A 144,179-nucleotide genomic window follows, 5' to 3' on the forward strand; every position below is an offset into this window, starting at 1 on the left:
CCTTGGTAGATCTCTATGGACCCATAGCAAAGGACACCCTGCTTCCGAATAGGGGGTGGAGTTCGCTTTTCTGATATAGTGATTATTTTTATTTAAACCTCCTATAAAATATGAGCTCAGTTTTAACTAATGTCTTCTAACTTTATAGAGTCAAGAATCCACAAGTTTTCATCTCTGTCCTTCAAATCATTAATGATAGAATTTTTCATACAAATCATTCACAAAAGAAAAATGTGCACGTCGAGGTCCTTATATACTGCTCTTTAGTCATGTTTTTACATGTTTTTCACATGACCTACTGAGTCAAACCTCAGTTATTTATAAATGTGTCCAGAACATACATAGCATGCCACAGTTCATAATGATCTGAGGAAAAGGTGATTCTACCAATCATTATGTGTGTTATGTCGGCGGTAGAAGCTGTCTAACATTGCCTTAATTATTTCTTGTAATAACTAATGTTTTACTCTTCCTGCCTATTGGGCACTGAGCTGATCACTTTATGGATAATTTCCTTTAATCCTTCAATAGCCTTCAGGTAGGCACAGATGAGACAGCAAACATACATTTGCTAGTAATGTCTGGCTTCAGAGAAAGAACAGGGTGGGTGTCTGCTGGGCCCCGTGGAAGTTCCGTTCAGGGGAAATGACCAAGTTGCCACAGGCAGCATCCATTTATCTGATCAATCCTCTTTTATTTAATCTCCTTTTTTTAAGGGGGGGGTAAGGGGGGAGGGGCAGAGGGAGGGGGAAAGAGAATCTTAAGCAGGCTCCACGTCAAGCACAGAGCCCAACGTGGGGCTCGATCTCACAACCCTGAGATCATGATCTGAACCGAAATCAACAGTCAAATGATTAACCCACTGAGCCACCCAGGCGCCCCCTTTTATCTCCTTTAAATCAGATTACTCTATTAGCACTGGAGATGGGGGGAGAGGGAAGAAGGAGTTGAGAGAAGGAGGTATGAAAGGAAGGAAAGTAGGAAAGAAACATCGCAAATTGTATGAAGAATCTCAATGTTGTCACAGGAAAAGGGAACTTTCAGTTTGATGTGTTTTAAATTAGAGAAGTTTCCAACTGGAAGAGAAGGACTCAGGGGGAATATGAAAACCATCTTTAAAAATGTGAAGGGCTGTTTCAGGAAACGGGGATTCAATGATCATGCGTGGTCTGAGAAGGAAGTTTAGAGAGACATATTTCAGCTTATTATCAAGAAAGTCTTGGGGTGCCTGGGTGGCTCAGTCGGTTGGGCGTCTGACTTGGTTTCAGCACAGGTCATGAGATCAAGCCCTGCATCAGGCTCGCTGCTCAGAGGAGGGTCTGCTTCTCCCTCTCCTACTGCCCCTGCTTGTGCTCTCTCTCTCTCACTGTATCTCTCTCTGTTAAACAAATAAATAAATAAATAAATAAATAAATAAATAAATAAAATCTTTAAAAATGAAGAAATAAACAAAAATTAAAATACATCAATATAAATTCTAATGATTACAAACCGTTGAGAAACCAGAAATAAGAAAAAGATGCAAAGTATTTAGTCAAATCAAACCCTTACAGGGTATAGGGTTTTGCTCACCAACATTAACTAAGCATGGGATGCTTCTGCCCAATCTTAAATAATCCCTGTAAGTTTTCCATTCAACAGTCTGTGTGATATTTATAGAACAGTGTGGCGATGAGTCTTATATTTCTCTAAACATATGCCTCTGTGTGTATGTCCATGTTGATACATATGAAAATAATTAGGAGAGAGAGAAGAAACACATGAACCCTTTAAGGCAACAAAGGCCAAACAAAGTATGCAAACCCGTTAGAACTTTGGAATAGAGAGAGATGATGGTGGACTACTGTAACCAGGGACCCTTCCTACAGGTAGTAAGGTCTGAGGAGGAAGTTGAAGATGGTCGAATGCACAAAAAGGAGGAGGAGGGCCTTTCCAAGGTGGGGACAACAGAGTGAGCAAAACCTTGGGAGCAGCCATGAGCAGGTTCTGAGAACCCTGGTTTGGCTCCTCCGTTAAGTTAAATCTTACTTGTGTCTTTAAAAGGTGCCAAGGACCGTTGCCCTCACTTCCTCTGAATCCTGTCTGTGCTTTGGCGTCAGTTGTGGTGCAGGGTGAAGGACTGGGCCTTTCTGATGAGGACCGGGCATTCCCAAGGACACAGTGCTGCCAGAGATGAAAGTAATGTTGTCTCATTTCTTAAGTGCTGGGAAAGCGGAGCAGGGGGCCCCACAGTCCACACGCGGTTCTGCTGGCTGGCGGGTTTGCCCGCTAGTTCCCCCCAGGCCTATAAATTACCCTCTCCACTCAAAGTGCCTCACAGACCGCCAAAATGCATCATGTGGGGAGGTAACAATGGTCAGTTACAGTTTTATTGACATCTATGAAACAATCCTGAGGTTAGAGTAAATTGAGCACACCAAGCAATTTGTATACCCTCTGACCATCTATTTCTCAGAACAAACAGGTGAAACTGTGGGTAGAGCTTGCTATGCCCGAGACTGTTGGGGTGTGGGGTGTTCCAGGGGGATAAAACCATCAGGGGCAGCCAAAGCCTGACCCTAGACCCGCCAACTGGGACTAGGCTGGAGGATAAAGCAAGATGGCCTGGACGATCTCTCCTCTCCATCCAGGTTAAAAGGTCAAGGATGGCTATAAGCCTCCAGGACACACCCCCCTCTGCCTACCGTGACACGCACTTGTTTCCTCCATGACCTTCCTGATGACATAAAGGAAGAGAGCAGATATGATGCCACAGCAACCTCCCGGGCAGCCTGAGGAAAAGGAGAGAGTAAAATATGAACTTCATGACAAATTTTTGGTGCTCGAACAGACCCTGAAAACAGGAGGGGTAGACAGGGCTCACCACGTAGGAATTCAAGCTGATTTTCTGAACCTCCCCCTCTTGTTTGCCTCCCTGCCTGCAGATATTGGGCTCACCACTCCAAAATCTAAGGTGAGCAAAGTCAGCAGCTAGCTCCCAGGAGGTCCCCCATTGGGACCCCTTGGTTGGGTGGAGTCGCTGGAAGGTTCTGTGCAGTCCCAGGACTATAACAGCATAGGAGGAGGTGTGTGACCCAGATTTTAGGGCAGTGTCAGGAAAGACTGTGCCTACTTGCAGTAAATAGGAGTTAACCTGGCAAAGCAAGGAGTAAATAGGCAAAGGGAAGATCACAGAGAAGGACTAAGAAATGAGTAAGGCCAGTGTTCTCAAGACCTTCAATGTGGTTGGAAGCAAAGGAGTGTGGTTGGTATACTGAAGGTGGTAAGGAGCTTGAGAGACTTTAGGTAACATAATCAGAGCTGTATATTAGAAAGGTTCATCTAGCAACAGTATAGGGGGAAAAAATGGACTGGGTTCAAGGGGATACAGAAGGCAGCAAAATTAGTTAGGAGCCTGTTACAATAATACAATTATTAAATAAATCAGTTTCTAAACCAAGCTGGCAACAGTGAGGAATAGAGAGGAAAGGCCAGGCTCACGCTGTATTAAGGAGGCACAAAAGAAGAAACAGAACTAGGAAATGGGCTGGATGTGGGAGGTGAGGGATGGGGATGTGAAGGACCATCCCCAAGCTTCAGCCAGAGCTAACGGAGTGGCTGGTGGGACCACTAGCAATTACCGGATCGCACAGCATTGGTCAGGAAACTGTATTCCAAGCATGAAGGGTTTTAATGCAAGTAATGGGGGACTTACAAAATCTCAAGAAGGACTAGCAGTGGTCCTCAGAAGCCCTATGGTTGCTGTCCGGAGGAGAAACTATTTCAGATCTCAAGAATTTATAGAAAGCCTGGACCCCAGGCTGACGCAGGCAATCACCGAGAAGGAGCCGGCAGGTGTCTAGCCCGCCATTACCAGCCAGGTGCTCATCTGGGAGTTCAGCTGGAGAATGGAAAGTTGAGTTGGGGAACGCTGTATGACGCCCCCCTGCCTCGCCACCAAGGGGGATGTTCAACAGATGCCTCCAGACAGTATGAATGAGGTCGTGGCTGCAAAGACAGATTGGAAAGTTGTGGGGCTCAGAAATGAGGTCCCCCAGACAGACTGTAGAGAGAAAATTGAGAAATAAAGACAGTATCTGCCACCGGCCCAAATATAAAGCCACAGAGCAAGCTTCCCGGTGCTGGCCAGCCACTCCCTAACCTTAGGAACGCCTTCACCCTACAGAGCAGACACAGCCCCCCAGATTCAGCCGGTCCCTGAGACTGCCACCCCTCACATTATCTAGTGCAGTACTGCCCAGGCCTGATTATGGAGTAGGATCGGCTGATTCAATGTGCTGGCAAGTAGTTTGAGCCCCAATTAGTTCAAAGTAGACAGAGACGATGGTCAAGTGCGGGTGGGTGGATGGGGAAGAAAATGGGCAGAATTAGGGCTTGAGGTACCAGCTGGGTAAGCTATTTTCTACATTAAATTTAAACCCTCTATAACTGCAGCCCAGAAGGGAAATATGTCTGAGGAAAACCACATGATTCAAAGCAAATGAACTAAGCAATGCTTCTTTGTGCTAAAGATTTCATGGTCTGTCTCATCTGTCATTGGAGAAAAAAAACTTCTGAAAAGAATACATTTTTAAAAGCAATTCATGTTTATCAACCAAGTAATGTATATAAGATGATTCAAGGAAAGGCAAAATAAACCAATATCAAAAGTGTGTTCTAAAAAACCAAAGATTCCCATTGGAACTAAGATATCTCAAGGCATACTAAATATGTAATTTCTATAATTTCCCCCAGATGTAATCATTTGCTAAATCACCGTGGTGAAGGAGGGGACCAAGAAGAATAACACAGGTTGGAAGTAGCTTCCAGACAATTTCTCTTCCACTCTTCGAGTTTTATCCCACCTGCTACCAACAGCTCTTCCTTTTCCATCTTCTTCAAACTCCTAATCACTTTTATTCATTCTCTGAAGACTTTGACAATTGACCACGGCCACTTCTGCCTTTGTCCAATTCCAGGTCCATGTGAACACCCATCCAATATCCAGGCTCTTATCTCCAGTAAATTCCTCCTTTCCTCCTAAAGGAAAAGAGGAGTATTCGTGGCCAATCCATCACCAAATATTGTTGATTTTAATCCCTAAAGTTTTGTCAAAACTGTTCATTTCTCTCTGCTTTTCACCAATGCTATGTACTACTCAAAGTTGTCCACAGCCTGAGCAGAGGCTATAACCTCTGTACAGATCTCCCACATTTATTCTCGTTCCCCTCTGGGGTTATGGTTTGATCATCTTACGCCTGTTGCTTAAAACTGAGTATCTGAATAGATTCCAGTTGCTTATAGGGGAAGGTCCCAAATCCTTAGCATGGACTCAAGGCCCCCCAAGACTTGGTCTCCTCCGTTCCTGCAGTTTCTTCTTGCCCCGTGCCTCTCCTTAATCCCCAAGCTTCAATCTTGCTGGTCTTATTTCAATTCTTTCCAGTTTCAGAGTCATTGCCCACACTCTTCCTCCATTACTTGACCGTCACTCCCTCCCCCGACTGGTTCTTTCTTAGCCCTAGTTGCTGCTGATTTAATTTAGATTGAAAGAAAAAATTAGGAGGCTGGGGACAGAAAGCATAAGCCCAGCCTGGTTTTGCATGTAACGAGTTTGCACTGGACACATGCTCAATCTCATCCAACTTAATCCCATCTCAGAAAGAAATTTATTTTACAACCAGAAGTAAATTGAGACACATGGATAAGAAATTTAGACAGAAAGAATTGTTTGAATCGTGGCCACTGTGGTCTGTTGTGTGGGTTCTGACCTGCTCAAGGGAATAGTCAGGAAGTTGATAGGAGCTAAAATCCACCTTAACTTTCTAAGCAACTCATCTGTGGGGACTGCCCCAGCTGAAGATGTGCCTTTTTTCTCATTTGCATAAAGTAGGGTTGGGACCAGTGATTTCCTGATTCACGTCCCAAAGATGGGGGCCCTTTAGTGATTTCCGTGGTGTCCAAAGAAATGGAATAACTTGAAAGTCAACCAGATAAGAAAGGAGCCAAGACAAAGCCCAATGCTTGTGGCAGCTCCATTAGTGTGCCATGAAGCAACTCAAACGGTTAAGTGTGAGGGAGAACAGAAGAGAAGATCTAAATACATACTGAGCTCTGACACGGCAATTAAGGATATCTAACAGAATCTGTAAGCGGTTCCTTTCTGACTGTAAGAGGTCTCTTAGAAGTCAAGAAGGGTCGAACGGAGCCCCCAAACACAAATCTTGCTATTTAGCATTCCCAATAATCTCCTTAACCCCTCCGTTGCTTTCAGATCCCGCTCCACTTGCTGCAAAATTAAAATTAGAATCAATACAATGAGCCCTCAGTATGTAAAATAATTCAAGGCTCTATTTCAGCACGAAGCTTCATTTAAGCTGTAGGAATAAAAAGAAAAGACAGCCCTTTGTTCTCCACATTTCACAAGCCTACAAATTGTCTCTTAGCCAAAATAGCTCCTCTAATCTTTAAGTTTTAATTAGCTGCCCACAATTCATAAAATATCAGGAATTAAAATGCTGATACCTCATTCTCCTGAGAAATGGCACACAATTAACCTCTTTTTTCTGGTTAAAGACAGAAATGGAGAAAGGGCAATGACAAAATTAATCTATTCTGGTGGCAAGGGCTTCCATGGTGCCGGAAGACAGCCTCCGACCCCGAGTCAAAGGGAAAGCAGTTCCGAGTGTGGAGAAACAGCGGATTCGTGGCGGATCGCCTTGTGGATTCGTGACAAGTTCTAGCACGACACCATGCCAGGCATCCCAAATCTTACAAAAATGTGAAATGATTCTCCAGTTAACCGATCTAACCCACCTTCCTTTTTCCTCTGAAAATGGGTATACACATAGGCATTAAATAATGTCTGAAGCTCCAGCCTTCTATCGAGGTGGAAGAAAAGGTTAAGAAATGCACACTTTCCTGGAATGATCTCAAGATCAAAATAGACACCTGGCAGTAAAGTCAGATGGAGTTGCTGGTACTGAGTTTATGTCTTTCTGGAATAATTATCCAACCCCCCAAAAGTAGATTTTGCTTTTTTTTTTCTGATGGTAAATATTTAAATAAGACTAGCCATATCCATGTTCTCAATGAAGACATGAGGACACATGAGGAAAATGGAGGCTGTAGAGTCCATCTGCTTGCTTTCAAACCCCACCGTGAAACCTCACTAGCTGTGATCTAGGGTAAATTGCTTAACCTCTCTGAGCTTCTGTTATGTATCTGTAAAAGGAGGACAAAAACCTGTGTTGTGAGCATGAAGCAGAGAAAGCTTACAACACAGAAACTCACACTTCACTAGTGCTCATTAAAATTAGCTAAGATTATTGTCAGTAGAGGAACCCAAATATTGTTAATGAGTACGAAGAAAGATACTGTTTCATGTTAAGAACGCCCTGGTAATTCCAATTGCTGCTGTTTGTTTTTTAGGCAACAGCTTTACTGAATTATAACTCATATGCAGTACAGTTAACCTGTTTAAAGTGCCCACTTCAATGGTTTTTAGTATATTCACAGAGCTGTACGGCCATCACCACAATCAATTTTAGAACATTTCATTGCTGCAAAAAGAAACTCCATGCTCATTAGTTACCACCCCCAACCCCCACTTTGTCCCAGCCCTAAGCAACCACTAATCCACTTTCTGTCTCCATAAATTTGCCTATTTCGGATAGTTCGTAGAAATTGAATCATAGGATACGTAGTCTTTCTGTGAGTGATTTCTTTCACTTACCATTATGTTTTCAAGGTTCATCCAAGCTATAGCATATACCAGGACTTCATTCCTTTTTATGGTAGAACAGTATTTTAATTATATGAGTACACTTACATCGTGCTTATCCATTGTTATTTTTCCTTGAGAGAGTAATTGCAAATTCAGTGCGAAATAACAAAAGCATAATAACATATAATATCAACCTTCATCCATACAGAACTGCTTTCCAGCCTACAGAGTGTGTTGACGTATGTGATTTCATTTGAACCTGAACGATTTTATTTGCTGCTCACAGCAATCCCTGGTGGCAGACGTTGTGCATTTCATAGATGAGCCCAAAGTTAGAGATCGTAGCAAAGATTACATAGCCCCCCAGTTACGGGCAGAGCTGGGACTCAAACTGACCTTCTGAGTAGAGTCCACACTTACATACAAACTGAGCCCTGATACGATCGATGGGCACCAGCCAGTCAAACAACCAGGGTATGTGAAGGTCCACAGCTTTGGGTACACTTTTTGTGTCTTGGAAGGAACTGAGAGAAGATAATAAATAAAAGCTCTTTACCGTGACCTCCACTTGCGCACAAAATGGAATCACTAGCGGAGGGCGGGGGGGGGCAGGATCTTGGCTCTGCAACTTCAAAGTGAATTTATCATTTATCAGCAGCTTCTGCTGGAGTTGACCCATTCCTTGAGAAGCAAAACAACAGGTCCCTTGTTAAGCGTTCCATCTTCCCATTCCCCCTGGCTAAGTGCCTAGTTGAGGTTCAACAACGATGCCATTTCTAAGCAGTACCACTGTGATCAGAGACACACTTGGCCTGGTCTGAGGGGAGAAGGAGAATTTCCTTCTGTATTTAAACCCCCAGTCGAACCCTTACACTTTGCTGCAAACGTGTATAATAGCCAGCTCTCTCCTGTTGTTTAAATTGTCCTGCTCCTTTGGCTGGGGAGAAATAACCCCAAATTATTTTATTTTTCAAAAGATGTTTTGAGAACTTTTTTAAAAAAGATTTTATTTATTTATTTGAGAGAGAGAAAGCACAAGCCGAGGGGGGAGGCAGAGGGAAAGGAAGAAGCAGACTCTCCGCTGAGCAGGGAGCCTGACGTAGGGCTCGATCCCAGAACCCTGGGATCCTGACCTGAGCCGAAGGCTTAACCAACTGAGCCACCCAGGTGCCCTGAGAAATTTCTCTTTTAATCATCTTTTATTTCCCCCAAGCCTAAATCGAAATGATTTGTTAACAACAATCATTGATGTACACAACTCTAGTGTGTATGGGTGTGTATACAAGATCTGGAACCACTTTGGGAGAGGGGGAGAGAGAGAAAGAAAATAGGGTTGGAAATCCATCTGTGGATTTAAATTCTGTAAAATGAGCTTATGACTGACCCCTTTCCCCCACTTTATACCAGCACAGGCTCCTTCCAGGCTGTTCTCCCCAGGAAAGACTCTTAGCCACAAAATTCAAACCTGGCTGTGCCTGGGGCTAGAAGTCTTATAATCAAGAACTGTGGGTTGCTCGCTTCTCTTGAAAGCCATGGTCAACCCCGCAAAGCTCCTCACAGGCCCAGAGAAGTTCAGCGGGCTGCAGTGCCTTCAGAATGGCTGGATGAGTAAATGCCATGCATGAGCTTGGCAGGCACGCCAGGGGGCTGCTGTGTGCGTAGCCTCCGGTCCACCCAGGGTGAGAAGGATGTGTGGCTACAGAGGATCCTGGGCCAGACCAGCCTGGCAACTCTCCGCAGTCCTTGATCCTTGTTCAGCCCAGACCCTCACCCGGTGTCATTTGCAAACAGCCTTGGGGCCCTTGAGATACGCGGACTCAGAGCCTCGGTGCACTGACGTGGCAGAGTGCAAGCGGAGCCAGCAGCCCCGTGTGGATTCCATGGTGACGCTTGCCTTCGATGAGAAGAGACTTGGTTCCATTTTAAGCACCTGTTGCTCAGTTGCTTCCTTCCCCCAAGAAATAATGGAATCTTCTCTTGGTTTGTCCCCATTGGTTGTTTCTGGATATCCCCAGCAGAGTTTCATTATGGGTTGACTTTTGTGCCCCCCCAAAAAATTCAGCTTTTGAAGTCCTAACCCCCAATATCTCAGAATGTGCCCATGTTTATAACTAGAGTTGTTGCAGAGGTAATAACCCCATACAATTGGTGTCCTTATAAAAAGGAGAAATTTGCACAGAGATACACACAGAGGGAGAACACCACGTGAAGGTGAAGGCAGAGAGTAGGGTACTGCTTCCGTACCCCAAGGGATTGCCAGCAAACCACCAGGAGCCAGGTGAGAGGCATGGAACGATTCTCCCTCTGAGCCTCAAAAGGAGCCAACCCTGCCAACACCTGGATCTTGGAATTCTTAGCTTCCACAACCGTGAGGGCCATAGCCCCCAAGTCTGTGGTACACTGTCATGGCGGCCCCAGCAAATGAAAACAGGCCCCTTTCCTTGGTTTTTGGAATTGCTTCCCATCTCCTCTTATATCTTTTCCTCATGTCACGGGGATCCCTGCCTCTTTCATTCCAGTCTCATTTGGGAGGGCGGGGTTCTGCTTCTGCCTTTGCAGGACTTTGTGAGAAGTTGGAGTGTGTTATGTTAAACCCAACTCTAGAGGCCTCTGCACAGCGGAGGATACTCAAACAATGTTTCCTCTTAATAAATTCATTCCCTTTATCTCTTTGTCCTAAACTTTCTGAGAGATGAGATAGTTTCATATGACAAATAATTGGCACAGTAATATAACAAATACCTTTTTAGAGCTTAGTATGTACCAGCCTCTGTTTTGGTTCCATATATTAGCAATTTAGGGATTACAGCTCTCCTATGAGGGAGATACTATCATCATCATCATCATCCCTACTTTACAGGCGAAGGAACTAAGGTAAGGGGAGATTGAATGATGTCCTCTATAGGGTCCGCGGCAAAGCCAGAGTCAAAGCCAGGCTGCAGTCTGGCCCCAGAATCTGGGCTCTGCACCAGAATCCATGCGCCTTGCAAGCAGAATTAATGGCATGGGGCGCCTGGGTGGCTCAGGCGTCGGGTGTCTGCCTTCGGCTCAGGTCATGATCCCTGGGTCCTGGGATCGAGCCCCGCATTGGGCTCCCTGCTCCGCGGGAAGCCTGCTTCTCCCTCTCCCACTCCCCCTGCTTGTGTTCCTGCTCTGGCTCTCTCTCTCTCTGCAAATAAATAAATAAGACCTTAAAAAAAAAAAAAGCATTAATGGCATGAATGTGGGGTTTTGAATATGGCCCATCCTTCCAGGTGTCTGTGATCTCTGCCCAGCCCAGTGTCCTGAATACGGGATGATGATACACTTCCAGCCCACTGATCAGGCATCCCAAAGATGTGTTTGCTGGAACTAGCACAGCCCTCAACACCAAGGGAAAGTTGCGCTGTGCTTCCAGCTCAGAAGCTGGAAGTGACACAAAATCCTCTACATATAGAGAAAGTAAGCCCTTTATTTAAGGCCCCCAATGAACCAAAGAAAGGGCCTGGAAATGTAGCAGCTCCTCTAAGGGCCAGTGGTAGACACGGTCCAGGATCCAGAGTTGACAGGTCCCACCCTCAAGAATCTTTTCATCAAAAGGCCTGGACCTGATGATATAACAACGACAATGGACAGAATAATGTTCTGGGAGCTGCCACGGCCTGTGATGTCCAGCAAGTGCGCTTCAAAGGGGACCTCCCAAGCTCACCTACTGAGGACCAACACCTGCACAGGCTCGTAACCCCACACGAATGAACGAAGTGATAATTGGTGGATTAAGGAAAATGTTTCCAGTATTAAGACATGTTTCTATTTGTGTTGGACTGTTTGCTGTCTTTCAAGCTCCCGGAACACAAAACCTTTATTTAGCTCTTAATCTCTCAGTTACACCTGGAAGGTTTTTTAACACATGTTTATCTAGAAAGTGATTTGAATCTTACTTTTAAAAATAGCAGTCAGAACATCTTAAGTAACTTGAAAGATGGAGAGAACGTTACTGCTGTTGTTGTTAAGACATTTATTGAATGTCATTACACGGAATGACACCATGTAATGTGTGACCAAGATCCTAGCTCCTGGGTTTGTGACCTAAATTAACCTGGGTTAGTGCTCTGGCAGATCCTGGTTTCCAAAATGCCTCAACTTGTCTCTGTCAGACCAAGACAAAGCATGCTCATTATGGAGCACTTACGAGGAGACCCAGCTTCCTGCTCCTCTGCTCTGCTATGTTGAAGGGTTAGAGCATTTTTGCACCCTGTTTTTTAAATTATGCAAGCAAGAAATTTTATAAAATGCAGATAAACAAAAAAGAAAACACTGAAAATCATCCACAATTTTGCTTAGCCACACCACCTTTTCAGTCTCTCTGGAAGAGTTGCTTATTGTCAGATCAACAGAGGTCAAGAAGCGTTTCTTGAGAACCTAAAATGTTTCTGGCATGGGGGCTAGATGACATAAAGGCACAGAAAAGGAACAGAAACCTCAGTCTAGAGCCTCAGAAGAGTTCATTCTCTTGGTAGGGAATAAAATAAAAACAAAAATAGCCAGGGGCTGAGCCGTGGTGGTGAGCCACTTTGGGGGGGGGGGTGAGGGGAGGAGACATGTAAAGGGAGGGGAGCTGTTATTATTTGTTGAATAAATAGGCATTGAGTACCTGCTAAGTGCTCTCTGCTATGAACATGGACCGAGGTCGTCAAGAAATAATAGTAACCAGTAAGGAAAAAAGACCTGTGAGATTCAACAAAATATTACCTACATGGTTACATGGACAAGAGGAGATGGAACACTTAAACCTCCCTGGGGAGCCAGGAGGAGCTGATGCGGACAGCGCTTCCCCAGGGCCCAGGTGCGCTTACAGAACACGCCGTGTGCCTGGCGCTGAGCGATTGTCATATATGACCGGCTGACTTCTCACCATAGAGCTAGAAAATAAGTCATTTTTTAAAAATGAAAAAAAGAAAAGAAGTCATTTACTTTTTCTCTATTTTGCACCTGGGGAGAATGAAACTGAGCAAGGTTATAGAATTTAGGAACTCTACTCTGCCAACAGGCGGAGTCGGAGCGGAGGCTTGGGCACCTGGCCCCAGGGGCTGGGCTCTGGACCACGCCTCAGGCCATATGTATACACACCACAGGCAGGGACAACTTGGTCCCTTCCGCCTTCTCCTCTCTCTCCTGCTGGGACGCATTTCCTCCTCTTCACCCGCTGCAGTCAGAAAATACGCGAAGTTGGTGTCCCTTCGGTCAGTTTGCACAGTGTGAGGGTTTAAGGCTGTGAACCACAGACTGCTACAATGAGCCTCAACTCAGATCCTGCAGCCAGGTTGGCTGGGGGGTACAGGCCCTCCATTGCCCACCACGCATGCAGCTGAAAACTTAGTTTTAAAAGGAATAAAGTTGTATTCAGGCTGTCTTGAAGTTTCTCTCTGTGCCTGAGATAAAAGCCCTTCTTATTCCTACCTTCACCCCCACCACCACCGAAGAGAGGATTTGACCGCCCTGCTCCAGCCAGCCTGCTTTCTTCTCTCTGGTGTTTTTGTTCTCTTCCTCTCGTTCTGTGAGCCCAGCACCATCCCACCATGGAGGGTGACCAGTGCATGCCCCTCCAGCCATTCCAGATCACATGCCCTCTTCCAGCCCCCACCACTACTCAATAATACTAGCATTTTCTTGCCGGAACATGGAAACTCTGAAGTATCTCTTCCTGAAGTCAAAGCCACCGTTTGGAGTGGGTGGCATTTTGCCATAAGGAAATGAGCACACATTTAAAACAGAAAGTGAAAGCTGGACCAGAGTCATGTGCCCCATGAGCGGCAGCTAGTGCACCCTCTGGGAGGTCAAAATGGGAGAGATCCAGATTCACTTCAACTGTGGGAAAGGTTTCATGCAGAAGAAAAACTTGAGAGACCATTTGAAAGATGGCTATGAATTTGAAGAGACGCAAGAGGAACAAGATGTACAATAAACAAACATCCGATTATATTTTTTCTGAGCGATTTACCAACTTGACATAAGAAGATGCTTAAAAGCAAAATGTTTCCATGCGGCTGTATACCTGTATTTCATTCCTGCCTGATCAATAGCTTAATCTACTCAACAAATCAGGGCTTCATTTTGTAAAAAAGCATAAAACCAAATTTTCTGTTAATTACTGTTCCTAAAATAAGAGATCAGACCAATCGAATTTAGATACAGTTTATGCATGTAACAGTAAAGTCCTTTACAATTGTATCTTTAGAACTTCCTTCAATCGGGGCATGAAAACATCATTGCTATTGGGTGAGATTATCTCTGAATACTTTATGAGACACTAAATATGGCTTAAAATCTCAGCTCAGGTTTACAACTGGTTAAGAGAAAAAGAAAGAAAAAAGGACAGGTAATGTGTACTTTTTAAAAGCTTAACAATAGCGTGCTTAATGACACTGTATAAAATGAAATATATAGACATCCATGCTTGTATGAAAATTATTTACTTAAGGATACACTAGAAGCTAACAGACATTTGCTCTGAGAAAAGCACGTAGGAAAAAAAAAGAAACTAGTTTACTTGCAAAGAAGTTTAGTAAAGGAGAGTCCAAGTTTTAAAAAGAGTAGCTTAAAAACAAAACAAAAGCAAGCAAAAAACCGAAATAAACAACGACAAAATTTGAAACACACCCACATCTACAGGCAAGATAAACAATGTGACCAAGTTTACATTTAGTCTGTTCATGGTGGGAAAACAGAGATTTTGTCACAGTATTTTATCTACAAATGTCACCACATATCTTCAGACATCAACATTGAAATTGTCATGGATGAAATTATCTCTGATGCAGAGTCAGTAACTTCCGGGAACAAGTACGGTTTCATTTATTATGGGGACTCTAACCAGACAGGGGGATCCTCTGGAAGACTGTCTTGCTTTATCTCAGGATGTAAAGAGCCTTTTAAAATTTTTGTCTGACTAGAGTACATGATTTCTCATGCACACTAACTCATCCCAGAGGCAGGGTCAAATGCTATATTGTTTATAGACATACTTATTGTTAAGAAATAATAGGATCCATCCCAATGAGGCCACCATCCTTTTTATGGTCTCTGCCAACAATTTCACGCCCTATTGTGCACTGATGTCAGCCCCCCGTGACCATCTCACGTGACCTCAAGGAGAAATCAAAAACAGAAAGAACTGGAAAACCAATTAAGCAGAAGCATGTAGGCAATATTTTTGAACAATTAGATATGATAGAAACATAAGATGAACTAAGGGTCTTTCTCATGTCCATGTGGTAATCAGAAACTTTAAGTTTTACAACCAAACAGATTATACCTTATGATGCACCGCTATTTGGAGAACTGCTTGCAAGTACACGTATCCCTTCCCCACCACTTTTTTTTTTTTTTTTTTTTGGTATATATAACCCCCTGTAGCAAACAAGCCTCAGAACAGAGCCTCAGAGCCATCTGGAAGACTCTCCCAGGCTATCGTCCTCAGTAGGACAATGGATAAAACATTTACTAACCTACTTTGAGGTTGGTTTTCTTTCAATTGACACCATGCTGCTCCACCTGCTTCCTTCCTGAACTATCAGCAGCAACACTTACAAAGCAACCACAAGTCCAATTTTTTGAAAGTGTCTGAGGGATGTGAATATGCCACCCAATCTTGACATAAAGATTATTTTGATCTGAAGGCACTTGATAAGAAACTATCTGCTCTTCCCCATTTGCCCAAAAGCAGGACATAAATTTGTAAAGATGTTCCCGCCAACTCCCCCATCTCCCACCAGGAAGGACAGAAGTTAATCACCAAAGACAACAGGACACCCCAATCAGCCTACAAATGCCACCAGAAGAATCTATGTAACCAACTTCACTAACTAGCCTCATTTGCCATTAGTTTCCCATACGTTTACCTTCCCACAATTTGCCACCCTAGAAAGGTAGTTCTTTTCCTTTGTCTTGTCACTTCTCTACAAATGTATTGTTCTGTGGTTAAGATGCTATAGAAGTCTAAGTTCTAACCAGCCTTTTTTTTTTTAAGATTTTATTTATTTATTTGACAGACAGAGACAGTGAGAGAGGGAACACAAGCAGAAGGAGTGGGAGAGGGAGAAGCAGGCTTCCCGCGGAGCAGGGAGCCCGATGCGGCACTTGATCGCAGGAACCTGGGATCATGACCTGCGCTGAAGGCAGATGCTTAATGACTGAGCCACCCAGGCGCCCCTCTAACCAGCACTTTGAGCTACTCGTCACTGAGTGCTCCCACAAGTGTGTGCAGTGCACAGGTTCATAAACTTCTGTTTGTGTAGGTTCTTTTCTTGTTAATCTGTCTTTTGTCAGTCTAAATTCTAGGGCCCCTGCTGAGAAGCTAAAAGGGTAGTGGGAAAAAGATTTTTTCCTCCCTTACATCCCAAAGGTCCTCATAAGCACGGATAAATCTATTCAACTGCAATTCTCCAATTTACCCAATCTCGGTCAGACAATTTTCTATCACAAGATAGGCCAAATATCTTATCACAACTCCTCTTTTACTTCTCCTGGCTTCATCTAAACCTGTTCTTCTTATAGCATCTCCCTAGAAATCATACATGCCTGCAAAACAGGAATTTGAAGACTGTAATCAAGTTACTCTTAGTTTTCTTTTATCTTGGCAAGTCTATTTCATGTGCTTTTGTTGTTGTTTTTTGTTTTTTTAAAGTTTCACTTAATTTAGAGAAGGAGCATGTGCACATGAGCAGGAAGAGCAGAGGGAGAGGGAGAGAGAATCCCAAGCAGGCTCCATGCCCCGTAGCACCAAGCCAGAGGTAAGGCTTGATCTCACAACCCTGAGATCGGGACCTGAGCTGAAACCAAGAGTGGGGCGCTTCACCAACTGCACCATCCAGCTACCCCATTTTTGTTGTTTTTAAGATAAATCTCCTCTTCCTTAATCATGTTTTTGTTCTTGGCTAACCCTTTCCTCTTAAACTGAGTTAATCAAAACGGAACAAAATGCTCTAACATGAATCGCACTAACACAGGGTATAAAAGAATTACTCCTTTATTTTTATGGCTCATATTTCATTTTGATACATCTCAGAATTATGCTGGCTTTTCATAATGGCACACCTATGTATCTTTTTTTTTCATTTATATTCAACTTTGCCTCCTACCTGATAGAGTTATTGACAAGTTTAGTAGGATTATGCATGAAACATGCTCATCAGAATTCCCAGCACGTAGAGAGCACTCCAGAAATGGTGACTCTGGATATTCTTGATAGAGAGTCAATGAGTATGTAGGGAGAGGGGTTGCTCAAAATGCACCGTAGAATATATTTCAGCAATGAATAGTCAAATAGTCGTGCACCCTGCTATAAGACAACTCATATATGGAAATTGGAGTTTATGGAAGTAATACGTGACTTGGGTGTCTGTTGTGAAGAAGACCCTTGCCTTTGCTCAAATTGTCCTGCTTCATTCCCTGGACCCACACCTAGGACTGAAAATAATACTCCAAGATTTCAGTTAGATCAGTGAGCTACACTTACATAAGGCAATCCATTCTGACACCATGTATTAAGGACTATCATGTAGGAGCCGTACGTTCCTGGAATCTGAGGCAAATCCAAACAGGAGTTGTATTTCTGACCAAGGTTCAACATATAAATCTGAGATAGGACAACAAATACAACAGAAAACTAAACAGCTATAAACCACTATACAGTTAAAAGAGTAGACCCATAACCCAAGACTAATAAAATGGGTATTAAAATATGTACATATTGATTACACAAAAGGCCCCCAATGAATTAGTAAATGCCCATCTAGTTTTATTATATATATAACAATTTTAACAGCTTCACTCTATCTTACTTCCACCCTAAAATGAATATAGTCCCCAGGATAATTAAGGAATAAACAGTCATTTAGCAATGTGCTTGTGCCTCCCTTAGAAATTTGTCACATGAGCCAGATATCCCAGGTTTCTTCCTAAAAACTTTTCAAGGAAATGTGGAAAGATGCCTTTCCCTTTCCACACTGGATAAACGGCCTGAAGCAAGAGTAGACATTCACAACTTTTTGTTGCCCGTAGAGCACTGGGCTAAGCACTAACTGATAAATGTGCAATGTAATCACATTCTTTCCATTGAAAGCATTTCTTTGCTAAAGTAAGGGCTGACTCCACACCTTCACCCCTCACCCTTCACCCCCTCCTCAGTCCTAAAGAGCTATTCCAGTGCAGGTGTCAGGGGCTCCCTAGGAGACAAATCATGTTCAGTCCTGCTCAGACTTCACTCTGGGAAGTAACAGTGTGTGAGATCTATCAGAGCACTTCACACATCAATGAAAAGCAATAAAAGTGATCAGATTACATCTTTAGACTTTACTTCTTAAGGTAAAATATATATATATAATTATTTTAAAATATATACATACATAAAATATTTTAAGTGCTCCCTATCTTCTTTGTGTTCATTCCTCGCTCCCACAAGGCCAGCAAAACCCTTTCCGACCACGCCCCTGTGGGGGTCTGCCCAAATGATCCCCTTTTACCTTCCCCCCTTCGGACTTCTAACCTGATATGCGCCTCTAGCCTCCCCCAATACCAAATGTCCATTAGCCAGTACCTGATCTTATTGTCTGCCCCGCAGGGCGTCTGAAATGAACAACCCTTCACACTTTCAGTGTCCACATCATTCCCTAGCATTTAAACATGCAGAGAGCTCGTTGCACCCCAGTTTGGTCTTCCCGTTGTCCAAGAAATCTTTCTCTGAGGGCCCAACCAAGACCTACGTCCCCATAATGCCTTTTCGGATTAACCAGAAAAGGCTTTTAGTTTCTTCCTATAGCTCCCCTCATTTTTATGCACACATCTTAACCAAACACCCCAACAACGATTCAGGTACAGTAACATTTAAGAGGTAGCAGATGTTAGATGCCTGACGTACATTAGGTTTAATCTTTGCAATCCTACGAGGACTATTATGTGTAAAATGAAGGTAATGATGCATACTTTATTAGGTAATTATGAAGATCTAATAATTTCTGGCACATAGTGGGAGGTCAATAATTAATACTAAATTGATAAATGAATTAATAACGTGAGATCACACAGTACTTCACAAATGCGAAGTACCCTCTCAAAACAAAAGAACCAGAAGATATGCAAGACCTACTGCATAAATCCCAAGAGGGATTGTCTTTCATGTGCTGACCAGCAACGCACCACCCCCGCTACACTACATATTCCTTTTCTAGTTGAGTTAAGAAACTTAAATTTCTTCCTGCTTTAGTTCAAATCTACATCCTTGCAACTGCTCCCCCTGGGTCCTGGCTCAGCTCCCAGGAGCCACACAATATAGAACAGGAGGGTTTAGGATTAGCTAGGAGAGTTGATCCCACCCCCAACACACACACTCACTGTGAAAGCAAAAGAGGCCCAGAAAAAGATGTATTTCGAGCACGTGTCAAAGTTTTACTTCAGACTTGCAGGATAAAAGACAGCAAAAGGAAAAAGCTTGTTCACAGAAACAGTCTTAGGAAAGGGCTCTTTTAGAAATACAAAGGAACGTCTAGAATAAGTGGATCCTCAAACTTGAGCTGCTTCTGAATCTCACTCGCAGGGCTTGTTAAAACACCTAAAGCTGGAAACCAGCTTCTGATACGGTAAATCTTAGGTGGGGCCCAGAATTTGCATTTCGAACTAGTTACCAGTAGAAGACGAGGCTGCTGGTCCGGGGACCACACTTCGAGAACCACTGGTCTACCCTCCAAATAAAGTTGTTTAGGTGCAAGACGTTAATTTAACAGAGCTGTGATGCCGCCACGCCTCTACCCCTTCGGCCAGTAACCCCGATTACGCCCCGGGAGCGGCCCGGCGTGCGCCTCTAACCGGAAATACGGCGGTTCCCTCACGGGCAAGGCCCGCTCAGAGCCGCTCGATTCAACAGCAGAGTCTTGCTTTTCAAACTGGGAGGCTCTGGGGAATGAAATTTGGGGCGAAATTGTCTTTTTCGCTCTGCGCGCAGCACCCTCCTGTCGCCGGGGGGCGCAACGGGACTCCAGGGGACGCAGGCCCTCCCGCCCCCGCCAGGCTCCGCAACGCGCACGCGCAGCAGCGCCTCTGACGCGCGCCAGGAAGGCGCCCCGGAAGTGGGGGTGTGGGGCGGCCGCTGTCTGGGGGGCGCTGAGAGTGGCTGTTTCCATTCCTCGCTCGCTTATCCTTGAAGTCCTTGTTTTGAAGTGGGCTGGCGTCAATGAGCCGGGTTACTCGGGATAAGGCGTTCACCCGCAATTTGCCTCCAGTCGGACTAAAAAGGAGTGCTGCCGAAACCCGGGATCGAACCAGGGACCTTTAGATCTTCAGTCTAACGCTCTCCCAACTGAGCTATTTCGGCGCCCTTTCGCTTGTCTTTAGAGTAGACTATTACTGAACTATTCGCGTCCGCCCCTTCCGCCTTTCCTCATCACTTGAGAGTGTTCCTTCCTGGTCGCGTTAAAACGGTTACATCAGAGTTCCGCCTTGCTCTTTACAAGCCATGATTAGATGCAACGTAGACGCTACTTACTTTCTTCAACATAATCCGAATTTCTGACCTAATTATCAACAGGGATCCTCAACGCGCCCGGGCGCCAGCTGCTGGGCTCCTCTGCGGCTCTGCGGGCGGGCTCGTCCTCCCGGGCTGGTCCCCGCCGGTCTCGAGCGGCGTGGTCACCTGGGCGAGCCCCCTGCCCCGGGAGGTGGGCCCTTCCCGCCGATGCGCGCCCGCCTGTGATCGTGCACGTTTGTCATCACGAAGGTGAAGGAGCGGACAAGGGCATGGAAGCAGGATCGCAGCCTCCCTGTGATGCCGGGTCCTCGGAATGCCCCTTGAGCCTACCACCACTGTGCACGGAGTCGGCCTGGCACACCGCGGGCGCTCCATATAATGCTTGGCGGGCTCATTAGGGACGATTTCCCGGTGCCAGTGCTACTTCCTACACCAGTAGACAGATGTTTCCGAAGCATCCGCTACGTGCCAGGCACAGACATTCCGCAAAGCCCAAACATCCTATTGGAATTTTTTTTTCTCCTATTAATTTGTGATTCTCTAAAAACAGTAATGATTACCGTAACGCCCTTTTAGCCCGCCCCTTAGAGCTTTGCATTTAAGTGGAACCTTCACAGGCAATTTTGAGGGATGCATGGGTGAGTGCCTTCGAATGTGAAAGAATAAAGGGGGATAAGGGATTGAATATTGGAAGTGTTTGCAATCTCTAAGGTGTAGAGTCGCTTTCTGAGTTTCTTTGTTGTGTCAAATCCAGATAAGAGAAGAGCTTGGGATTTCAAAGAAGTCATGGCTAAGGAGGGGAGAGAAACCCAAGAAGACTTGGGGACCGACGTTGCTCTGTGAGGGCTTTGTGGGGATTAGTGTGGGGAGAAGGGGCAATTTGGAGCAGGTGCCTTGTGCAGATCATACCTAGAGAGACGAGAAGAGAGGACTTCCACAGGCTTTCTTGTGCGTCATGAATGTAGCTACCTTTTCCCTTGTCCTCAAAACACTGCAGGAAAGACCTGAACCTGGCTGACTGGGAAAGTGGCAGGTAAGTTTTGATGGGAGTTGAGGTGGGAGTCGGGGAGAAGAAAAGGCCCAGCATCTGAGGGGAGATGGAGGGAAACGGATAGGACAGAGAAGAGAAGGAAGAGCACCACCAATCAGCTTTACATTTCAAATGTGATGTGATCAGATCCTTTGGCAAATTACGAAATCATAGGAGCTACATTGTAGTAGAGATCATTTGTTGAGTAAAGGTGGATTTCAGGATGTAAGTGTTTCGATGTATGTCAGGATGAACGGGGTGGCCACGTAGCTCCATTTGCCCAGGACACTCGTTTACACCTGTCCTCCCAGAACCCTGCCCCAGAAGTACCTCCTTCACTCTTACAAGTCTCCTGGGACTGGAAAAATAAACGATGTAATCACCCCATTTATAAACAGTGAAAAAGACCCACAGCTTGATGCTGCATTATGAACGCTACCAGTTTCACCATTAGCGAAAAAACTTGTAACATCAGCTCAGTATTTGTTGTTGCTCTTTTACAAAGGAGATTGAAGGTTCCCAGGATTTAGTGTCACCGTTCCCAAACTGTGCAGCAGAGTATTTTCCATTTTTGAGGGAAACACAGTGATAACTGGCCCTCTGTGGGACACTGCTCGAACTACTAGGTAGTTCATAGTTTCAGCAATAGATCACGCTACATTGCTTTCAGTGACGTCATCACTCTGCAAAACTGGCTTTTTAGAATTTCTGATAAAAAGTAATTGCCCGGGGCACCTGGGTGGCTCAGTCCTTAAGCATCTGCCTTTGGCTCGAGTCATGATCCCAGGGTCCTGGAATCGAGCCCCACATCGGGCTCCCTGCTCAGCGGGAAGCCTGCTTCTCCCTCTCCCGCCGCCCTCCCTCCCCGTTTGTGTTCCCTCTCTCGCTGTGTCTCTCTCTTCAAATAAGTAAATAAAGTCTAAAAAAAAAGTAATCGCCCATGAAAATAAATGTGTTCTAGGAAATAGACATGGTGATGTCCAATCTGCTTCAAGGCTTGAGAAATTGTGCACTACCCAACAGGTGCACACACCCCATTGTTAAGTAATGATGTAGTTATTTAAGGATGAAGTAAAAATGTAACTTTCTTTCAGTTTATGTGTAGAATTCTGCCAAACAGTTACAAAGCTTTTGGACATAAATACTTTAATAAGTTTTGGGCCTGAATATTTAATAAAAGGAACTGTTCAGGATTTCTTTTGGTCTTGGGGGCATTGGAAAAAATTACGGAGACTCTAAGAGTATCGTGAAAGTTTGAAGACCTCTCGCGTAGTGCCTTAATGTTGATAGCAGAAATGAAAATTATTACTGAATTTGGGAGAGATGTGGCTTTGTTCAAGATTGCAGAGGCAAGAAGAACCATCAGAAATTCCACAGAGACCAAGTGCCAAGGGCTAAAGCGAAGTGGAAATCTGTGCACACACATCACAATAAGGGACAGATGATAAAGACGTTGGCACTCAAATGAAGATAAGACATTGAAGACTCCATGTTGAGAAGAAGCTTTGCGTAGGCTGCTGCAATCCTGTCTTCCAAATTAGCCCTAGGATTTTGGCAATCCAGTCTAATTACCTATGATAACTATGAAAACTAATTACAACTACTAACTGGAAGACCTAAGAATAATACAACTAAAGAAAATATGTTGTATATAGTTACAGCATCTAATAAATTTTTAAGCTGCTGTCAGTTGATAATTTGTCCTTAGTTGTGTGTGCGCACACACACACACATACAAATAGCACTTATTTTAAGTAGCCTCTGATTTTAATCAACATTTCTCAAAAGTGTTAAAAAGCTGGGAATGTATCAAAAGGACATAAGAACTAGTTTGAAGGGGCCACTGGCCATAGCTGGGCCAATCAGGGCACCAAAATAAATAAGGAAATTAATAGATTATTTATCCTTTGGATAAATAAAGATCCCCGAGTACGATAATAGAGGGGAGATGACTGGGGATTCTGGTTTACAGGTGAATGACTTGCACGGACTGATAAATGTGGAAGGAGTGGTAGCAGTGAACATCTCCATTTTCCAAGCACCATACTGAAGACTGGTTCAGTCAAGAATCGTCAAGGGATGCTAAGTCTGGGGGATGCTAAGTCATATGATGAGCAGGACCACTGCATGGTCTCAAGAAGTGTCTCTCCATAGCTTGCATAATAGTTGCAAGAGGAAAAATAGAAACTATATATACAATGGAGAAATGGGACGATGCCTTGATCTAGTCATTAAGATTAACATCACCCATGAAAGACATTCAGATATCATGTGCCTTCTAATGTGATTCCCTTGGAAAGGATACAACATCACTTATATAGTGGTCCAGCCAAGAATGTACATCCTGACTTTAATCATGAGGTAACATTAAATAAATCCAAAGTAAAGGTCATTCTAGTAAATGGCTGGCCTGTATTCTTCAAAACTCACGCTCATGAAAAGAAAGACAAGCCAAGGAACTGTTCCAGACAGAGGAGGGAGGAGGAGACATGACCACAGCGTGATAAAGAGCAGTATGTGATCCTAGATGATTTCCACCTGGGAGGGGAAAATGCTTTAAAAGATATTAACAAAAAAAAATTGAAGAAACTGGAACATGGGCTGTAGATTATATAGAAGTATTATATCAATATGAAATTTCCCCGAGTGGGCAACCGTAGTTAAGTAAGAAAATATCCATGGTTTTAAGGAATACATACTGAAATATTAAGGAATAAAGAGATATATCTGCAGTCTACCTTCAAGTGGTTCAGCAAAATAAATAAATGTGTACCAATACAGAGAGAATATGAAAAAGTATACAGAGAAAAATACTAAAAGTTGGTGAATCTGGGTAAAAGATACATGGGACTTCTCTGTACTACTTTGTAACTATTCTGAACATTGGAAACTCAGAATTTAAAAAAAATAAAAGTGTGGTGCTCTTGTGGAGCCAGACGATTTCAGTTAGAATCACAGATTAGAATGCTAGAGATGGAAGAGAATTAAGGGTTGATTTAGCCTGATCCACACATTTTTACACATCAGAAAACTGAGGCCCAGAGGCATTATAAATAACTTGGTTAAGGTTACCATCTTGCTCAGCTTGGACTGCTGCAAGAACGTGTCACACGTGCGGTACAGAAAGTTATTCTCTAACAGTTTGGAGGCTGCAAAGTCCAAGATCAAGGTGCCAGCCAATTAGGTCCTGGGGAGAGCTCTTTCTGGCTTGCAGAAGGCAGCCTTCCCTCTCTGCATGCTCACATGGCTTTTCTTTACTGCCTGTGCAGAGAGAGACATCTCTCTTCCTCTTCTTAGAAAGCCACCAATCCTATTGGATTAGGACCCCACCCTATGAGCTTTTTTACTTTAATTACCTCCTAAAAGCCCTATTTCTAAATACAGTCACAGTGAGGAAAAGGTATTCAACATATGAATTGGGGCGGAAGAGACACTATTCAGTCCAGACACAATTAATTGGGCGCAGTACTGACTGCTGACCTATAGAGCATAGTCTTTTTTTTTTTTAAGATTTTGTTTATTTATTTATTTATTTGAGAGAGAGCAAGAGTGAGAGAGAGAGCATGAGTGGGTGAAGGGCAGAGGGAGCTCGATGCAGGGCTGGATCCCCGGACTCCGGGATCATGACCTGAGCCGAAGGCAGATGCTTAACTGACTGAGCCACCCAGGCGCCCCCGGGCATAGTCTTTAGCTTGCACCGAATGCTTGTAATATTTTTTTGTTCTGAAGAAAGTTCCTATTTCAATTAAAAATCGGCATGAGACAAACTATGGAAAGAGCCCAGATGTCCATCGACAGAGGAATGGATAAAGAAGGTGTGGTATATATATACAATGGAATACTATTCAGTCATCAGAAAAATGAAATCTTGCCATTTTCAATGACGACATGGATGGAACTAGAGGTTATTATGCTAAGCGAAATAAGTCAGAGAAAGACAATTATCATATGATCTCACTCATATAGGGAATTTAAGACACAAAACATGAACATAGGGGAAGGGAGGGTAAAATAAAATAAGTTAAAAACTAGGGGGAGGCAAATCATAAGAGATTCTTAATCACTGGAAACTGAGGGTTGCTGGAGGGAAGGGGGGAAATGCAGTAAGTGGGTGATACTGGGTGTTATATAAGACTGATGAATCCCTGAACTCTAATAATACACCGTATGTTAATTAATTGAATTTAAATTTTAAATAATTTTTAAAAATTTTTAAAGAAAAAAATAAAATTTATGTTCAAAAAAAAAATTGGCATGAGAGTCTACATCTGAAACTGGAATCTGGGGTTAGCGCCCAGCTTTTCCTGGTAGATGGTTTTTTATAGGCACATCTATGCATTTTGAAGTTCCCTGTGTGTAGAAAATAGTACTTTTGCTTGAGGGATATAAAGCGATTTCTCCAAAGTTATAAATTAAAGTGGTAATGTAGGGGAGAAGTATAAAAAAGTTAATAGATTGTAAATATCATCAGTGCACTGAATTGATCCAAAAAAAGTTAATTTATTTAAAGCTATTAAACCACAAGTCTATAAAGACCTTATTGTTTTTTGTTTTTGTTGAATCACATACATCAGTATAAAGCCTCTGGGTGTACTTACCAAGCCAAAAACAATCAAGTAAATTATACTCAAGAACAACCTACCGAGCTTTCGTACATTCTAAACCATCCTCCCACATCCATCAGACAAACGCCTAACTAACCATGTGGATTTTGCACAATGCCCTAAAGGCCAGAAAACTTGGATTCCAAAGTTTGAGTTTCAGAGGCTTGGGTGCTTTTTAAATACTGTCAGCTTAATTGCTTGCCTCTTTTTTGATGAAGTGGGCCAGCCTCCCAACTGCTTCTCTGCCCCATCTCCCACTCCACCTCTATCCAGCGATTAAGGGATAAAGCCTGATTATTCACCCAAAGAAATAAGACAAAATAAACTTAGCACAGGAGTTTCCTAAATCCCTCGACGATGATGACAATGATGATGATAGTGATTAATAATAATAATAATAATAACAAAACAGAAACAAGAAATAAATCAGTGTGTTCCTTTGTTCCAGGGAAGATGCACAAGAAGGTGGTGTAAGATGACCAGAGACCCAGGAAGGGAGGCCAGGACACAGACGCCCTTGTGCTATTTGGCCCCGATGTGCCTCCAACCTTCCAGGTAGCTCCCCTTCTTGACTCTGTACTGCTTTCATCCACTTCTCTAGTCCTATTGTTTTGTAGCCTTACACACCCCAATTCCATGTCCCATGATTGGCCAACTCCTGACTCACCTGGCCTTTACTCAGGAGCCTTGGCAACAAATAAGGGGAAGTCTCTACCCTTCCTCCCTGTCATCCTTGCACACACAAGCCAGAGTTTTTCTAGAGCATGTTTGTGGATGGGTGGAATGGGCTGAGAGCAAGGGACAGTGGATTTGCTGTGGTCCAGACTTGGGCAGGACTGCCCTGTGTGAGGCAGAAGCCTCATCGCATTTGCTCTCCTCCGTCCTGCAGTTGAGCACATTTCCAGGGCTCTCTTCAATTAGAGGGCAGAAATCAGGGTCCTGATGCTAGATTCCACCACTCAGGTATCCAGCCCTTTCCCGTCATTGGCAATTGGAAAAGTTGACTACACCCGGTCTTCCCCAACACATAAGGCTGCATGCAGCTCCTCTGCATCATCATTCTGTGTGTTCTCCCATTAGTAGTACAGTGTACAAATCCTCCTCGAATGGGCAAGAAGGAACCCATCACAGCAGACAGAAGCACTCTCTCCAGACAGTGCATATTGTCCTCTGAGCAATGATTGTCTGAATGCCTGGATAAGGGAGTATGACTGGCGCTTCCCTGCTTGCCCCATAAGAAATGCAAGAAATAAAATCAAAGGGTTGTTGCTTGTTTCCACAAGAAGTAACCTCTGACATTCAATCACAGCGGTGCTTACGTAATATCTACAAACTGACCTCAGCTCAGCTGGGACAGTGGTCTCTCCCCCATGTGTGAGTCGGTGAAAGTGGTTAATGATTCCCAGTATCACACAGTTATTTGGTGACAACAGCTCAGCCTCAGCTCCCAGGCCAGAGCTGCCACCCTGCACCATGCTTGTCCCATATGAGGCCAGCTTTACCAACATATGGCCGTTCCTTTCAATCTACGACCCACATGCACTTTGGGGACGTTAGGGTTTTGAGGCAAATGGTCTTCTTGACCTTACCCGGCGCTGACTTTTGCTGCTTAAGCTAACCTGGCTCCTTCCTCCAGCGCATGAAGAAACTTTATGTCATTGTTGCTCTGAGGATCTTGAGGACTAACTGCTTTCAATTCCCTTCCTTATAATAAAAATCTGGGTTCAGAAAAAGACCTGCTAGAAAGCGTTTGTATTTCACTGTAAATAGAAATCCTTCTCCCCATTTTTATGGGCCTCCTGGTGTGCTGCAGTATAATATGCGTAGCATCACCTATGAAGTCTTCTTGCCAAAAAAATGTTTGATCCGAATCTATGCAAAGCCTCGAGGTAGAACTAACTTCCAGTTTCTATGAAATTCAGAAAGTGGAGAAATAAGTTAGATGACACCATGAAGAAGTAACCAGATTAATCCAGAGTATGAGACACTCTCTAAAACATCTGGCCTGCCTTCTTCAAAATGTCAACATCATGAAAACAAAAACATCTCTATAGTTAGATGGCTAAGATAATATAACTAAAAGAAATGTGTGGACCTTTATTGGATCTTGTTATAGGAAAAAAAAAGAACTCTAAATAAGAGACTTTTGGGGATATAGGGAAAGAAAAAATCTTTTCCCCACTACCCTCCTAGCTTCTCAGTAAAAGCCCTAGAAATTAGACCAACGAAAGACAGATTAATGAAAGAACTGCAAACAGGAATTTACTAACCTGGACACTGCACACACAGGTGGGAGTACCCAGTGATGAGTAATTCAAACATCTTAACAGAAGAACAATAAATCTGTAAAGAGGTGACAAGAGAGAGGGAAAAAACCAAGTTTCTAGGGCAGCAAATTCTTGGAAGATAAATGTACGGGAGACCAATGGCAGATAAGGTCTGTCAGTCAAGTTGGTTATATAGATTCCTCTGGTGCCAATGGTGGGCTGGTGAGGGTGTCCTGTTGTCACTGGTGATTAACTTCCATCCTTCCTGGTAGAAGGGAGGGGGCATCTTTACAAATTTATGCCCGGCTTTTAAGCAAATAATGGGAAGGAAGAGAGCTTTTTTGGTCTCCGCTTCTTCTCAGTTGCCTTCAGCTCAAAATAATCTTTATTTATGCCAAAGTGGTATGTTGCAGGGGGGCATATCCTGCTAATTCTCAGGGAAATATGGAGAAATGTAAATATGTATATTAGGAAATAACTATCAATTTTCATAAGTATGAAATGGTATATTGCCATTATGTAGGAAAATGCTTTGTGGTTTTTTTTGGAGATTTATGCTGAAGTATTTTCAGTTAAATTGTCATGATGTCTCACCTTATTTTCAAATGTGTCAAACAGACACATAAAAATCAAACCAATACAGCAAAATGCTAACAATCGTTGAAGCCAGGTGGAGAAATATTTCTTTCACTTCTTCTGCATGTTTTAAATTTTTCATAAGAGGGCTCCTGGGTGGCTCAGTTGGTTAAGCGACTGCCTTCGGCTCAGGTCATGATCCTGGAGTCCCGGGATCGAGTCCCATATCGGGCTCCCTGCTCAGGAGGGAGTCTGCTTCTCCCTCTGACCCTCTTCCCTCTCGTGCTCTCTATCTCTCATTCTCTCTCTCTCAAATAAATAAATAAAATCTTTAAAAAAATAAATTTTTCATAATAAACATTTGGAAAAAAGGTAGATATTAGTCTTATCTTACAGATCCTAGGAATTTCTGAATATAATGCTACTTTTCAAAAAAGATTGAAGAACTTTGTTCCTTATTAATGGGATTTTCGGTATCAGAATGTGACTTAGGGATACATTTTGTGAAACAAGAGAAGCCCTTCCTAAAATCCATAATCAGTCTAAATAGTCCCTTTGTCCATCTATTGCTAAGATTTGTCCTATATGCACAAGGACCATATTTCTGGAATCACCAAATCAGGAAATGTGGTCTGACAAAGGATTTCTCCCCCTTACTTCTGCTTTTACTCACATGAAAGCTTTACAAAGCATAAAAACGAAAACATGTATAGATTTTTTTTATTTAATATATAATGAATCACCTTTCTAGAAGAAAAATAACACAATTAAATAAAATTATACTGTTTCAAGAAGATTTGGAATGCAGTTTCCATATTTTATAGTCAACTCCAATGTGATTTACAGCAAAATCTTTCTTTCCCTTTACAAGGTCAACTTAATAATCTATCATTACATATGTTGGGAATAAAAATGTCTTCCTTGTCTTTTATTCTTAACTTTTAATTTCCTTTTTGAATCAGGCTTTCAGTTTTGACCTTCACAATTACTAAGGAAAATCAGATTGTAGTAATTAGAATATTGCAGAAACATCATCTAAAACTATGGTTTGATTAATCCATTAACTTAAGCAACCATAATTTCAACTCCTGAGAATTTTAAACCGATTTAATTTTAGCTATGTGATTCACTCTTCTTTTTTTTATGGTAACCGAAATATTTGAGTAAGTCAGAGGTAGCATACTTATTTAGAATGTTATCAAAGCAAAAGGAAAACCTGCAGAGTAGCAAATTAATGTGAGGGAAATGTGTATTTTCTAAACATTAACACACTTGATATGTAACATCCAAATAGCTGAAATGAACATTCTACTTTCAAGGCTTTTTTCTGGGCAAAGAAAATTGCTTTAAATTTTCACCTAAGTTTATTCTACTAAAAAAAAAAAAAAAGGAGGATCAGAACTCCAGAACCATTAATCAAAGTTTTCATATTTGTTGGAAATAGACCTCAAGGGCTTATTTGGCCTATTTTATTTACTATTTCTCAACTCTGTAAATTTTATTCAGCATTTTAACCTGAAAATGTACTTTCTCTTTCTCCTACCCCTGTAGTTAATCCTCACAGCTATCTTCATTAAGGGAGCAAAATTTTCACTCCAAGTCAATAGATGGGGGACTAAGCAAAGTGTAGAACTGTTATTAGACATTCGATTGAAGGGTTTTCCACCACTTTAGAGCCAAGGGAGGGAGACCATGAATTAGAATTACTTCTTTTGCTCCTCAAAATTGACCTAATTAAGTCAGGATGATGGAAAGAGGGCTTCCCACTTCCTGCATTAGGATAGAAAGATTACATTGGTAAAACAGGTTTTCCACCATTGGGTAAAACTCATCTTTTTAAGAGTGTGTCAGTTAGAACCTAATGAGTTTAACTATAAACACAAGAGTATTAGAAATACTATTAAAGCCAAGAAAAGATCAAAGAGCCATTATTCAAAGTGTTAACCTTAAAAATAAAACTGCCAGTTATTTTACTAACAAATACGGGTTTGGTGGGAATAGTGAAAAAGCAAGGGGCTCTGCCTGGAATGAGAATCGAGAGAAGATGAAGGAGATTGGATGGCTGGAAAGAGAGGCAGAGAGAAACCAAGAGAGACAAAGAGACATGACAAAGACCCTGCTCCTTTATAACCCCACAGATGAATAGAGATGCTGAGTACCCAGGTTGTGGGATACAGAGATGATTACACTGCCAGGAGCATCAAGTCTGGTAGAGCACACATACCCATAAATTCATGAATCATTTGAATAAAGAGCAATGGTAATATAGAGGCTAGAACCTCAGCATCTTCAGGCAAGGCCAACTTGGGGGAATAGATGACATTTCGGTGGCCTTGTGTGAGGGTGGCTGGGATGGAGCTGCCAGGAAAGAGGGAGAGCCTGTGGTGCAGCACCCTTTGGGATCTGAAGCACTGAGCATCGGGGACCCAGAGTGTATTTTCTATACCAGGAAGTGGTTTGATTTCTAAAAATCCACATCCGGGAAAGTGTGAAGGAAAAGTCTGAGTGGGCAGGGTCTGGAGGGGAAACCAGTGGGGAGGGAATAGTGCTAAGTGTAAGGCAGTGGTAGGGGGAGCTTTAGAAAAGTCAGACTTCAGAGATGGGCAAGGAGGAATCGGCAGGATTTAGTGACTATAGACCTAGACAGTGAGAGAAAGTCAATGATGGCGTCACAGTTGGTGGCCTTGGATAGGGTGGATGGTGATACTTTTTTTCAAGACTGCAAACACAGGAGGCCGACTAATCCAGGGCTGTGGAGGAGGGGAGTTCTCGTGTATCTGTGAAAGTTGAGAAGTTGATTCCATCTTCTGGAATCCAAATGGGTGGACCAGGCTGCAGTAGGCCCTCTGATCCTAGAACCCAGAAAAAAAGCAGGCACTGGGAAAATGAAATGTGGGTATCATGGTTACCATGAAGATGGCAGTTGAGGCAACAGGAATGAATGAGACCCCACCGGGACAGCACGTGAGTGAGGGGGCCGAGGAAGGAATTCTGGAAACATCATCACTTGGGGCAGTGGTTCTCAACTAGAGATGATTTTGCTCACCAGGGGGACGGTTGGCAATGTCTGAAGGCATTTTTGGTTGTCAGAACTGGGGGAAGAGTAGAGGCCAAGGAGGCTATTAAACCTACAGTGCACATGACAGCCCTTCACAACCAAGACTGATCCAGCCCCAAAATGTCAATTTTGGGAATGGGAAGAAGAAGAAGGCGAAGGAGGAAAAGAAGAAGGCAGAGGAGGAGGAGGAGGTGGAGGAGGAGAAGAAGAAGAAGGAAGAAGGAAGAAGAAGAAGAAGCCAGCGAGGAGAGAGCAGGGGAATGGAGAATGAGATGGGAGAGGGGTGTCTCCAAAGACCAAGAAAGAACAAGTTTCAACAAATGGGGCATGAGGAGGGCCACATGCTGTCAGGGAACGAGAAAGAAAATTGGCCTTTGGCTTCCCTTTAAGAGGCTGATTGGGGATGGTGAAAACAAGCTCAGAAAGTGATGGGGCAAAAGTCAAGGGATCAGGAGGTGAACAGATGAGACACTGAGTCGGGAGGACACTCTTGAGTTTGTTGGTAAATAGAGGAGGGGGACCAAGACAGGAGGCAGGGAACAATTTTTTGTTTAAGGAACAGAGACTCCTCTTTTTGCTATTTTTGTCCTGTGAAATAAAAGTAAATACTTTTTATTTATGTATCAGTCACTGTCTTGAGTGTTTTGCATGCATTACTTTATTTAAAATTCATATTAACTACTGTTTCCATTTTACAAAGAGGGATAGTGAGCCCCAGTTGAAGAAATGTGCTAAAGATCACAGAAACAGGAAGTGATGAACTGGGCTTTGAACCTGGAAGTGCTGGGGGCTCTCCTGAGCTTGATGGTGGTTCAAGGTTGTCCTGTGCAGATGCTGCAGCTGCTGACTTTAAGCTGCCCGTTTGGATGGCTCAAAGGCAGTGTTCAAATTTGAGAGATAGGTCAGGACAGCCTTATAACTAACCCCGGTGCTCACTTTGTTCGTGCCCAGCAGCAGGCTAACAAGATAATCCTAGGACACTGTAGTTCTCCATCGCAGGTTTAGACAGCTGGGTGTATGCTTCCTCAAGAACTCACCAGCTGTATGATGCCATGTAAATGATTCCTTGCTCGGTCCCTCCAAGCAAGTGACAGCCCAGAAGGAAGTCTGTCTGGACACGGTTGTCCTGGCACTCTTCCCGAATCTCCCCAAACATGGAATGGTGCAAGGAAATTCATAGGATCAATGGATCTAGGTATCTAGGATTTTGTGAGCTTGAGCACATCTGCTCCAGGGTTACTCAAGAATGTTCAAAGGTGGGCGCCTGGGTGGCTCAGTTGGGTAAGCAACTGCTTTCGGCTCAGGTCATGATCTTGGGGTCCCGGGATCAAGTCCCGCATCGAGCTCAGCAGGGAGCCTGCTTCTCCCTCTGACCCTCCCCCCTCTCATGCTCTCTCTCTCAAATAAATAAATAAAATCTTCTTTTTAAAAAGATTTTATTTATTTATTTGACAGAGAGAGAGAGCAAGAGAGGGAACACAATCAGGGGGAGTAGGAGAGGGAGAATCCAACTTCCCGCTGAGCAGGGAGCCCGATGCGGGGCTCGATTCCAGGACCCTAGGATCATGACCTGAGCTGAAAGCAGCCGGTTAACCAACTGAGCCACCCAGGCACCCCAATAAATAAAACCTTTAAAAAAAAAAAGTTCAAGGTGAGCACCAGTTTTCACATTTGCTCTGGCCCAGAAGACACAACTCCAGCGCTCGTGACCATTACACCATTTTGCCTTTTTCTACAATAGTAACAGAAGAACGGGCTGAGAATGAGTGAGATCCCATTTGGGTCAGGAATGTAACACTGATAAAAATCGAGAGCTCCTTCCCGGGGGTGTATAAAAGGGAGCTCAGCAGGAACAGATGAAAGCATTGCTTTAGTTTTGAGGATCCACCTATTTAGGTTGGTGGTACCCATATGTAAAACTCTGAAGTTTTTTTCAGCAATATCCTCTAGTATAGGTGTAGAATTAGGCAAGGAGAAAGGTTAGGTTCATTCAAGGTTGGGCTAAGGAAAGATAGTGCTTGAAACACAGTAGGTGTTCAATAGTACAGACTGAATGAATAAATAAATGAATGGATGGACAGATGAATGAACCATCAGGAGGGCAGGCAGCAGAATGAAGAGTGCTGGGAATGAGTTTACACCAACGGGGACGATGGTGGGTCCAGACTGAGTAGAAGCAGCCGTGAAGCCATGTGGAACATGAGGAGACAGACCACTGAGGCTGATCTGACTGGGGTCTGAGGTGGGAACAGAATTGGATGGTCCCTGAAGCTCATGCCATCAAAGGAGATGCTCCAATTAATGTTTAATCATGTCATTTAAAAAGACCTGCTTCAAACACGCCAGTTGAAAAACCAGCAACAGTATAAACAGGCAGTTCAGAGAAAAAGGAACACAAGTGACCTGTAAACATACACAGAGAGGCTTGAGCTAGCTAAAGATGACAGAAGTGCAATAAAACAGAATGTTTGCATCTTCCAAACTGGCACAGATTAAAGGGTTTATGAACATCCACAAGGGCAGCTTCAGCTGTGCCTTTCCAACTCGAGGCACCTGTGCCTCTGGACCCCAAACAGCTGTTCTCAGCATCAGCCCTTCAGAAACATGCGCACCTGTGTGGGTAGGTGTGTACGGGGATGTTCATCGCAGACGCTTCTTCCATAGCTGTATCAGGGGCCACTGTAGATTCATGGTCTTGACTTGGCTGTGCCTTCGTGTTGGCAGTGGCAGAGCGTCTGCCCTCATGTGCCCCTGAGCCTTTTCAAAATCCCCACTTCTCTTTTCAGCTGTTTCCCCCATTACTCTCAAGTAGAAATTGAGGCCGTGGTGATGTCCCTCAGGTTCCTTCCCTCATATCTCTATATCCAAACTCTTCTCAACTCCTGCTTTTACTGGTCTAGGAGGATGAGCTGGACACCACCGATCCCATTGCCCGCCCCCCCCCCGCCAAGCTAGTCCTTCCCCATGGTGCCCATGTCCTCAGACATTGCCCCCAGTAATTACGCACCCCTGATCATCAATCTCTCCTCCTCTGCTGCCCAGCCTGCAGTTTAGAATAGTTTAGAAGTCCCTTTGGTGCTAAAAACAAAATAGAGCGGCTTCTGAAAACCCTTCTGGAAGAAAAACTAGATTGCCTCCTCTACTCTCTATTATTACCACACTCAGACTTCTGGCCCCCAAATGTGTGAGTTTTTCCCACACCAAGCAGTTTTTCGGATCTCTGTGGACACCAGCTGGGCGTCCAACAATGCAGTTCCATTGACACTATCCAACTGGAGTGGCCATCGGATCCTGCAGGATTCACTCCTGACTAGGGCTCAGTCTCACCAGACTGCCCAACTTCAGACACCCCTGGCAAGTCCAGTATGTTCCCTCTGCTTCTGACCAGTTGGCTCTAAATTGCAGGTTCCCATGACACCTTTGTGGGGCCTCATAATTTGTTAGCATAGCTCACAGAACTCAGGGCAACACTTGACTGACAATTGACCAGTTTATCATAAAGCATACAACCTCGGAACAGCCAGGTGGAAGAGATGGACAGGGCAAGATGTGGGATAAGGAGTGCAGAGCTCCCCACACCCTCCCCGGGTGCACCCACTCCCAGCACCTCCGAGAGCTCGCCAACCTGGCAGCTCAGCAAATCTCCTGGTTCAAGAGTTTTTTTATAGAGCTTGATCTCCAGGCCCTTGGCCCCTTGCCCAGGTTGGCGGGCGGGGCTGAAAGAGCCCATTCCCTAATTACTTGATCTTTCTGGTGACCAGCCCTGTCCTGAGGTTATCTTGGGGCCCCAACCCTAAGTCACCTCATTAGTATGAACTCCCTTGTGATCTGAAGCTGCTCATTATGAATAACAAAGACACTCCTATCACTCAGGAAATTCCTAAGGTTTTAGGAACTGTGCCAAGAGCCTGGGACAAAGACCAGATATATATATATTTTTTAAATTTTATTTTATTATGTTATGTTAATCACCATACATTACATCATTAGTTTTTGATGTAGTGTTCCATGATTCATTGTTTGCATATAACACCCAGTGCTCCATTCAATACCTGCCCCCTTTAATACCCATCACCAGGCTAACCCATCCTCCCCACCCCCCTCCCCCCTAGACCAAATATATTTTTTAAAGACACCTTCCATGACCCTGCATCCTCTGTAGGGCTGGCCATTTCTTGACTTTTCTCAGCTCTTTGAAAAACTGGTCTAAATTTCATGTCTCCTATCTTTGATCCCTAATCACTACTCAATTTTTATTATCCAGAGGCTCTCCTTCCTCCCAGCACTCCACTAAAATGACAAGAAAATTTGCCGACACGTTGCCAAAACAGACACTGTTAAAAGTCTTTGCCTTGCTGAACTCCAGCCGGACCGCTGCTTATCATTCAATGTTGAACCCTTTGCTTCCTGTGGTATTACTTCCCCTGTTCTCTTCCCCTCCTCTGACTTTTTTCTTTTCTTTTCTTTTAAATAATCCCTTCTAAATGTTCTCCTTGGCTCCTCTGCCTATGACTTAGACCTTGGTGTTTCTCATGGCTTGTCTGTGAATCAGTGTTGCCCACCTGGCCATTCTGTGTGCCCTCCTTGGGAAGATATAATCCACTCTCAGGGCTTTAATAGCCATTTAACTCCTAAATATGTATCTGTAGATCTTGAACGCTGCCCACCAATTTGAGCTCTAGATCTATACGATCGTTGGCCAGTTTGTTAGGTATCTCTGCTCGGGCACCCCACCGATCTCTACAGCTCAACATCTCCCCCAAATGTAATTTACCATTCTCTTAACAATTCAACATCCAAAACCTTAAAATACCACGCAAGTCAAGAAAGTGCTCCCCCACAACCGCATAATCGATCATTTTTTTTTTTTTTTTTGATCTAAAGAGTTCTGCCGTCTGTCTCGATGCCACCTGTTCGCAGCACGGTGCTTTCGGCCTTATCATCACCAGTCTGATTTATTGCAACAGCTTCGTAACTCGGATCCCTGCGGGAGCTCAATCTTGCCAGAATTTCAAATTCATCTTCCATACTGTTGCCAGAATAAGCTATCAAAAACGTAATTCTGCAGTCAATAAAAATGGCAAAAGATCTCATAACATGTAAAAACATTCATGATATATTGCTTAGTGCAAAGAAAAGCAGACTCCAAAACAGTATGTCTCCATTATGATCTCATACTGTTTTTTTTTTAAATGTGTATATATGCTCCAAGAAAGGAAGAATATACATCTAAATATTAACAGGGGTTATCTCCCAATGGTAGATCAAGGGTGATTTTCTTTTTTTATTGATTTAGTTTTCCAAGCTTTCTGCAATGAGCACACATTACTTTTGAAATCGGGAAAAAGCTTAGTCCCACAAATCTAACAATGTCAACTTCTTCCTTAAAATCTCAAGTGAGTTCTCTGTCGGCAGGATGAGGGCCAAGCACTTTTTCGGGGCACACAAGGCTTTCGAGGACCTGGCCCTGGCCCTTACATTCCCCTCTAGCTTCACTTCCCCTCTCACGTTGGAGAGCAGTGGGGCTCAAACATGGGGGTGCCCCAGCCAGAGTTTCAGATTCTTTACGTCTGGGGTGGGGTCCAGGAACTGGCATTTGTAACAAGTGCTAGAGATGCTGTTGGTCTGGGGGACACATTTTTAAAAAACTATTATTGTGGCAAAATATACACAAGATACAATTTACCATCATTAACTACTTTTAAGCGTACAATTCAACGACATGAAGTGCATTCACAATGTTGGGTAGCCATGACTATTATGCACTTTCAGAACTTTTTCACCCTCCAAACAGAAACTTTGAGGCATTAAATTATTTCACCCCCATCTCCCCTTCCCCTTGCTCCTTGTAAACCTCTATTTTACTTTCTGTGTCTATGAATTTGTCTATTTGTAGGTACCTCGTATAAGTGAAATTCTACCATTCCATCATTTGTGTATACCACACCTTACTTGTTCACTCATCTAAAGATGTACATTTGGATTGTTTCCACCTTCTGACTACTGTGAATAATGCTATGAGTGTTGGTGTGCAAGAATCCGTTTGAGCCCCTGCTTTCCACTCTTTCAGGCACATACCTAGAAGGGGAACTGCTGGGTCATCTGGTAATTCGATGTCTAACTTTTTGAGGACTTGCTATCCTGTCTTCCATGGTCGCTGCACCATTTTACATTCCCACCAGCAACGCACCAGGATTCCAGTTTCTCTGCATCCTTACCAATGTTTACTTACTTAGAATGTTTATTATTTATTATTTTCTGCTTTTTCAAATAATAGCCATCCTAAAAGGTATTAAGTGGTATCGCATTACAGTTTTTGATGTCGCTAATGGACTAGAGACATGTTGTGAGAACATCCGAGCTAGAGTACTACTGAGGACCTCTGTTCCAGGAACACACAATATCGTTCACGGCTTGGTGTTTCCACAGGGCTGGCCCTTCTGCCTGGGATCCTCCTTAGTTTCCTCTACTGACTGTGGTTCATCCTTTAAAACACAACACAACTCAAATGTCATCTGCAGAAAGTTTTCTCAGAACCTCTAGGTTGGGCTGGGGGAACCTCACAAAAGGCCCCCAGAGCACCAGGAGCCATGGAAGGTGGGCACAGGGCGGCGGGGGGGGGGGGGGGGGGGGGGCAAGGCACTGGCCGAAAAGCAAGCGGTTTGGTTGGAAGTCTGTGCAGGGAGCTGATAAGCCCCAAGACCCCTTCCCCACAGCAAAGAGCCCAGCAGGGGCTATGGAGGTCTCACCACTTGCATCTCCCTTCAGGATGGAGCTTGCCATCCAGCTGCGGCGAGCGCAGTTAGCAGACAGCCTCTGTCTGTAGAGCCTCAGGATCCACCTCAGTCCTTTCAGCGCAGCCGCCAGCCCACGACTGAGCACAACGGGGCATCTGGCATTTCTGCCCAGTTCGAGACTTCTCTGCCAAGCCGTCTTTGCTCTGGAGCTTCCTGTGGAGTTGGCTGGGGTTTGTTTGGGCAGATCTACAACGCGGGCTGAGGCTCTCCCGGCCCACCCTTCCCCTCCCCTTCCTTTCTGCAGCTGTCTGACCTGCACTGCAGCCTGGGGATCCCTCCTGCCCAGATAAGCATCCTCCCTTGCACATCTTTCACAAGCATTCCCCCTCCTACTATCAACTGCTTGCACCCCTACCTCTGTCTCAGTCACCACTCCCCAGAGGATCCAACTGACACAGATGGTCCCAAGAGTTGGTGCAACAAAGCAGGTGGTAAGTTAGGTTTGTCTCCCTGGCTGGTCACGAGAATGCCATCCTGAGTGGGGCGTGGAGCACACGAGCAAGGTGGCAACCCCACTGCCAAAACTTGCAACAATTCAGGCATTCGAAAATTTCAGGGAGCAAGTCATATGAGGACCATGGAATTTGCTGGTGGTTCCTCAGTCACATGGATGCCCCACAGCGGGTGAAGAAAAGCTGAGGGCAGTTAACGAACAAGTGACAGTTAAGTGTGGGGGCCTTGTTTCTTAAAATAGGAGAACAGAAAAAAACCTAAGACCAAACTCAGAACTTTACAGTTAAAAAACTGAAGAGTCAAAATCTTTATGGGTACCCACCCAGATATTCCTACCCCGAGTGCCAGGGGCCCAGGTTTTTCCAAACAGCCTGAACTCCTCCTTTAGCAGAGATAGTAAATCAAAACAAAATCATGGGGCACCTGGGTAGCTCAGTCGGTTGAGCTTCCAACTCTTGATTTCGGGTCATGGGATGGAGCCCCACATCAGGCTCTGCGCTCAGCTCGCAATCTGCTTGTCCCTCTCCCTCCTCCCACTTGCACTCTCTCTCTCTCTCTCAAATAAAATCTTTAAAAAAAAAAACCACAACTTGGAGGAGCCCATGAAGATGAGCACCACCCTAAAGTGTCGCAAGGATGCAGGGCCGGGTCCCCATCAAGTCACCATTTAATTCACCAATCTGGCTGGACGCTGGAGAACAGCCACAGGCAGTTGCCGGCTCCATCAAGTAGTGGCACCCACGGCAGCAGTCGTGCCCCTGCGGCATCTCTTTTGCTAGAGCAGATTACAAGGTCCCTGGAACATGGTATCCAGCCATGGATCTGGTGAATGTATTCTTTTCTATCTCAATCAGAAAAGAACATCAGAGGGTGCCTGGGTGGCTCAGTTGGTTAAGAGGCTGCCTTGGGCTCAGGTCATGATCCTGGAGTCCGAGACTTGGGTCTTCTGACCATCATGCAGAATGTCACATTGAGGGGCGCCTGGGGGGCTCAGTCGTTAGGCATCTGCCTTTGGCTCAGGTCATAATCCCGGGGTCCTGGGATCAAGCCCTGCATCGGGCTCCCTGCTCTGAGGGAAGCCTGCTTCTCCCTCTCCCACTCCCCCTGCTTGTGTTCCCTCTCTCGCTGTGCCTCTGTCAAATAAATAAATAAAATCTTAAAAAAAAAAAAGAATGTCACGTTGATCTATTAAACTGATGGCATCATGCTGATCAGGCAGAATTAGCAGGAGGGGTTAGAACACAGCTGGCTTTGGTAATGCACATGCAGCCTAGAAGGTGGAAGATAAACCCCATGAAGATTCAGGACTTGCCATTTCAGTAAATTCTTAGGAGTCCAGTGATGAAAATCAAATTGCTGTCTCTTATACCCCCTTCCACAGAGAAGGAAGTGTAGTGGCTGGGAGGCCTCTATGGATTCTGGAGGCAACACATTCCACACGTAGGAATAATGTTCCAGCCCATAAACTGAGTGACACAGAGGCTGTCTGGGGCGGGGAGAGGGCCCTGCAGCAGGGCCAAGCTGGGGGGCAAGTACCCCTGCCACTTGGGCCACATGCTCTGGCAGGCCCTGTGGTAGTGGGGGTGTCAGACAGATGCAGCACAGATTTTATGGGGAGCCCCAGTGGGAGAATCACAAGTACCTAGGGTTCTGGGGGGAACAGTGGAGAATTTTATGATTTTAGAAAAGAGCTCCTGGCAGGTTACTGGACAGAATGCTTGACATCAAGTGACCATGTTTCCAGAACTGTCCATTACATGCTGGGTTCTTTTGGACTCAGTTATGGACTGAATTGAGTTCTCCCTCCTCCCCAATTCATATGCTGGAGTCCTAACTTCTAATACCTCAGAATGTGACTGCATTTGGAAATAACGTTGTTAAAGAGAAAATTAAATTAAAATGAGGTCTGGGGGGGTGGAGCTAATCCAATCCAATCCTAATCACTGGGGTGAGCAGTGTCCTTATAAGAAGAGTGAATTTAGACACAGACATGAGCATGCATAGAGAGATGACCACATGAAGACAGGGTGAAGGTGGCTATCCGCAAGCCAAGCAGAGGCTCCAGAAGAAACCATCCCTGCCAACAACTTGATCTCAGACATCCAGCCTCCAGAAGTACGAGAAAATAAATTTGTTGTTTAAGCCACCTGCTCTGTGGTATTTTGTTACGGCAGCCCTGAGGAACTCAGGCACCCAACTAGCCATAAAGTCAGGTGGGGCCAGTAGCAGTCCATGGTAAGATGAACATGGCCCATCGGGATTGCGTCTGTGTGGAATCAGAGGGCACCAGTCAGCTGCAGGAGCAGGTGGGCTAGACTCTCATGTCACCAGCTTGGTTCTACCTCTCTCAGCTTATACCTGCAGCCACGTGGAAGGGCCCGTACAACCCACTGAAAAAGAGAAAAAAATCCAACGTTCTAGATCAGTTGGCTTGTAATGTACAAGCCACAAATAGATGGGGGCTGCATTAAAACCACACAGAGGTGACTTTAAAAGAATGTGCAAAGGAGAAATCTGTCAAATGGCAGAGGTTTGAGCAGTGTACTTGCTCCTGCACTTTGTATAGAAGTGACCTGAGGTGAGAAATATATGAATGCATAGGCAGCGGTGAATGGCCTGGTTAGCCACTTTGGAAACTTGGAAGGAAAAAGACTAGAGATGCAGAGATAAGAAGCAGGCTTGGAGGTGTGTGAATGGCCACATGGGGCTGGCTGGGGAGTGTGAAGATCCAGGTGTCACACTTTGATGCCCACTAGAAAGCAACCACCGTGCAAGAGGCACTTAACTATCAGGTAGACAAAATGAGTAAGTTAATTGACTTTGCCTAGCCTTCACCATCAACTACCCCAGAACTGCCACAGTGGGCATTGGAATGGACTCACCATAGATGTAGAGATGGAACCTACTCTTGGGCCCCCAGGACGGACTCTCACTTACCAAGGCCAATCTAGCCGCTGCCACTGCCACACACCCAACCTGCTGGCAACAGACAAAGGCTGAGCTCCCAATAGGACACTATTCCTTGAAGAAACCAAACAGTTACTTGGTGGCAAGTTAACTCTATCAAGCACTTTCTAGCCTGAAAAGGCCAGTGGTCTATTCTCACGATACTTTTTCTGTATGGATTTGCCCTTCCTGCCTGCAAAGCCTTAGGCAGCACCATCATCCTGCCCAATCTTGCTTCTTCTTTTATCATTATAGGTAACATTATAGGTGTTAAATTTGAGCATGTTTCTGCATATTCCCTTCAAATTGGCTTCTTTCACTTAATAATAGGCAGGTAAGCTTCCTCTGGGTCCTTTCATGGCTTGACAGTTCATATAATTTGGATGCACCAGTTTATTTATCCATTTACCTCCTGAAGGACATCTGGGTTGCTCCCAAGTTTGGACAACGACAAATAAAGTTAATGTAAACATCTGCAGGTTTTTGTGCGGACATAAGTTTCAACTCCTTTGGGTAAATGCCAAGGGGTGCAATTGCTGGATCACATGGTAAGGGTATGTTTAGTTTTGTAAGAAAACTTCCAAACCGTCTTCCAAAGTGGTTGTACCATTTTGCATTCCCACCAGCAATTTACGAGAGTTCCTGTTGCTCCACATCCTTATCAGCATTTGGTGTTGTCACTGTTCCAGATTTTGGCCATTCTAATAGGTATCTAATTTTTGTTTTAATCTGTACTTCTCTGATGATATAGAACATTCATTTTTTTTACACTTTTTGCATAAAGGTTTTTTTTAACTGGTTTATCATTATGTTCCTAATGCTTGCCAAGGTCATCTCCTGAGACTAGATAAATGATAAAGGTTAAGCTATACTGAGTATATTGAAATCTGAAATAAAAGTGTACACAAAAATATGTGCAAAAAAAAGTGACACAGAGAAAGTGTTATTTTGTCATCTACCCTCAACGACCAAAGTTCACCAAAGACCATTTGCTTTCAGTTGGTCCCGTTTTCTACCTATAACTTCCTTGCCTCTCTAAGTTCTCACCTCCACGCCCTTGTGCCTGTTCCCCGCTCCATTTCTTCTAGCTATCAGCCACCCCCAAGAAGCACTTTCTTTCCTACACAACTAGGACCAGTGGGCATCACTTCGGTCATTCTTACTCTCAGCCCTCTGCTCCCTCTGCCCCTCCTGACTCCGACTATGCCCACCTCTGGATCAATCTACTTTTACACATCTCAGAATTCTGGAACTACAATGTTCAACTTCAGTTTGTGTTTCACTCCTGTTTGGCAAATCCTCTTACTAACTTTGGATCCGCTTATTCTTTTCTTGATCTCTACCTCCTCAAGGCCCTTACTCCACTCTTACCCCCTCCTTTAACCACTTCCGAGGTAATGACCTTGCTACCCACTCCACAGAGGAAACAAGCCATCATTCATGCATTGAAGCCAGAAAGCTGGGCAGTCTTGGACTCCTTTCCCTTTCTCAATGCAATATCCAGTCAGTTGCTTTTTCAAGTCATCTTAAAGTCTTTAGGAGACAGAGGAATTAAAAATATTTAATCAAGTAATATAAAATTTTTTCTACAGCAAAATAAAAACCTACCTTACTAAAAATAAAGCCACATTCTACATTAAATACATTAAAATATTGATACTTTTATAAATAAAATCATTTTAAATGGTAAATACATGATAAAATTTCTCTCATACAGTTATATATAGTTCAACAACTGATTTCAAAAATATAAAAACTACATCCTTCTTTTAAAAAACATTTAACTTAATTTTACAAAATTATCAAAAGTTAAAAAGTGCTAAATACTCGTCCATTGTTCCCATTTTAAAACAATTATAGCACATCAGGTCTTTAAAAAAAGATGAATGAGGGCATATGGCTCATCCTATATTGCCTAAAAATGAAAACTTGAGACTTTCTGGGCAGTGGGAAAGGCTGGGAAGCTGAGTTCAGTGCCAGCCAAGGCTGTCATCCACGCAGAGCTGTTCCCCATCCTGGTTCTCAGAACCACGAGATTCCTCCTTCCTGGCCCCCCCCCTTCTACAGAGAGGTCTTTCTAGGCCTACTGGTTCCAAACTTTCAGGAAAAAAGGTTTCTGAAAGAATCTTGATATTTAAATCATATGGCAATACTAAAACAATTCTAAAGATTGAGGCATTTTGCATTTGAATTTTATGCAAAAGTCACAAATCTAATTCCATCTGAAGAGGACACTTCATCTGGTCACTTGGTTTCATATCACTTGTCAAGGTAGGATAATTTCTCTGAAAACTGTCCTTTCTATACAAACGGTGGTTGTACTGGAAAGGGTTCTAATGCCTTTTCTGCATTCTTCCAATTGTGAAAATTCTCTCTGTACCAGTCAACTGGTAGGAAAAAAACAAAAGACAAAAATAAAAAATAAAACACTAAACACCAGTTAACCAATATTTACTGGGTTCTTGCTAAGTAAGAAAAATCCTGCCCATCAGCTACTCAGCTAATTTTACTTAGATTCTTAATTTAAGTAAGAATCAGTCTTGCCAAAGGGATGCCTCATGAAGAAAACAATTTGATTCTGAACTAACCAATGTCATTGATCACAAGATGTTTTAATAGCTGAAAACTTACATTTAAAAATCAATTATTGTTTTCTTTTTAACTTCAAAAGTCCTTCAGTACTGAATTTGCTGGTGTAAGTGCTTAAAACATTCTGATTTTAAGAAATTCAGGACAGAGGTAAGTCATTTGCACTGGTTTTAAAGTTACAGAAAAAAATGCAATGTTTTGTTCATGTACATGCAGCAACACTGCATTACAGGCATAATGAGATGATGTGATCTTCCTTCTGGTAATATGTAAAATTAGTTTATGTGACTATACTACCAGTAAAGTGTTTTTTTAGTTAAAAAATGATAAATTATCTTTGAATTTGCTTTTAAAAACTCAACACATCTACTCTGTGTCAAGCTCTAAATGAACACTTCTTTTCTACATGTGTGTATCTTTTCTCATAAATACATTTTTAAACAAAACTTTAACATATATATACAGATTTTATATATGCTCATTTTAATGGCTATTTCTGCACATACTAAATTTTGTTTTAATATAAAAAGACTTAAGACACTCAAAGACTGCAACTGTCAATATCTCATAAAATCTAAGATACCACTGACCTCAAAATGGACCGTTATTTTACATATTACCAAGAAAGAAAGGAAGATGGAATAATAAGACACTTGTGACATTAAAACTCACACCTTTAAGGATGTGAAAAAAGTGAAAAGTTTGCACCTGAGAATCAATGAACTAGGTTTCTGACAAATGCTGATAAGACACAGGAAGCCTAAGCAGAAGTCAGGGTGTGAAATTCAAGATGCTTAGGAGATATGTTCCTGTTGCTGGAAATATATGAGATGTAATAACTTGAAAATGATGCATCACGACATTCTACTGAATTTATAGTGTTCTGAAAGTAAATTACGTTCCCTTTAAATTTTTCTGAATCTCCTCTCCCCCCCACCAAAAGGATCAATGCATAACATACTTGTTTTCTTTATTCCTTCTTTCCAAGGCACTTTGGGTCTCCATCCTAAGCCATGTATTTTTTCTGACTTCATTGGATATCTCATGTCATTGGTAGGTCTCGGAAAACAAAACAGATTTAAAATGACATTGTGGATATATATTTACAAATTTAATACTAAGAGAACTAATGTGTGTCCATGAATCTTTACCATAATTCGATTTTTTTCTTAAAAAATTCTCCCTGATGACACTTAGAGAAAATTTGTAAAATAAAGTACATATTAAAAAAAAAAAAAATCATCTGTAATCCCAGAGACCTAACCCTCTCCGTGGCTCATCCTTTTCTGCTTTCAGCCATGATCTGGGTATGAATGCAGTGCCTCATACCTAAATGTTTGATGAATGAATAAATAAATCCACATAAATGTATTAGGGCTTTTATGTTCTATACCCTGGGTACTTTATATACATTATAATAAAACCTTAAAATATTTCTGTTAACAAGACATCATTATCCCTATTTCACACCTGAGGAGATGTCAGCCTTGGAAAAGGTCAGTAACTTTCTTTAGTCACACAGCTAGTAGGCAATAATGTTACACTTTATTCTTTTGACACATAATTAGGAAAAAGTATTTAGCAAAAAACTCAAGAGCAATAATACTAGTTTCTGGTTAAGTCCATATATTTTAGAATTGTATAAGTATCTAAGATTTCACAACCTTTCCCCAATGTTTTAACTTGTAACTCACCTATCATTAACATAATCCACCCAGTTTTCCATTTCGGACTCTGAACTGGTCTCTTTGATCTGTCAAAATGGAGAAGGCTTTTGAGTCAAAGTTACAAAATAAGATCAGAGAATAACAAAGGATTCAATAGCTGATTAAAAAGACAAGAAAAACAACCCCTTCGGGGTGCCTCAGTGATGCACTCAGTTAAGCATCTAACTCTTGATTTCGGCTCAAGTCATGATCTCAGGGTGGTGAGATCGAGCCCCACGGAGTCAGCTTGAAGATTCTCTCTCCCTCTCCTCTACCCTCCCCCTGCCCATGCACACACACACACTCTCTCTCTCAAATAAATAAATAAATCTTCACAAAAGAAAAGAAAAATAACCCCTTCAAAGTGGAGGAGACAGCTAAAATGAAGAGCATTTTAGTAACACTTTCCATGTTTTATAACCCACATTCCATCTGAAGCTCACACGGAATACACTGCATCAACTAGGGGAGAAAATTAATTTTTTTGACTCTTGGTTATTATTCAGTATGATATTGTAATTTATAATAAGAAGTATATATTTGGTCTTTATCCAAGTTCCTAAACCCTTGGAATTTCCTAAGTGATGAGAGATAAAAGTGTCTTTTGCTATTCATAACAAGCCCCTTTTAAGCACACCAGAGTTTATGTTAATGAGTGAATTTTGGAAAGCCCCTAAGGATGGGGGCTGGTTGCCAAGGGAACCAACCCTGTCCTCAGAGGGCTGGAGGCTGAATTCATATCGAGTGGTCAATGATTTAACCAATCATGACTACTTAATGAAGTCTCCATAAAAAAACAAAACAAGGGGGTTTGAAGAACATCTGAGCTGCTGAAAATATGCAGGTACTGGGAGGGTGGCAAGCCCAGAGAGTGCATGATCAATCCACGCTCCTCTCTCATACCTCGCCCCAGGCATCTCCTCCATCTGGCTGTTCCTGAGTTCTATCCTTTGCAATGAGCCAGTGAGTCACTCCGGCTAAACACCTCTGCTGTATCACCAGTGGTCAGAAGCACAGGTGACAACCAGGTTTTGTGGTTGGTGCATGAAGCAGGGGATCATCCTGAAGGACTAAGCCCTTAGCCTATGGGATCTGAAGCCATCTCCAGGCAGATAATGTCAGAATTGAGTTAAATAATAGGTCACCCAGCTTGTCTCTGAGAATTTCTTGGTATGAAAAACCCACGTTTGGAGTACAAAGTATTCTGAGAGCAGTGTAAAGGAAAAGTATTTCAGTACACCAAGTCTCCCTTTCTACTGAATCCTGAGACTGAGAATTAATGTTCACTAATACATACATACACTCCTAACTATAATTACTTACACATCATCGATCCTTAAGATTAGCACACACAGTTTTGTATTTCTGACGTTGAGGTATTTGTTATAATGAATATCTACATTGAATGTGTTAGATTTTTATTTTCCTGAAAAGCTATTATAAATGAATGACAGAACTTCCAGTAATGACATATCTCCATGTACTTCTCATTTTTTTACTCACTCACTTTCCATTTGAGTAAATTGTAAATTGCTGATTTGGACTAAATGAGTGATTACTGCCACTAATTTAGTGACAATTCTGAAAACACTACCCTTTTACAATATATACATACCAGTTGTATTAGTTCTTTGGCAAGCTGGAGAACTGACATTTCAAAATTGGTTCCGATGTTGTAAATTTCACCGGGTTTCCCCTTCTTGAGGACAGTGAGAAATGCTTCTACTACATCGGTCGCATAAAGGAAATTTCTTGTTTGAAGCCCTGATCCATGAATGCAGCTAAAAATATTAAATGAAACGGATCATAAAGTATAAAAAGTAAGCTCTCCCAAACCAGGGTAACACAACTCCAAAGAAGCCAATTCCCATGGGGAGCCTAGAAATCTTTTACTGAAAACACAAATTCTCATGACTTTTCTAAATTTTATCCGTAATTTTTAAATGACAACCGAATCTCCTACAGCACTCAGAGGAGAAGTAGCAAACATATAAATGACCCCTGAGAAAGAAGTTATTCATCAATTTTCTACCTTAAATTCATCTTGAAGAAATATGTATAGCTCTGTGAATTAGATAAATCCTTTGGAAAAGTAAAATTATATAAAGACTGATGTCAGATCTTAATGCAATAATTCAAAGTTCTAGGATACATTATTTAAGAATTGGAATTATAAAAAAAATTAAAATTATCTAAGTAAATTATAAAAATGAGTAACAGATTGTAATTATTTAAAGAACCATCATCACATTGATTGTAGAAGGAATTCATAAATTTGTTGAAACATTCCATTCTATGGCCTTCAGCGCAAGACTATGATTTTCAAGAAAGGCTGTCACTGAATACTATCCACATACCAGAAAAACATATGGGTACAAAGGTAAATAATAACATACCATTTCCTGTTGTGTTGTAGTAAAGATATAAATTTTGGAATAACCTAAAAGAATATTTAAATATCATTTCAGACATTGGAAACTCACTCATTAATATGAATCTAACTCATCTTAAGATTAATAGATTATGATTATTAAGAAATATACATAGAGGTAAATTCTAATTCTTATCAGTTCAAGAAAAAAGCTATTGTAATTTTGATAAGTGAAAGAACTCTAAAATAGCTTCCTATTTCACAAAAACAAGATATCTGCTGGACAAATATAAAGACAAAATGATACAAATAGTGTAAAAATTCAGAAAAAGTCTTCATGAACAGTTTGGTCTCATCACAAAAGCTCACCTTTGATTTCATAAGGGCAGGAATCATATCTTATTTATTGCTTTGCATACAGCACCTATTCAATCAGTGCTTGTGAAATTAATAAGAAGTAAATTCCAGTGCCATTGACCTCAAAGAAAAGTCATGTTAAACAGGGTGAGATATATTATTAAACTTACAATGCACCTCTGAAAGATACTCCCCAAATTAAGCAAAGTAGATATTAAGACCAAGAGATCATGACATGGCCCCCTTCTTTGGCCAAAGAGATAAATGCAACGAGCTGGAAAGTGAAAAACCCTATCTCCAAATTTTTAGCTACAGAAAGCAATGGTTACTTCAATTAGGCTTAATGATACAGAACCAACTGCACAGTTGGTTCAACCTTTTAACTACATTTTTTCATTCACTAGTTTTACTACTTTCTGGAAGACGTTCAGGCCAGCAACAGTGAAGAGGAGAGGAGTGAAGAGGAGCTGGGAAACAGTGAGTCAGCTGACGGGAAGACAAATTTCTGTACAAGCTTCCCGCAGGACTCTCTAACTAGCTCTCAAATTTCTAGATTGCAAACCAGGAAGGAGTCTTCAGCAACATGACAGAATGCTCTATAGTGCTTCAGAATCGTGAAGAGCACCAGGCATTTCCACATTATCATCTCACTGGATCCTTCAAAAATCCCTTCTCAGTATTTTCATTATCCCCCAATTCAAAGATGATGCTCCAAGGGCCTAAGGTCACGCCAGCTGGTGTCAGGTTGAGACGTGAACTCAGGTCTTCAGATTCTAAAACTGATGAGATTTGCATGTGTGGCCTATACAGTGCTTAAAATTACGTACAATTACAGCAGAAATTATTCCAGACAAATAACTGAAGAGAGATTATAGTAAATAATGAGAAGCTACAATCACTAAAAACACACCATGGATTCACAAAATGTACCTTTTCTGGATACTGATGTGGTCCATAAACATTACTGCTTCGCGTGATGACGGCTGGAAACTTTAAAAAGTAGTCAATGTTAATGCAATAAGAGGTTCAACTGTAATGATTTTCTGAAGATAAGCAGTCCTAAAAGATGGGCACCTGCAGCTAAGTAACTCCACGCACCTTAAGGACAGAAGCGAAGGGATTTTTTTCTGATGTAAGGTTCCTGAAAATATGGGAGAGGATAGGATTCAGAGAAAGGCAGAGCCTCCTAAAAGGAAAAGGAATATTTTCTTTCCTGGGACAAGAGCCGGATGAATATAGATGGGGGCAGGTTAGTTAGGTTTGATAGCGGGAAATCAAGGGAATGTCTACCCAATGATTTCAGAGACTGCGTCTTGGACCTTAGGTTTGGTTAGATGTGAAACTTCACATTGTCTTTCCCTGATGCACCAACCCTTACAAATAAAAAGAGCTACTACAAAAGGGAAAAGGGCCAGTGCTATGGAACACAAAAGGCAAGAAAATGTCAACTCCCATTCACGAGGAGCCAGAGAGGTGAACCATGCAGAGACGAGCATGTGGCAGGTCACAGAATCTGCCCCCCTCTGTCCTCCACCTGGAGGAGTCTGGGAATCAGGATATTCCAAGAGGGCTTTTCCCTATACCTGTAATACTCCACATACCACTGAAGTAGAAAACATATACATCAATTATTCCTTCAAGTGGTGAACCGAACAAGAAGTAGGTCCTACTTTGTCCACGCAATATAGGAAATAAGTATTTTAAACTCCTTAATATATAAACTCCTCAATCTATGTCTTCAACTCTAAAAATGGAATGTGGCTAATGCTAACTTGGGGTTGTTATCACCTAAGTCAAAAGAAAAATGATTCAAGAGTTTCTGAAATCAGTTCTTACTTTGTATCGTTCCCAGTATGACTGTACAAAACACTCAGCAGCTGCTTTAGATGATGCATAAGGATTTGTAGGTTGTTTGGGTGAAGATTCATCAAATTCCTAATTTTAAAAAGATGCATTAAAAAATACACCTATTATGCATAGTTTCTAAGTAGAAAAATCAGAAAACATATTATAAACCCGAAATGTTAATTACTACATGTTAAAAGACATTTACTGAACCCCAACTATGTCCCTGGCATTTTTCTAAGCATTTTTTATAGAGCAGCATTCACAACAACCCTATAAGGCAGGCAGAGAACAGCAAGTGCAAAGGTCCTGGGACAGAACTGTGTCCAAAGGAACTTCAAGGAAGTTGATGTTAGAGAAGAGAAACAGGAGATGAAGCTGGAGAGCTAGAGGGAGGCCAGAACATGTAGAACCTTGAAGGCCAGTGTCACAATACGAACAGGTTTTGAGCAGAGTAATGTCATGATCTGACTTATATTTTAAAAATCATTCTGGCTATTGTTGTCAGATCTGATGTAGGATGACAAAGGTACAGGAAGAAAAAAGTCTACCTCATAAATATTGCAATGAGAATTGAGAATAACTGCTTCTCACAGGTGGGACTGGATATTGAGGAGAAGTGGGCTGGGTCTGCTTTTTTCATTATAAGTTTTTTCAAACTGCTTGATTTTTTTTTTCACCATGTATGTGTTTTGGTAAAAATATAAAAGAGAATGAGGTCACTCGTTGAAAACAATGATGATAAAAAATATAGATGAGAAAAGAGACATCTTCTGCATAAAAAGTATAATATGTACAAATGATTAAAAAGGGAGAACAGATTCTAGTTTCTACAGTAATTTCACATTCACTCCTTGACATTCCATTGTTTCCCAAGTGGAGGAGAAAGGTAAGCAGACACTAAGCTGCAACCTATTTACCTATGCCTGGCCCGTGGGAATGACATTCATCACGTATGGACTGAGACAGAAAGGTGGGATGTGCTGCTCTCTTGTAAAATATTGACAGTCAAATTACATATCAGTTTGTATTGAGATGAGGTGGTTGTTGCCATTTCAGGTAGCATTCTCTGATTTGAACAGAAGACACAAAGGAATAGCATTTTGGAGAGTCCCACAGTGTGTATAATGAGGGGATGAGAAAAGCCCACAAAAGGTTTTAATAAGACAGACTGCATTGTGTCCATGGCAAGTAGGGTGAAACATACCATTTCTGAGCTTACCTTATCAAGACTGCCTCCGTATACTTCATCTGTGCTCACGTAAATAAACTTCTCCACTCTGGCTTCATGAGCAGCACTTACCAAAACATGAGTGCCATAGACATTAACATACGTAAACTCAAAGGCACGTACAAATGAAAGATCTAAAAAAAGAGAAAAAGCTAGAACAATTTCATCCAAAGGACAAAACAAATACCCAACAGTAGACTTAGGTTTAAGGAAAGCTCTATTCACTTCTCTTCATTCACCACAACTGCAATAGTTTAAAAAAATAACAAAAACACATTGCTACCTATGATTGCTTTAAGCCTAAATTATGAAGTACATGAAAATTCTTAGAACCTAGAAAACTATCACTGCTAAATTTGCAGGAAACACTTTTTTCTTATTCTAAAAAGAAAAAAAATGATACATCTAAATTTAAAATGTTCTTAAATTTAAAACTTGAAACTTCTAGTTTCTACTAATAGATGGCAAGGCTTTTCAGATCAATCTGTTATTGCTGAAAACACAATAAACGCTGGATAAATTATTTTTAAAATAAATTTACTTTGAAGAATAGGTTCTCTATAATCTGGGAATGAGGAGAACTTTACTAAAAATGGCTCACAATCCAGAAACAAAAGGAAAAAAAAAACCTGATCAGTTTGACTATGTAAAAGCTCTTGCATAGAAAAAACAAACAACCAGAAAATCTATAAACAAAGTAAAAAGACAAATGACAAACTGGGACAAATATTTGAACTTATCAGAAACAAAGGGCTAATATATTCAATCTATAAAGAAGTTATAAAAAATAAAAAGGAACAACCCTTCTGGATAGGAGACATAAACAAATAGTTTAGACAAGAAATACAAAGGTCCTTAAGCTTAAGATGCTCAACCTCAATTACAATAAGGCAAATCCAAAATGAAAACTCATACATACCACTTCTTACCTATCAGACTGGCAAAAAATTTAAAAATTTGACAATACCTTCTGTTGGTGAGGCTATGGGGGAAGATACTTTATACCTTAGGAGTAAGAATACAATGTGTTTCAACCCCTAGGGAAGGAAATTTCTCAATATCTAGGCAAATTACATATGCTTTTATCCCTTAACCCTGGTTACCGGGCTGAACTGTGTTCCCCCAAATTCATGATAGAGCCCTAACCCCAAGTACCTCAGGATGTGCCTATATTTGGAGATGGGGCCTTTAAAGAGGTGATTGAATAAAAATAAGGCCATTCAGGTCCCTCCTCCAACATGACTGGTATGCTTCAAAGAAGAAATCTTGACACAAAAAGAAACACTAGGGATGCGCAGGGGGAGACTGTGTGAGGATACAGTGAGAAAGTGGCCATTTGCAAGCCAAGGAGAGAAGGCTGAGGAGAAGCCGGCCCTGCTGGCGCTTGGACTTCCAGCCTCCAGAAAGGTAAGAACTAAGTTTCTGTTGTTTAAGCCCCCAATCTGTGGCATTTTGTTATGGCGGCCCTAGCAAACTAATCTACCCTAAATTCCTCCTTCTAGGAACCCCTACCCAACATCAATTGACAAATATACAAAGGACACAGGCACGAAGCCATCCACTGCAGTACTTACTATTTAAACAGCAAAATGTAGGAAACAAACACAAATGTGGTACATCTATGCAATGGAGTATATGAAAATAAAAAGGAATGAGGAATATCTCTATGTTCTGTTATAATCTCCTAAATATACTGTGGAGAAGACCAAGGGAGATTATAATTTTAAAATCAGGTACTAAGGCAGTAATATACTACCAATGAGGATTCAGCAACATTCTATCTTTTGTTTAGGTGATGCCTATATGGGTATTCGTATCATCACTACTCATTTAGCTTTACTTCTAAATTCTTCTGAATGTATGGTATATTGCACAATATAAAATGGTAGACAATTAGAAGATATCTCAGATGCACAAAACAGTATGGATAATAATATAATGTTCAACCGTGTATACACAAGACCCAGCTTTAAAAAAAAAAAAAATTAAAAGTACAGTTGAAGGCCCATCTCCCCAGAAGTAATCACTATATTGAATTTAGTTAAACTCAAAGTTTTAAGATAGCATTCAAGGTTATATTTCAACCTACACGAAAAAAAGTGCCCAGAAAAGCACCCAGTTTTCCTGGTAGGGCATGGCATGTGCTCTTTCAAAGACATATTAAGCCCCTACTTGTTTGACTTCAATACTGGACTTTGATTTAGGCTAATTAGTCACTGGGAAAAAAAATGCCCTTCATAACTGTAACATAAAACAATGCTTACCTACATGTGTTTGTGCAGCAAAATGTAGTACTATATCTATTTTTTCTGTTTCAAAAAGCAGTTTCACAAAGTGAGAATTACATATGTCACCCTATATGAAAAGCAAACAGGAAAAAGCAAAATTTCATTCAGCCCTCCCATTGGTAATAACTATTTCACCACATGAACCCAAACATTGATAAGAAAAAAATTAATCCCCCACCACCACCACCCTGCTTTAACAGAGAATATCTTGAAAATCCAAGCAAGGGGTCAAGTAAGTATAGTAATGATGTATTTCTCCAGCATCCTAGGATATAAGATATTCAATTCAAGATACTTTTTTGCAAATGTGTCTAAAACAGTATTTTATCAAACACCAACTACGACTAAGAACCATGCTAGCTTTTTCCCGTAACATTCTTGCCAACCTCATGTTAACAGGAAACTTTTAAAACATATTTTTAAAGTTTGAGGTAACCATTATTGCAATATATTTAAAGTTAAGTGTAACAATTACAATGACATTTTAAAAAATGTGTTTCACCACAACTAAGTGAACTTATGAGTACTTTTGATTTTATATGTACATTTAATTCTTCTAAAAATATGTATTCTCAACAATTCTTTGGTGACTGAAAGAAACACTTTCATATAGAAGAGTAGAATTATAAAATGTTTGCTCAGTATATTCTTTATAATTTGTGGTGAAAAAGAGAGTTTATAGATTATCCTTTTTAAAGAAAAACATAAATCATGAGTTAAATAGTTTCATCTGACATTAAAATTTCCCTTTGCAACTTAATGACCTGGCTCTCTGGTTTATACTTTGGACTCTTCTAAGAGTGCCTAGTAAGACTCAGCCTTCCAGATCTAGAAGAAGATCATCCCATGGGCTGTATGTTGTTGGGCTTTTTGGCTGTTGCCTGGCCTGAGTAACAGTCCCCTTTATACGAATCTCTTTAAATCCCAGCAAGGTCTCATTAAGGCTAGTGAGGACCTAAAAATCATAAACCATGTAAGTTCAATCACCTCCCCATAGATCTGCTAAGGCACCAAATATCACATGCAGCTTTATAGTGGTATTCATCTAAAATCAGTATTCTCTATAGCACATGGTACTTCTGGAAATCAAAAGGTCTTTAATAAGCATGCTTTCCAAGCCCACATTACACAAGCTTGCGAAGTAGAAAGATAGAATGTCTGAATGGCTAAAGAGACACACCATAATAATTATGTAATTATAAGAAAAGTTTCATACCTGTATAAATTTGTAGTTTTGTTTATTAGAAATGGTTTCAAGATTCTTCAAGCTTGCACAGTAATCCAGCTTAAAACAAGTAAGTGAGGGAGAGGGAGAAAACAACACAAAAAGTGGTAATAGTTTTTCCTATAAAATATTTTAAAGACTGTAGATGTTCTGATCATAATATAAAAACATGTCTTCTTAAAGTGTTTGTTCTTTGTGTTTTTAGAAGAAGTCTCCGATATCTTAACAAGTAAAAAACAAAAACCATGCCATTTTGTTACCTTTTCAAAATACAAAAAAAATTACTTTTTAGAAACCCCTCCTTTAAAAAATTTTTCTGCCCAGATTTGCCCCCAGCCACCAGAAAAACTTACCATTTCTTACTGCAAAGGAATTAGTACTTGAAAACAATTACACCCGTGTTATGCATATTGTAACTCATTACACTGTTTCCTGAGTTAATTGTTGGCAAATCCCCATACAAAGGGGGAAAAAAATTACTGCCCCTGATAGTAAGGCAGGCAAAAATTGTTAAGACCTACAGATTATTCTGTCTATAGATTTTTACTATTACATTTTATGAAACTAAGGTAACTAATTGCATCTTGTGTTTAAAGTCAAAAATCCAGTGATTATCAATCATGGCTTTCAGACTCTACAGGGAGACTTCAATTATTACAGAAAAATCCTCAAAGCTAAATCAGTTTTAATTTAAGAAGTAAATGTGTAATTTTCCAGGAGGTGGCAGTTATAATAAAATAATAAATTATAAGTTATAATAAAATAATAAAACCAAATAATGAGAGTATCCCAACTCTGGAAAAAGGTTAATAATCACAAGATTACATTAAATATTTAGGTTGAAGATTTTCTTTTGGTAAAAATACTGCACTTAAAACCTTCACTTTATGGGCTATCGTAATGAAAAACTTTTAAAAGACTAAGATTAAATACAGCATGATCACATGACTATGTAGGCCCCTAAGTTGTTAAAATGACTAAATAAAAAATTAAAATATCAGCGTGATAAGATTCTAATACTTTTAAAAAATGTACGTAAGTGTCAGTGCATGAAGCTCATTTTTATAAAACTCACCTTGTCTAGATTTATGATCATATAGTTTGGATAATCTTCTACTAAAGAGACAATCACATGTGATGCGCTTTAAGAAAAAAGTATATTGTGTTAGTAGAAAACAACCTTTTCCTTAAATTCCTCACATTTCTTAAATGTTACCGTAACCTGTTGAGTATTAGCAAACATTCAAAGATACCTTTAAGTTTCTGCAAAATAACAGAAATAACATAACGACACTGAATACACTCCTTCCCCACCCCCCACTTTTCACTAACTTTCTCAACAGTATCAATAATCGGTATTGATATATCGATATCCCTTTGCACCGTGGAGAAAAGAGAATTTACTGGTCCTAGGTATAAGGAAAAAAATAGTTTAGCCAAATGATTTTGTCCATGTGCTTTGAGTGTGGGAGTGAAGCAGGATAAATACAATGGGTGAAGGTCAGTACAGATAGATTGAAACTATAACATACCTTTTAAGACACTGTAGGTATAACTATGCAAAACTTAAGTTAGTATGAGCATGGGAGTTGTCTATGTTCACAGGAACCCTACTGCAATTGCTATCTCTTGGTACAAGAATTTGCTGGTATAAACTAGAATCCTCTGGGAGGTTCTAGATTAAACCTCGGTTTCCAAGGCTAATAATGGCTGAGGCCATCCTTAGAAAGCCATAGTGGCTCCTGGGTTTCCGAGGACCTGAAGTGGAACCAGAGACATCTGTCAGTGAGATGATCCACCAGATTTTCTCATAGACACAAAAACATTGGGCTCCCAAGAACAAGGACAGCCCTTGACCAAATTATGAACTCAAGAGTTTGTACTTGACAGCCCTTTCACATCATTTTCTAGAACTTGCCCTTCGGGGACCAGCACTCTCACACAACTAGAACTTGCCCTCCAGGGACCGGCACTCTCACACAACGACCAACCTTTTATGCCCATGCCCCTCTTCTCATTAGATAAACCCTGCCTCTCTGATACCCTCCTCCAAGTTATTGTCAGATTTGAAGGGGCGATTTAAGGTACTAATGGGGGAGGTGATTCCCATGTTCCTCTTCCACTAGACATTGGGAGTTTTCTGTTGGTACCTATGCATTTGTCCATTCAATAACTACTGAAGACCTTTGTAAAATAAGCCAGGCATTTTTAAGATGCTGAGTGATCCAGTTGACATTCTCGAGTGGGGATGCAGACAATAAGCAAGTAAACACTAATACACAAAATAACTTCAGACTTCAGGTAGTGATTAGTGTGTTAGTTGGGAAAGGGCCTATTTTAGATGGGATGGCCAGGTAATGCCTGTCCCACGAGGTGATATGTAAGTAACCATCCGAACTGAGAGATGCAAGCACTCTAACCAAAGGGGAAGCAAGTGCAAAGGCCTCAAGACAGGAGGAGAGGAATGGGCCTCATGTGTTCCAGGAACTCCAAAAAGATTAAGTGTGGCAGGTACAGAAAAGCAAAGAGGCAGAACGGCAGATCAGGTTGGAAAAGTAGGGCCTGGACACTTGAGTCTTCTAGATATGCTAAAGAGTATGGATTGTATTCTAAGTTTGACAGGAACCACTGGGGTAAAACTCTATGCACTTAACTTACTTAATAAACACTGACTTCTCTGTGCAGAACAGACTTTAAGGGAACAAGAGGGGAAGCAGTATGACCAATCAGGAAGCTACAGTAGTAATCCAGGCAGAAGACAGAAATGTGGACTAGAAGAGGAGGGGGGAGGGGAGAGAAGTGTTCGCTTCAGAAGCAGTGAAAGAGGACTCACTGATTGCATGTGGGTGTGAGAAAGAGGCATCACACATCTCATCCAGGTCAAAGCACCAAAAGAGGGTTTTTTGTTTGTTTGTTTGTTTGTTTTTAAGCCCGCTCAATAAATGAATGTCCTACTATAATCCAAAACTTGTTTCTTGGCGCTTATACGTACAAGGCCTTTGTGTACGGAGGGGGCGGGATGGAGGCTGGGGCAGTTGGTGAGAGGCTTACTGCAATGTGGGGGCACTCAGAAGTGTCAGGTGCATCCCGGGCCAGGTGAGAAGTCAGACAGAACCACAGCACTTTGGCTTTGGTTGGGAGGCATCTTAAAGAAGTCGCAGTTTCAAAGGAACCAAGTCTTCGCGGACCGGGAGAGGGGGAAGAAGGTAGGGGGATCCTGTTCGTGCGTTAAGACACCTCCCCCCGCCCCCAAGCTGGTTCCAAGTTGCCAAGAGCAAGCAGAAGCTCAGGAAGAGATTGGGGTTTCTGGGGAGCCACTACTCGGCCAGCGGCGCCGTTACCTACATGAAACCAGCACCCCCGGTCACCAGGAGCCGCTTCGCAAAGCTGCTGGGAGGACCCAAGGGCTCCGTCCGGCCTGCAGCTGACATCTCCCAGCTCAGCAGTGCCTGGCAGCGTAAAGCGCCAGATCTGTACACCGCAGGTAACTTCCACCGCGACTTTCGGCGACGCGTCCCGCTGCCCGGACACGTCAGTAGGGCAGGCGGCAGCAGCTTCCGGAGCCTGGCCGATTTATCCCCGCCCACTTGCGGGCTGGGCGGGGTCCCTGGGTGCGCGGGTGGCGCAGCGCTACTGCGCAGGCGCATCTCTTCTCTGCCCAAACCTGGCCAGTTAGGCGTTAAGAGGGGTGGCTGGGAAGTGGGGTCTGGAACGTTTTTGTGTCAGGTGACACCAGTATAAAATCGGGCTTTACTTAATACGCAGATGATCAGAGTTATGAATGATTACCTTCTTTTCGTCCTTGTACTGCTAAAGCATTTCCACAGATTGCTCACCAGTTGAGCTAACACCAGAAGTTCTCTGCTTGCAAAGTGTGGAAATGGGAGGTTGCAATGGCAAAATGCCTTCTGCTTTGTTGTTAATATTATTACCGACAATGCATGCTGCTGGCAATCATGGTGAAGATGTCCCTAGATCCTACCCTTAACTATTCTCGCTCGTACTCACTCTGCCCCAGCCTGCCTGCCACTCCTTGTTTCTCCTTGAATTTGCCAGGCCTACTACTTTCCTCAGGCCTGGATGCCCTTTCCCCTGATGTCTGCCTAGTTTTTACCCTTACTTCTTTTTTCCCCCAAGATTTTATTTATTTATTTGACGGTGAGAGAGGGAACACAAGCAGGGGGGCGTGGGAGAGAGAGGGAGAAGCCGGCTTCCCGTGGAGCAGGGAGCCTGATGTGGGGTTCGATCCCAGCAACCTGGGATCATGACCTGAGCCAAAGGCAGATGCTTAACGACTGAGCCACCCAGGTGCCCCTACCCTTACTTCTTCAGTTCTCAGATTGAGGGTCAGTCATCCTTGTAGAGAGTCCTTCCTTGACCACCCCAATTAAAATAGCAAGCTCTACCCCAGCCCGGCCTAACAACGTTATCCTTCTTTTTTCTCCATAGCAGTCATCAACATTTATGTTGAATTACTCATTGGTACTGGCTAGAAGGGGTAGGGGCTTTGTTTTGTTTCCTGCTATAATCCCAAGGCCGTGGGACCAGGCCTGGCACAGAATAAATGATCAGTTAATATTGAATGGATAAATAAATATCTTGGGGGTATTTTTCTTTTTTCATATAATGTTTGGCAAAGTATAAGAAGAATGAGAATACCCAGTATATGTGGAAACGTCATTTGTTACAACCTTTTTCGGGGGCAAAATGGTAACACATAGGAAAAGGTCAAATGCACATAACCTATGTGCCCAAATTCCATGATGTATAATATAGATAATTGCAGAAAAACACAAATATGTTCACCGATACACTGCTTATATGTAATAATGAAAAACTGCATACAATCTAATAATAGTCTCACTTCTTAAATACAATGGATCTGCAAGTGCTACAGGCTCAGAGAGGAGAACTTGGGAGTGTTCAGCGAACTGACAGTGGCTCGGTAAGGATGGAGCCAAAAAGTCGAGATGGAAATTTGAGAGACTCGAAAGCTATATTCTAAAGTTTTACTTGTGTACTACAGGTGATCAAAAACCTTTGAAGGAAGTGATGCAGTCAAATTTCGTTTCCTATAGCTTTCTAGCTTTCTGTGGCTCTAGGGTAGAGGTGGGCTGTGTGTGGCCAACTGGAGAAAATTAAGACTGGTGGCAGGTTACTTGCCGCAGGCCAAGGAAGATGATACCATAATGGTCTGGATATGGAGATTGGCAGCTCCTTCCTACCATCGCAGCCCAGAATCATTGAGATGACTGTATGTACGGATGTAAGCTATACTTCCCAGCTGTCTGACGATGTAATTCAAGAACACAGGGAACCTAAGAGGTTAAAATCGGTTAGACGTGCCAAGAGAATTCATGCGTTAAACTTGAACATGTACAGTGAGGTGTCTTTGAGACAGTAAAGCGGAAACGTTACGTTCAGTAGGTTGCCAGGCACCTCGGGCTTTGCGGGAACTTTCTTCATCAGACCCATGGCTGTCCCGCGGTTCTCCTCATTTCTTCCTGAATCCTACAAACCCACCCGGAAAGCCCTCGGGAGCCTTGCGGGCGAGCCCACGCATGCGCAGTAGCACCACGCCCGGGGACGACGGAGGGCAAGGCTTTTTCCGTAACCTGAAGCAGCATCCTTCTGAGTCTCCATAAAAAAGGCGGGAACTAGCCAGCAGGCTGGGGAGTGATGGGACGCGCGCCCCCGCACGTCCCGCCCATTTCGGCCTCTGATTGGTGGGTGTACTTGGCTCGTGGCGGAGGGGCCTGCCACATAGGTTGTCAGCCTTCCGGGGGCGGGTCCGGGACGCCGGTCCTGCTCCCTCTTCCCTCAGCCCCGGCTGCCGACGTGGGGAAGGCGGCAGCAGGCGGTTAGGGCCGGGGTGTGGGTGCCGAGAGGGAAGTGGGGGGGATGGGAGCCCTGCGGCTGCTGGCGGTGGCCCTCACCTGCTGCTGGTGGCCGCCGGGCAGCCAGGGTAAGACCCTGCGGGGTAGCTTCAGCAGCGCCGCGGCCCGAGACGCTGAGGGCCAGAGCATCGGCCACTTCGAGTTCCACGGTAGGTGCGGGGGCGGGGAGCGGGATGCAGGCGCGTGGGCCCATCCGCGGGCCGCGCCTCCGCGCCTCCGCGCCTCCCCGCCTCGCGGGGGCAGGCCTGGAGCCGGCGGCGGCGCCGCGGGGGACTGCCCCCGGCCCCACCTGCGCTTCCCGCGTCGCCGGCGGCCCACCCCCGACCGCAGCTGCGGGAATCGAGGGATGCGTTAATGCCAACCCTGCTGTTGCTGTGCCCCACTCCCTGGTCAGCACCCTCCCCCGATTAGTGATTGTATTCTGCACTTGAAACACCATTTCCCCCACCTTCCGCACGCGAACGAAAGTACGGAGGACTTCCTCTGCTGCATCTTTCGAGATCCTTCCCTCAAGGGAGCATCGTTTGCTCACTCCTGTCTCAGCCTGATTATATACACTAAGGCACTGTACTTAACGTGTGCATTTAAGCTCCAGAACTTAGATTTCCCTGGGTTCGGTCTTTGTTTTTAAGATAATTTGCTAAAACCTACCTGAAGCAGAGAGGTTTGGGAAACCAAATAAAATACCTGCTAATCTGGTGGTCACAATTGCTGGGACAGTTTGGTTCCTCCACTACTAAAGGAGTAGATTTACCATGGACCAGGAGGCCTAGAAGTCACTTGACAGAAATGCATGTAGGTGTGTCCTGGAATCTTCATCATTTGTATCTGGCCCTTCTGAAAGAACTGCTTCCTTCCTGGTTTCCCTCAAAAATCAGTTAGTCTTAAATGAATGAATTTGCAATTCATTCTAATTTTTGCTTTATTTGCACTCTCGAAATTTAAGTGATTTTCTTGGTACATACTTTTGGTACTGAATTTGACTGGTATTGTTTTGCAAATAATTATTTGCCTTGATGAGGTTGGTATCCTTAATACAGTTTTTAGCATTAAAAGATGCACTGTCAGATTGTTGTCCCAGGGAGGATTCTTAAGAGAAGGTAATAGAAACAAGAAGCTATTTTGGGGTAGGAAAGGAATTTAAAGTATTGCAAAATTACAGAATTGGTGGTGTAAAGGGATGGGAACCTGAAGGTTTTTTTTTTAAATCAGAGTGTTTAAAATAGTTGAGAAAAGGAATGCACCCCAGTTTTCCAAAATCCAGTGTGGCACAGACCTTGGGTGAAGAAGAAACTCTAAAAACACTTGATTATATTTTAGTTCACATTTTTAGTTTTCTTAAGTCAGCTGTCTGTAACTGTACTTGGAATATTGACAGTGATAGCAAAGACACTACAATAAATGGCACAAGCTGGACAGTGCTGGAAAATCTGGGATATATGGAAGCTATGACGTGGGTTATCACTAGCAGAGGGACTCAGACAACCCATGGTAAACATGGAGGAGAAACATAGGTAGGAAATCCAGATATCTCAGTGAAGATTGAGGAATTGAGTGTTCCAAGTGTATTAACACACATACACGCTCTTTCTATGTGTGTGTGTATATATGTTTTTTATTATTACCAGTCTTCAGTGAATTTGAATTCAGTAAAATAATAAAACTATATTATACCGAAATAATAGGCTAACTCAGAACGCGATTTAAGATGTTAAGCCTTCGCGTCACTTCTTAAAATTTTGGATAATTTATAATGTAATCAATTTATGTAGGAGACTTGGACATCCCTTGATACATACTGTACATTTAAATTTATTTAAAATGTTTAATCAAAATGATAATTATAATAACAAACATGACAACAGCCCAGAAGAGATCTTAAAATGAAAACAGTCTACTGCTTTGCTTCTCCTCACCCAGAGTCCCTTTCCCTAGAGGCAACTACTTTTTGCCATTTCTGTTCGGGGCCTTAAATGTGCTTAGTGTGTGCAGCCAGGCTCATTCTATAATGTCTCACACCATCTATTGTTCTGCAAGTTCCTTTGTAAAAGTCACATGTCAAATTTTTTATCAGGTGGAAAATGTCTGCCCCCAGACTAATTTGTTTAAACTTTCTTGCTATTAGCTATGCCAATTTTTTACATTAAAAGTACAATATTAACACACATGTTCTATTAGAAAATAAAAACTTTGGTGGGAAATTTCTGTATATAGTTTATGAACAAATATTAAAGACGTGGAGTGGTTGTAAAATGAGGCAAAAATTCTGTTATAGTGAATGTCCAGATACAGCAGATGTTGCTGTTTATTCAGTGAAATGGCATCACTCTTCATTGGAAGTGTAAGGAGATACCACACATTAATTTGGATAATTAATATGAATAGTCTTCTGATTTGCACCTGAATGGGATGCTCATTCCAGTGTGATCTACCTAGTTAAGTGAGATTTAAGAAAAACTGCGCTTGGGTATTCTGTAATACTGATAAATCACTGAGCTCTACCTCTGAAATTAATAATACACTATATGTTAATTAACTGAATTTAAATTAAAAAAGAAAAACTCTGTGCTCTTTAAATTCCTATTTTGATAGAGGGGTTGAATTGTCTTACCGTGTTAGTTCCATACAAGACCAAACTAGTTAATAATTTTTGTTTTAATGTCAAGGTGACCATGCTCTTCTGTGTGTCAGAATCAACAATATAGCAGTAGCTGTTGGAAAAGAAGCTAAACTCTACCTGTTCCAAGCCCAAGAATGGCTAAAGCTACAGGACAGCAGTCATGGTTATAGTTGTGGTGAAAAATTATCCAAAGCTCAGTTGACAAGTGAGTATATCCTTTTTTCTTTGATCATTAGATACGTTTTTTTTTTTTTCCTCCTGAATGTTGAAATCTTTGTTTTCATACCAAGATGTTTCATGACACATCACACTGTGAAGACATTTTGTCTAGTGCATTTTAAGCTAAAGCTTTCCTTGATCAAAGGAGAGAATGCCTCTCCCCTCCTCATTGAAAATTTTTGAAAAATATCCGGACAGTGTATAAAGGCGTACTTTACTTCATTCGGACTTCTTACCGGTAAGTCGCATACTTCATACCAGTATGGTATATTCTGGCCCAGCGGGAGCATGGGGTGAATAATAGCATTGGTTGAATGCTTATTATCTGCTAGCACTGAGCTAAGCACTAAATAGGCATTATCTCATTAATTGTATGATTTAGCCCAAGTGGTGCTGTTTTGCAACATGTTATTGGAACATGGGACCTAGTCATATGGTGACAAAGTATGTCATTTTAGGATGTACCAGCACCACATCATTTGTAAACTTCTAGATTTGTTTCTGGAGAAGCTCTGCTTTTATCCTAGTTGCCTGTGTCCTTGAACCCTTCCATTCTCATCAGCACTCTCCCAAGTATTAGGGTGCAGTATCCAGGATCAGTGAAACTCTTTTTAATTTCTGTAGAAATGAAGGGCATATACCATGCTACCCATTTTACCCCTTGGAAGTTAGTTGGTTGTAGGCGATATTAGAAATGTGAAGCATCCATGAGAAAAAGTAGGAATTATCTCTCTCCTCTCTTTTCCCCCTATTTCCCCCCCATTTCCCCTACCATGTTTTGCATATCAGTGAGTCTTAATCTTCTTTTAATCTAGTCAAGTAAAACGTTGCCATTTTCTGAACTTTTAGTCTTCCTAGTCTCATCAGCTCTCTGGGTCCCTCATAAGGCAGCTGGCTGAATAGGGACAAGAGTAGAAGCCCCTGGGGTGCGGGGTGCGGGGTGCCTGGGTGCGCAGTTGGTTGAGCATCCGACTCTTGATTTCGGCTCAGGTCATGATCTCAGGATTGCAAGAGAGCCCCACTTTGGGCTCTACACTTAGCGTGGAGTCTGCTTGAGATTCTCTCTCTCCCTCTCCCACCCCCATCCCCTGCCTCATGTTCTCTCTCTCAAATAAATAAATAAATTGTTTAAAAAAAAAAGAGTAGAAGCCCCCCAATCCTTGCCACCTCTTGTGGGGATCTCTTATCTAGATTAACGAGATGACATTGACAGTATGCTGAAGAAGTCTTGAATGACTAGATTCAGACATCAAAGAGACAGTTACATAAACTCATTTTACCTTTCCCCTGATTTTCAGAACTTACCTGGGAAATTCGTTTTGTTTGTTTGTTTTTTCACCTGGGAAATTTGTGCAAATGTTCATTATCAGTTATCTTTTCCTTTCTCTACCAATTTGGTCATCTCAATGTTCCACATATGGATAAAAAGTTCTAGCCTTACATTCCCACTCCTTATAATGTCCCAAACCAGTTCATCATCTTGCCCATCCAAACCTGGTTCTCTTCCTCTTCCAGTGTTCCTTGTTTCAGGACCTGGCACCACCATCTGTCCAATAAACAAGCTAGAATCCAGGGAGTCTTCCAACACTCCCTCTTTGACCTCTCCATCCTCTTCCAGCTTGTCAGTAAGTGACTTCTGAATATCTCTGGAATTCATCTGTTTTTCTGTGTCTCTGCCCCCACCCTGTTATCTGGGCTGCCATAATCTTTTGCCTGTTGCAGTAGTCTCCTCTCCGGCCACTGCAGCCATGCTCGTGCCCCCTGTAACCAGAGTGATCTTTCTGCAGCGGATTTGATCATGTCACGTTCATTTCTTCACCACACCTTGAAATACTCCAGTCATTTTCTTTTGCTGTTAGGACAAAGACAGATCTCCTTAACCTGATCAGCAAAGCCATCAGGGTCTAGCCATTGTTTACCCCCTCCGTTCCATCTCACAGCACTGTCCCCTCCTCCCTCATTTTATCTGTAGGCTTGTTTTATTTCAGTGCTATCCTGGGCCTTTGCACAGACTTTGTTTGTTCTTCCCTTCCTCTTTGGCCCTTCCAATACTAAGTTGACACTTGAGTTTTTATAGCTTGTTCTCTCCCACAGCACATATTATAGTTACCACTTTACATCTTATGTGTTTGTTATGAAATCAGTCAGAGCAGCAGGGCCCTTTTGGTCTACTCATTCACTCATTCACTGAGCACTTCCATTGTTTCACATACTAGGCAAGGCACTTGTGATAAATCAGGGACCAAAATATACTCTTTTCATCCTTAAGATTAGTGGTAGTAACAGAAATGAATCTGATCAGTGTGAATAAATGTGAAATTGCAATTGTGATAAGTACTATGAATGTTAGTTACATGGTAGTATGAGAATGAAAATTTACCATACCCTAGTGCTTAGTTTACTGTTTGTAGGATGAATTGTCATAGAGCTTAGGGCTTGAAGGGCTTTCATTTTTGTTTTTTTATTTTAATTCCAATATAGTTAAACAGTGTTATATTAGTTTCAGGTGTATAATACAGTTATTAAACAACTCTGTACATCGCTCAGAGCTCATCATGATAAATGTTCTCTTAATCCCCTTCATCTTTTTCACCCATCCCTCCACCCATCTGTGGGGCTCGATCCCAGGACTCTAGGATCATGACCTGAGCCGAAGGCACACGCTTAACGACTGAGCCACCCAGGCGCCCAACAGTTGTTATTTCTTGTGTTTTTGATTTTAACCATTCTCACAGTTGCAAGGTGATAGCTCATTGTGTTTTTGATTTGCATTTCCCTGATGATTAATAATGTTGAGCATCTTTTGATGTGTCTGTTGGCCATCTGTATGTCTTCTTTGGAGAAATGTCTGTTCATGTCTTCTGCCCATTTTTTAATGGATTATTTCTGGTTTTTTGGTGTGTTGAGTTCTATAAGTTCTTTATATATTGTGGATACTAACCCTTTATCAGATATGTCATTTGCAAGTATATTCTCCCATGTTGTCTTTTTGTTTTGTTGATTGTTTCCTTCACTGTGCAGAAGCTTTTTATTTTGAGGTAGTCCCAGTAATTTATTTTTGCTTTTATTTCCCTTGCCTCAGGAGACATATCTAGAAAAATGTTGCTACAGCTGAGATCAGAGAAATTACTGCCCATGTTCTCTTCAAGGACTTTTATGGTTTCAGGTCTCACACTTAGGTCTTTAATCCATTTTATTTTGTGTATGGTGTAAGAGAGTGGTCCAGTTTCATTCTTTTGGTTGTAGCTGTCCAGTTTTCCCAACACCATTTGTGGAAGAGATTGAGGGGTTTTTTTGGGTTGCAAGGTTGATTGCTTTGTATTTGGCACCTTTCATATCTGGTTGGTAGGTTGATTGCTTTGTATTTGGTCTTTTTCTTCCAGTAAAAACTTAACAGGCAATTTAAAGCTTTGAGCTGTAGGAATTTAGTTTTTTATATTATGTCGTTAATGTTATACTATATACTGTGTACACTTGCAAAAACATAAATTTTGTATCAGTCATATACCTTCAGTCGCAGACCTTACATGTCCAGGGAGAGAGCACAGTGCAGTGGAAAGACTGCTAAACTGAGAATCACTGCCAGTTTTCTTTGAGCTTCACTTTAGCTATCTGTACAACAAGAAAGTTTGGTAAGTTTTCATTATGGTTCCTGAAAGTCCTAAACTGCTGTGATTCTAATTATAACTCTTTAGGATGGAGTTGCATATATACATATTTAAGGCTGCAGCCTCCAAAAACCTCTTGCAGTTGTTCCTTAAGCTATTTTTCCTTCTTCTCTATTCTTCTTCTGTTGAGTATTCTTTGAAATTATTGGAATGGAAGATCTCAGGAAACAGGAATTTGTGAGGAATGAAGATTGTTTTGTTAAATTTTGGGACCTGGAATAAATTAAATACTGGTGATATATATATATTGCTTTCTGCAAATTTCATCAACTCTTTTCCCAGCAACAAAAGCCAAGTCTTAAGAAATATTCTCTAACTTTTACATATTAGCTGTCATATTTATAGTATGTCATTATTCAGGAGCTTTGGTGCATTGAAACAAAAAGCATATCCTTAAATTCATGACAATGTAGTTGTACCACATATTTTTAAATAATTTCTTGTAGAAATAATTCTCATTTCCTGGCCATTAATGAGACTTTTAAGAATTAATAGCCTTTCACGTACTTGGTAATGAGTTCATTAACTATGCCAAACTCCTATGTAAAACCTTACTGCTGCTGTGAACTATGAAAAGACTAGCAGATTTGAAAAATTCTGTAGTGTCGAATGTTGCTTGTGTGTACACATTTCCCCAAATTAGTGTTTGAGAAATTATTTTTCAGTCTTCCTTTTTCCTCTTTCAGTAAAGTCATAAAACATCAGATTTTTTAAAAATGATAAAAACTATTTTGTAGGTTTTTAAAGAAAGCAAATGAGACATTTAAAAGCACTGAAAATTACGACTTTATGTAAAAAAAAATTAACAAGGAGGTTCGGGTTACAAGAGCTAAATATTTTGCTTATAAAACATTTTCAGTATTGTCTTTTTATATCACACACAGTAATTCCTTTTGTACATTTAGTGTATTTTATAAATCATTTAAAGCTGTTAGCATTTTATTATTCTGTGCATTTTCTTTTATAACATGATTGGGCAGCTAGCCAGGTGACACCATTCTCTGCAATTCAAGTTTTGTTAATATGTGAGATATTAATTACATCAGCATGGACTATGTATGCTGTGTGGTAGTCTTTTGTCTCAGAAACAATGAACATACAGTTTTGTCAAGATTCTTGTTTCCCAGGCTTGCTAAAAAAGGCCACAAGACAAATAACTGAAGGCCAATATCACTTTTTGAAGCACACTTTTGTTTTTATTTTATGTAAATCTGCATAATTGAAAATGAAACATTAAAAAGTATATTGGTAAAATGTAATGGTTAATTTTTATGTTGTTTTATCTAAGAAAAAAGTGCAAGTGATAAAACGGCAACATATCAGAACCTTTATATTATAAAGTCCAGATTATGTAATCGTGAGCTTCATATTTCAAAAGCCTGATTTCTGAGCCACTATTGATCATATATTGAATTCTTATTAAAGGTCTTCAGATATTTAACAGAAAGTAGAGTCTTTGCTACATTTTTCAAGAAGCTATACAGTAAAAAAATAAACCAAAAACAGTAGTATAAATGTCAGCTAAATTAATATAGCCCCCCAAAAATGCTGTAGCATTGTTAATAAAAATCATCTTGTCCCCTTTAACTACTTTTAATGAAATTCCCAGTTGTAAAGTCTAAGTCCTCAAAATTTGAATCCTGACTAGATAAATCCGTATCTCATTTATAAAGACAACTTATAAATAGCGTTTTAACATTTTATTTGGGAAGTTTTCAATCATAAAGATAAGTTGAAAGTGTAGTACAACTAACATCCATATATCCTTTGCTTAGATTCAGTAATTGTTAATATTTTGTTACATTTGCTTTACATTTGTGTGTGTGATTTTTGTTTTTAATCAAGGCATAAGAAAATAAGCTGTGGGTGTCATGAGCAGTTCTCCATAATAACAATACCATTATGACACCATGAAAATGAATAAGTTCATAATGCCCCAGTGCAGATCCCCACGTTTATCTCAGAAAGTGTCTTTTTATTAAAAAGTATTTTTCTTCAATTGAGAAAAAGATCAAGACTAACTGGCATGCTATGGGGGCAATCTAGAATTGGGAATAATCTTATATTTTAAGAATACTTTGTATAGAATCAAGCTCTTTACATAGGATTTTCAGATACTGTCTCATTTGCTCCTCATGAGAACTCTGTGTTAAACAGTCAGTATCTTAATTTTACTACTGAAGAAACACATTTCGAGAGGTTAAGCAATTTATTTGCTGAGCTGCAAGGTTATTAAGTAACAGCACCAAGACTTCCTCATCTTACTCTTTTTACTCTTTTTATTATACATAGCATTTGAGACACTACTGTCCTACAGCTTCGTGGTAGTGTAAGTGAGTGCCTCAGAATCATAGTTTCAGATTTGGAAGGCATCTTAGACATCATTAGTGTTTCTCAAAGGGGGTGCTATTGGCATTTTGGGTGGAACAGGTCTTTATTGTATGAAACTTTACCTTGGATTGCATGAAGTTTAGCACAGCCTGCCTCCAAGGACCTTCTTAACTATTGTGACAACAGAACTGTCCCTACACTTTCTCAAATGCACTGGAGGGGAGCACAATTACCCTGGATTGAGAACCATTTATTATGCTCAACGTCACTAGCCATCAGGGAAATACAAATCAAAACCACGATGAGATTCCACCTTACACCAGTTAGAACGGCAAAAATTAACAAAACAGGAAACAACAAATGTTGGCAAGGATGTGAAGAAAGAGGAACCCTCTTACACTGTTGGGGGAATGCAAGCTGGTGCAGCCACTCTGGAAAACAGTATGGAGGTTCCTCAAGATGTTAAAAATAGAGCTACCCTATGATCCAGCAATTGCACTACTAGGTATTTACCCCAAAGATAAAGATGCAGTGAAAAGAAGGGGCACATGCACCCCAGTGTTGATAGCAGCAATGTCCCCAATAGCCAAACTGTGAAAGGAGCCAAGATATCCTTCAACAGATGAATGGATAAAGAAGATGTGGTACATATATATACAATGGAATTATTATTCAGCCATCAGAAAGGATGAATACCCACCATTTGCATCGATATGGATGGAACTGGAGGGGTTTATGCTAAGTGAAATAAATCAATTGGAGAAAGACAATTATATGGTTTCACTCATATGTGGAACATAAGGAGGACCATAGGGGAAGGGAGGGAAAACTGAAGGGGGAGAAATCAGAGAGGGAGACAAACCATGAAAGACTCTGGACTCCAGGAAACAAACTGAGGGTTTCAGAGGGGAGAGGGCGGGGAGATGGGGTAACAGGGTGATGGGTATTAAGGAGGGCATGTGTTGTGATGAGCACTGGGTGTTACACACAACTAATGAATCATTGAACACTATATCAAAAACAAATGATGTGCTATACAGTGGGTAACTGAACATAATAAAAGAACCATTTATTAGTATAACTACCTTGTTTCAAAGAAAGGAAAAAGAGAACCTTTATTCGGCACTTACTGTATGATAGGTATCGTGGTAAATGACTCATGTAACTTAGTCCTTCCATCAACTCTTTGCTCTAAGTATTATCTTCATTTTACAGATGAAGAAAGTGTCATTACTTATATAACTTGCCCAAGTTTACACAGAAGGTAAGTAAGTATTGGAGCCAGGATTCAACACAGATCTGTGTAGTGCCAGCTACAACATGAGCCTCCCCATCCCCGCCCTGTGTAGACCTGACCCAGTAGAACAACTCTTAAATTCCGGTTATTTCTACGTTTCTCCTTTCAGTACCTTTGTAAAGAATAATCAATGAGAAAAAGATTTTGGAAAATCTTTTGAAAGTATTTGTGGGTCATAGTTTTTAAATCTAATGAATCCCTGAGTTGAATGCTCCATTTTAAATTTAACTCAAATATAATTTTCAAAATGTCACTGTAGTTGTTACCCGTTGTCATGAAGTTGTTACATTGTGAATGTACTTAATGCCACAGAGCTAACTGTATGCTTCAAAATGGCTAAAATGGTAACTTTTGTGTTTATGTATATTTTACCACAATAAAAAATTCTTAATGTTACTAATCCACTTGAAAACTTTGAAATATTTAAAATTCAGATTCAAAACTTCATTGAAACCATTCTACTCATTTTGGGTGTTTCACAGTACTTTTATAGTGACCCCTTTGTTGAGGATACATTATTTTTTATCTGCCTTATGATTTACAGGCCTTATTCAGTACTACACCAGGGCTTTGATTTTTAAGACAGAACAAAACAAAAGAATTCTAACTCTGAGTTGATTATATGACTGAAACAATGAATATATTTGAGAGTTTCGCTTTGAAAGTGCTATTTTCTTTCTCTTTAAAGTGACCATGAATCAGACTGAACATAATCTGACCGTGTCCCAGGTTCCATATCCACAAACGTGGCACGTGTTTTATGCTGACAAGTATACATGCAAAAATGACAATGAGAATTCTCAGGCGGAAGAGATCCCATTTGAAATGATGTTACTAAACCCAGATGCTGAAGGGAATCCATTTGATCATTTTAGTGCTGGAGAATCTGGTAAGAATATATACTTAAATAGATGTCCTAAATATAGAAAAAACTTGTGCACAAATATCTTCATGTTATGTTTTTTGAATATTAAAAATGAAAAACAACTTGTGTCCAACAGTATGCAGATGGTAAGTGAATCCTCTTACAGCATTTTAATAATAGCCGTACTATTAAGTTAGAAAAGCAGAACACTAAATTTTTATATTTTACGATTTCAAGTATGTTAAAAAATGCAGAGAATTAAGCAGAAAGAAGTACAAAAATATTAGTAGATTGTTTCTATATTTTGGGGAGTAGAATTATAGATTTTTAGTTTTCTCTATGCATTCTAAACATTTTTGTGGGTTTTATGATAACCTAGCATTATTTTTATAAACAGAAAAATGCTAATAAATTGAGCAATCTAAATTGGAAAATCAGGTTTTTTTTAAAGATTTATTTGACAGAGAGATAACGAGAGCAGGAACACAAGCAGGGGGAGTGGGAGTGGGAGAAAGGAAAATCAATTTTTTTAAAAATTTTTTTATTGTTACGTTAATCACCATACATTACATCATTAGTTTTTGATGTAGTGTTCCATGATTCATTGTTTGTGCATAACACCCAGTGCTCCACGCAGAATGTGCCCTCTTTAATACCCATCACCAGGCTAACCCATCCCCCACCCCCGCAGAACCCTCAGTTTGTTTTTCAGAGTCCATTGTCTCTAATGGTTTGTCTCACCCTCCAACTTACTCCCCTTCATTCTTCCCCTCCTGCTATCTTCTTCTTCTTTTTTTTTCTTAACATATATTGCATTATTTGTTTCAGAAGTACAGATCTGTGATTCAACAGTCTTGTACAATTCACAGCGCTCACCATAGCACATACCCTCCCCAGGAAAATCAATTTTTAAGTGAGATGGAAACTTCACTATTTTGTATGGCTGTCCTTTCACCAAGTTGTTTAAAGAGATTAGGGATTGTCTTCATGGGAGCTTGCAACCATTTTAGGAATGATCAAAGTTTATAATGTTTTCCAAAATCTGTTTTACTCCCATAAAATATTTCATCAAAATTTTAGGGTTGGCTGCGTATTGCCCTACAGAAGTAAGATTCATAGCCCAAACAGAAATGAACGACTTCTTGTGATTAATGGTAAACATGCTATACCAGTATTATAGCAGATTTGTAAATTGACATGTCAGAATGGAGACTAAGATTGTAGGATGTCTATCAAAGAAGAGGACTAGGAGTTTGCTTCTTAATGAGTTCATTACCCATCTGGAAGAATCAGTCTGCTTAGAAATTTAATCCCATTAAATCTCATTGGCCATCAAGGTGAGTGGGTGCAGGTAGAAAGAAATTGAGGCTACATTAGATGCAACCGATTGTTTAATTCAAAGTGTAAATTGCCACAGCTAGAAATGTAACTCAAGGGGCATGTGTTATGGACAGTAGGTCACCAGTAACTTAATGTATGAAGAGATAAATATTTTTTAATATCTTATAGTCTGAAAAAAATATTTACATAGCAACAGAATGGAGAGCCAAACATTTTTAAATAGTTAAATTTAAAAGTTCTTTCTGTGAAGGAAATGACAGAAGGGTAAGCTACTTGAGTTACTTTTGAATGCAAGCGAATTTAAAGGTTAAATTTTACCTAACAGTACTTTGGATCAGTATGGATCATTATTGGAAGTCAATTCAGGGGCACCTGGGTGGCTCAGTTGGTTAAGTGGCTACCTTTTGCTCAGGTCGTGATCCCAGGGTCCTGGGATCGAGCCCCACATTGGGCTCCTTGCTCAGCGGGGAGCCTGCTTCTCCCTCAGCCTGCCGCTCCCCCCCTGCTTGTGCTTGCTCCCCACCCCGCTGTGTCAGATAAATAAATAAAATCTTTAAAAAAAAAAATTAAGTCAATTCAGTCCTACCATTTCTTTTATCTTTATTTATTATTATTATTACTATTATTTTAGAGGGGGGAGGGAGAGGCAGAGGGAGAATCCCAAGCAGGCTCCAAGCCCCCAGCACAGAGCCCAGCATGGGGCTCAATCCCACGACCCTGAGATCATGACCTGAGCTAAATCAAGAGTCAGATGCTTAACCGACTGAGCCACCCAGGGGCCCCATTTTTTTAATCTTTATAAAAGATGTTGACATTTATTTTCTGTAGTTTGGAAAGGCATCAGTGAAACCCAGGTCTAACTGATAGCTTTGGATGGACAGGTGGATTAAATTGCTTGTAAGTTCCCTTTTATCCGTAAGTCTTTATTATTTCATATGACAGTTATTTTTAGGACTGGTAAAGGCTCAACAGGAAGTAATACTCTGCTGCATTCACTGTATGTGCAAACACTACAGCCTATAGTGCAGTTGGTCCAAAAGCCCTTTCCCTTCTTGCCTTCCTGGCAATTTGCCTGTAGCTCAAGAGGTTGTTTTATTTATTTTGTGGACCCATGAGACTCTACTAGATCCTGATACACTTTTTTTTGCTTCCTTATCCAGGCTCCCATTTTTGGTCACTTTCCTCGTTCCCGATTAGACATCTGAACATAGACTGTAGGCCATAGAGTGATCACATCTGTGGCCTGTACCACCCTTGGGCCACTGAATGTCAGCCATACTTGCCCAGGCTCACCCTGAACCTTGCCCACGTCTTCCAGTGTTTTTTCCAGCATCCTGAATTATGGTTAGCTTTTTCTTTAGGGTTCACAGGAACCATTCTAATTCAGCTCTTAGTCCGGACTCCTTCTGACCTACCTTCTCCAAGACTGATTTTGATTTGATGCTTATGTTTATGTTTAAAATCTGTCTTATACTAGAATGGAGAAAGTTACATGGTCATGTCACCAATAATATTTAAATGAGGGACAGAGCCTCCTACAGTATGTATTTTCATTAAGCATGATTCTGTGCAAGGCTAATCTGTGGGGATTGATTATTTACAAGTGCCAGACATACTCAGAAGTATTCAGTTGTTAAAGGCTGGCTTAATTCCTAGGGATCACATCATTTTATTGTTTAAGGTATGTGAAACCCTTAAAATATGATTAATTCTACATTGCCATGACATATGATTAGTTCTACATCAAAGGCTAAATCAGTGGCCCACAACCCATCACTGTGCATCTGGAGAGCTTTAAAAAAAATACAAATGTCCACCCCCTGAGACTCAGATGGATTTGGTTTTGGAGTGAAAGCCAGGCAACTGTGGTTTGTCGAAGCTCCAAGTTGATTCTAATGTGCGGAACCAGTGATCTGAAAGTCCATATCCCAGGTGCCTGGGTGGCTCAGTTGGTTGAGCATCTGCCTTCAGCTCAGGTCATAATCCCAGGTTCTGGGATCAAGTCCCACATTGGGCTCCCTGCTCAGCGGGGAGTCTACTTCTCCTTCTCCCTCTGCTCTTCCCCCCCTCTCGTGATCTCTCCCACTCTCTCTCTCAAATAAATGAATAAAATCTTAAAAAAAAGTCCATATCCCACATTGCTTTGTTATATTGGTTTTACAGTAGTGCCTTGAGAGGGATTCTTCCTATTCTGTAGCCTCAGGTATGGAATTTCTTTCCAGGGAATAATCCCCAGTTAGTTTATTTTAGAAACTTTTGCTTATTTGTCTAATTTTCTGCCCTGAGTAGGGAAAATTGATTTGCTATGGTTTTTACTGATAATTGACTATTAAGCTGTATGTTTAAGGAGTTTGAATTAGAATAACCTGGTGCAGATAGCTGCAATTAATGTTACATGTTATTCTGGTTAGATTTTATAATTTGTTTTCTTTGAAACAAATTATGTATTTTGTATCTGTCAGACTTTGGTTAATCTCATATTTTACAGATTGGTCTAGGTTTAAAAAAAACACTAAGGCAAGGATGATGCCACTTGACAAAATACTACATGGGAATATTATGTTTTAAGGTAGAATAAAGTAAAACTGCTTCTTAAAAAAATTAGAATCTTCATTGACTATATTTGTGCTCTTGTTAGAGACCAAAACAAGTACTCAGAATCCCGAAAGTTAAAGCATTATCATCTAAAGTAGGCTGGTTTTCATCGGAATAATATTGTAATATTATTCTTTGTCACATCTGCTATCTCACTGTTTTTAAGATTCCAGATATTAGCTCTGGTAACATGTTGGAATGCTTTTGATTTAAAGTACTATAAGCAAGCGGTATAAACTAAGGAAATTAGATTCTTACTTAACAAGAATTTCTGAGGCTTCTTCACAGTGGTTTATTCAGCATCTCTGTACCCTCCTATCTTCTGACTGTCAGCTTTGTCGTTAGGCTAGCTCCTTCACGTTCAAGGGCAACTGCAGTTCACTTTGTGAGCTTCACATCCAGATAATGACAATATTCAGTATCTCTTTTTTGAGAGCAAGGAAACCTTTCTCAGAAGCCCCTCGTCAGGTTTCACTGGCCAGAGCTAGGTCACGTGCCCTTGCTCTGCAACATCATAAGACAAATGTAAGTGAAGGTGTCGGGAAGAGATGAGGGTAGATTAATATGTCAGAGTACAGGGTTAGGCTTACCTCTTATTGGCAGGGGTGTTGGAATTGCTGTGGTCAGTTGAGGCTAATCAGGATATATCTTGAAACGCTGTGGGTCACGTGCACGTTGGGGTAGGCAGGGGTGTTCCACCCAGTGACTCTCCCCTTTTCTTACCCTCTTTTCTCCCATCTCCCATCATGTAGCTGGAACTGTTTTTTGAAGCTGTCCTGTAAGTTTTCTTCCTGCTGAATATTGCCAGTGCTTCTTCACATTAAGCTTGCCTTAAAATCTACACATTTCCTTATAACATATACGTTTGCTGCCTGTTGCATGCTCATTTGACAGTATTTTTTTCTTTTGTATATAGGTGAGCATTAATATTTAGTACCCACCTGTCTTATAATTAGAATTTAATTTCACAGTAAACAAATATAGATTGTTTTCTTGTGAAGGATGGTGACAGAATAAAGTTGATCACTGAGGAGAAAAAAACAGACTGCTTTTTTCTAGAGGGGATTTATTTAAGAGAACTGCATGCAGAATCAGCATTTTATCTTTAGACTATCTTGTGGACAGGGTCAAGATAAGAATAATGAATGAATATTAAGTATAGGACACAAATGTCCTGAGCTAGTTCAAGTTATTTAATATATCATTTGAATGAAAAAAAATTTGTTGCTTATAATGTTAACTTTAATGGAAGGTACACTTAATACTGAATAATCCTGTTTTGTGCTACTGACACAGGTCTTCTTTTCACAAGTACCTTCCTCCTATATTATTCTGATTACTCAGTAAATAGTCTGAGGATTTTCTTTTCGTCATGGATTTGTAACCTGATGGAGTCTGAAACTTTATCTTGTAATGGATACTCTGTAAAGTATTTTAAGTAAATAAAACAAAAGAATGCCATATTTAATTCTTTATACTAAGAAGGAAAAATAAAAACTAAGATTCAAAAGACCGGACCACATAAAGAATTTTACTGACTCACAATGATGATACGTTTAGCGTATTTTCTGTCTTGTTCTATTACTATAACAATCCCAGGCTTATCGTCCCATTATTTCTAAAGCTGGAATACTTTCTATGTAAGGAGTTTAAAAAGAGATTATGCCTTTTCAGTTATTTGATCTTCTCTTCCTGAAGTCTAAACATGCTTTTTCACCTGGATGAGAGAAGTAACTAGTGACATTTATGTATGTAGAGCAGGAGAGACACCCAGTGGCTGAAATACTACTCTTTTTTTTTTTCCTCCTAACCATTCCAAAAACATGATTGAGATTGAAGTGTTTAATGACTGTTTTTCCTACTGTTTGCATCTTCTGGATTGCTTTTTCAAGATTAATACGCCTTTCTCTGCCTGTTGATTGGAGCTTACCTCACATGGGAAACTGGAGCAGATTCAGCACTCACGATTGGATGGGAGTGATCGCAGTTCAGACTGTTCATCCACAGATTCAGCAGAGGCAGCCCCCTTCATGGCCACCGGCACTATACCTCCGGTGTTATGTAGATACAATATAAAATCCTAATATTAGGGACTAGCTTTAGATGTAACCAAGTTGGTGTAAGTAAGCTATTCAACTCAAAGCTAGACCTCTAGTTTATGATAAAAATTTTCTGAAATTTCTGAAAAATGAAGACACAGTCAAAAGATTCCAGGTACTGCAGCAAAAGGGGGTGTTCGTGTTGTGGATGCATGGACAGTGCACTAGAAAGCTGTTAGTAGGAACTAGAAGCTGCTTAATGAGTGGCACCATTTTTAATACAAAGTCTGCTTGTTTACTTTGTCCTTGTCTTTACCAACCAACTCCCTTTGCTTATTCGAAATTTCTGCTCACTCAAAATATTTATTTCACTGTGGCCTGATCTGATGTCTTTGGTCTGTCCCAACATCAGCTCCTTTCAACTTCAGTTTCTATTGCCTAATTCTTTCCATGTTTTGTGGTTTCATTTCCTGAGAGAATATGGTTAGCCTGACTTATCTTTGAGACCCAAATTACTCTGGTGGCCAGTGGCTAGTCTTCAGATTGGTGGCCGTTTGGTCAGGTCAGGTCTTAGCTTTAGTCAACTGTGGAATGGAGTCTCATGGTCTCCATAGGATTTCCTCTTTGACAAGAGCTGAAGACGGTTGACTTCAGAAGGGGACTCTGGTCACAACAGGTATTTTGAAACTGTCTAGCTGGAAATGTAGGGTAATGGTACATTCCAGAGCTGTGCTTTTGCATCAGAATCACCTGATGGGCTTATTAAAATACAGCTTGCTGCTCCCCTCTCCCCGAATTTCTAATACAGTAGAGCTGGGATAAGGCCCAAGAACGTGCATTTCTGTTTCTAACAAGTTCCCTTCAGATGCTGCTGGCCCAGGGATCGCACTTTGAGAACCATCGTCAGGGTGTATTTAACTATTGTTGATGAAATCTGTTCCTAAATTTCATACTAAAGTCATCCACTTTGGATGCAAAAAGTATGTCTAACTGAATGCTAAAATCCTTGTTTTAATTTATTGTTTTTTAACAAAACTGCTCCTACGGTTAGTCTTCTGGCTTATCCCCTGACCATGATGCTTTTTTATAGATTGACTTTATCTACATTAGTTTAATCTGCCTTCTTATATTTAAATCTTTATCCCAAAGTAAAAAATTGTTCACATTTTAACAATTTCCCTTTTTTCCATACAAAAGGGAATGCTATGACTCCAATTAAAAAAGCAAGTTCTAGAAGTATATTGAAGGAAGATTTGAAAGCAACCCCACGCTATCACTGGCTTTGTTGTACTGAAGCAAACTCCTTTCTTCTCTTCACAGGGTTACATGAGTTCTTTTTCCTCCTAGTCCTGGTGTACTTTGTGCTTGCTTGCATTTATGCTCAGTCATTGTGGCAGGCTATCAAGAAGGGAGGGCCCATGCACGTGATCCTAAAGGTTCTGACAGCTGCACTGCTGCTACAGGCCGGCTCAGCGTTAGCTAATTATATTCATTTCTCCAGGTAACTCGAAACCACTAAAACTGTGTTCACCATTGCGTCTAATTAATCCTAATTAGTTCGCCAAAATTATGCTGGCTTTGATTATGAACCATCTTTGTGCATTTGTAATTTACACTAATACTCTTCTCTTCAATTCCTCAGTTACTCCAAAGATGGAATAGGGATACCTTTTATGGGAAGTTTGGCAGAATGTGAGTATCCTTCTGAGATGTGTTTTTTGAAACCTAAACTTGCTCTCTGCTTCTGGCTTGTTTTCCTTTTTTTGTAAATTATTTTCGTCATGATACAATTTTTCTATCCAGGGTTGGTTAGAATTCAGCCCAACTGTAAAGAGGGTTACAGATTTAGTTCCCATCTGTCCCGTTTAGTTTCTTCTTGATAATAGGTAAAATGTGTAGTTCTTCATTGTTTTTGGAGCTTACTTATATGCATTCCCTCAGTTTATCTCAGGAAAAACTCAGTGATGTGGAGATGTTTATCCCTAGTTTGCACATAAAGCATCGGGGCTCTTTGACAGGAAGCTCATTTCCAAATGTCAGCAGCTGTTGCGCGGTAGAGACCAAACTCAGACCCAAGTTTTCTGATCCCAAAGCTGAAGGTGGTTTTCCTGTTTTCATCCCTTTTTTGACTTTTTCTTTTTCTGCCGCAGAGCCAGAGAATATACCTATAATTGAATTGACCTCACAGCTTCTTTCCTTTATTTAAATGAAGAACTTTGATGAAGTAATTTTTCAACTAAGCGTGATGGGAAAAATGTTTAAAAGTTCCCATAATCTGTAATGCCATTTTCAGTCCCAGAAAAGTAGTCAAGATTTGCTCTAAGAAAGCAAATTCTGAATATGAGACCATTCCGGGATTTACTTTTTAAAATATTTCCATAATTCTCTTTTAGTCTCATCTCTCTTTATTTAATAGGGTAGCTCATGGTAATCTCTGTAATGATCTCAGGACCCATCTGTCCTCATCTTGCTGCCTATTTTAAGATTTTAAACCTTCTAGAACCTTTCTTTTCCTCCTGAAGAGGATGTGTACTGGTCACCTCTTGGACACAAACGCGAGTTGCTTCTCCTTTTTGAACAGTATTGAGAGCACTGGTTTCTCCTGCTCTTGTCTCTTAGGTGACTCAGGTTGTTTAATAGAACCATAGTATTTTAAAGCCGAACAGAACCTGAGAAATAATTTAGCTTATGCCTTTTGAGAGGCAAAGCACACAGAAGCCCATCAGTGGAAGCTACTACTAAAATCAAGGACTTTTGAATTTTTGTGAGTGTCTGCTGCATACAAAATAGTGTTTTAGGTTGTCTGGCATCTTCACTGTAGGTTAAAAAGCAAAAGTGTTTGTTTTTTTTTAATTAAACTACAGTAAATGCTAAATTTTGGTGTTCTGACAACAGGTTTGATAAGTTAAATGATTAAAACGTCAAGATTTTTAATAAAATCACACAGTGCGATTTTTGTGTGTCCTGTATATTTTGTCTACAGTTAGGTATTTTTCAGTGACAGCAGATAATCAGTGTCCTATCTACCTATGCTTACAGTTACAGTATTCTGTCAATATGTGTCTTACTTAGTATACAAAGAATTGAGCCAGAACAGAGGGGTTCCATGCCCCCAGCTATTTGGTTTGCTAATTAGCAACTTATGCAGGACTATTCCTTTGGCTGACTTCTTTAAATAACTGAATATGTATTTGTAGATGTTTAATAAAAGTAATTGGCATCACAGTCATTTACAATCTGTGATGAAAGAAAACTGCTTGATCTGAAAGGCCATGACATTTTGTACCATTCAAATGTAGTAACAGTTTATTATCAGAATTTACTCTTACAAATATGTGAGCATAAATGTCGAGTATCCAGTTTTAATTTGCATGGCAGAGTAGAGGGAAAATGGTCAAAATATATCTGGAAAAGTGTGTCATTAATAGGTTTTCAGCTTGTAACTTTTTAATATATTATAGTACAGCTAGTTGCACCTCTTTTTGCAAGAATATCTTTATATAAAAGAAGTAAAAGTTGTAGACGTCAAAGGTATGGCTGGCAATTTGAAGAAAGTTTCACTTTGTTAAATTCTGATCACGTTTATTCCAAAATCCTCATCAAAATACCCTATGAGAAAGTGATCATCTTTTTTAAGTCAATAAATACGAGTTTCCAAAATAAAAATGCATGGCACTTGGAGTATTTATAGATTGTTGTTTTCTCCAAGTCTGGAACTTGGATGGGTGGTCTTGTTGCCTCCGTTTTTGAAAGCAGCAGGCTTCCCCTGCAGTGTCAGTGATGGCCACCTGGTGGCGTGTCACACTAATGCACGGACCATTTCGTTCGTCTTCGGGACTCTAGCACTAAAGCCAACATCATTGAATGTTACAGTAGCCATGTGTTTTATTGTCATGCTATTTCTTAATAGTTTTAGAAAATAAGTTCACATTATATAGTTCAACCATCAAAAAATAATTAACAGCCTGGAAATGAAGGCACTAGTATTCTCCACATTGCAGAAATTACATTTAAAATGTGTTTATTTTTAATAAGCAGTCTGTTATAGAGAACAGCATTATGTAGTTAGAAAAGCTAAGAAAAATGGGAAACAGAGATTTAAAGTTGGTCTTAATAAAGATATATGGATATATATAGAGAGAGTATTGCCAGTGTTCTATTTTCAGAAATGTTTACAAACTTAATGGCAAAATTTTAATTTTTAGAGCTCTACTTGAATATCTCTTATTGTTGAATTACTGAATTTTATCGACTTCTCTTTGAAAATGCTTATCTTTTTGTGTTTAAAAGTATAATTATATTCTCAATGCAAAAAGGACCAAATCCTTTGTAATATGAAAACTTGGTTGACTTTGGTTTTCATTTCCCATTAGTTTTTGACATTGCTTCCCAAATTCAAATGTTATACCTGCTTCTGAGTCTATGCATGGGTTGGACGATAGTCAGAATGAAGAAGTCTCAAAGCAGACCTCTACAGTGGGATTCTACTCCTGCATCCACTGGCATTGCTGTATTCATTGTGATAACACAGGTGAGTATTGATACTCAGTGTTTGTACTTTACAATACGCAGAAATGCAAACTTGAACAAACCTCATTTCAGAAGTGAAACTTGGGACTCATGAGGAATTTGTCATTTTGAAGTATGAATTTAAAGAGTGATAGATCTGGGGTGCCTGAGTGCCTCAGTTGGTTAAGTGGCTGCCTGCCTTTGGCTCAGGTCATGATCCCAGGGTTGTGGGATCGAGGCCCCTGTCGGGCTCCCTGCTCGGCGGAGAGTCTGCTTCTTCCTCCCCCTCTGCCTCACTCTCAGCCTACTTGTGCTCTCTATCTCTCTGTCAAATAAATAAATAAAATCTTAAAATAAAAAGTGATAGATCAAATAACCTGTAATCTTCCAAGTGCTAGTATATGTAGATTGCAGAATTTAGTTATAATTTACTTGAACTTGAGCTTTCACAATCAGCTTATTTAAAAATATGCAGAATGCTTAATATTAGGATAGATTCTTATTTCCTACTTAATAGCTTTCTTTTATATTTTCTAACACATAGTAAGAACTCAACACTTTAAATGAGTGAATCAGTGAATTTGAGATTCATCCAGGGGCAAGGATTTTTTTTTTTTAGGTCCAGTTCTGTTACTTTATATGTGAAAGAATTCAAATGAATATCTGAGATTAATGAAAAAGCAAAATACAGAATGAGAAAGAATGGGATCTAGTTTTTGAAAAATCCAAAATCAAATTTAATCTTTTAGAAAATTTAGTTCTCTTAGCTTTTTTTTATTCGTTTTCTTCTATTCTAGGATCTCCATATGCCTATGTGCAATGGATTTTATAAAAATTATTAAGGAAAGTATAAACAAAAATTTATACTGAGTTTGTGACCATCATTAGCTGTAGATGAAAATGAAATATAGGGCGCCTGGGTGGCTCAGTTGGTTAAGCGACTGCCTTCGGCTCAGGTCATGATCCTGGAGTCCCGGGATCAAGTCCCGCATCGGGCTCCCTGCTCAGCAGGGAGTCTGCTTCTCCCTCTAACCCTCCCTCCTCTCATGTGCTCTCTCTCTCTCTCATTCTCTCTCTCAAATAAATAAATAAAATCTTTAAAAAAAAATGAAATATATATCTGGGCTCTACAAAGGACATTATAAGATGAAAAATTCATTAATGAAGTATAAGTCCTGTGCTTTATTCATCTTTATACTCATTGTATGTATTTAGTGTAGTAGGTGCTGAGTGAAATAGGTGTATTGAATTTCACGATTGAGTTAGAAAGAGACCATATCACAGGTGGTGATACTGAGTTAGGAAATAATGCCTTTCTAAGGCATTAGAACAAAGGGCTAATGACAACTGAATTAGAAGTGATTAAAATAAGGGCAAGATTCTACCGACTTGATGTTTTTGATCCAGGGCTTATGGAGAGTAGTGTTAATATTGGGTTAAATTCTCATTTCTCAATAAATAGCTTTTTTTAAAATTGAATTTTCATGATTTCATTGTAATTTTGACCCATTATCATAGACAAATAAGAACTCAGAACTGAGATGATGACACTAATCTAGAGTTTATGTAAGCATCTGGGAAGAATATGTTTGACGAGGCCCTGGTCCTCAGCAACCACCCAGACAAGGTGCACGCAACTACATAAATACCTGCGTATTTTCCCCAGGTCACATTTTATATACACATCTGAAAATGCGGAGTTTGAGTCTGTAAAAAATGTGAATCATGGGAAGTGATAGGGTTTTTATTGGCTTTATTGGGGTATAATTAGGTAGAAATTGTACATATTAAGATGCACAGCTTGATGTTTTGGTGTATGTGCACATTGTGAAGTGATTGTTCACCAAAATCAGGCTAGTTAACATACCCATCACCTCACATAGATACCAGGAGATAGTAGTTGTGCAACAGCACGTCCTTACTGCAAAAGTTAAGTTTAAAGAGAGAGGTTAAGGAGTCGTAAGGGTATAATAATTTGGGGGGGGGTGAAGAAGTAGCCCTTCAGTAATGGAGAGCAAATATTTAGCCTAAGAAGGAAACACACGTGTCCAGGATGACAGAGGAGTTCAGCTGTCGAGCATGGTAGTAGGAGTAAGACCAGGATGGAAGATTTGAGAGTGAGAAGAGGAAGGGGTTGCTGACAAACCCCAGAAAGCCTAAGAATTGGATTTAATGACTGAGGTTTGATCTGAATTCTTTGGAAGCCACTAAAGACCATTCTGAAGGCTGAGTTGGCAGATGAAGGAAACACATGGCTACTGACGTGTGCTGGCAAAAACATTATGGTAATTTGTGATTGACGTTTGGTAAAGATGGAAAGAAAGTGTTTCCATTGAATAGCAATAAACAGAACAGCTAATGAGGAATTGCTGAGCTTTTTACTTTAATGGTAACAATATGGGGAAAGGAAGTCAACAAACAAAAGGATGAGTAACTGCTGGTTATTCATAAATAACCTGGTTGCTTATAGTGAATATTAAAAATATACTCTTCTTTAGGGCACCTGGATGGTTCAGTCAATTAAGGGTCTGACTCTTGATTTTGGCTCAGGTCATGCTCTCAGGGTCCTGGGTTTGAGCTCCCTGCCTGGCTCCACACTGGGTGTGGAACCTGCTTGGGGTTTCTCTCCCTCTCCCTCTGCTCCTCCCCACTGCTTGTGCATGTGCAAGTACTCATTTTCTCTCTCTCTCTCTCACACTCAAAAAGAAATACACACACACACACACACACACACACACACACACACACAGTTCCCTTTACCCTGGGGAGTGACATCTGAAATCAACAATTCTGACTTGTTCACTTCTGGATTACAGAAGATACTGAGATATTTCAGAGTTATACTGAGATAATGGGCTTGAATACGTTGATTCCTAATATGGTGCTGAAGGAAGAGAGATTTAGAAGAAAGTTCAGGTTTCTTCTCTTAGTATTTTCAACTTATTTTCATCCTTAGAGATAAGTCTTACTTGAATTGTGGTCTCAATTGCACTTTTTATCTTTTGTATGCGGGCTTATTTGATAAAAATCCCTTTTTTCTAGCTTAGGGTATCAGGGAGGAAAAGTCTATGCCTGATGCCTGTGCTTTATTAGTCAACAACCTTTATAGTCTGGTAAATCTTAGAACCTCTTAGGAATGTTTAGATACTCTTTAAGGGGATGTTTGAAAAGAGTTGACAAAGTGTGTATGAGTAGACAGGATTTTTTTTCTCTAAATGTAATATTTTATTGCAGAGTATTTTACTACTTTGGGAACAGTTTGAAGATACCAGTCCTCACAACTACCATTCACATCACAACTTAGCAGGGATCTTGCTAATCATTTTAAGGATTTGCCTAGCATTGTCATTAGGCTGTGGACTCTACCAGATCATCACAGTGGAGAGAAGCACGCTAAAAAGGGAGTTTTACATCACGTTTGCCAAAGTATGGGTTTGTGGTAGAAAATGGCTTCTTCTGATTATCAAGTTTGTTCTGCTGTGCTAATGTTGGTTAAGCTTTTATGATGTACTGGAGCACTAAGATATGCCCTTTATGTGCTTTAACTCATTTAATCTTGACAACCTATGAGATGTAGATGATATCCCATTTTACAGAACCTGTGGAATAGTAGTTTCCATGTAATCTTAAGTCAGTTTAGCCTGGATCATAATTTCTTTATCAATAGGAATTTCACATTTTTTTTCCTATAGTATCAGAGTTTTTAAAAAATTAAATTAGAAAACAGTTTACATTTCTCAGAAGACACTTACTAATTATGAACTGTTACCGTCAGAGTTATGCAGTGTTTTCTAACCATGAAGAGCTCTCTTTAGCATAAGCAGATGAAGCAGGAGGCTGAGGACATACTATGTTTCAGCCATTTCACTACCTCCGTGTGAGGTCACATTGACTTTATTCCTCCTTTCTATGTCCTTCTTACACAAGTGGGATCTCAAAGCAAATTTGACTTTTTTTTTCTTAACCCATTTAACAAAAGAAAAGATGAGGAGAGAAGTCGGGGTAGTAACACTGCAGGAGCCTACTTCCCTAGAAGGTTCTATTTTTCTGTCATATTGAGAGAATCCATACACCTTCATCCTGGCACCTCAGAACAGCATTCAGATAAGCTGTTCATCAGCATCCCCCCCACCCGAGTGCGCAGTGCTCCACATTCCAAGGCAGCTGTGGAAGGAGGGCCAGATTCCTTATTCCCATTGTTCAGCATTTTAAAGCTGCTCCTGCAGCCCTGGGAACCCACTTCAGCTTTCTGAGTACCAAACAGGCAAGAAAATGCCACTTTGCTTTTGAATTTTTCACAGGGATGGGAGTGCTTTTTGTTTGGAAAGATAATATGTATTTAAGATGTTTTCAAACTACATTTCCTCTTTTGTTCTGTGTTTAAAACTGGTCCAAACTTTTTTCTTGAACTTAAGAAAATTATTTTTATGTTTTAATTTAACTTTTTAAATGGGTTCAAACATCTGAAAGTATTTAAAAAGAAGCAAAAGTATTTTTTACTTCTCTCCCATCTACTCAGTTATTATCTCCTCATATAATCACTGCCATTAATTCCTAACTTATCTTTCTAGAGAATTTTAAATATTCCTGTGTATTTCCTTCCATATTTACACAAATAGTAGCAGTGCTAAACACATTTTTTTTTTTACATCTTGTTTTTTCCCTTATCTTCAATGTACTGAGCATCTCAACAACTATTTATTAACTTGTTCTTTTACCTCAAATTTAATTTTGGAAAAGAAAATACATGACCATTCTTGGAGAAATAGAAAAGAGATGCTTGACGAGTATAATGCTAAAACGTTTCCCATTCTTACTTGCCTAGTTCCACTCATATACTAACCTGCAGACAGGCCACCACTATTAGTCAGTGTTTTGGGTATTCTTACAGAATTTCTTTGTGTATCTCTACATGCAAATACGATTATACATTCTTATTTTTTTTCTTTTTATAGGAATATTACACACTTGTACCTTTTCTCAATTTTTGATGTTACTTATATTAATGTATTTTCATGTTTAAAGATGTAATATATACACTGTAGTATATTAAAATGTGAGATTTACAAATGCAAAATTTAAAATCCGCATTTGATTAGAAACAAAATATTATCATAGCAATAGCAAATTTATTTTTACATTTTGTTAGATAGAACTTCTAAAGACCAATTGAGGTCAATCAGGACCTCCTAAATAGGTTAGTAATGTTTTTTATCTGGCACATTCTGGAAATAAACATACAGCTGTACTCACTTGACTTATTTGTCATTTGTTTCAGGGCTGTATCTTGTGGTTTTTATGCCATCCAGGTCTTGCATGTATTTCTGTCATTTTTAGTGACTACCAAAGAGATAAGGTAAGTAATATACATGATCACAGTAGTTTTTTGTTGTCTTTATTGAGAAATTATTAAAGTAGAAAAGCCTTATTTATCCACTGATCAGGTTTTCTGAATTCTTTAAAACAAAACTTTGAAGCAGAATAATTGAACTGGTGAGTATATAAGTAAGAACTTTAAATTATAAAAGAAAAATGTTTAATTTTAGTTAATTAAAAAAGGATGAAAATCACTTTCATTATTTCAGCCTATTTCATAATACTGTTTTATAAATTAGACAATTCATAATCCATCTTTGTTAAGAACAATTGATTCAATTTTTGTACGACACAGTGGTTACAAGTCAAGACAGATTTATGAAAAATCAGTCTAGCCGCTTTACCAGAGTGCTGACTGGAGCGCCACACTTGAGGGGCCATGTGGGATGGTGTTGAGCCCCGCCTTCTCAGGTCACTGGCGCTGTCATTTTGGCACGCTCTGCCGGCCACCTCTTACAAGCCACGCCGTGTGGGCTTGAACGCGCAGGGGGCTCTTGGACCTGAGGTGTCTGCAAAGGGTAAATAGAGAGGAAGGTAGTCTACAAAACTAAAGCAACTTGAGAATTTTTGAAAGGGCTTTTAGAATACTCTTCAGGATTCAGGTGGGGCCTGCCTTCCTCCTCTTACCAGATTAGCCAGGAACCGGATTTTTCTTACCGCTTTCTGTAGCGTGTGCACCTGAGGAGAGAATGGTTTAGCAAACTGAATGTGTCTTATTTTGGAGTCTGTAAACTTAACTCTTCAATAAATTTTGCCTTTGAACAATTACAGTTCTGAACATTAGTCATATTTTCCTATTGAAAATTTCTTTGATAAAATGTACCCACGGTAAAGATAGAGGAGAGAGCAGGGTACCTACGTATGTTTTGTGTGTAAATGGGAAGTATATAGGCTCCTGATAAATTGAATATAATTTGTCTGTGTTTGCATGCAGTAAAAGCATTCCCTTTCTCTTCTTTTCAGGTTATTACAATAGGTGTTATCCTTTGCCAGTCTGTTTCCATGGTTATTCTGTACAGACTCTTTCTGTCCCACAGTCTATACTGGGAAGTTTCTTCACTTTCTTCAGTAACACTACCACTGACCATATCATCTGGACACAAAAGTCGGCCTCACTTCTGATACTTTGATTTTCTTTAAAGGAAAAGTGAATTGATTTAAGAGTGCAATAAGGATCCAAATACAGTGACTTTTTTTTTTCATACTTTTCGTATGAAAAATTGAACAAAGAAGGCAGAGCATGTTATTTATATAACTGCATTTAAGCAGTATCAAACTGAAAAAAGGTAATAAATGAAATGTTTTGAAATATGCTTAATAAACTTTCAAAAAGTGTGTTATAAGGTGACTTATGCAATTTCTCTGGAAATTAAGATGAAAAAGAATTATATGATATTTTGGTAAGAGATTCACCACTTGTAATGCCTCATCTTATATCAATAGTTAACTCAGGTTTGATAGTCCTATAAAAAGTAATCAGTTAAATGATTACTTGCTTACATATCTAAACTAAGTCCAATTACGATATCAGTGTAATACACTGATTAAAAACTGCTTCTTTTTATGCTTTAAGGAAAATGCATTTCATACTGGAGTTTAAAGGAATTGAAAATGAAACTACTTCAGAATGTGAATATAAAATATATTTATAGCTAAATAAGTTTTTGTTTATTTATGTGTGGGGTTCTTCTCCATTTTTTTTCGATCACTTTTGGCTCTAGTTCAGGTTCTGGCTTGATTAGCAAAGGGTTTTTGACAGATAGTTTATGAAAAATAAAGCTTAGATACATTACACTGGTTGTTCCTTATGAAGAGATTTAAAATCTGAGCACTTAGGTGAAGGGACAAGCAGGGTTACGTGTTTAAAAAGAAAGAAGAAAAACGTACTATATGATATGGTACTAAAATTTTAATCCTGATATAATTCATTTCTCTTACATTGAATCCCCAATCATAATTAAGCTGTATACACAGATTAAATTAACAGAAGCATTTCACGTAAATGTTGGTTTCAGTCCTCAACTATCCATGAATTCCTGCCCAAGGATACTTAATCAGGATTAAATTTTCTATGAATAATTGAAAAACAAAATACTCACTGGATTTGTTATAATCCGTGTTGGCACTGGATTCTAAGTAGTTGCCATCTTGAATCCTTTGTAATAAAGCCGTATTTTTTTGTGTGTGCGTTGCCCCAGTATTGAGTATGCTAGCGACAAAATACTCTATCAAGTGCCTGTTTAAGGAATTGCTAAGTGGTTGTCAATACCTGCTGTATAAAATGAGTATTCCCATTAGTAGTCACTGATTGGAAATTACTCTGTGTGTCATGCTGTTCAGGCCTTTTCATTTTTACATCTGGCTTATTTTTTTTTTAATATCTTTTATCTACTTCCAAAGGTATTACATTTTTAAGCAAGAAATGGTGTGCTGATCTGGTAATTAAAGGTTTTAATTAAATAGTTAAAATAACACAGCATAACTTTAAAGTACCTGTGGCTTCATCTTTGTTCTTACCTTACACCTAGTCTCATTGAAACAGTATTCTGTTTCATTTTAAAGGCAAAATATATATGTTCATGAGTGACAGAGTGACAGAGGTGACAGAGGTCATCCTGCTCATTAAATCATCCTTTAACGGTTCTTTGTAAGTTATTTAATAAATGAGGGCTACAGGTTACCTCTAGGAAGTCTGAGGTATATTTTAGGTTTACATGATCTGTTGTGTGATCGTGACCCTTCCTTTTAACCACATCTCACTCATAACCCCAGGTACTGTCTGTTGTGTTCAACTGAGGTACAGTGAATTAAGCAGAATAAAAAAGGGGAACCCTTTTCATAAATTTTATGAACTTGGCACCAGTAGAAATAGGGAACAATTTTTCTGTTACCTTACACAAAGAATGTAAAAACTGTAGTCCAAATACATGAAATGTGTTACTGCGCTTGCGTATATGAAACTCTAACAGGTCTTTTTTTTTACTTTATTATTTTTTAATTTATGGTTGAATTTGTTGATAATTTATTTTGTTATTCAAGAGCCATTGTTAAATGAAGGAGAATAGTTGTTAATAATGTATAAGACATCACTAATAAATTTAGTAATCAGAGCTGAAAATTTATAGTCCGTAAGTCATAGCACAGCATCCATTCTTCTCTTGCTGAATGTTTGCGTCTAGCTCTGTCAGCACAGAGCCTGGAAGGGTAAGCATATACTGCAAACTCTCATTAAAGATCAAAACTTTCCTACTTTTCTTTCTGTCAGATTATGCTTTTTTTAAATCTATTTTTACATTTTTTCTTAAGATGAATGGTTGTGTGCAGAGCTCTTTTTCTTCAGAAGCATTTTGTTTCTTTTCTTAGGAAGGGGTAGAAGATATTTACTTTTATTGACACATGTAATAATATTAGCTCCTACTTCACTGAATGTCTGTTGTGCGTCAGGCACTTACTCTCATCACTGAGCCCTACTGTGCTAGCAGAGCTCCCCTTTAACTGAGTATAAGAAATTATTTCTCTAAACGCACCAGACTTCTCTTTCACTTTTCTACTTTTTACCCTCATGATTTAATGAGCACCTATTAGGTGTGTATGCTTTTAGTGAAAATGCATGGCTATCCATAATTTTAGTTGTTGATTTTAATGTTAAACTGGAATTGTACTGAAGCCAGAAATGAGCTTGCGTATCTCTCTGTAAGTATGCACCTCAGCACATTTCAATATTTGAACCTTGGCTTTCAGCTAGAGGGAGAGAGAATCTAAGCAGAAGAGCTTGTTTTAGGAAGGTTTTCTGTGGTTGCAACTTGTAAGCCAAGTCTATTGAAAAGACAAGATCTGTAAGTCTGAGGCCAACTATAATGTAGAGACTGGAACATATACCTCAACATGAATGGTGGCCCTTCAGCCTGTTTCCCTTAGGAGGCTGTGCCTATTCTCTGGAAATTCTTAGGAAATCTGGAATTACTTGTATAACATTCTCTTTAAATAGCTTCTGTGGTGTCAAATCTGTGAGGTTTTCTGTTTGTTTTTGAGAAGTAATGCAGTAACCAATTTAGGACCAGATCTAAGAGGTAATACTGGTTTTTGTTCCGACATGAAGTCGAGAATTGAGACAAATAACAAGATTGGTTTTCCTGTGAAATCTGCAAACTACTGTGGAAACACACTAGCCTCAACTCCTTGCAGTAGTCCTCGAAAGAATATTCCTGCCTCCACACTTGGGCAGCCTTTTCTGCACAACCCCCAGGACATCATACACATTGTCCTCCAGGAGTGTTATTCACATAGGACACCAGGAGATGGAGGAGTCCTAGAAAGGAGTGGCCCTGCCCACCAAAGCCCATTCTCTGCAAAGGGAAGGGAAATCAGTTGGATAATGGAATTCTTTGTGCTAATCTTATGCCTCTTTTTAAGTTTGAAATTATTTTAAAATAAAGTTAAAAAATATAAATCCAATCAAACTACTACCAGCTTGTTAAAAACTCTCCATTTGCTTCCCATTGCACTTAGAAAAAAAGTGATCCATGCTCATTACCGTGGTCTACAAGGCCCCATGTGATCTGGTCCCTGCCTCTTATCTCTGATCTCATTTCATATCACTCTCCCTCTCACCATACTCCAGCCTCATTAAAAAATACCTCATTTATATCACTGCCTCAGGGCTTTGCAGTAGCTACTTTTTCTGCCTGGAATACTCTCTTCCAAGTCTTGGCGTGATTGTGTGGCTGAATCCTCACCCACCAGGTTCTCGGCTCCAATATCTTTCAGAGACTTGACCATCTGTAGTGGCTTTATATAGTGCCTATGTGGCCAAGCTGGAGATAGGTTCCTCTTAATTCTCCCTGCATAGTTTTAGGATAGTGTGGGTCACAAGAGATGGGTGGTGTGAGATTTAGAAGGCAGGAGTTAAGTAGCCAGATCCAGCTTCTTTTTATAATTGAAAGGTCCAAGTAGGCCATGCATTTTTGCAGCTCACCCACATTATTGCTTATCTGCTGGCTTATCTTTTTGGTCTGTGGGCCAACAACCAGGCACACAGGAACGGCAGCTCCTACTTGATCACTTCCTTTATTTTCTCCCCGGCCAGGTGCGTGTTTCACTCTGTGACAAAGGGTGCCAGGTTCTGCAGCACAGCCCCGTCATTGAGATTGGAGGCTTGGAGGCAGTGAGAGACTGGCATGAATCCCCACGGGTTCTACTTATCCTGGCAGGTCCCAGTATGTTTTTGTTTCCCCCACTTTACACCCATCTTCCCTCCCACCTGCCTGACACAAAAGAACAGCCTCCTATCGTCCCTTATTTTATATATTATTTTATATATTAAAATGGTGTGTGTGTGTGTGTGTGTGTGTGTGTGAGTGTGATATCCTAGTGGCTCTTTGATCAGCTGCTGACTGATAGGTATCCTGTGTATGGTGCTACCCTGTCCTAACTGCTCCATCCCATTTCCCCTTTTCTTATTCCAGTACTTACCACTTTTATCTCTGCCTGCTGCCTCTGTCCTCAGTTAGAATGTAAATTCTGAGGGAGTTTGGCCGTTGTCTGTATTGTTCATTGGCTGTATCCCTAGCACCTCAAACATGCCCTGATGCACATTAGATGCTCAAAAGTATTTCTTGAATTAATGAATGAAAGCAATTTTGAAAAAGTTTCAGACACGTACTTAGCAATATAGTGTTAATTAAATCATAGGACCTCCCGTAATGACTTAAAATAATGCCTTTGTTCTTTATTCAATTACATGGAACCAAGAATGTGTAAAAATCTTGTGTAGTCATGTAGTTGTTATGAAGTTTAATCTCTCAAACTCACCAATTGTGAGAGGCTTCCTCAAGTTGTCAAAGAGGCAGTTTCCCTCTATATAGTATTAGGACCATGTGCCTTGTTTCTTAGACCACAACTAAAAGCACCAATGTAAAAGAAGTTTGAGTCAACTAGAGGAAGAAGGTTGATGGTAGTGAGAAGTAGCTGGGAGAAGTCAGAAAAATTAAAAATGACAATAACTCATATCACAGGAGGCTGGGGTCATTTAGTGTGGATGAAAACATCCCTGTGTGCCTGAATAGACTCTTAGAGCTTTATTGTTCAATATAACTTACAACAATGGCTCTTAGTAGATTAAATTATAAATTACTAAACATTATGTTCAGTATCCTCAGAGAAATGTGCAAATACATTGTAATGTTTTATTCTCAAACAGGTAATGTATGCATGTTGTGCAAAAATCAGAAGATTGAAAAGGGTAAAAAATTAAGTTCTTTCAGCCATCCATTTCCTTTCCTTGGATCCAACCTCTGCTATCAGTTTCTTGTTTATTCTTCCGGATGGCCTCCTGTATATACAAACACACACATATATATGAAACACAGATTATAGTATACCATACACAATGTTTTGTACATTCAGCAGTTTATTCTGTATCCCTATCTACAGAATTGCTCCATTTTTTTCATTGGCCACATCGAACCCCATTATATGGGTGTATTTTACTTTTTTAAAATCAGTTCTCTATCACGGGACAGTGTTGGTTTCCACTCTTTTGCTATTACAGGTAGCTTCTAAACAGGAATAATATGAATAAAAAATTTGCCTGGCCCTCTTCCCCTCTTCCCAGCACCACAGCCCATCCTCACCTTCCCAGGTTGTAAATCCTTGGAGTTTCGTGAGTGCGAGAAGTGTCTCTGTTATTCACGGTGGACCTGATAGTTTATGCTAATCAGATGACTCAGGATGAAGACTGGCCACACCGGAAAGACCAACCGTGTGATTAGAAAGTTGGGCCTTTGAGTCACAGTGATAGCAGCCTGAGCCCTCGGGAGGGAAGAGGGACTGGAGATTAAGTTCAGCCTTGTGGCCAGTGATTCAGTTGGTCCATTATATGTTTAAAGTTTTGATCCACCTGGAATTTATTTTGCTATAAAAATAAACTAGGGATCCAACTTAATTTTTTTTTCAGATGATTTCCCACCTTTACAACATCATAGATTGTGTATTCTACCTTTTCCTTATCGATTTGTTGCTAGTCTATTTCTGGACTTAAGGCTGTTCTGGTGAACTGTTTGATTCATGATCTAGAACCACACTGTTTCAATTATTGTAGCTTTAAAATATGCCATACTATGTGGTAGGGAGAGTTACCTGTTAGTGCTCTTGCTCTTCTTCTTTTATAATTTTTATGATTATACCTACTGGTTTTTTATATGAACTTTAGAATCAACTTTTCTGATTTTCCAATGAAAAATCTTGCTTACTATTTTTAGTTCAGTGAATTAAATTTCTATATCAATTTAGGGAGATTTGACTTCCTTAACATGTTGGATGTTAATCCCACAGATCGTTGCTCATCTTTTCGGCTCCTTAGCAAAGCATTTCATTAACTGTGAACCTGTGGTTGCTCTCAGAGTGATCTAAAAAACTGGTATGGGGCGCCTGGGTGGCTCAGTTGGTTAGGCGACTGCCTTCGGCTCGGGTCATGATCCTGGAGTCCCGGGATCGAGTCCCGCATCGGGCTCTCTGCTCAGCAGGGAGTCTGCTTCTCCCTCTGACCCTCCCCCCTCTCATGCACTCTCTCTCTCATTCTCACTCTCTCAAAATAAATAATAAATAAATCTTTAAAAAAAAAAAAACTGGTATGAAATACCTATTTCTTTAATGTGAACATGTGTTTGTCAGTCACTTTTTAAGGACTTCTTTATATAGACCTTATACATTTCATGATACCCTCTGGATATTTTAGTGTTTTCTTTTATTGTATCTTGCAAATGGTTGTTATTTTACACATGAAGCCTGTTGATTTCTGTATTTTAATTTTGATTCCAATCTAACTGAATTCTAACAGTTGTAATAATTTTCTAGCCGGTTTGCTTGTATTTTCTAGGCAAACAATTGTGTCAGCTGCATATAGTGATCATATTTATTCTCTCCTTTCTCTTTTTTACCTCTCATTTTTACCCTCTTATTGCTAGTGTCTTCAAACCGAGTTAGTTTTGGTAACATGGCAGTAAGATTTCTACATTCCCCATGATGTGATTCCAAGTAGACTTTGTTAAAAGTTAAATATATATATTGTGATCCCTAGAGCAGCAACTACACACACACATACACACACACACACACACACACACAGAGCAATTGTTTTGTCAAAATTACAATATGAAAATTTAAATGGAATGCTAAAAAAGAAAGTTCAAATAACCCAAAAGAAGAGAGGAAATGGGAAACAGAGGAATTAAAAACAAATAATAAAATGATAGCCCCAAATCCAAACATATCAATAATCACACTAAATGTAAATGTTCTAAATTTAGCAAATAAGAGGCAGAGATTGTCAGATTTTTAAATATCCCAATGGTATGCTACTTACAAGAAACTCACTTAAATGTAAATATAATGTTAAAATGACAGGAAAGATATACCCATGCAAACAAAAATCAAATGAAAGCTGGAATGACTATAAGAATACCAAAGTACACTTCAGAGTAATGAAAATTACCAGGAATAAACAAAGGATGGAAAGATAGAAGAGATGATTCACCAAGAAGACCTCACAATCTTAAATGTATACACCAAACAGCAGATCTTAATACATACAGCAAAAACTGACAAAGCCAAAAGGAGAAATAGACAAACCCATTTTTGTAGTTGGAGACTTCAACACTCATCTCTCAGTCATCAATAGAACTAGTACAAAATCAGCTACAATATAGAACTGAAAAACACCATCAATGCGATCTACTTGACATTTATAGAGCACTCAACCCAACAGCACATAAGGTACACACAGACCATTCATCAAGATAGACCATAACCTGGGTCATAAACCATAACAAATCTAAAAAAAACCTGAAACTATGCCAATATGCTCTCTGATCATAATCCATCACAAAAACATAGGTGGAAAATCCACAAGTACATGAAAAACAATACTTACTAAATATATTTTGAAATGACAAACTGAAAATACACCATATCAAAATATATGGAAGGAATAATATTGCTTAGGAATAAATTCATAGTATTAAATGCTTATAAAGAGGGGTGCCTGGCTGGCTCAGTCAGTAGAGCATACAACTCTTGATCTCAGGGTTGTAAGTGCATGCCCCACATTGGGTGTAGAGATTACTTAAAAATAAAATCTTTGGGGGTGCCTGGGTGGCTCAGTCAGTTAAGCATCTGATTTCGGGTCAGGTTGTGATCTCAGCGTCCTGGGATTGAGCCCTGCATCAGGCTGTCCACGGAGCAGGGAGTCTGCTAGTCCCTCTCCCTCTGCCCTTACCCCCACTCATGCTCCCCCCCCTCTCTCTCTTACTCTCTCTCAAAATCTTTTTAAAAAAGTAAAATAAAAAAAAACTTTAAAAAACAAAAATGCTTATAAAGGAGAAAAGTCTTGAATCGATAATCTAAGCTTTTAACTTAAGAAAACAAAAAGGAAATAAAAAATAAACCCAAAGCAGCAGGAGGAAGAAAATAATAAAGAGTAGATATCAATGAACTTGATCACAGAAATCCATGGAGAAAATTAATGACTGGTTCTTGGAAAAGATCAATAATATTAATAAGCTTCTAGCAAAATTGAAAAAGGAAAAAAGGGGTGACATGAATTACTAATATCTGTCGTGAAAGAGGAGGTATCAGACTCAGCAGACATTAACAGGACAATAAGGAAATACTGCAAAAAAAAAAAAAGTCCTCTAGACAATTTAGATTGAATAACTAATTCTCTGTGAAGTATATGTCAAGAACTATGAAGACTCCAATATTTTACCGTACTTACAAGCTCAGTAGTTAACCTGTTACTGCTTCATAAAGGCTGCAGAACACACGAGACTCCTACGTCAGAGATGAAGGACTTTATTACTCCTAGTATAGCAAATATCATGAGCTTCCTTTTGGTTGGCATTAGTTACACATAACTAAGTCCATTGGGACAATAGGTATAGTCTGTGGGAGACTAGATAGATGTTACACATACAGTGAGATTCATGTGGCCCCCAAGGAACACCAAAGTTGGGAAATTTATCTCTTTTATAACTGGCACTGTGGGGATGCCTAGAGAGCTCAGTGGGTTGAGTGTCGACTTGATTTCAGCTTGTCATGATCTCAGGGTCATAAGATCGAGCTTCATGTTAGCGCCACACTGGTTGTGGAGCCTGCTTAAGATTCTCTCTCCCTCTCCCTCTCCACCTCCCACTCTCTCTGTCTAAAAAACAAAACAAAAAACCCTGGCACTGGATTGAAAGGAAAATGTTACCTCATCCTGTTCCCTGCAAACACAGCCCTGAGAAAGGGTCCAGAGAAAAAGTGATTAGAGCTTTGCATTCTTGGCATACCCAGCAAGGGCATGCAGGCATGCCTGGGACCCAGAGCATATCACTACAAACACCAAACTACCGAAACCCACTCAAGATAAACTAAATGTCCAAAATAGTCCTGTAACAACTAAGGAATTCTTGTTTAAAAGACTTCGGAAACAGAAGTCTCCAGGCCCAGATGGTTTCACTGGTGAATTCTACGAAATATTTAAAGAAGAAATAGCACCAATTCTACACAATCTCTTCCAAAAAATATAAGAGGAGGGAGAGAAGAAGTAAAGGCAATTCAGTGGAAAAGTGAATGCCTTTTCAACAAACAGTGTTGGAACTATTGGACATTCATGCGCAAAATAAATGAACCTCGGCTGCAACAAAAATTCACTCAGAATTAATCAAAATTTAAATGTAAAGCATAACACTATAAAACTTTTGGAATACATAGGATGAAGTCTTTGTGACTTAAGGTTAGGCAAAGAGTTCTAAGACACCAAAGCCCAAACCCCAAGAGAAAATATTGATAAATCCAACTTCATTAGAATTCAAAACTTTTGCTCACAAAAGACACTGTTAAAAGGACAGACTAACTACAGTCTGGGAGAAAATATTTGGAAATCACATATCCAGTAAAGGACTCTACATAAAGAACGTATGGAGAACTCTTAAATCCTACAGTGGGAAGATAACCCAGTTAAAAAAAATGGACCGAAGTCTTCACCAGACCCTTCATATATAGATGACAAATCAGCACATGAAGAGATGTGCAATATAATTAGTCATTAGGGAACTGTAAATTAGAATCACGGTGAGATAGCCACTATGTACTTATTAGAATGGCCAAAATAAAAATACCAAGTCCCGCCAAGGATGTGGAGCAACTAGAACTCTCCTTCATTGCTGGTGGGAATGCAAAATTGCACAACCACTTTGGAAAACAGTTTTGCAGTTACTTATAAAATTAAATAAATAACCATATGACCCAGCAACCCCACTTCTAGGTATTAACCCTAGAGAAGTGAAAAGCTATATTCCCACAAAAAGCTGTATGCAAATGTTTATGACAGTGCTATTCACAATCATGAAAAATTGGAAACCCAAGTGTCCTGAATTGACAAAGTATAATGTATCCATACAAAGGAATACTATCAGTATTAAAACAAAACAAACAAACAAACAAAAAACCAAGCTATTTATTGGTTTACACAACTTGAACGAGTCTCAAAGACATTATGCTGAGTAAAAAAAGCCAGTCTTGCCGCACCTGGGTGGCTCAGTTGGTTAAGGGTCTGACTCTTGGTTTCAGCTCAGGTCATGATCTCATGGATTGTGAGATCAATCCCCACATCAGGCTCCACGCTCAGTGGGGAGTCTGCTTGAGATTCTCTCTTGCCCCTCCACCCCCAAATAAATAAATATATAAGTCTTTTATTTTAAGCCAGTCTTAGGTCATATATTGTATGATTCCATTTAGATGGCATTTTCAAATGAAAACTGCAGTGATGGAAAAAAAAGATCAATAGTTGCCAGGAGTTACAGGTGGGAGGAAGGTATGACAACAAAGGGGTAACACCAAGGAGTTTTTGAGGGGTAATTGTACTTTTCTCTATACTGATTGTGGTTGTGGTTTTATTGAATCTATCCATGTATTAACATGCAAAGAACTGCACACCAAAAAAGTCAATTTTGCTGTGCATAATTTAAAGAATAAAATAAAATTTTGAAAACGGATGTTGGATGTATTACCTAATCCTTTCTGCATCCAAAAATATGATAGTACAATTTTTCTTTTGTTCTATTAATATGGTGAGTAGTGTTAACAAATTTCCTGATGTAGAATTATCATTCAATATATTTTTGGAAGTTTTACCACCCCAGTCTGATAAGATTTTTAAAAACCTGGGATCTCAGGCCACCTGGGTGCCTCAGTCAGGGAAACATCAGCCTCCGACTCAGGTCATGATCCCAGGGTCCTGGGGTTGAGCCCTGTGTCGGACTCCCTGCTCAGCGAGGAATCTGATTCTCCCTCTCCCTCTGCCTCTCCCCCTGCTCATGTGCTCTTCCTCCCCAGCCCCCGTCAAATAAAATCTTTAAAAAAATACAAATTAAAAAAATAAAAATCTGGGATCTCTAATAGGCTAGAAACTTTAGGCAGTTTAGAGAATGAAAATATTGAGATCTCTTACTTCTTTAGGCTGTCTTGGAAAGACAAGACTTGTGTTTGTTCTGAGAAGTGCATTTAAAGTCGGTTGTATTATTTTGAATGTTTGCTTTATGTGTCACTTATATTTGGTTTATTGCCAGTAGGTGCTTTAGAGTATAGCTGGTTAGGTGTAAAAGGTGCTGAATTCTTTTATATTTAGGAGGTATTATGACCTACTGGAAAGAGCGGGGACTTTTTGGCACAACAGACTGATTTCAAATCCTGACTCTGCCATGTTTCATTGATTTTCTCATATGTAATCTGGTTTTGGAGCAAATAGTGATTCTTTTAGCACAGAGAAAGGGTCCTCCTGACTAGAATGAGGAGTGGCCAGATGTGAGGGACGGGTTTTAATATTACTAACTCATGGGATTGTTGTAAAGATTATGTATGGTACTCGTGCCTACTCAGTACAATGTTCTTTATTTACAGACCTGAAGGTTGTGTGCAAAACTTTCAGTGAACCTGAGGTTCTTCCTAATCTATTCATTCATGGAGATAATATTTAAATGTCCATGAAATGAAAGTGTTTGCTTTAAATAATCATACATATGTGGTTAGAACAGAAAGTAGGCGTGATTGGAATACATTCAAGATTCTATCTAATTTACACACGACTACATTCCAATTTACACCCACACAAAATAAACTTTTAAATCTCTTGCCTAGCCTGTGAGCCTTATAGATCTTTCAGAAGATAAGTTTTTAAGACTTACCCAGAAGTTTGAGTGTCTGTAAAAGGTTTATGGGGGTGGGGGGAGGTGAATTTTTTAAGTAAAAAGTGGTTTTTCCTCAGATACACCAATTTCTAGGACTGAAGTTCCTTATCAAATTAGTAAACTGTAATATTCTTTATTTCCTTTCGTAAAGACGTCAGGTTTTGTAGAAATAAATGATATTCAATAGTTGTTAACGTTTAATATTTCCAAACTAACAATAGTCTACCTTTGATGGTTCCTCAACGCATATAAAATGGTTCATAAACTTAACCTGAGAACTCAAAGAGAAAGCGCTTCTGACACAGGTAGGGTTTTAAACACAATAGTAAAAATCGCAAATTACGGCTCCTATCTGGATTTCAAGATCATAGATCATAGATCTCTCGCCTCCTTAAATATCGAAACTCCCTTACAGAGAACAACACTGCGCTGCCTGGTCTTCAGCTTCTGGGTCTCCGTCTCTCACATGTGGTCAGCCCTCATTCTCTCCAGCAAGACCCCCTCACTGCACTGAAAGGATCACTGTTTGCTCTGAACCAGATGTTTCCCCCCAGGGCTCTGCTTTAAGTCGGTAAGGTAATATTTCCTGCCCTTTGTCTTCTTCTTATTTTTCATACTTCTGCTCTTTATCATAATGTTGTTTTGGTGTTTCTGGTGCTTGATGATACACCACTGTCAGCTTAAGCTTATGCTATGAGTTTCAACAGCTGTGACATGTCTAAACTGCATTATCTTGAAAGTGTTGGCACTAGTGAGAAATAGAAGGAGCCAAATTAATAAAACAAAACATCTCAAAGGGTTCCTATGGCTACATCCTGCAACCAGGAAGTACCCATTGGGTTGAGTTGGCTCGTTCCTTCTGTAATAGTCTCTGCTGTTCTCCTGCATCATTTGTGTATACACTGGGTAATATGGGCTTGGGGAGATTGGAGCATCTGATGATTGCAATCACATCACTAAAGGTGTGCCTTTTTGCCTATAAAACCCATTCTTAAACGGGTTATTGTGTTTGAAGTGATTTATTACAATCTTTAGAGATAAAATATGAATACTGTACAAGGGGTGTGGAAACCAAGGTACAAAATGGAATGTTTTATGGAGGGGAGTAATCAGAAAATAATGAGTATGCATTCTAATAAGGGCAAAGTCACTCCAGAAGATTGAAAAGGCTTCCTTTTATTGCAAGTTGAACCTGTGCAGAGTTGGACTCAGGCAGTAATAAAGTGGTGCTACGTTCCCTTGCATCTGATTTTATGAGAACTTTATGTGTCAGTGTGACTGTCCTCTTTATGTATTCATGTTTTAGTTTTAATATATTTGCGTAGAGTTTGATTTTTTTTTTAATGAGGTAAAGCTTCAGGGTATGAATGTAAGTGCTACTGTATAACCCCTGAGTTATGAGTGGCAGGGGAAGAGTCTGGAAAAGAGCAATACATTCTGAAGTGAAGATCAGCTTGTTTGCCATTTAAGAAAGAAATGCTTTTTATCTCCATATATGTAGTGACTTTTTTTTCTGGGTGATTTACCTATACTTAACCTTTTCTGTTCTTCATCTTTTCCTTTATACTTCCTAAGAGTTTTGCCTGTACTATATATTGGAAATATTTTTCCTACTTTGCGATTTGCACTTTGGTTTTGTTTGTGATGTTTTTCGGCATTCAAAAATTTAAAGGTTTTTATGTAGCTAAATATATGGATATTTTCCTTTGGTATTTCTGCCTTTAGTGTTGTTTAGTACCCTAAGATTACATATACAGTTATATTTTTATTCACTAATTCCACAGGGTTTTTTTTTAACAATCATTTCTTTATCTATTTGAAATTTATCTTGATGTAAAGCAATAGTTCTCATCCAGGACTATGCCTTAATTTATTTATTTATTTATTTCAGAGAGAGAGAGAGAGAATGAGAGATAGGAAGCATGAGAGGGAAGAGGGTCAGAGGGAGAAGCAGACTCCCTGCCGAGCAGGGAGCCCGATGTGGGACTCGATCCCGGGACTCCAGGATCATGACCTGAGCCGAAGGCAGTCGCTTAACCAACTGAGCCACCCAGGCACCCAGGACTATGCCTTAGAATTACATGAGAAAAAGAAAAAAAAACAAAACCCAATAACTCATGCCTAGATCCCATTCCAGAAAAACTCATTTAGAATCTCTGAGAATAGGGTCTGGCCATAGCATTTTTTAGAATTCCTGCAAGTGATTTGTGACATTCAACCAGAGTCAAGAATCTATATGTAGACTCAGGTATGGATCCAGTGTTTTGTTTTTCCAAATTGTTCCAATCCACCTCTTCAGGATGTTTTAAAGAATACTTACGGATATGAAAATGGTCTTGATAAAATGAGCATAAGTGAAAAAATATTGATATAGACTTTATACGTATGCACATATGCCAGTACTCTCTGATTCTAATTTTATACTAATGTATATAGTACTATGTAAAAGACTAAAAAATACATTCAAATTTTAATGGCAATTATCTCAAGGTAATGAGATTTAAATTTTCTTATTTATCTTTTTCTGCATTTTCCAAATTCTCTATAAGCAGCATGTGTTACTCTTTATAATAAGAAAAAAAAGGTTGCAAAAGAACTTTAATTTTTTAAAAGATTAATTTCTAGTCATTATTTTTTAAACAGTACATAGATGAGTACGAGAAATGTTTTAATTGTGACAAAATCATAAGGCTATAGTTTGCAAAGGGTGGGTTGTTAGCTGAGGACATATGCACTGGTATACATAAGGTTTGCTTAAAAGACGTTTATCCAGGGCACCTGGGTGGCTCAGTTGGTTGAGCGACTGCCTTCGGCTCAGGTCATGATCCTGGAGTCCCGGGATCGAGTCCTGCATCGGGCTTCCTGCTCAGCAGGGAGTCTGCTTCTCCCTCTGACCCTCTTCCTTCTCATGCTTTCTATCTCTCATTCTCTCTCTCTCTCAAATAAATAAATAAAATCTTTAAAAAAAAAGACATTTATCCATTTTATATACACTTCTTGATTTAATTATAACTGATTTTAAGTTTATTAAATTTTTTATTTCACTTATCTCTGAGAATGAAATATAGTTTGGGGATGATTGATAAAAAGAATCTATATATTTCAGTTTTTGATTACTTTGGTCAATGAGAGAATCATAACAGTAGGTATGGTTTTATCTTAGCTTGTGTTAGCGCATTTGCTCACTTTGTGTAGGGAAATCAATTTAATAATAAGATCTTACATTCATATAGGATTTCTAAAGGCACTAGGGACTAGGAACTTTAGATAATGGTCAGTCCATTCTCCTGTTTACAATTGAAAAAACTTTTTGAAGATCATTTATTTCATCAGAGTCTTACAAAAACCCCTGTATTAGGTTGGCAGGATTTTACTGTATTTAACTCAATCTAAGATTCCATTGCTTTTAAGACTCACCATTAATTTTACTAAGAAAGAATAAGTGTTGCTAATCAAATTATGATACAATGTTTTCCAACACATTGACTGTAGATGCATCCAATTTCAAGATCTTAAAATTTGAAAAATAGATGCATCTTAGAATCAATGAAACATAGGCGTTATTCTTTCAAGTGAGAATACAGAAAGATGAGGAAAATTTCTTGTCCAGTACAAACAGGATTTGAACTTTAATATCCAGATTGTTCTACACACTAGAGTGAAATTGTAGATGTTATAACTGAGATTAGTGAAGAAAGGTTTCATATGATAATTTGTTAGGAGAATTCTTTAGTTCAAGTGATGATAAAGGTATTATGTTGGGGGATGAACCTGAGACTTATCAGAGGCCATGTTTTCCTACCAATCTGAGTAACATTCGAATGACCTGTTTGGAGACATTTGTTTTGCCATATTAAGTGTAACGTCTTACAGCTAGCAAGAGTTCTTCTGCCAAAGCATTGAGATTGGTTAAACAACTCTGGTGCCTACTTTGCCATAGCTTTGGCGCCTTCCCCAAGTGCTAGAGTGAGGATATGTGATATATTTTATCCTAAATATTTGACCTGTTAGAGCTGAGCACAGTAGCAATTCTATTACTTAGCCAAATCTTAAAATCATAGATTTGAAAAGGAGTCTTAGAGATTCTCTTAAGACAATCCACTTATTTGATGGAAAAGGAACCTAGAGAGCCTCCAGGGGTAAATAATTTGCTGAAGATCACGTGGTCACATGAAGGCAGAGCCCAGATAGAGGTCAGGCCCCTGGGTCCCATTCTAGTATGCCCTTTCTGCTATTTCATACTCCTGGCATTCAGGGACATGATGAAGATTGCGGTCATTAAGTAATTTTGAGAGCGCTGAATTTATAAACTATGTGGTTATTTTCGCATATGTGTTTTTAAGTGTTTGCTTCATCTACTTTGGGAAAAATCTGGAAAAAAAAGCTAGCATTGACGACTTATTCATCACTTGGAGTCCAAGGCAGTGACCAAATGCACATTATTTAATATAATCCTCTCAACAATCTTGAGAGGAAATGAGTTCAAATAGATTCAGTAATTTTCCCAATGTTACACAGGTAAGACAGAAAGGAGACTGTGTCAGGCTCAAAAGCTTATGAGCTGCTACAACACTCTGCTCCCTTCTTGTAATTAAAACAAACTTTGAGTGAGCTATTTTTTACTGCATGGAAGATGAGCATCCTGGGCCTCTCGTGTTTGCACAAGATACTTTGATGGACTTGCCAGAACATCCACAGTCCCTTTGGGGAGAAGTAGAAGGGGAAACACTTGATGGGAGGAATCTGTCACTGCTTCTGTTTGCATTCCATTTTCCCAGGTGACTGTATGTCTGATTTTTATTGGTAGCATTGCCTCTTTCTCATCAACTGGGTCATTTTTCATGAAATATTATCCTTTCCTTGAGGTATGTTAAAGAAAATTAGATTCTTTTCTTACATTTTGTTGCGTGTTTTTAAGTTGTATATTTCTTCATCCCATTATTAACAAGTGTAGCTTTTCAGCATTCTTTGAATCTCTTGGCAAATATGTAACCTTGTGTTCCATAAAGAGGTTGATCATAGCCTCAAAAAGAGGTGTGTCACTTGCCAGGGCTGTAAAATACTCCCTTCAGCAATAGCACATCAGCATTGCCATGTGGCTCTCTCGTCACAGTTGCTTTTTAAAATATTTTTAAGTGAAATTCTAAACTGTGAGTCAATGTTTGTTCTGTTCACACCCATCCCTGAATGGTTTTATGTACAAATATCAATGTGGCATATAAGGCTGCTAATCTATTTAAACAGACTTGGCAAGACCCTCAGGACATTATTCTGGCTAGAAGAAGCATCTTGGAACTGTTCATTTATTAAAATTGACTGTTTTCAAAGATTATATTTATTGTATTAAACAGTATATAATTTATTTATTTATTATTTATTTATTTTTAAAGATTTTATTTATTTATTTGACACAGAGAGAGAGAGCACAAGTAGGGGGGATCAGCAGGCAGAGGGAGAGGGAGAAGCAGGCTCCTTGCAGAGCAAGGAGCCCGATGCGGGGCTTGATTCCAGGACCCTGGGATCATGACCTGAGCCAAAGGCAGCCGCTTAACTGACTGAGCCACCCTGGTGCCCCTTAAACAGTATATAATTTTAAAGATGTAGAAAAAATAATCTTGAAAAATAAGAACAAAACTGGACTCAGATGATTTTAAGACTTACTATAAAGCATCTGGGTGGCTCTGTCAGTTAAGTGGCTGCCTTCAGCTCAGGTCATGATCCCAGGGTCCTGGGATGGAGCCCAGCATCAGGCTCCCTGCTCAGCGGGGAGCCTGCCTCTCCCTCTGCCTGCCACTCCTCCTGCTTGTGCTCTCTCTCTCTCTCAATGTTAAATAAATAAAATCTTTTAAAAAAGTTTTTAAAAGACTTACTATAAAGCTACAGTAATCAAGATGATATGGCTTGCTGTAAACATAGATCAATGGAACAGAAGATAGAGTCCAGAAACTGACCCACACTTACATAGTCAATTGATTTACAACAAAATGCCAAGGCAGTTAAATGAGCAAAGAAATATCTTTGCAACAAATTCTACTAAAACAACTGCACAGATGTACAAAAAAACCCAATGAACTAATGAACCTTCACTCCTATCTCATACCACACCCAAACAACTAATTTGAGAGGAATAATATGCCTAAAATATAAAAGCTAAAACTACAGAACTTCTAGAAGAAAACTTTGTGACCTTTGGGTAGGCAAAAAATTTCCTAAGACCCAAAAAGCCCTAAGTATCAGAGAAAGTTGATGAAGTAGGCATCATCAGAATCAAAACTTTTGCTTTTCAAAAGATACCATGAAGAAAATGAATGGCAAGCCACAGACTGAAACTATTCACAATACACCTATCCATCACAGGACTTTATCCAGAATAAATAAAGGAGCCGTACAAATAAATAAGAAAAAATACAACCTAATTTATAAAAGCAGGCAAAAATCTTCAACTGACACTTCACAAAGAAAGCTATATGCATGATGTATAACCACATAGAAAGATGCTCAACCACATTAGCTATCAGGGAAATACAAATCACAGCCAAACACTACTTCACATCCGCTAGAATAGCTGAAATTAATAAGACTGACAGTTTCTAAGTGGTGAGAATGTGAAGCTCAGACTCACATACATTGCTGTTGGGAATGCAAACTGACACAGCCATTTTTGAAAATTTATTGTACGTTTCTTGTATAATTAAACATACACTGATCTATGATTCCACTCATAGGTCTTTGTCTTAGAGAAAAAGCCTATATGTCCATAAGACATTTTACTTGAATAAGAATGTTCATAGCAGTTTTATTCATAATAGCCAAAAGCTGACAAAAACCATAAATAGGGGAATGAATATATAAATTATGGTATATTCACATTATGGACTATTACTCAGCAATGGAAAGGAACAAAGTATTGATATACGTAACCACATCGATGAATCACAAAAATATTATAGTAAACAAAAGAAGGCATACATGACGTGTCCTCACATTCATACAAAGCTTTAGAATGGGCAAAACTAATCCATGGCTATAAAAATATGAACAGTGAGAATTGATTAGAAGGGGACACAAAAGAACTTTCTGGGCTACTAGAAATACTCCTTTCTTGATTTTGATGTTGTTATGCAGATGTGCACATTTATCAAAATTCACCAAGTTGTATGCTTAAGATCTACACATTTTACTCCATGTAAATTTGACCTAAAGAATATTTTTAAAAATCCGGCATTATATTCATAGCTATGAAGGTAGCAAACAAAGTTGCTTCACATAAGAAGGGGAGCACAAGTCAGTAGACAGAAGGTATAGAAGCACAATCATATTGGAGTGCCATGGAATATGACCAAGCAATGCAGTGGATTTTCCTCTACAAGACCCGGATATGTTTAATAGAGGCATCATATGGGAGAGCTGGAAATGCAATATTTTGTTTTGCAGAATCTAGGTGTCAGGTAGGTTCCATTGGATTTTAGCATTTTTAGAGGATGCGGATATATTGAAGAGGGTGGAAGAAATTTATTAATTAAAACAAGGTGAAGTAAGTGCTGTGAGGAAGGTGAAAGGAGTGAAAATTACAAGGGTTCAAGCAAAGGCCCGAGGGGGCTCCTTAAAAACAAACAAACAAGCAAGCAAACCTTGTAAGTAAAAGAGAGACTGTATGGAGCAAATAGCTCTTCTGTGTTTCACAGATGACACAATGATATGCAGTAATTCAAAACAATAGTAAGAGAAACTTAGGTTAAACTTTTAGTAAGAATTTAGTGATTGAACATGCACACTCCCTGCCAAAAGTATGACACGGGAGCCTCAAAGTTCTCTGTTGGTGGGGCCATCTGCAAACACAGAAGGAATACCAGCACCCTGAGAGGCCAGGCCCAGCCTTGAACTCAGGCATCTAAGAGTTTAGGTTAATGGCCTCAGTTAAGTCAGTACACATCCTCATTCATTTTGGTTTTCATGAACTATGGAAGGAAGGAAGGTGTTATTTTTTGTATTAAGAAATCTCCTGACTTTTGATCTTTGGGGCTCAATTTAAGTGTTAGTTCCTCTGAGAAGCCTGCCCGGCTCTCCTCCCAGGCTTCATGCTCCTATATATGGGGTCTTGCCTTCCTACACTACATTGCATCTTCCAAGTGTCTTCCTCCACTCTACACTGTGAAATTCTTGAGGGCAGGAATTTTATCACCAGTATATTGCCAAAATTTAGTAGTAGGCTTAACATGTAATAAGTACTCAGTAAATATTTGTTGAATGAGGACCACTTATCTAAAGTTTGTCTGCAAGAACACTGATCTCCTACTGGCCATGAGCATGTATGGAGAAAAGCATTCATGTTATTTTATTTATTTCCGAGAGAGAGAATTCATGAGCAAGGAGGGGCAGAGGGAGAAAGAGGGAGAATCTCAAGCAGGCTCCATGCTCAGTGTGGAGCCCAACGTGGGGCTCAACCTCATGACCTTGAGATCACGACTTGAGCTGAAATCAAGAGTAGATGCTTGCTTAATCGGTTGGACTGAGCCACCCAGATGCCCCATTCATGTTATTTTCTTTAATCAGAAATTCCTTTTTTTTAATATATTCTGCTTCAAAACTAAATATGTAGGAAAATTAGAGGAGTTTAAGGGAAGAAATGTTTTAAATATAATAAAAAAAGTATATTCCAAACAAAAACACATAAAGCTCTATGTCCAACAACCAGATACCGCTGTTAATATATTTGTATATATTTTTATTTCAGAGAGAGAGAGAGTGAGACTGGGAAGGGGCAGAGGGAGAAGGAGGGAGAATCTTAAGCAGGCTCCATGCTCAACACAGAGCCGCACTCAGGGCTTGATCTCACAACCCTGAGATCATGACCTGAGCTGAAATCAAGAGTCCCACACTTGATCGAATGAGCCATCCAGGTGCCCCTTGTATATATTCTCAAAGATTTTCCCCTCCGGTCAAATATAATCTAAATATCATGCTACACACATATGAAATGGGATACTACTATAATATTATTTCATCATGTTCCGGATATACTAATTTTTAGCATCAGTTAAAGATTTATTTATTTGAGAGAAAGAGAGCGTGAGAGAGTACAAGCAGAGGGAAAGAGCAGGGGGAGAGGGAGAAGCAGACTCTCTGCTGAGCAGGGAGCCCGACACAAGGCTCGATCCCAGGACCCAGGGATCATGACCTGAGTCAAAGGCAGACTTTGAACTAACTGAGCCACCCAGACAACTCTTTAGCATCAGTTAAAATGCCTGGACATTATTCCATTGTGTGAACACACCACCTCTTATTTAACCAATTCCTAGACATCTGGTTTAAACAACTGGATTTTCCTCAGTTCTTCATTGTTATAAAATGTTGAATTATTCCTTAAAGATTTGTAAAGGCAAGCAGTCCTTTTCAAAGAAGGTAGAATAACAAAAACACATCTTCACTAAAAGTTCTGCTAGACTGGGTTGGACATGTTCTATTGGCATCCTGTCTCCCTGTCTGGGACATGGTAGGCACTCAGGGACTTTTACATCACAGCATAGAAGAGGGAATGGATGAGTTTCTGTGATAATGGTCTTTCCCATTTGTGGGTGAAGTTCTATACTTCTTATCCAGGTCTGCGTATTTTAATGCCCAAATTAATTTTCTTCCTTTCTGGTGCATAGCACAAATTTAATAATATGTCTGCTTTTTAGTCTTTGGTTTGTCTTAGTTTTCTTCCTACTTGTGTTTCTGTGATTTGTCTTACATCAGCAATATTAGTTAATGATCTTAACTTACTGTGCCTTTTAAATGTTTCATGGTGTGTTGCACAATGCCAAATCTAGGTGGAAGTTTCATAAATAATATTTGACTATGATAGTGGATTCTACTATGTCTTTTTTGCATTTGTGAATTTGTACTTACTGCCTGCGGTGTGCCAAGCAGTGTGTTAGGGGTGGGGAGATGAAGGAATGTGAAAGGAGATAGAGGCTCTGTCTTCAGGAAGCTTTTATGGCTAAAGGATAGGCATGGAAGGGCATGCGACTCTTGATCTTGGGGTCATGAGTTCAAAACCCACACTGGGTGTAGAGATTACTTAAAAAAATAAAAAAGAACAGAAGAAGGATAGGCATGGAATCCAATAATGATGTTATGTTGAGGTAATAGTAAAGGAGTTATGGCCAAAGTCTGACGGAAAAACTGTAGGGGAAAGCAAACTACAGGTCTGCGGATGGTGGCCATGGAGGGCTAAGGTGAGGAACTGAAGGATAAGGTGAAGATATTTGAATCTTGAAGACTGGAGGAGGAAGTTTTCCAGGTGGCCCACAAAAGGAAGGGTGTTTCAAGCAAAGTGAATGGTCTGTGCAAAGCACAGAGGTTTGAATGAGCATGCAGGGAGAAATACAGTCGTTTGGTAAGGCCAGCAAGCACAAAGTCTAAGTTGGAGAGTGCCAGAAGATGAGGCTAGCCAGCAAGGTGGGTAATAGATCAGAAAGAATTTTGAATATCAGACTAAGAACACAAGGGTTATCCTAATGTACTTTAGGAGGAGAGTAACTTGATCAGTTTTGTGGTAAGAGAATGCTGGCCTCAGATTCTGAAGTATTGGTTATTGAGGTTTGAGAACCTAGTACAGCAATCTAGGTGAGAAATACTACAGACCTGACAGAAAATAATGGGAAGAGGAATAAAAATATATTTTGGAAGTAAGATTGATTGTGAATAATCATGATCAAAGAATGGCTGAGGATGACGCCCAAGATTTCTGCCTTGCCTTGGGAAACTGGGGAGATAATATATTAGTTTTCTATTGCTGTTTAACAAATTACCACAAACTTAGCAGCTTTAAACCACACACATTTATTATGTCAGGTTCCATGGAGAGCCCAGGCATGGCTTAACTGGTCCTCTGCCCAGGTCTTACAAGGCTATAGTCAAGGTGGCAGCTGGCTGTGTTCCCTTCTGGAGACCAAGGTCTTCTTCCAAGCTCATGGATTGTTGGCAGATTTCAATCCTTTGCCCTTGTAAGACTGAGGTCCTGTTCTCTTGCTACCTGTCAGCCAGGGACTGCTCTTACCTCCTAGAGTCCATCCACAATTCCTTGCTATGTGGCCCTCTGACAGGTCCTTTCCCCACATGGTAGCTTACTTCTTCAGAGCCAGCAGGAGAATCTCCCTTACTACTAGACCCTCTTTTAAAGGTCTCACCTGATTATATCAGGCCTGCCCCAGGTTCATTTCCTTTTGGATAACTCAGAGTCAAACAATTAGGGACTTTACATCTGCAAGATCCCTTTGCCTTTGCCACACAGTGTACCATAATCATGGAAGTGATCCCATGAATATGATCCTGTCATATTCACAGGCCCTATCCAAACACTGATGGGTATTGCCAATCGGGGGACATCTTAGAATTTTGCCTACGACAGAGAGTTTGTCATGAATTGAAACAGAAAACACATGAAGAGGGACAATTTTATTGAGATTAAATATTGAGTTTAGCTTTTGATATATCAAATTTGAAATGCCTGTGTGTCATCTGGGTATAGAATACTATATTCAGTGACTTTCTACATGGTACCTATGGGCTTTGGCACACAATCCACTTCAGCACAAACACTGTGAAATCATCTTCTGAATGACTGTACTAATCTAATTGAACAAAAGTAGTAATAGCACATATGATAAAAACATCTTACAATTTCTTTGACAGAATCATTACAGTAATAGTACAAAATTTTCATTTTATACACTTTAATTTTACTTAGTTCTGTGCACACACACACACACTCACACACATCTTGAAATCACATAAAGTTATTTCCCATATTTGCTTCTAAGCAGTTCGAGATATCCTATGAAATATATATGCACAAATGACTTATTTTACATATTTCATCAACAGGGTGCATTTATTTCCCAATATTTTCTGTGTTCTCTGGCTTTAGGACAGAAACCAAATCACATTCTTTCTTATGCTTTGAATTCTCAGAAGAAGCATCCTCATAATGATATGTTATGATGAGTGTGATCTCATGTAGTGAAATGTAGTTTATGTGATACCTACTATTATATAGTTGATGTCCATGAATATTGTGGTATTTTACATTTACAGCGTGTGGGTTGGCATTTTACAGAAGTCTGTGTTACAGCTACACAGTTGCCCCACAGCAGTTGAAACAGTTGCCAACTGAGAGTAGGGACTGCCTGAAGCCTTTCAGGGCACTCTTTAACTACAAGAACATCAAACAAGATGGTGGATAGCTTCATTAGTAGCCTGTTCGAATAGCATTTTCTCACTTTGAGATAAAAATGTTCTGAAGAGTTTGTTTAGGTCTGCTAATGAATATTTCATCCCAGATGGAGAAAGCACACAGGGGAATGCCGCACAAACAACCCTTCCATGAACTCACCCACCTTTTGTGTTCGAGTGGTGTGTATACTAGAGAGGGTGGGGCTGCATAGTCAAGAGCCCTGACTCTTTTCAACATGATTTTCTTGTTGTTGTTTGGTTTTGTTTACAGCATGAAAATCCAAATTCTCACTTGCAGCCTAAGAATATGGTACATAGGTAAGAAATTAAGTTAGACCAGTATTTATTTATAAACATCTAATTTTAGGAATTTTAAAATCTTCTCCCCCAAAGACTTTTATAAGGTTGAAACTTTACATGGAATATGAAATTAAAAGGTTTGCAAATAAGTATGTTTTGCTGTGTTGTATGAGGATTTTAATTTATGAGTTTTTAAACAAATCTTTGAAGTGTATCAGCCCTTACATGTTCACAAGATCTGGAGGATCAGGCCCCTCATTTGCATTTTGTATTTTCTTTAGCTGAAAATTGATTTGGTTAAAAAACAAAATTTGGCACAAGATTAATCCATAATGGGATTTTATTGCTTCTCTTTAAAAAAAAAAAAAACAAGCAATGTTATGCTTTGAGGTGTGATTAGCACATAAGTAGAGCGGTTACTTTTCAGATATGTCTCATTTCATTTTATTTTGAATTCAACCATTGGATTCCACATTGATGGAATGGTGTGTTGAAAGTCTAAGTTTAGTTCACCCTCCTTACATCTACCAACAAACACAAAATTTAGTACCATTCGCTTTAGCTGGATTGCAACAAATGAGTCCTTATACTTACCAGATGTGAGGTCTAATTTATTTTAAATACTAATAGGCTTGCCTAAAAGTACATCTAGTAGATATTTGAATTGTAAGAAATTTAAAATTACAGTTGAAATGCTAATATTAAGTTGCCCAACCCTGTCTCAGGAACATATACTATAAGGGCCAGATTTTGTTCTATTACATGTCTGTATAAAGAAGGATTACAGTAATCAGTATACTTCCTGTAGTGTGTAATCAACTTGTTCTTTTTCTTCTAGTCTTATCTTGGTTAGAAGAGATTAGATATAGAATAACTATTGGCTCTGTTTTCCATAAATGACCAGTTTAATTTTTCCCTGGTTGTGACTTCTGATTTTGAATTGTTTACTTTGTTTCCTATAATATGGTCACAATGTAGTATTTCTTGAGTACAATCTGAGAATTAAACAAGGTTCAAGACTGGAGGGAAACTTGGTCCTTGGATTTATGATCTCTATTAGGCATATACTTCAAAGACAAGTTGTTAAAACATGTAGTAAATATGTAAGACTCATTACCCAAAGAAGCTGTGTCAGCCATATGTATTAGACATATCTGTGAATCATATACATGCCTAACTCTCTACCCATTCTCTTTTATCTTATTTATATTTGGATAGATGTGCATATATGTGTGTGTGCATACGCATATGTGTATATATGAATTTATGGCTATACACACATGTGTATACATGTATACATATATATACAAACATGATACAGGATGAGTATGTAAAGAGCAAGGCATGTGTATAGTTCACATATTTTAAAATCACAACAATTTTAATCTTAGTGGAAAGACCATGTGTGGACATTGGCCTCTTACGTTCAAGGATCACTCCAGCTCTATCACTTAATGATGTAACTTTGGACAAGTTATATTGTATTCAAATTCTTATACATTTCTGAAGGGAGAAGGGTCATTTAGGAAGGTGTCCTTTGGGCATTTAATCCTGCTACCTTCCCACTGACCTCCTTGATAGACTATCACCGTTTTCCACCTCCAAATAAGTAACAGGTACTCTGTGTAATGTTGCCGCGGAGGTCACTGCGCATGTGTGAAAGCCATTCTCGGGCACAGATTCGAGCAGTGGGACTTCTAGCTCACAGACAATGCACGAGATGACCCCAAGCTATCTTTTACAGTGGTTCTACCAAATTATTCTCCATCTAGCAGTTTATAAAGATTTCCCTTGCTTTGTAATCACTCTTCAAATTTTCTATAAAGAAATGGAAGTGACTTCCTCAATTTTCTGCCAGGAAACCACCTCCTACTGTTTTCCTGATCCACATGGTTTTAATGGGGGATAGCCTCCTTTCCACCTGCCCACTCCCCAGAGTGCACGCAGCCCCACTCTGGTCCATTAACCCAGGCACAAGGCAGAAGGGACAAGTTGTGCCTCAAGCTGGCCTCATGAGACTGGATTTTGCAATTTGGGTTGGGAAGTTTGGGGAAAAGGAGCTTTTTTTTCCTCTGACTCTGGGGCCTCTGAGCTAATAGGATGTTTTAGAGGTGCTAAAGGTCATATGAGTGCATGGATTAGACCCACCTGAGAGTGAATCCAAAATAGAAGTAGAACCAACAGAGGAAGAGATTGATTTCTAGATCCAGCCCATGCCAGAAGCCAGTTAAATTCCTCTGGCTTCTTTAGTGATATAAGTCAGTGGGTAACAATATCCACCCTCTACCCCTGGGCCTGATTTACATATGATTAATTCAAGAAGTATTTATGACCTACCCATGCTGGGTTTAAAGACACATGCTCCATGAATGTGTGCTTATTTTGATTTTGATTTGCATGATCTTGGTATTGAGCACAGCGCAATATATAGTTCAGACAGAGGGAGAGAATGAGCAGGTGTATGTGCAAATCCTAAGAAGGTTCTAGACTGAGTAGATGTCCACATTGAGTGAAACAATAAAGGGGCTGGAGCACATACCAATTCTACCCTCTACACTCTGGGGGACCCTCCTTAAGAAAACGATTGCAAAGTTTGGCATGAGGCCTTAGACATGGTGGATACAAAGATGCGCCCTAAGGCCTGAGCCTCACTAGCTTCTTGGTGAATTTGTCCCTGCAGCAGAGGTATGTGTAGGTGTAAAAACCTAAACTGTGCTTCAAGGAAGAGCAAACAGGTTGAAATAACTATGGGCTGGAGTATATAGGGAGGAGGCAATTATGTTACTAGGTAGCTGATTGAAAAACCAGTCCTTTGAGAGGGCCTCAAAGCGAAGGAGAAGAAGTTTCATGATGACGTAGTTGGGAACCAGAGCCCATTTCCAAGCAGGATGGTTGCATGGTTAGGTAAATATTCCTTGCTACCAAGGCTAAAAGGAATTAACAAATAAAATGAAAGGAGGCACAGGGACTCCTAGGGATACTTCTAGCAAGAATTGCTGATTTTGTGCACCTGGATAGAGTTTAGAAACTGAAAGGAAGGAAATGAAGCCAAGTCCAGGCGTTACTGAGGGAAATAGTCTAGATATTTGGGAGAAATATCCTACAAATCTGCAAACCTTCAAGTCTGAAGTGCATGGAAGTTGGCAATGGATTCATTTTTATATGTTAATTTTTCCTGATATTGTAAGCTTCTTGTGGGTCAGGGCTTAAGGTTTTAGGATTGTTTTGCACTATTTTATGTAAATGCATATTTAGTAAATATCTAATATTTTTCTTCTCCCGTATTCCAGTGCTATGCTCTGAATGTTGTGTCTCCCCAAAATAAATATGTTGAAATCCGAACCTCCAGTGGGATGGTATTAGGAGGCAGGGCCTTTGGATTGGGTTGTGGGGCAGAGCCCTCATGAATGAAATTGATGTTCTTATAAAGGAGAAACCACAGAGACCCCTTCCCCTCCCACCATGTGGGGATACAGTGAGAAGTCGGCAGTCAGAAGAGGACCTTCACCAAAACCTGACCATGCTAGCACCCTGATCTTGGACTCAGAGCCTCCAGAACTGTGAGCAATAGATTTCTGCTGTTGATGAAGCGCCCAAGTCAGTGGTATTTTGTTATAGCAGCCTGAACAAAATACCCAGTAACATAAGAAATCTTGAGGGGTGTCTGGGTGGCTCAGTTGCTTAAGCATTTGCCTTCGGCTCAGGTCATGATCCAGGGTCCTGGGATGGAGGCCCACCTCAGGCTCCCTGCTCAGTGGGGAGTCTGCTTCCTCTTTGCCCCTCACCCTGCTCATTTTCTCTCTCCCTCTCTATTAAAAAAATAAATAAAATCTTTAAAAAAAAAAAAAGAAATCTTTATACTGTCCCCATCGGAGCTATCAAGGGGCAACACTACATAACCTCTTCCATTATAAGTGCATGTGCTGGATTCCATTTCTCCATAGTCTGGAAAAGGAGCATGCCTGGGAACATGGCCAAGGGAAATGGAGCTAGCTTTCAGGTGAATGGGATACCCCCGTCTCAGTGTTCAAAGCCTGAAATACTTAGGTGGCCCCAACTCAGTGTCAGCCAGCCTCCTGCGCTGGCAGGGGCCTAGAAGGAAGTTGAGGAGAAGGTTGGCAGTTCATGGCAGGTGCAAACACTGAAGGAGACAGGATTTTCCACCCTTAGTGCGCAGAGTAGAGAAAAGGCTTGAATATGGGATGGGGACGATGACCAGGCATTTTCTTCGTGGACACTTGAAAAACATATAAGGTTTTTAATCATGTAAATGTAATTCTCCTGAAGGGTTAAAATAATCCAGTTTGGGCCAAACCTTCCTATAAGAAGGGCACAGACCATTTCTGTGACTCACTCCTTTTGCCTTCAGGAACCCAAACCCAGCATTGGAAATATTAGAAGTCCTGAGTGCATCATACCCCCAGCCATCAAATGAGTTCAGTGTTGAGGGCGTGAGCCCCAGAAAGGTGAGGTTGTCAGCTCAGAGAACACCCTCGAGAGAGGAGGCTGGCTTTGTGGGAGGATGCAGTCCCATCTCTGTGCGGGGAAACCAGGCAGCACCTGGGCATCGTCGGCGACAGGCAATCAGTGGAAGCTCATCCTAGCTCTAGTCTGACTTTGGTTTTAGTTTTGGTTTTGTTTTTTTGCAGTTCCTTTGCTATGAACCTATAAACAAACCAAGCAGGCCGTTTTTGGAAAGGAGTGTGTTCTTCAATCTCAGTAACAGGAAACAGACCACTAGGGGGGATTGTTAAGCCATTTTGTGCAAAAAGAATGACTCTTAACTTTTGAAAATGAATGCAGTCTCATTCTTTCAAATCGTCATTAGTCAACTTGAAGCAGGCGCAACCCACCAGAACTGGAATCCAATCTTTGCGAGCAAACTCGCCTCTCCACCGAAAGTGATCAAACGCCAGTAAACATCCCTTTCTTGTTTTAATTGCGAAAGGATTAATGCTGGCTTTGAAGAAATCGCTGTCCCCACTACCTGCTTCCAGAAGCAACTGTTCCCACAGCATCTTGGCAGGTGCGGCCCAAAAACTGGGCCCCGCCCTCATCACATAGCTGGCCGGCGGTATATTTGTGGGGCCCAGTGTGTGCTCAGCTCTGAACTAGTCAACTTTGTTATCTGAACTCTCCTAAACCCAAAGCCTAACAAGAAAATAGCAAAGAGTAATTCCCCCACAATGATTACAGAGGGACAGGGATCAGAGGGGCATTCGGGGGGCCAGACTAAATGAAGCATTTTTCAGACAAAGGGGCAAGACTCTAGATTTGAGAGAGAGAAAAAGGGTGGGTGGGTGGCCGCTAATGCACACATGTGGGGATTGTTTGAAGGACACGCCAGTATTTTTAGAGTTGCTTCTCCAGTGGGTAAGATCTCTTACTTGCAGTGTGTTAATAATCATTTCCAAATCAGTAACTAGAAGTCGCTCTGGGTAGGTCCAGGGCTTGGTGTCAGTGAGGAGACTCTTGGAGGGTGTATTGATTGGAAGACAGCATGTTTGGGAAAGGCCAGGGAGGAGGCTGGGGGCAAGTCCAAAAGGCGCACGATTGTTTCAGTCATTAAACAGCGATATTTAATTTGAGCTTAGTAATCCAGGGCACTATTATTTGTGCCCCAGCAAAAAGAAAAAAAAAAGAAAATTAAATAAGTATAATAAAAGAGCGAGGAGGGGCCAAGCTGCTTTGGGCAAAGAAGGGCAATAAAGGAGTCTTTATAACTGCTGGATGGTGGAATAGGCTCCCCCCTAAGCAGAATGTCAAATTCTGTCCCCCATTTTTTCCCTCTTAAAGCATGCTAAAAGGAAAATTCTTCACAGAATCTTAAAGAAGTTTTTTTGACACAACAGCTGCAAAATCTATTTTCTAAACAAAGATTTATACATATTTATATGAGCTTAATCCAGATTTTTTTAAATAAATCATCCTCAGAACTGCAGAGGTAAACTATATGTAAATACCTCAAGTAATAGGCTTGTAGTGCAAATCACATCATTTTATCTTCAATTTTGCATTCGTTTTTCTGGCTTAAAGGTGCATCAGAGATATGCATTTTAGCATATTCAGAACACGGGGCGTGAAATTAAATGTTTGACAGAGTGAGAAAAATATACAGACTTTGGAGATGCCTTAAAAATAGTAATTTATGCAGATCTAGAGGAGTGAAATCATTTGCAATGGAGTGACCCTCTCTCCAGGAATTTTGTGCTCAGTGTTCTTCCCTAATCTCCCACTGTATCTTCATTTTTCATTGAACTAGCCAGTTTTCTGCGAAGCCGTCTTGTAGATAAGAGGAGTGCTAAAGAAGAAGAAAGAGGACGCTCGGTGGGTCCGTTTCCATTGCACTTTTACCCAAGGCAATGGGCAGAATTTAACGGATTCCTTCCAACATATGTTTTTGCCAGATAAGTAAACAGTGTGTGTCGGAAATGAAAAAGCATTTGCAATTTAATGACATTACAGCTCTCAGCTTAGGCTGGCGTGCTGCGAGGCGAAAAGCAGAAAAAGAGAGGAGAGTAGAAAGAGAAAAAGAACAAAGTTCATCTTCCCTTTTGTGCATTTTTATCAAGGAAAATATTACTTCTTTCCCCCTCTCGTTCTCTTTTTCTTTTTCGTCTTTGGCTTTTTTGTCTCATTCATTTACATTTTTTTTTTCTTTTCTGCCTTTCTGTTCTCTGTTCACTTTTACCTTTTTCTTATATTGACTCGGACTCATTTCTTTTTTTTTCACCATTGTGTGTCTTTATTCATCTATTTTGGCCATTCAGTTTTACCTTATAAGAAGCTGTTTATCCCACAATGTATCTTTTTTTCCTGTGTTGTACTCCTAGTGCTATAGCTCATAGTCAACAGGATTGTCGGAGGGATTAGAACGTTTCATTTCAAAGCACTACAAATCTGCTCTCTTGCCTTCGGTCCCTGCTCCTGTTTCCTCTGAGACTTGTTATTTTATCTCACATTCACTGCAGTCTTTAGTTTCATCCCCAGACGTGACAGCACCCTGATGTCTAACCACTGATACTCACTGTCTCTGCCTTGCGTGCTGTGTCTGCAAGTTTCCAGAAACCTAACCTTGAAATGGCAGACCCATTCCCTCACACCCTCGGTGGGGTTTGGATGGGCATGGACAGTGAACATGTGGTCAGAATTGGTCCTTCCAATGCTGGATGGCCAGGGCAGTGTATCTTGGAGGGGATGCTCATAATGGGCCATCTTCCAATAGAAAACGAACTCTATATACTACAGCCGCATTTCCTTCTACTTTTCCTTTGTGTGAGGGTGATCACTGAAATATATGTATACTTGAGTTCTGTGATTGTGTAATTGAGTGTGACTGTGCACGTGTGTGTGTGATGCGTGTGTGTGTGTGTGTGTATGAACTGGACTGTGTGATAAGTGTACACAGGAGGGCGTATAGAGTTGTTTAAGGCAATGTAGTAGAAGTCTTCGATGATGGGCATATAAAAAGACATGACTATCTTTCAGCTTCGATTTTACCTTAAATTTCAGAAGTAAAACTTGAATGGAAAACCAATATTTTCTCCCTACTGAGGTCCATAGCGTTTTTATTTCTAGGATTATTTTGACTGCACCTTTTATAAGTAAGAATAAGATTTTCCACCCTATCTCCCTTTTGTTGACAGACTAGTTGGATAACTACACAACCCCATTTAGGAGTAAGGGATATCTCTGAGTCATTTTCACTACCTTAAGTTGTCAGTCTGTCAATGCAGGCAGTTCCTGAAGAAACAACTTTCAACATGAAGATCAGGATTCATCGTTGTCTTCTTATTTTTGCAAAACAAGTTCACAGATTTCCAATATTGTCATCAGGAACATTTGAATACTGGTACTCCAGATGTTAAACGTAAATCCCATTCCAAGAATACACTTGATAGTTACCAGTTAACCTGCAGGTTGAGCATAATTGAAAGGAACTGTAATCAAATTTCAAGTCCTATCACAGAAATACTGTACAGACTTTAAAAAGATGCTTAAATAAAATGCTCTTGTCTAAAGACATGTGCATGTTTTTACCATAAAATTACATCTTCCACATCTTCCAGATCCAGCACTTGGTAAGTAAAAAGAAAATCTATTTGGACATAAGGATGTAAAGTAGCTGGAGGTGGTAATTTAATCAACCAAGGATATATTTCAATGTTTTTCTGGTCTTCTAGGCATTAGCACTTTAAATTCATTATGTCGGTTTGACAGATATATGCAGCCTTAAGGATCTAAAAATGAAATCCTAGAAGTATAGCCTGCTAGAGGATACATATTGAACTTAAGAGATTAAAATGGTATAACCATTGCAACAGAATGGAACATATCGCGTTTCTCATTTTTTCCCCACTAAGCATGAGTATTTTGCAGATGTAAAATACAGTCTTGTCTAATTATAAAACCTGGCTCAAGAACCAGAGCTTTCTAACTTTTATACTGATGAAGTGGATATTAGGAAGAAAATGTTGGCTTCACATGCAGTCTGAAGATGAAGAAGTCTTGCATTTGGCATTTTCTATATCAATAATTTATTAAGGAAAATGACACAAGTGGTCACATGCAGCCTGCTGTTCACAGGCAAGCATCATGCATACTGTTCCTAGTTAAGGCAAATAACAAAAGAGCCAAATTATAAAGCAGGTCTTAACATAACTGCGACGTTCAATCTAGTATATCATTATGCCAATTTAGTGACGTTAATGATCTGTAATATTAATTCATCATCCTGGAAAATGGGGAAGAGTTGCCATAATTAACTGTATTAAGCCACAATTAAGAAGTCATCCAAGCTGTTGTAAAGATTCTGGTGGTGATAAGGGCGTTCGTTATATTACAAACCTTTCTGACCATGTACATTTTGTATGTGAGTCTTTGTTACAAACAGCCCCTCACTCCGAATTCAAATATGTCAAAAGAGCAGCCACCCACGGAGGCGGTGACTGACTTAGACGCTTTATCGGCCACTTCCATCGCCAACTGCGGTTCAACACTTTCTTACAGGAAGAATCAGCTTTGAAAGAGGTACAACCTTTTAGCATATCTACTTTAATTCCTCACAGGGAAGCGAAAACAGGCTGTCTGGTGAAATTCACATATGTCGACAGACTATCTCTCCCCCGAGATTAGGGTCATCTTTCTTTGAAAGTCACATTTCAAACCACACCAAATGAACATTTTGATGTTTTAAAATGGAGATCCTATAACGTCCAAGCCTAAATCCAAGGTACCTTTCACCAGATGTCTATAAGCTCTTAATTCTCCTCCCCACCTATTTGAAGTCTCTATTGTGACAGGAGTCTTTAAGGCACAGACAATATCAGGTGAAGAGATAAATGGGACCATGAAAGAGGTGAGATGCAGCCAGCGGGACAACTGATTCGACCGGCCAGTCCAAAGGACTCCCTTTATCCTGGACTGGACAGATCTGCTGTCAATAAAGGCCGATTTCCTCTTTCACCCTGACTTCTCTTTGCACCCATATTATTATCACCACCATTAATGATCATGAGCTCTTCCTCCCTAAAGCAACACTGAGTATGCTGCTATCTCTATGCATAAGTTACCCCCTAAGTGCATTTAGAACCGGGGACTGTCCTTGCCGTGCTGAGCCCACTGAATGAGGAAGCTTAGGCAGTAACGTGCACACACGTGTAGCTGAAAGTAATTCATGACAACTAAAAAAGAAAGCACATCACTGACTTGTCCAGAATAAGGGGCTGAGGATTTATATTTGCAGAGATTCGTAAAGAGCTCCTCTGTCTATTGGTGTGCCTCTGTTTTATGCCCGATAAGCCCGAAGCCCTGCTGCAAATCCAAAGTCACATCCGACACAATATTGCTCGGCATTTGATCAAGATTTTCAGTGAAAAGGAACTGCAGTGATATCCCCAGCAGAGTTTCCACCCACCCCATGTGCCCTTCTATCAACATTATGGTATGTGCCTCTGTGAAAACACATACGCTCAACACTGATTTCCGCAGGGTGCCACGTGCCAGAAAAGTCTTGTCAGACGAGGGACAAATCACTGGACAATCTTAGCCTTCCTGGTTTGAGTAGTAACATCCCATTCCAACATTCTCACTCAACAGGACCCAGCAAACTTCTCTCAAGAGAAAAATCTCTGCTCCCTTCTTGTACTCAAGCAGCCAGTTTACACATCCAGTCTCGGAGAATCAGTTCCCTTCACAGGATGCTGGAAGCTTCACGACTGTTGGCCAAACAGAAACCCCATCAAATATGGTACTGTAGAGGAAAAGAGCAGTTACTACTTCTGATGTGAGAGGGTCCAGCAAAGCCCCTCTGCCAATACACATTGCCAGGAAAAAAAAAAAAAAAAAAAGCAGGTCTCTGGGGGCACCTGGGTGGCTCAGTTGGTGAGCGTCTAACTCTTGAATTCAGCTCAGGTCATGATCTCAGGGTTGTGGGATCAGGCCCTGCATCAGGCTCTGTGCTTAGTGCAGAGTCTGCTTGAGATTCTCTCTCTCCCTCTCCTCCTCCCCCTGCTCGTTCTCTCTCTCTCTAAAATAAATAAATAAATAAAAATCTTAACAACAACAACAACAAAAAATCAGGTCTCTTATATAACCCCTCTGGGAAGGTGGAAAAATTTACCAAACCAAATCTACCTTCACTCCCACCCTTTGGAGTAATTACCATCAAGAAGCCTGATTTACCCTCCCTCAGGAAAGGATGTGTGGGGCTATCAAAGTGAAAAGACACGGTTTTTTTAGATGAGTTTACAAAAAACCCTAGCACTAGCCTGGCTGAGATGTTGGAAAGGAGAGGGTCTTGCCAAGTCTTCATTCACAGCTACACATGGGTCCTGTTCTATTCCGTGTCTTCTGAGGATGGATTCAAGGATTCAAAAGGAAGCCAGATTTGGGGTACCTTCCTGAGGCTCACAAGAACCTTTCTATTCTGTGTGAACTGGAATCCTTGTGAAAACCTGTTAAAGCAAGTGTTCCTAACTGCCATTATTGTGTTCACAGTCACAAAAAGACTCTCATGAGTTATAAACGACTTTGTATGATCCTTGTTCTGAGAGACTGAAAACTCAGTCTCTCAGCCCTGCCATGAGGCATCTCTAAGTTACCCTAGTGAAGGTGGCCAGTGTCCGCAGACCTGACCAGTCTATCTGGAGTGGCTCTTCCTCCATACTTACGTGGATACTTATCAATGGGTTCGTGCTTCTTCAAGTTCACATAGGCCTTTGGTTAACCTTCCACATAGACCAACAAATCCCTCAAAGGCAAAGGCCTTAGCTCTCGTGTCCTTTGTAGCATCATTCACACTGCGGCTTCCTAGTGTTTGTGAGTAAAGAGGAGGCCGTTAAAAGGAAGGAAAGCACCTAGGTGTGCTGCCTAGTATGAGTTGCTCTAGGTTTTTCATTTCCTGTGAGTGGGCCTTGATATTTCTCTGACCCTACGGTCCACTGTGTGTGAGAGTGAAACTAACACTTATTGGCAGGTCTCTGTAAAATCAATGGATCACACAGTGTGCAGACAGCCCAGATTAGGGCCTGAGGATCTTACTCTGGGGCATTTGAAAGAGCTGCTTCTTTCCCTGTCTCAGGGATGCGCCATGAGCATATCTCACCACACCCTCGAGTGTTCCATGGTGACTGATACGTAGGTCTGGGAAGGAATTAGGGAGCATTGTCCAATCCCCTCATGAGGATACTGAGACTAAGAAAGTTAGTGATCTGCCCAAAGCCCTCAGCTATCCAGGGGAGATCATGCCTGGAAGGCAGAACTCTGTCTCTTACTTAGTCCTGTGCCCCTTTTCACAGCGTAGCTCGGCAATCTGTCTTTATAAAGAATCTTGACTTGTCAAAATCAGACTCTACTAGTAATTTTTAAAATCAGTCTTTTTGAAGCTTTTGATCATTTATTTTTGGTTGGTGGGTCAGGAAGAGTGAGTTATTGGTTCCCCCATGACTATCGGCTCTCCTAGCATCTTGTGTTACATTACCCAGTGTGATACACCTTCTTGTGACTGGATTAGGATGTTTCTGGACTCAAACATAGACTCTACATTAAATAAAATTCAGGTTAGGAAAATCAGCTCAGCATGGCTTCCCTTTTTTATTTTTTTAAGAAATTTTAAAAAAATGTATTTATTTATTTGAGAGAGAGAGAAAGCATGAGTGGGGAGAGGGAGAAGCAGACTCCCCGCTGAGCAGGGAGCCCTACACGGGGCTCCATCCCAGGACCCTGGGATCATGACCTGAGCCCATGGCAGACGCTTAACTAACTGAGCCACTTAGGCCCCCCAAGACTTCCCTTTTTTAAACCCAGAGGTATTTGGACCATTTGTCCAATCACCCCTATTCTGAGCTGAATTGTGTTCCCAAAAAGATGTTTAAGTCCCAACTCCCAGTACCCGTGCAAATGACCTTATGTGGAAATAGGGTCTCTGCAGATGACCAAGCTAAGATGAGATCATTAGGGAGGGCTTTATTCCAATCGGATTGTGTCCTTATAAAGGGAGAGATTTAGACAGAGACAGACACAGGCAGAGGGGAGAGGATGGGAAGGCGCAGGGAGAGCGCCGTGTGTAGACGGAAGATCGGGGGTGATGCTTCTGCAAGCCGGGGATGCCCAAAGTTGCCAGCACACCACCAGAAGCTTGGGAGGGGCCTGGGACAGATCCTTTCTCACCACCTGAGAAGGAACCAACCCCGTGGACACCTTGCTCTCAGACTGCCAGCCTCCAGGCCTTGTAAGACAGAGCTCCTGGTTTGTGCTACTTCCTTGGAGCAGCCTTAGGAAACGAATCTACCTCCCAAAAGGAATAGGAAATGCAGGTTTCCTTTTGTGGATGCCTTCATGTGTGTTTCTTCTTTTCTCTTGCTAAAGGCAGTTTTGAGGTCAGAGGCCTTAAATGTATTTGGAGAAAGGCCCCCTGGGTGATCTTAAAACTAAATGACATTTGTAACCCTTAGTTTGTAACTATCCAAACTCTGTTCTTTGGGGATTCTTTGAATTTCCAGTATTATTTCATCTTTATTCTAACTATGATTTGATAACCACCCCTAGAATTTGTTATTGTGCTTGGTTTTTAACGTGATGGATCCTCAATGAATGAATTATTTAGTAAATTTAATAAGGCTCCATTTGACCTTTTGTTTGAAAGTGCTAGAAAATACTTTGTGTGGCACATAGTAAGAGCTTTATCAATATAGAGTTTATGAATTACAGAAAAGGCACACATGCACATATATGATAAGCCAACTTATCAGAATATGTGACTCTGTAGCAGCTAGAGTTAAACCTTATTCTGTTTAGTTCTTTGCAGACCAGAGATAGTTTGATTTTTTTCTATTATTTCCTAGATTATTTCAGGGTTGGGGCAAAAGACTTTGCGATATTATTTAATAGTATATTAACAAAAAGCTACCAGCTAAGTGTTACTGAATTTGGAACATATAGTAAACAAACTTCTTGACACTTGTCCACACTTTTGGGCGGTGAGGGAAACATGGCAGGGGAGGTTGTACCTTAATATTTCTAACACCAAATAGAAAATTATAGACCAGCAGCTGGTATCTTTACTTGACTCAAAGATCTGAAAAGACTAAATTTTAGGTGCTACCCAGAGAGGTTTATGTGAGACTACCTCAGGAGGCTGAAGTGGGCAGCTTTTAATGGGCAAGAGTTGAGTCGCATCTCTCTGCAGGGCACCTCAGCCTGCCAGTACAATGTTTCCCCGGACAGCAAGCATCTTCCATGACCCCTGGTTTTCTGACCTCAACTCAGCCACACCCCCTCCTGTTACCTCATGTTGGCCCCCTCACCTCATCCAAAGTGGCTGGGCCCATGGCCCACCTCAGAGCCTTCCCACTGGCTTTAGGGTCGGGTACCCACCTGGGATCGCTAGATAAAATACAGGACGGCTAGTTAAAGTCAAGTTTCGAGAAACAACAGAAGTCATAGACACAGAGAACAGATTGGTGGTTGCCAGAGGCAGGGGGTAGTGGATGGATGAAATGGGTGAAGGTAGTCAAAAGTACAAACTTCCAGTTATAAAATAAAATAAATAAGTCCTGGGGTATAACGTACGGCATGGTGACTATAGTTAATAATATTGTATTGCATATTTGAAAGTTGCTAAGAGCATAGATCTTAAAATTCTCATCACAAGGGAAAAAACTTGTAACTATGTCCAGTGATGGATATGAGCTAGACTCTCTGTGGTGATCATTTCACAATTATACAAATATCAAATCATTATGTTGCACACCTGAAACTAATATAGTGTTTTATGCCAATTATATCTCATTAAAACATTTTAATTTCAGAGAAACAACAAATACTTTCTTAGTGGAAGTATGTCCCAAATACTGCAAACCTACACTCAAAAATTACTTGTTGTTTATCTGGAAATCCTACCGCGCCTGACTCATCACCTGGCTGCCTCAGGTTCATTCTTCAGGTGACTTAAATATCACTTCCTCAAAGATGCCTCCTGAAGACCCAATCTAAATTACCCTATTATTCTCTTTCAGATCACCCCATTCTTCTCCCTCATCTCCTTCACATCAGTTTGTAGCTATATTTTATTTTTGTGTTTATCTGATGCTAGTCTGACTTCCCCAAGAAGGCAGGGACCATGTAGGTCTCTTTTGTTTGCTGTTATAATACCTGGTGCCTGGCACTTACTAGATACTCAATATTGGTTCATGAATGGATGAATGAATGAATGAATGAATGAACAAGGAAGAGAAAATTTTACTGAGAATTCTTTATCTTGCTTTATTTCTAGTTAATTTATATGGTAGGCTAATTAGTGATTTAAATTAAATTTCTCAGGAAGTTAATGGCATTTTCACAGAATATGTTGAGCATAGTGTTAAAGTACCTCAGATCATGTAGATGTTATGTTATAAAGTAGATGTATGTTTACATTATAAAGTATATGTTCAAAGGATCATATATGTATGTTCAGAGATATATATAATCATGTAACATGGGATTACATGTTACTCAGTATAGGTTCAAAGAATTATATATTAAACTTACAAGTGTCTAATAAGCTTAACTTAATTCAAGTAATGTTGCTAATAGATCTGCTGTTTGTTCTAAGAATTTTGAATAATTTATTAGCTCCAAGTCAGCTGTTAAAATGGTCACCTTGAAGCAATCAGCATTACTATTAATTGAAGAATATGCTGCAAATAGCTCATTCAGTTGGACACAGAAACCCATCTAGTCCGTGTGAAAGATGCCTTGTAACATACAATAATTTTAGAAAAGAAAACAATGATAAAATTTCATGGAGAATGTTAGGTTCTCCCCAGCTGTAAAGAACTAAGCAACCAAAATGGCTCACACTTCTAGAGAAAATAACTTCAAAATCATATATAAAAAAAGATTTTCTCATTCTGCTTATAGCTCTAGCAAGATGAATATTTTCTAATTGAGAATCCAAGATCCAGTTCTGACTGATGTGCAGTTTTCTTCCCCCACCTTAATAATCCATTACTAAATGTTGGATTGTAGTTACCGCTCTAAGAACAATTTCACAATGGACAGGTTAGGGTAGGTCAACTCGGATGAAATGAAGAGAATGGTTGGGCCAACAATTTAGATGGGATATTGGCATGAATTTAATTTACTGGAGGATGGTTCAATTTCACTGCTTTTTAGTTTGGTAGCCATGTGACTAGTTATAAATTGGATGTCATTCAACAGTTGCAATTGTACATATTTTTCCTTTTTTTATAATGCCAAAATCGACTGTCAGATAAATAAAAATCTCTCACCTTCGTCCATTCTTACAGGACAATGGCCTCAACACTGATTCTACCCTATTTTATAGTTCTTTGCTAAAATCACAAGCATCTACAGTAAAAGATAGAAAGGTATGTATCTAAAAATCTTCAAACACCCTTGCTTGAAATTTTTTTTCCACTGTCAGCCTCTATTCAATGTAATACTTTATGCAACTATAAGTAAAAATTATAAATACATGTCATCTAATAATTGCTGAAGTTATTTATTTAATATTGTCTATTATTTCCATATAAAATATATAAAATAAAAGATAATGCTTGGTATTAGGTACACCAATGAACACTATTAAGATTAAATTATAGGGGCACCTGGCTGGCTCAGTTGGTAGAGTATTTGACTTTGATCTAGAGTTTGTGAGTTTGAGCCCCACATTGCATGTAGAGATTACTTAAAAATAAAATATATATAAAAAAAATTAGATTGTACTTAGGCCACAATCCACATGTGGTTCATGTATCTAAAATATGCAAAATCCTAGGGCGCCTGGGTGGCTCAGTTGGTTAAGCAACTGCCTTCGGCTCAGGTCATGATCCTGGAGTCCCGGGATCGAGTCCCACATCGGGCTCCCTGCTCAGCAGGGAGTTTGCTTCTCCCTCTGACCCTCTCCCCTCTCATGCTCTCTCTCTATCTCATTCTCTCTCTCAAATAAATAAATAAAATCTTTTAAAAAATAAAATAAAATAAAATATGCAAAATCCTAAATCTGTACTTTTATTTTTTATTACTATGCTTTAAGTATGGCAGAAATGTATTTTCCCCTCAGTATTCATCCAAAATGCAAAACAGTAATATATGGTGGGGTGTGGTTTTTATTCACTGAGGGGCTGTTCAAAATTTCAAAATGAACCTGAAAAATTGCATGAACTTGCTCAGCAAAAGCTGTCTGGTTTGCTTGTGTATCGCTTTGTTTCAATTTTGGGGAAACAGTTCTGTTTCTGGGGTCTTTCACCTAACCATAAAGTGGTCTGTGGACAGAAAAAATTCAACCGCAAACAGAGGCAAAAAAAATCTCCAAGACTACATGATATTTTTCACATTTTTTAACCAGTTTGGCCTGGTTTTTAAAATAACCTCAAAGCAGATTATCATAGTTTTTGAGGTGTGATGAAAGCCATTCTGGTGTTCTGCGCCCCCTGAACACGCTGACAGGTGGCCTGGTGTCATGGGAACGTTGACAAGGCCGGCCTGACGGTTCTGGGTCTATGTCTCTGTCATGACAATCAGCAGCATTTGGTGCAGGATTCCATGTGTCTTTCCTCTCCAAGCCTTGGAAGATAATTTCCACATTTATGGCAACCTGAAGGACATGTCTTACGAGCTTTGTTTTGTAACTTTTAACATCTATTTAGTTTTTTTAGTTGGTATGTCCAAGAATCAAATTAGGTAAAGTTCTTGGTACCAACTCAACTCAAAGAAGTTGAGTACCATTGATTTAAGTGTTTGTTTTCTTCTTTAAATCAATAGTTGAGGGGCACCCGGGTGGCTCAGTTGGTTAAGCATCTGCCTTCAGTTCGGGTCGTCATCCCAGGGTCTTGAGATCGAGCCCTGTGTCAGGCTCCCTGCTCATCGGAGAGTCTGCTTCTCCCTCTTCCTCTGCCCCTTGAAATCCCAACCCCCCACTTGTTCTCTCTCTCTCTCTCTCTCTCTACCTCAAATAAATAAATAAAATCTTAAAAAAAAATCAATAGTTGAGATGTCTGTCTATGTAACATGTAGGAATCTCAGAGGAGACGTGTGTATATGTGTGTTTGAGATGAAGTTTCTGTATGTACCAGTCTGCATTTAGCAGATGGGTACTTTTACTTGGAGAAAATTCTTTAATTCTGTGGAGACGAGGCATTATTTTTCTTTGGAAATTCACAATTTTTTTGAAATTGGTAAATTTAATGTAACTTGGTGATATTGTTTTTGCTGACATGAAACAGCTCTTTGCAACATGAATATGTGCCAAACGCTTTTTTAATATGATTTTTTGATTAGCAACACTTTCATATGGTTTGAAAATAAGCAATATAATACAGTATAGAGTGAAAGGTCTTGTTTCTGTCCCCCTACACACTCTTCCCAGCCCTTCATCCATATCCCTTTTGTCTTCCTCCAGAGTTTTGAAGATGTTCTTTATATTTGAAAAATAATGTATCAGCACTTGGAAAATATACACGGTTGAAAAGAAATCTTAAATGATGATAAAAATATTGAATCTTGGAATTTTCTCTCAGTTCACTTGACTAGTCTCTTGACTCCTAAGTTAAAATTCTTTGTTAAAATAGTTAAAATGATATACATATCTATGTGAACTTAAAGTAATCATTCCTCAAGGAGAAGTTAGATGAATACAGTTGGGGTTGTTTTTGTTCAGGAAGTTTTGAAGTGGAATTTCCTCACTAGGTGGCGCTCGTGTGCCTGGAGGTCCGGGAGGGAGTTGCCCCGCCCCGCTGGCCACGGATGCACAGTTCACCAATTAGCACACACAGTTACTATGGAGACCTCCCAGTTCACACAGAGGGAAAGGCCTCCATATTTTCTCCACTCTAAAGAATGATTGTTCTCATATTTCTGCTCTGCGCTGTATATGACCTTACAACTGGAGTGAAATTGTTGTAGTTTCCTCTTTAGACTGAGAGGTGTGTTATGGAAGATGGTACCCAAGCAAGAAAAGGTCACTGCAAGTGTTACTTTGACCTGGGGATAAAACCCTGGGAAAATTCAACTTACCAGCTGAATCAGAACTTTAGAGAAGTTCCCTGTAGCACATCAATGATCTGAAAGTTGCCCTCACCCTTTCCCTGAAGACCTTAATGTCCATCCAACAACAAAAAGCTTTTAAACATGCTTTGGTGGTATTATCTTCCTTAGCCATTGACATGGCCTCTCTACTAAGAAGGGATCAAAGTGCTTTCTCCTGTCTGATTCTCACAGCCACCATGAGGCAAGTAAAACATTACAGATGTGCATAAAATAATAATCTAGGGATTTCCATTTACCACTCAACTCTGTCAGAAAGTCAAGAAGTCCAGCAAGCAATAGGGGAAGAAAAAAAAATTTAAACAAAGATTGAAGAAAGTTAGAAATATGCTAGCTAACTTTTTATTTGATATATTTGATCCTGCAACCATTAATTTTTTTATGCATTAACTCAGACATTTACTGCCCGCCTACTATATGCTTGGCACTCTCCTGGTTGCCATGGATGCAAAGATAGATGAGACTAACTCCCAGCTTCAAGCCTGTTGGGAAAATGAACTTTCATCCTGAGCTCTTTCTTGATCAAGCTCCTATCATCCCCATAAGAATTACTCTGATTCAGGGCACCTGGGTGGCTCAGTCGTTAAGCGTCTGCCTTCGGCTCAGGTCATGATCCCAGGGTCCTGGGATCGAGCTCCCCATCAGGCTCGCTGCTCAGCGGGAAGCCTGCTTCTCCCTCTCTCACTCCCCCTGCTTGTGTTCCCTCTCTTGCTGTATCTCTCTCTGTCAAATAAATAAATAAAATCTTTAAAAAAATAATAATTACTTTGCTTCAGCTCCATGTCATTTTGTACACCACTCTCTTCCACTTTTTGATATAATGTGCATAAAAATCTTGCCCAAATTTACCTCTTTTAGGACACCATCTACCTCAGATAACTTATTTAAGCCACATACTCAACTGTATCTGTAATTTGTAAGTATTTATATGTCACCTTAACTTAGGGACAACTTCAAGTCATGTGAGTGTCAGTTCACCTGCTCAGAATGATTTCAAGCTTTTTTAAAAAGATTTTATTTATTTATTAGAGAGAGAGAGAGAGAGGACATAGAGGAGAGTGAGAGGGAGAAGCAAATTCCCCGCTGAGCAGGGAGCCCAATGTGGGGCTCAGTCCCAGGACCCTGGGATCATGACCTGAGCCGAAGGCAGAGGTTTAACTGACTGAGCCACCCAGGCGCCCCTGATTTCAAGCTTTTGAAGACAATATTTCACACATACTGTGACCTCAGATCTCATTGACTGAAATATCGTTTTTAATGTTTTATTAGGAGAAACAAAAGCCTGTTGCTGAAGACCCTTTGGGAAACATGGGACGATCAGGTCAAAGGGCATCAGCTAATCTTTGGACGCTCCTTTGAGTGACAGTTCAGCGGTAGGGACACAGATAACATGGAAAAGCCTCTAGCTGGTGCCCAGGATCATGCCAACAATTGTGATGATCATTTGTACCTCTGGCTTCTCATGACAATGATAATGCACAAGTGGCCCAGATTCCTGTTTCCCAGTGGAAAGAAAAATTTTTAAGAGGAACAAAAGGGGGAAAAAAGAAAAAGGAATGAAAAAAGAAAACTCAACATCAGCTATCTGGTGTTGCTTTTCTGATGAAGCCTTTTTTCTCCATGTTTCTTCCCCCGAAGTGGGAGGAAAGTAGGGGAAGACAGGAAGGAGGCATTCTCTACTCAGATGACCCTAAGGAAGACTTTCACTCTTGTAATGATGGCATGTGAGATTATAAGTGCCCCATCTCAGGACTCCATGGGATAAGGAGAGCAATTAACCCTTACAGGAACACAGTGAGTTGAGATAAAGTATAAGAGGGAAAGGTCCTTGAGATGAAATGCACTGCAGGCTAGCAGAGAGCAGGAAAGACACTGTCTGGTTGTCTTTTTTAAACCATGAAAGCCTTTTCAGGACAAGGTAGCTACATTCTAAACAGAATCGAAATTCAAAAGAGAATCAGGAGAATCACCTGATACTTCTCCCTGCCGGGAATACTGTGCCTTACTGCCGTGTGAGTCTCGCATAAATGCAAACGAGGGCAGAGCTACACATTTCTGGACACTTAGATGCAAATTATAACTTAGGCACTAAGACCATTGTGCCTGCTTTGCCTGCAGCCTCCCCCACATTCCACAGCTGTGCACAAGGGATTTTCTTTCATTGTATTCCTTTGTCCTTCGGGGTGGTGAGTAGCACAGTCTTTCACCACAAATCCTTTCCCCAGCATTCCTCCTTCTTTTAGTAGATCTCTTTGGGATTGGATGAATTTAATTGAGTACCTGTTCACACCAAATAAATTCCCTTTATAATCTGGCATGCCAGTCACCCAGCTGGGTTGTCCCAAGTAAAAAGGACCGCAGTGGACACACTACACCAGTTATTTCCTTTGGCCATCAAACTCCAAACATCTTATAACCAAATCATATCATAACTCGTGTTTATTGGGATTGGTGGGCAATGAATGGCGGTGGTGATGATAATAAGAGGGAGATACAAATGTGTATCCGGAGCAGTTCTTGATCTTAAGACACAGGTAGTCCAAGTAGACAGAAAACACAAACACTTCAAAAACTGAATAATGACTCAGGATAGGCTTGAGATGGGACACCGTCCTAGGAGCTCTGAAGAGGACACAGTTGCCTTGGGAGGAAGCCTCATAAAAAGCAAAAGAATTTGACGTGGGCCTCAAAGAATGACCACAAATCCCAGTGAGAGGCTGGAAAAACCATTCTGGGTGGATGAAAGGGGTAACTAGACAGGTTTTAGTGGAGTCTACAAAAACTGTGGGGAAAGAGTGGGCAATAAACTGGAAATATGGATCGAGGCCAGATAGTGGAAGGAAACTAAGGAGCTTGGACTTTATCCTGGTGGTAATGAAGAGATAATGAAGATTTTTAATTAAGGGTTTGGCATGATTAAATGGTGTTTTAGGGAGATTACTGTGGCAGCAGTGAATTGGAGGGGGAGAAACAAGTAAGCGATTAGTTAGGAGGCTATTATAATCATCCAGGCTTGAAGCGGCAGGGGTATGGGGGTAATGGGAATTGAAAGGAGAGGTGGAGTGTGAGAGATAGTGCAAGGGAATGCCCAGCAAGCCTCGGGGACTCATAGATATTCGGGACAAAGGCAAGGAAGGTGGCAGTGAGTGCTGGTACCAGACACAGTGAAGGGAATTGGGAGGGGGAGTCATTTGGGAGCAGAGGGGGAGATTGGAGCAGTGTTGAGTTAGCTGGGCTCTGGGGTAACTACAAGGCAGCCAGGTTCAGAGGTCCAGCAGCTAAGTGGAAATGAGAGACTGAGACTCTGGAGGGCAACCAGGCCAGGGACCCAGACCTCTCTCTTTTATAAGTCAATCTAACTCCTTTCCCCCGAGAAAGAACCAAAATATAATGACTAAGCAATCAGGATAGAAAGTGCATATTTTAGGGTGGGTCCTAAACCATATCAACAGGAAGGAAGAATCCAGGTCATTCTTTGAATATTTTAAACTTCTGGAAAAGTGCTTTTTAAAAAATCGGCCAAATATTTCAAATGAATATTTTTTATTTTTTATTTTTTTAAAGATTTTATTTATTTATTTGACAGAGAGAGACAGCGAGAGCAGGAACACAAGCAGGGGGAGTGGGAGAGGGAGAAGCAGGCTTCCCGCGGAGCAGGGAGCCCGATGTGGGGCTCGATCCCAGGACCTGAGCCGAAGGCAGACGCTTAACGACTGAGCCACCCAGGCGCCCTCAAATGAATATTTTTTAAAGCTAAGTTTCCCAGATAACATTCCCAAAGCCTCAAATTTCTTCCTTCAAGGAGGCTCAGCTTTGGAATAAAGTTTAATTACAGAATAATTTCCGTGTTGAATGTGGTGGTGATTGCACTATCTACATGGAGCTTTGTGACCAAGATGTGACTCCAGATGAGCGGTAAAAGAGCCTTCGTAATCCTTGTAGGCCCTTTGCCTAATTCTCTCATGCAAATTAGAAGGAAGAGAGGTTTCCAGATTTCATTTACCAGGTAAGTGCATCCTTCTAGCAAAAGGAATCGGCAAGAAGAGGCACCAGTGTCCTTTAATGTGTGCTGCTTAACAAGTGGCATGTGGCCACATGGACTTCCATGAGACTAAACACCAACTCAGCCTTTCCTTCAAAACGTAGAATGTTACAGATCAAAATGTGAACATGGTGGAAATAAAACAGCTTTGGATTTCACCCGTGGGTGTGTGGACTCAGCTGCCAAACTCCTCCCCATATGACTCAGATGCTAGTGATTATTGTTTGAGTTTTTCTATGAAACTCAAGAGACCAACCAAGTCAGTCAAGTCAGCCATTATCTGAAAATCAAGGGAAAGTAATTTTTTTTTTAACCTGAAAATCAAGTACTGGTAAAACAACTGGCTTCCGAATCTAGAAAGATTCCTCATAATTCACAAATGCATGTCAGTAGTGCTTGCCCTCCTGTGAGACTTCTGAGGAGGGAATCTGAAGGCTCTGATGTCATTGGTGAATTTAGGAGCTCCGTGGTGTTTTAAATGTGTGTGTGTGTGTGTGTGTGTGTGTAGTGTGTCTCAAGAGCAGGACCCTTGTCTGTCAGTGGAGTCATAACTACCGTGTCTGGTTATCACCTGGCCGCAGAGAGCGTAAAATCTTGTCTGCTGTTGTGGATTCCCTCAGCAGAGCTTACACCTGCCCTTATCCAGAGGTAAGCTCCCCAGACTGCTCCAGGAGAATTTGTCAGCACCTTGAACCATTTCTAGATGGACTAGAGAAGTGATAATGTTTCTCTCCTATAAGACATGAGATTTTAGCTGAAGCCCAAGCTTAACCCCCCAAGACCCTGGGAAACCTGGACGGGAATGTTGAAATCTCTCGGGCATTACCATCTCCCACCACCAACCCCTCCTTACTCGAGAAGCATCTAAATTTAGCAAACACTCCAGTTTCTCAATATTATGTGTTAAATCCAAGCAATTAATGAAGAATCCCATATAGAAATTCTGCTTTATTAATGATCAAACCTTTCTGTTGGTAGATAACAAATATTAAGTAATCAACAAGTTTACCACACCACCCAGCCAGACTGGATCAGGTTAGGGAGGAACTCCTTCCTTCTCCCCCTCTGCTATGATAAGAATCTTTTTTTTTTTTTTTAATGCAAGGGGGTGGGATTAAATAACTTTTAAGGGTCCTCCCAACTCTGAGATCCAATGAGTGCTGATTAAGATGAAGATACTTGCACGTTTCCATAGGTCTGAACTCAGTGGAAATGCTGCTTCTGACCTCCCCAGCAATGGCCTCAGCCCTTGATTTTGGGAAGCCCTTATCAATAAATGTCTGCTAGATGCTCTAAGCCTCAAGAAATAGGGAGTAACACAAGCCCACGCACGCACACATACATTTAGTTTAAATTGTAACTGAGTTGATGCCAAATTTTCTGATTTACCTAAGATTTAACTTTCCTTGTATTTAAGTAAGAACTTTTAAATCCTAGTATTAAAGTACATACATCTGTATATTTTGTAGCTTGCTAATAATCATTTCTAAGCAACATATAAGAAGACATTATGTAAAGAAATTTAATCCTGGTTAATTCAAGGTAACCCAAGTTGATCATTTGGTTTTAGCTCTCCTTCAGCAAAGAAAGACAAAGGTCAAAAAGTAATCTTTTTTCAGCCATTCTTGGTTGAAAATAAATTCTGAATTTCTCTTATTAATATGTTGCCCTTTTTTATGTGTCAAAAATAGAAATGGTAGAGGGCTGGAATGTGATCTTGATATATGACTTTACTGCTCTTTGTACTAACTGCTGAATTATTATCATTTCACAGAAATTACATCTGAAAGGGAGGAATGTGTTTTTAAATCACATGATTCCAAATGAATAACCTTTGCAAAAGTGATTAGTAATTTCTCCAAGCGATGAGCTTGAAAAGACTCCATTTCAGGGATCTATATAACCCTTTCCTTCTTCCTCTGCTGTGGTCACACATAGGACAAGAAATGCACAGAGAGTGTCTACAATGTATGGAAGGTTTCTACTTTACTAAGTATCAGGAAAAAGAAAAAAACAAATAACCAACAAGTTACTCTGGGGGAAAAACAGTGGAGGGTGGGGTGGGTTGAAGATACTGTTAAAACACTTGAATTAACAAAAGTTAATTCCCTGGCGGTGCCTCTATATATTAATTGTATGAGAGTGCCAATCCATGGGCAAATTTAACTTCAGGAAGTGACTTAGGCCCTGGGAAGAATAGGCCACAATATTTCATCAAATACAGCAAAAACAAATTACCTCAGACTCAGGACCCCTGAGACCACTTTCTTAAAAGTGTGAGCTGCTTGCAGGAGAAGGACAATCCTTTCTCTGGGAACAGGAGACAGAGGGTGTAGCAGGGAGTGGGAGGTGGCTTCCAGCCCATTCATGCTCACCTCCTGAGCGGACCACAGTTGGAAATACCAAAATGGCAGCCCCTGGGTCCACCCCACTTACTCCTAAAAGCAACTGTGATATGGACTTTCTTTTGTTTTGTTGTGGGTTTGAGGGAAGAGAGGGTGACTTTCAGGTCTGTTCAGAGCCCCGGGGAAACCTTTAGGAGCAAGTTTGTCAAAGTCACACACACATAGGCTTGACTTGAAGACCCAGTGATGAATTCTAGTAGGACATGAGTGGATTGCAAATGGCTCTGGAAATCCACTCCTACTTCACCTCCTAGTATTTAAGAAGAGACCCACTTGGCTGTTTTAACTCCTTGCGTCCCAGGAGGTATCACCCTTGGATCCAAGACAGAGTAGCCACCCTGGTCTTCTTGCCTTTGTGGTCTCTAATTATAAGCAGGTCTGTGCCTGATAGGTGGAGAAAAGACAGGACGTTACAGTGGTTAAGATCACGGACTCTGAAGCCTGACTGCTTGGGTTCAAACCTTGACTCTACACCTATGGCTGTGTTACCTTGGCCTAGAGGCCTAACTCTCTGTGTCTCAGTTTTCCCATCTGTAAAACAGGGATTCATTCACCCATTCACTTTTATAAACATTTATTGAATCCTCTCGTGCAGAGATGAACAAGACAGTGTCTGCTCTCATGGAGTCGCCATTATAGTAGGAGGAAAGGCAATAAACAAATAAAGTAGGATGTAATAGGTACTAATAAGTGCAATGAAGAGAATTAGGTTTATGAAAAAAAATTAAAAATAAAATAGCTTTATGTGATAGAGTGACAAGATGGCTGCTTACCACGGCCTCTCTGAAGAGGTGACCAGAATGACAGAGTCATCCACGAGGAGATCATGGGGAAGAGCTTTCCAGGCAGATGGAAGAGCAAGTACAAACCCTAAGACAGAATGAGCTTGGTGTGTTCAAGTCAAAGAAAGGCCAACGTGGCCGGAGCAATGCGGATAAGTAGGAGATGGGATAAAATCAGGCCAGGCTATTGTAGTCTAAATCTAAGGAAGCCACCAGAATGTCTTAAGCAGGGGAATGACATGATCTGACTTACACTGACCACGTTGTGTGCAGCATGGACTGTTGCAGGGCGAGAATGGAAGCAATGAGCCTAGTTCAGAGGCTGCAGCAGTGAGCCACATAAGAGGAGAGTGATGCCAGGGAGACATGGATAGAGGCTGGGTATGTTGAGTAAGAAGAGGCAACAGAAGCTCTTAGTGCATTTGGATCTAGAGATTAAAAGAAAGGACGACTGCTTGGTTTTGGGCTCGAACAACTAGGTCCTGTAGATGGTAGTCTCATTTACTGCAGTGGGAAGGACGGCAGGTCAAAGTCGGGGAGGGTCAAAGGTTCTGTTTCGGATGTGATGCTTAAGAGGCAGATTAGGTGTGCCAGTAAAGAGAAAGGTCAGACAAAGCCCTGGATACATGAGTCTGAGTTCTGGGGAAGCATCAGGGCTGGCGATTTGAGGACTGCAGCGTATAGGTGGCATATTAAACCATGGCACTGGTGAGATCAGCTGGACAGGCGTTGCTGAGAGGGAGGGAGAAAACCAGAAGTGTGTGGTGTCCTGACAGCCAAGGGAGGAGCTGCAAGGAGGAGGGAGCAATCAATGGTGTAAAATGCCGCAGAGGGTTGGGTCATACAATGACTGAGGACTGTTCCTGGGTTGGGTTTGCCAAGCTGAGGTTGTGGGTAATCCCTAGGGTAGCATCTGTGGAGGGCTGAGGACTAAGCTTGCTTGGGATGAGCTCATGCGGGGCCAGACCAAGTTTAAGGATACCCAGGTCTGTGCTCGGTGTGTGGAGAAAGGCAGAATGTTGTCGTGTTTGAGATCGCCGCCTCTGAAGGCTGACTGTGGGACCTGAAGTCTCTACAACTTGGGGGCCCTCTCAAAGAAAAATGATATAGAATTAATACAAAATTAGTTGTAAATGTAAAATTCTATTTGGAATGAGAAATTATAAAATAAATTTTACATTTTAAAAGTTTGACAAAGGGCGCCTGGCTGGCTCAGTTGGGAAAGCGTGTGACTCTTGATTTCGAGGTTGTGGTTGTGAGTTTGAGCCCCACGTTGGGCATGGAGATTACTTAAACACACACACACACACACACACACACACACAAATAAAAAATAAATAAAAGTCTGACAAATTCCAAAAAGAAAAATAACAATATTTTTCTTAACTTACTGCCAGATGCACCTCTATAATATTTTCCTTTTTTTTTTTTTGGTCTAGATACCCTTCTTTATATGACAATGATTTTTTCATAAATGGCAATATATATACATGCACATATATGTATGTATATGTGTCTATTACATATATCTATACTTATACACCATCTCTCCACTTACCTTCTGGATCCTATAAATATATTTTTTTAATATGGCTGGAGTTCACTGCAGTCACTGGTGGGATTTCGAGCACTACTTGTTAATAGGAGTACAGAAATCTGAACTATTCTCCACTATCACCTGGGGGTTCAACTAGAGAGGTTGAACCAAATAGTTTCAGCCAAAGCCTGTGAAATATGCTGAGGATCAAGGATAGGAAAAGTCCCTTCTGGTATCCTATTATACCAGCGTTTCTCAACGTGACACTGTTGACATTTGGGGCCAGAGAGTTCTTTGCTTTTGGAAGCTGTCTTGTACATCGTAAGATGTTTAGCAGTGTCTCTGTCCTCTACCCACTAGATGCCAGTAGACAACCAAAAATGTCTCCAGACATGGCCAGATGCTCCCGGGGTGGGGGGGGGGGAGCACAGTTGTCCGACTGAAAGCCATTGTGTCACATTAAGTGTGTGTGGTCCTTTGTTGATCTTTTCCCCGCTGTGAATTTGTGGTTCAGGATTATTTGTATGTATCCCAGAGTTCTTTTCTAGTCTTGCTCTTTGATAGAGGCTTGACTTTTATCTCTACAAGAAGTGACGTGGGGATGAAATGTCCTGGCACCTCTTTGCCCTCCTTGCATTTCAGTTCAGACCCAGAATCTGTCCTTGTCCCTAGAGCCAGGGCCAGAGGATGCTGAAACATGCAGAACTCTCAGGGGACAACCCCTGGCGCGACGACGTATGTCCACAGAAGCTTGAAGAGCAAGGAGGGGTTGAGTATGAAAGCCCTCAACTAATGGATGATTACCAGTAAGGCCTAACTTGTGAAAGCTGAACTAATCTTTTTTTTTTTTTTAATGATAAAAGCAAGCCTCATATTAGGCAAAGAGTACATGAAACAAGCTTGTTACTCTAAGAGTGGTACAAGTTGAAAACATAAATTAATTTTAATAACTGTTTAACAAATATATGACTAATATTAAGACAAAGAGGATGATAATGAATATTTGGAGGGAGCATCCTTAAACTTTCTGACATGGAAGAGACAAGCAAATCAAATGCCATAGCAAGATACCGCTTCATGTTCCCTAGGACAGCTGGAATCAAAGAAAAGTAAAAATAACAAGTGTTGGTGAGGTTGTGGAGAAATTGGAACCTTCCTACATTGCTGATGGGAATGCAAAATGGTGCGGCCACTGTGGAAAACAGTTTGGCTCTTCCCCACAAGGTTAGACGTAGAGTTACCCTATCACTCATCAATTCCATTCCTAGGTGTGCACCCCAAGATCATGGAAAACATATATGCACACACACTTGTACACACATGTTTGTAGAAGCATGATTCATAATAGCCAAAAAAGGGGAAACAACCCAAATGTCCATCAACAGATGAATGGATACACAAAATATGGTATATCCATATCCAGATAATGGAATATTGTTCAGCCGTCAAAAGGAATATGTGCCCCAAGGAGGAACCCTGAAATCATTATGCTAAGTGAAAGAAGCCGGACACAAAAGGCCACAATGGATGTTCGCATTAGAATAAGTAGATCCATGAAAACAGAAAGTAGATTAGTGGCCACCAGGGGCAGAAGGACCAGGGAATTAAGACTGATGACTGGAAGGTGCGGGGGCTTTCTCTCGGAGATGATGGAAATGTTCTGGAATTAGGTAGTGGTGATGGTTGCATGACTCCATGAATACACCAAATACCAATGAAGTGTACACTTTAAATGGTGAATTTGATATTATGTGAATTTTAAAAAGGCAACAACCAAAACCTAGAATTGAAAGGGTGCCTGGGCATCATGGGGTACAAACTTCAAGTTTTCTCATTGAGAGACCTTGAGGATATTGTCCAAGTGATTATCTTTAAAAACTAGTTTGAAGTGGATTTCTACTTTACTTAGAACCATTGAGATGTGGGAAGGAGAGGTGGCATTAAAAGCACTCTGAGCCCCACAAGGAACAACGTAGGCCGCCTCTGTGGATTCATCATTTAAACAGACACATATTTATTGAGGGCCCACTGTGTGCCTGGCACTTCTCCAGGTGCTGGGGAGACAATGTGAGCTAAGCACAAAAAAAGGTCCTGCCTCCGTGGAACTTGGGTTCTCACAGAAGCCCTTCCCGGACAGCGCCTTTTAGAAGCTGTGTTCTCAAACTAGTGCCCACTTAGAAATCAAAAACAGTCTCAAAAGGAATGGTCGAATGAACTGAGAGAAAGAGAAGATTGAGGGAACACATGATAACGGCCTTCCAAGCTGTTTGGGAGGGAGAGGCGTTTCATTCTCCGCTGCTCCCAAGAGCCGTGCTCTGTGAAAGGGTGAGCTTCCAAGAGGTGGATTTGGGCTCTCATCAAGGAAGGCAGGCAACTCTTGGGATTATGTGCCTACTTAGTAGCCAGTGTCCTGGTGGGCATTTTCACCTGCGTTATCTCACGAATCCTCACAATACCCCTACCAGGTGCCATGACTGGCCCTGTTTTTAAAGAAGAGGAAAGGGAGGCTTAGCAAGATTATGTAACCGGTGCAGTGTCACACAGCCGGTCAACGGCGAGATGCTAGTCAGACCTTTCACTGCTGACCACACTCTGGCCACTGCGCCGTGCTGTCTTCCCACTGATTAATGCTTTCAAACACGTGCACGTGTGTGGAGAGGAATATTGCTTGGGATGTCAGGGTGGACCCGATGACCCAAAGCTCCTTTCCAGAAATACTGTGACACCTAGTAGAGTACTGTCACACTGTAATGTCTCATTTGGCTCACTCGGTGGAGAGGGCTAAAGTGGTCAAATGAAATTAATAATTCACAGGTTG

General features: G+C 40.4%; 3 protein-coding genes and 1 non-coding gene across 7 annotated transcripts; 1 reads left to right on the top strand and 3 right to left on the bottom strand.

Moving 5' to 3' along the window:
• Nucleotides 1–19,975: 19,975 nt before the first annotated feature.
• Nucleotides 19,976–20,048, bottom strand: TRNAF-GAA (transfer RNA phenylalanine (anticodon GAA)). The gene has a single exon. It is a non-coding gene; the product is annotated as a tRNA-Phe (tRNA).
• A 15,621-nt stretch (nucleotides 20,049–35,669) lies between these two features.
• On the bottom strand, nucleotides 35,670–43,443 carry LOC148164776 (uncharacterized). Of its 2 annotated transcripts, none has more exons than XM_088021884.1 (3): nucleotides 43,304–43,443; nucleotides 38,486–38,686; nucleotides 35,670–36,781 (listed from the first exon to the last, which is right to left on the bottom strand). In XM_088021884.1, exons 1-3 carry the CDS (start codon nucleotides 43,368–43,370, stop codon nucleotides 36,615–36,617), a joined length of 435 nt encoding a protein of 144 aa, XP_087878010.1. In that variant the 5' UTR covers nucleotides 43,371–43,443; the 3' UTR covers nucleotides 35,670–36,614. The 2 variants fall into 2 exon arrangements, with proteins under 2 accessions (XP_087878010.1, XP_087878009.1); XM_088021883.1 differs by having other exon boundaries at nucleotides 39,651–43,443.
• Nucleotides 43,444–43,471: 28 nt separating this feature from the next.
• On the bottom strand, nucleotides 43,472–59,083 carry TGDS (TDP-glucose 4,6-dehydratase). The gene is made up of 12 exons (XM_028112010.2): nucleotides 58,890–59,083; nucleotides 56,620–56,686; nucleotides 55,536–55,604; nucleotides 54,296–54,386; nucleotides 52,023–52,165; nucleotides 50,792–50,890; nucleotides 49,886–49,945; nucleotides 48,624–48,667; nucleotides 47,843–48,008; nucleotides 46,216–46,274; nucleotides 45,483–45,580; nucleotides 43,472–44,319 (listed from the first exon to the last, which is right to left on the bottom strand). Exons 1-12 carry the CDS (start codon nucleotides 58,973–58,975, stop codon nucleotides 44,234–44,236), a joined length of 1,068 nt encoding a protein of 355 aa, XP_027967811.1. The 5' UTR covers nucleotides 58,976–59,083; the 3' UTR covers nucleotides 43,472–44,233.
• Nucleotides 59,084–61,339: 2,256 nt separating this feature from the next.
• On the top strand, nucleotides 61,340–91,243 carry GPR180 (G protein-coupled receptor 180). Of its 3 annotated transcripts, XM_028112078.2 has the most exons (9): nucleotides 61,340–61,590; nucleotides 64,108–64,266; nucleotides 72,265–72,465; nucleotides 79,737–79,917; nucleotides 80,059–80,108; nucleotides 82,790–82,947; nucleotides 86,160–86,351; nucleotides 88,204–88,281; nucleotides 89,265–91,243. In XM_028112078.2, exons 1-9 carry the CDS (start codon nucleotides 61,446–61,448, stop codon nucleotides 89,421–89,423), a joined length of 1,323 nt encoding a protein of 440 aa, XP_027967879.1. In that variant the 5' UTR covers nucleotides 61,340–61,445; the 3' UTR covers nucleotides 89,424–91,243. The 3 variants fall into 3 exon arrangements, with proteins under 3 accessions (XP_027967879.1, XP_027967880.1, XP_027967881.1); XM_028112079.2 differs by lacking the exon at nucleotides 72,265–72,465; XM_028112080.2 differs by lacking the exons at nucleotides 79,737–79,917; nucleotides 80,059–80,108.
• Nucleotides 91,244–144,179: the final 52,936 nt, after the last annotated feature.

The sequence above is a fragment of the Eumetopias jubatus genome, unplaced genomic scaffold, assembly GCF_037043125.1.
Source record: "Eumetopias jubatus isolate StellerSeaLion01/CBP00866 unplaced genomic scaffold, mEumJub1_p1.0 scaffold_3, whole genome shotgun sequence".
Taxonomy (NCBI): Eukaryota; Metazoa; Chordata; class Mammalia; order Carnivora; family Otariidae; genus Eumetopias; species Eumetopias jubatus.

Excerpts from the sequence above, each read along its gene's own strand:
- LOC148164776 (XM_088021883.1), bottom strand. The coding sequence starts at position 39,753 with ATGCCGCAGGGGCACGACTGCTGCCGTGGGTGCCACTACTTGATGGAG. Across the intron at positions 38,687-39,650 it reads CCAGATTGGTGAATTAAATG|GAAGCTCCAGAGCAAAGACG; the intron begins GTGACTTGATGG and ends CCAACTCCACAG. Across the intron at positions 36,782-38,485 it reads CCTGAAGGGAGATGCAAGTG|CTTATTCTGGCAACAGTATG; the intron begins GTGAGACCTCCA and ends CGTTTTTGATAG.
- TGDS (XM_028112010.2), bottom strand. The coding sequence starts at position 58,975 with ATGTCAGCTGCAGGCCGGACGGAGCCCTTGGGTCCTCCCAGCAGCTTT. Across the intron at positions 50,891-52,022 it reads ACGGAGGCAGTCTTGATAAG|GAATTTGATGAATCTTCACC; the intron begins GTAAGCTCAGAA and ends TTTTAAAATTAG. Across the intron at positions 46,275-47,842 it reads CCAAAGAACTAATACAACTG|ATCAAAGAGACCAGTTCAGA; the intron begins GTATGTATATAT and ends CCATTTTGACAG.
- GPR180 (XM_028112078.2), top strand. The coding sequence starts at position 61,446 with ATGGGAGCCCTGCGGCTGCTGGCGGTGGCCCTCACCTGCTGCTGGTGG. Across the intron at positions 72,466-79,736 it reads TTTTAGTGCTGGAGAATCTG|GGTTACATGAGTTCTTTTTC; the intron begins GTAAGAATATAT and ends TTCTCTTCACAG. Across the intron at positions 82,948-86,159 it reads TATTCATTGTGATAACACAG|AGTATTTTACTACTTTGGGA; the intron begins GTGAGTATTGAT and ends ATTTTATTGCAG.